The sequence below is a fragment of the Muscardinus avellanarius genome, assembly GCF_963383645.1.
Source record: "Muscardinus avellanarius genome assembly, chromosome: 15".
NCBI lineage: Eukaryota > Metazoa > Chordata > Mammalia > Rodentia > Gliridae > Muscardinus > Muscardinus avellanarius.
In genome coordinates, this window is record NC_137801.1 from 78219319 (window position 1) to 78363497 (window position 144179).

The following is a 144179-nucleotide window of genomic DNA, read 5'->3' on the forward strand; positions in this document are numbered from 1 at the left end:
TTCCCTGAAAATGATGTAATTGAGTTTTTTTTGATGGCTGAGTAAAATTCCATTGTGTACATATCCCACAGTTTTGTAATCCATTCATCTGTTGATGGACATCTTGGCTGGTTCCATAGTTTGGCTATGGTGAATTGTGCAGCTATGAACATAGATACACATGCATTAGTTTGGTAGTTTGGTTTCTTTTCTTTTGGGTAGATACCCAACAGTGGTATTGCTGGATCAAATGGAAGATTTGTTCCCATTCTTCTGAGGATTCTCCATACTGTTTTCCAAAGTGGTTGCACTAATTTGCAATCCCACCAACAATGTCTTAGAGTTCCCACTTCTCCACATCCTCGCCAGCATCTGTTGTTGTCTGTGTTTTGAATGATGGCCATTCTAGTTGGAGTTAGGTGAAATCTCAGGGTAGTTTTGATTTGCATCTCTCTGATTGCCAGTGATGTTGAGCATTTTTTCATGCATTTATAAAAATATCTATTTAAAGCCAGGCATGGCAGTGCAAGTCTCTAATCCCAGTGCTTGGGAGACCGAGACGGGAGGGTTGCCGGTTCAAAGTCAGCCTCTGCAATGCAGTGAGTCTCTCAGCAGTTTAGCAAGACCCTGATTCCAAAATAAAATAGGGCTGAGGGTGTAGCCTGAAGGTAAAAGGCAGGGGCCTGGTTTCATCCCTACTAGCACCAAGAAAAAAAAATTAATCGTTAAACGCAGCTGAAAAGAAATTTGTAAGCAATGTGAGTATTTATTTCCAATAGGACTTCACTGACACACTTTTACCATCTTCTTTCTAAGGGAATAGAGCACGATCAAGAGGTAAGGGGAACCTGGTTCTGCTTATCAAACAGCTGTTTGGCAAGCCGGACCGCAGGTGTCTGCACATCCCCCCCAGGCCCATGGTCACTAACCATTTAGGAGTAGGGTGACACTCAGGTTTGGGCATTCAGGAAGGCAAGGATCCAGAGGTTACTTCTGTTTTAGTTTTGTTTTGTTTGCGATTCTAGGAAAGTGCTCTGCCACCGAGCTAGATCCCCAGCCCTCCAGGGGTGGTGTCTAATTTATCTGCAAACAATCGCTTCTAAGCCTTTTGGCTGAGATCAAGTGTAATTTATCTGCAATGACTTCATGTTCCAAACCATATCTTGGCCTCATTGTTCCAAATACGTGGTCCCTATCCTCAAGTTAATCCTTGTCATCTGCATCTTTTCTTCTTGGGGAGGATCATGTTTTCTCCTCTAAAGCGCCCTACTTTTCTACATTCCTTTCATTACCTTAGCAGAATCATAGTAGAACATGCTTTATCTCTTTCCATTTTCAAGACCTTATTTTGCATTCACTATTTTTTTTTGTGTGTGTGGTACTGGGGTTCCTGGAAACCCTTCTACCTCCGGGGTACACTCCCAGACCTCTTTTATACTTTTTAAAATTTATTTGGAAACAGAGTCTCTTCAGCCAGCCCGGCTGGCTTCAAACCTGCGTGATCCTCCTGTCTCCGCCTCCCAAGCGTGGGGATTACAAGCGTGCGCCACCACGCCCGGCAACATTCACTAAAATTTTAATTGATGGAAACTCAAACTATTTGCTTGACATTAATTAATGCCAAAAGGCAAATTAATTTTATAATCGCTGACTAATTATCATTTGGAACACATTACAGAAATAATTATATGTGGTGAGCACCTAAACAAATGAAGCTGCACTTCCTTTGGAATTTCATTAAAGGGTTAAAACTAAGCCAGGGGAGGAAACACACGTTTATAATCCCAGCATTTGGGAGGCTGAGACCGGAGGATCCGCGGTTTGCGGACAGCCTCAGCTACTTTGTGAGGCCCTCTGCAACTTAGTGGGACCCTGTTTCTAAATAAAGAATAAAAAATAGGGCTGGGGGTATAGCTCAGAGGTCAAATGCCCCTGGGTTTCATCCCCAGTACTTAAAAAAATAAATTAATTAAAAGAAAGAATGTGGGCCCGGCGTGGTGGTGCATGCTTGTAATCTCAACATTCGGGAAGCTGAGACCAGAGGACGTTCGCAGTTCACGGACAGCCTCAGCTATTTAGTGAAGCCCTCTACAGCTTAGTGAGACCCTGTTTCAAAATAAAGAATAAAAAATAGGACTGGGGGTGTAGCTTGGAGGTCAAAAGCCCCTGGGTTTCATTCCCAGACTCGCAAAAGAAGAAAGAAAAAGAAAGAAAGAAAAAAAGAAAGAAAGAAAGGAAGGAAGAAAGAAAGAAAAAAGGAAAGGAAGAAAGAAAAGAATGTGTTCCCAATGGATAGTATACATGGCCCTCATTTAAGGAATGTTTATTCAGTTTATAATTGGCATAGTACTCTGAGCTATTCAGTACTACAATGTAAAGCAGAGTTGTACTTTTTTATATTTAACGGTGCTTAACATTTTAAAATGCCATTCTAGTAATGAAAGTGGTGTAACACACTTGAATATGTGTGATGCCAGACTTCTAAAAATAAAATAAATATTAGATTTTTTTAGTTTAATTTTGTTTATGCTGTTGATGTGAATTTTTATATTTTTCTTAAAGCATCACATGAACGGAACTTGTAGGTTTTTGATGATCACAATATATGTGTGAATTCAACTGAACTGAACATAGTCTTAGGAATTTTTTCTGCGTGGATAATTTTAGCTGCTATTAACACAAGAGGCTTCCTGTGTAAGCCGGGTGTGGTGGCACACGCTTGTAATCCCCGGGCTTGGGAGGCGGAGACAGGAGGATCGCACCGGTTCGAAGCCAGCCTCAGCTACTTAGTGAGGCTCTCAGCAACTTAGTGAGACCCTGTTTCCAAATAAAATATTAAAAAAAAAAAAGGTCTGGGAGTATAGCCCGGAGGTAGAACGCCTCTGGGTTCCACCCCCAGTACCACACATACACACACAAACACACACACACACACACACACACACACACACACACACACACAGGCTTCCTGTGAGTATTCATGCATATTAATCAGACAGTTTTCATGAGACCTTTAATCTCATTTTAAAGATCACCAGAATATGTCTTTCTTAAATTACCTTTGTATAAAAGTTTGTATATTACAAAAAAAAAAAAAAAGCTTATTCAGGCTGGGCCTGGAGGAATATGCCTATAATCCCAGTACTTGGGAGGTTGTGTCAACAGGAGGATACCAATGTTGAGGCCAGCCTGGGTAACTTAGTGAGGCCCTGTTTCACTTAAAAAAATAAAATAAAAAAGTAATTCAGTCATAGAGTGCCCCTATATTCAATCCCCAGAGCCACAAAAAAGAAAACAAGTTTATTCATTACCTCCTTTCTGAGATGCTCTTTGCCATGCCCCTCTGGGATAAAGGGTGATTGGACATGGCCCTTGGTTGCTGGATGCTCACAGCATGGTGCAGAGACACAGTGGATGCATTACGTTAATAATGTATGAGGGAAAAAAGCACCAATCTGCTGAGGATGGGGGGAGGGGCAATTTCCCCCTAGGGATTTTAAGATTTATGGAGATTTCTCTTGAACTAGACTTTGAAAAATGGGAGTTCACCCATCAAAATGGACAGGTCTAAAAAGGCATTCACTCTAAATAGAATTCTTTTCATTTTACAGTTCAGGAAATTAAGGTACGGAGAGGTGATACCACCCAAAGCTAGGCTAGTGATAAGTAATACTCAGAATTTGAACCTTTATCTCTCTGACTTGGAAAAGAAGCCTCCCCCTCCCATTATAGCCAGGCTTGACACAAACTGCTTCACTTGATATGAGGATGTATGAGAAGTGATCATTTGCGTTCAGGCCAGGATCTTTTGATTTGAAGGGACAGAGACCACACATGAAAGGGTTTCATTTGTGTTGTTTCTGCACCAGTATTGGGAATGGCCTAGGAAGATTTGAGAAAGCTCTGATTATTAATAAATATATTTTAAAAATTGGATGAGGGGCAGATCTGTGAAAGGACTTGGTTTCTGCCAAGAAGCAGGCAACTATTCTAATGTAAATTAGCCTCATTAAAGGTAATTAGCAAGTCCATAGGAGAGGGGAACTAGGACTTCCTCATTCTAAAGACAGGTTTACATAATTGGATAATCCAGCTAGGATGGGAGGAGGAGGTCGACCTTCCTGAAAGGAGACACCTCGGCGGAAAAAGTAAGGGGAGCAACTTTACAGGGACTTTTACTGCGTCAGAATTATGTGAAACAAGATGGAGGATGTCATGTGTATAAAAAGTCTGTTCCATGTTGTGTACTTTGGTGATTTTGTTCGAAGCACCCCCTCATGTAACTGTTTTCTGTATTTCTATTTTTTTTTTTTTTTGTGGGTCTGGGGATGGAACCCAGAAGCATTTGACCTCCGAGCCACACCCCCTGTCCTATTTTTATTCTTTATTTTGAAACCAGATCTTACTAAATTGCAGAGAGGCTCACAAAGTAGCTGAGACTGTCCGCGAACCGCGATCCACCGGTCTCAGCCTCCCAAATGCTGGGATTACAAGTGTGCGTCACCACGCCCGGCTTGTATTTCTATTTTTTTTTAATAAACTTTAAATCTTCAGCAAGTGTCCGGGCTATTGCATATCTATCCTTAGCTCAGGACAAGAACCCGAGGTTTTTGTGTTTTGGGGGGGAATTATTCCCAGGGGTCTAACAAAAGTCCCTGGGGACAGTTCCCCTAGATGGTAACAGTCACAGCCCAAACCGTGACATCTCTTCTTTAACCGTAACAGTTTCTGCTTTTACGTTTCTCCTGTAAAACAAAGATAAAGGAGCTCTCAGGGTAGCAGAATGGGTGCATGTCTGTAATCCCAGTACTTGGGAGGCTGAGACAGAAGGATGGCAAGTTTGAGACCAGCCTCAGTAATTCAGTGAGACACTGTTTCAAAATAAAAAAGCCAGGTGTGGTGGCGCACGCTTGTAATCCCCATGCTTGGGAGGCAGATACAGGAGGATCGCACAGATTTGAAGCCAGCCGTGCTGGTTTAAGAGACACTGTTTCCAAACAAAAATAAAAAAAAATAGGTCTGGGAGTGTAGCGTGGAGGTAGAAGGGTTTCCAGGAACCCCAGTACCACCAAAAAAAAAAAAAAAAAGAATACTGTAAAGAGGGGGGCGCGGGCGTGTGTAAGCGAGCTGGTCTGGTCCTGGTGTTTGGACTCCTATCTCTGCTCTGATCCACACCATGGGGATCTGTTCCTGTGGACTACCTTTCCCAGGCTCCTCTGACATTGTCTAGGTAGGTTAGGACGATGGGTGAGAGATTGGCAGCATCCCCATGGCAGCATCTGTCTCTGGTGATTGGCTCTGGCTGGGTTGCTCTTCCCATAGTCCTGGCTCCAGCATACATAGGTAGGTGGTCCTGACTTTGGGATACCTGGCTTCACCTCCTTTCTTGCTCTTCTCTCCCCTAGAGGAGCAGAAGCATCGTGTAATCACTAGTCTCTAGGACGCCTCACCATCCACTGTTTGCTTGGGCAGCTCCTGGTTTCCTGATGATTCTCTGAAATACGACTCATGTTACATTGCTGTTGCATCACCCAGAATGCATTGTGAAATGCCTTATCAGTCACCCTCATCTCAGGGCCTTTTGTTGCCCACAAACTCCAGATGAGCACCCATGTTTGTGGATTAGTTGAAAACCCAAACTCGCCAGGCGTGGTGGCGCAAGCTTGTAATCCCCAAGCTTGGGAGGCGGAGACAGGAGGATCGCGCAGGTTCGAAGCCAACCGCGCTGGCTTAGGAGACCCTGTTTCCAAATAAAAATATTTTTTAAAAAATAGGTCTGGGAGTGTAGCCCGGAGATAGAAGGGTTTCCAGGAACCCCAGTGTCACCAAAAAAAAAAAAAAAAAAAAAAGAAAAGAAGAAAACCCCAGCTCACCCAAGAGTGCCATAGAAGTGATGTAGGATAGAAGGAATAAGTAGGTAGAAAGGAGACAGACAGGAAGGAAAAGTAAAAATATAACTTTGATATAAGAACCTGGAGCTGAAGTGCTTCAGCCTCTAGTCCACAAACCCGTTCTCTTTCCCAGGCCTGACTCTCCCATAAATTCTTGGGAAATCTGTAGATCCTAGAATTAACAACATCTCTGAGAAAACCTATAATTTAGGATATCCCAGCTTATCCGTCAATCAACTAATGAGGACCCCAGTCAACCCTAGATTATCCACCCTAAGGCTGACCAGACCACAGACCATCAGGAAGCGCCTCGGGACTACTGGACTGAGCTCATCCACCCTAAGGCTGCCAGACCACCTGCCCACCATAAACCGCCTTGGGACTACCGGACCGAACTCATCCTCATATACCTTCTCTAGCCCACCCCTCATGAAAGTCCCCTATAACAAGAGAACCCTGAACTCCCCAAAATGCCTTCCTCATCTTGAGGTGGCCTGCATTCTCTCTTGAATGTGTATTTCCTCCCCTATCCCCAATAAACCTCTGTCCATGTCTCTAACTGGTGCGCGCTCAAATTCTTTTCCGGCACGTTAGCCAAGGACCCTGCAGACCCCGAGTTCCTGAGCCGAGAGCTCACCCCAACAGGAGTACCCAGGCTCAAGACTGTTGTAGAATCTTTAGGATCATTAAACTTGCCCTAAGATAAGGTCACAGCAACAGGGCCGCATTCTAGATGATCGCTTCATTCTATCTAGTATAATGTGCTGGTGCAGGAGGGGCTGGGGCCTCCCAAGAGCTAACATGGTCACGGCTTTCCCAAGTTCCTCTTGGCCTAAATAGCCACCCTTTTCCCATAAACATATCAGGGGAAGATATTAAAAAAAAAAAGTTGTGCCCTAGAAGTCGGGTATTAAGAAAATAGAATATGAAAAAATTGGGGGCCAGGTGTGGTGCACACGCTTATAATCCCAGCGCTTGGGAGGCTGAGACAGGAGGATCGCACAGGTTTGAATCCAGCCTCAGCAACTTAGTGAGACCCTGTTTCCAAATAAAGTATGAAATAGGTCTGGGAGTATAGCCCAGAGTTAGAAAAGCCCCAGGTTCCACCCCCAGTACCACACACACACACACACACACAAAATAATAAATAAAATAAAATCTATTAAAAATTTTTTGGAACTTCCAAAACAGAAAAAACAAAGAAGTAATCAGCTCTTTTACAAGAGATATCCTTTACTTTATGAAGGCATAATGTTCATAACATTATAGTTCAGTGGTAAAGCTCATGACTAATACTCACAGGGGCCTTGGGGTTCACTTCCCAGCAAAGGGTAGAAATTCGTAATAGTTTTGTATTTTTAGAGGGTGTCCTAGGTATTGAACCCAGGAGCATTCTGCCTCTGAGCATTATACCCTCTGAACATTATATTCCTAGCCCTTTTTATTATTGATTTATTGTGGTACTGGTGGTGAAACCCAGGGGCATTCTGCCTTTGAACTACACTCCCCCCATTCCTATTTTTTATTCTTTATTTTCGAAACAGGGTCTCACTGAGTTGCAGAGGGCCTCACTTAGAAGCTGAGGCTGAAGCCGGGCATGTTGACGCAGGCATGTTGACGCACACTTGTAATCCCCACGCCTGGGAGGCTGAGACAGGAGGATCTCACAGGTTTGAAGCCAGCCTCAGCTATTTAGTGAGGCTCTCAGCAACTTAGTGAGACCCTGTTTCCAAATAAAATATTAAAAAAAAAAAGGTCTTAAAGTATAGCCCGGAGGTAGGAAGCCTCTGGGTTCCACCCCCAGTACCACACACACACACACACACACACACACACACACACACACACTGAACCCAGGAATTGTGTCCCTGTAGTTTAACAGCTGTAGGAATGCTAAGAACTTTAAAGGACCCTTCCACTTTGGGAGAAGCTTACCTGAGGGTGAGTCCTTCTCCAGGTTTTGAGTAAGACGTAATCTCCTGGTTGTACTATTGCCGCATGGTGCAAAGCTTGGTTCTAGCACTCAGCGTCTCCTGCAGAGAGGGTGGCTGGGATCCCAGAGTGACTCAGGAACACCTGACTGGAGACAGGGAGGGGTGTGGCCTGTGGAGCTCAGGGCTCACTCTCTTTCCCCTGCTGCACAAGTACGGATCAACTGTGGTCCCTCAGGAACCCGCAGCGGCAGCAGTATCTGCCCCAGGTTTTCCTGCAGCATAGGGTTGCTGCCCTCACCTCTTCCTGGCTTTCTGGCTCTCTCCTGGGTGTCTGTGCACGCCCTATGCTCCCAAAGTTTGCATAATCTTGGCCTTCCTGGACTCTGCACTCTCAGGCATGGCTCTGCGCAGGATCAGGTTCACTGGGCCTCAGCCCAGACCCCATCAACACGCCCAACTCTTAGGCAGTCTCAAAATATAACCCCAGCTTCCCTCTGAAGCTTCTTACTCCCACTGGTTCTACATCTCAATAAAGCCAACACGTCGTTCAAGCCAGAAACTGGGGATCACTGGTTTTGTTTAAAATATTCTATGAAGCTGGGCGTGGTGGCGCACACTTGTAATCCCCCCACTTGTAATTCCCCCGCTTGGGAGGCAAAGACAGGAGGATCACGCTGGTTCGAAGCCAGCCTTGCTGGCTTGAGAGACCTTGTTTCCAAATAAAAATATAAAATAGGTCTGGGAGTTTTTATAGCCTGGAGGTAGAAGGGTTTCCAGGAACCTCAGTACCACCAAAAATTAAAAAGATAATAATAAATAAAAAAAATACTCTATGAAGCCAGGTGTGGTGGTGCACACTTATAATACCAGCATTTGGGAGGCTCAGACAGGAGAATCATGGTTTGAGGACAGCCTCAGCTATATAGCGAGGCCCTTTGCAACTCAGTGAGACCCTGTTTCAAAAAATAAAGAATAAAAAAATAGGACCAGGGGTATCACTCAGAAGTAGAATGCCCCTGGGTTCCATCCTCAGTACTCAAAAAAAAAAAACAAAAAACAAAAAAAACCCACCAACAAAAAAACCCTCTATGAGCCAGGTTCATGCCTCTATGAGCCAGGTTCACAACTGTAATCCCCAGTACTTGGGAAGCTGAGACAGGAGGAATACAATTTTGAGGACATTCTCAGTAAATTTTGACATTCTCAGCAACTTGGTGAGACCCTGTTTCCAAACAAAAAGCAAAAAGGGCCGGGAAGTATAGCTTAGAAGTAGAATGCCCCTGGTTTCAATACCAAGTACCACACAACAACAACAACAACAACAACCACCTGTGATTCAAACTGAGCATTTGCGGAAGGATAATTGTTTTCAGGATCTCATTCAGACCTGACTTCCGTAGGCCAGGAAGAACTTAGAAGCCAGCTGAGAGCCAGGGATGTAAGTCAGTGGTAGAACACTTACCCCACAATGCACAAAGCCTTCTCCAGTCCTGCAAAACAACACAAACAACAACAACCACAACCACAACCACAACAACAACAGTAATGACAAAACAAAAAGCTGATATTTGCTTCACTGGGTCTAATGCTGCTCATATGAAGAGTCCTGCGTGCCCTTTTCCCCTGTGCAGGTGACGTCTCTATCTATCTATCAGGTCTCGCAAAGCCTCTTCTGGCCTCCCTGTTACAATTTCTTGGATGCTTCATTCACATTGAGCAATATGTGACTATTGACACTGGAACTTGATCATTTCTTTTTTTTGGGGGGTGGGTACTGGAGATGGAACCCAGGGGCTTTCTACCTCCAGGCTACACCCCTGACCTATTTTATATTTTATTTGGAAACTCCGTCTCTCTCTCTCTCTCTCTCTCTCTCTCTCTCTCTTTTTTTTTTTTTTTTTTTTTGTGGAACTGGGGGTGGAACCCCGAGGCTTTCTACCTCCAGGCTATACTCCCAGACCTATTTTATATTTTATTTGGAAACAAGATCTCACTAAATTGCTGAGAGCCTCACTAAGTAGCTGAGGCTGGCTTCGAACCTGTGCGATCCTCTTGTCTCAGCCTCCCAAGCACGGGGATTACCAGCGTGTGCCACCACGCCCGGCTAAACAGGGTCTCATTAAGTTGTTGAGAGCCTCACTAAGTAGCTGAGGCTGGCTTTGAACCAGCTCCTGTCTCAGCCTCCCAAGTACTGGGGTTACAAGTGTGTACCACCATGCCCCGCAGGACTTGGTCATTTCTGATTCAGTATTCACGTCATTCATTCATTCATTCAGTTAAAGGATGCAGAGTCCTTGAGGCTGAGGGTAAAGGCTGACTCAAACCCCAGCCTGCACTCTGTCTCCTCTTGGAGTGCTATAAGAATTAAAGTATAATTCTAAAACTGCTTTTAATAGCACCGGGACAGAATAAACTCAAGCATTCATTATTTCTAGTTAATCTAATGACAAATACTTGTTTGCGAGGAATAGGCTGTCTTATACATACATACATACATACATACATACATACATATATATACATATATATACATATATATATATATTTTTTTGTTTGTTTGTTTGTTTTGGTGGTACTGGGGTTTCTGGAAGCCCTTCTACCTCGGGCTACACTCCCAGACCTATTTTTTTATTTTTGGAAACACGGTCTCTTAAGCCAGTGCAGCTGGCTTCAAACCTGCGCGATCCTCCTGTCTGTACCTTCCAAGCGCGGGGATTACAAGCGTGCGCCACCACGCCCAGCTTACCTATATATTTTTAATGATTGCTTCAGGGTCATAATATTTCAGAGAAGCCAGGCATGGTGGCAAATGTTTGTAATCCCAGTACTTGGGAGACTGAGACAGGAGGATCACTCAAGTTCGAAGCCAGACTCAGCAGTTTAGTTAGGCTCTCAGTAACTTAGTGAGATCCTATATCTAAATAAAATGTAGGGCCGGGCATGGTGGCGCACGTTTGTAATCCCCGTGCTTGGGAGGCTGAGACAGGAGGATCGCACGGGTTCGAAGCCAGCCTCAGCTACTTAGGTTCTCAACAACTTAGTGAGACCCTGTTTCCAAGTAAAATATAAAAAAGGTCTGGGAGTATAGCCCGGAGGTAGAAAGCCTCTGGGTTCCACCCCCAGTACCACCCAAAAAATAAATAAATAAATAAATAAATAAATAAATAAATAAAATGCTAAATAAGTCTGGGAGTGTAGTCTGGAGGTAGGTCCCTGGGTTCCATCCCCAGTACCATAAAAAGAAAAAAAAATTTTTTCAGGAAGATACTGTGTTACCCAAACTTTTGCTTATCTATATGAGTAAACTAGAATTTATAAAACACCTGGCATTGCCTATTTTGTCCCTACACATATATGATGCAATACTTTTGTGGGAACTCAGCTTATTCTGCGAATTACAGAAGGACTGAGAATTACTGAAGAATTAATACTCAAGGTTAGTGCTCGGATTTGAATGTGTCACCAAACGCTCATGTGTTGGAACATTAATCTCCAAATTCACTTGCTGTTAAGTGTTGGGAGGGAGGTCCTCTGGGATGTAAGCAGGCTAGGTGAGGCCATGAGAGTGGGGCTCCCATTCTAGGATCAGTAGCTTCATAAGAGGCGGACGAGGGACCCAGGTTAGTGGGCTTGCTCTATCTCCTGGTATGACTTCTCTTGCCATGTTGGGTGCATTGAGATCCTTGTCAGATGCTGAACAGATGCTAGCACCATGGTTAGTCTTGGCTTTTCAACCACCAGAACTATGATTTCAATAAATCTTCTTCATAAATTAGTCTCTGCTGTTTTAGTTTTTTCTTTTCTTTTCTTTTTTCTTTTTCTTTCTTTCTCCTTCTCCTTTTCCTTGTCCTTCTCCTTCCCCTTGTCCTTCTCCTTCTTCTTCTTCTTGTACTGGGGATTGAACTCATGGACATTCTACCTCCAAGCTACACTCCCATCTCTATTTTTTATTTATTTTCAAACGGGGTCTGACTAAGTTTCAGAGGTACTCACTAAGTAGCTGAGGCTGGCCAGGAAGCTGTGATCCTCCTGTCTTAGCCTCCCAGGTACTGGGTTTACAAGAATGCATCACTATGTCCAGCTATGTTTTACTTTTTTTGTTTGTTTGTTATTTTTTTTTCTTTCTTCTTTCCTTTTTTTTATTTTTCAGAGCTGTGGCTTGAATCCAGAGCCTCATGCATGCTGAACAAGCACTCAACCACTGAGCTTCACCCCAGCCCACAGGTATTTTATTACAGCAACAGAAAATTGGCTATGACAGTTGGCCTTTTTGTAGTTGTTTGAAATAGCCCCAGAGGTACAGTCCTGTGGTACTTCACAAATGGTAATCCATCTCTTCTAGTACCTTTCATCTTTGTACACACTGGAGATTCATAGACATCTCTAGTATGTCTATGAATCTATTGCCGATGACAGCCTTATAAGATGTAGCCAAGTTATTTGGCTTCTATTATCCTATAGATCAAATTGTCTTGATCAATACAGATTGATCAAATTGTCTTGAGGATTTTTTAAAATTCTCAGTAATAGAAATACATCAGCTGTGCAGCCACCTCATGAGGACCTAGAACCTCATGAGGACCCAGGACCTAGAAATCATTTGCAAGTCCCACTCCCTGGATCACACTACTGTTTTCCTCCATTTTCATCTGCAAATCTGCTCATTTTCTCTGTCTTTGAGAATGTTTCTGTGATCAGTAACAGCTCTCCCCACACTTCCAGGAAAACATGTCCCCAACCTGAATTCTCAACTGAGATCCTCTCTGTTTGGGACTGGGCCAGATATTTAATCAAATGTGCTTGGGAGGATCATATGCAATACATGGGACTTCCAAGGACCACACTGGGGAGGAGGTAGGGTGTCTACAGTGGCTGGGCCGACACCTCCAGGGGGGCCCATGCATATGGGCAGCCCTTGGGTCTGAAAGATGAGCGAGCCCAGCATTCTATCCTGTGTTTGAGTCACAGGGCAAAAGCTGCTTCCTGTGTCCACGTACATTTTCAGGTTTCTTTTTATTTCCTACATTATTAATCTACTTTAAAAAATTAATTAATTATTTTGCGGTCCCTGGGGCTGGAACCCAGGGGCATCCTACCTCCAAGCTATACCCCCAGCCTTATTTTTTATTCTTTTTTTTTTTTTTTTTTTTTTTTGGTGGGTCTGGGGATGGAACCCAGGGGCATTCTACCTCTGAGCTACACCCCCTGCCCTATTTTTATTCTTTATTTTTGAAACAGGGTCTCACTAAGTTGCAGAGGACCTCACCAAGTAGCTGAGGCTGTCCGGGAACCACAATCCTCTGGTCTCAGCCTCCCCAATGCTGGGATTACAAGTGTGTGCCACCATGCCCGGCTTTACTTTTTTTTTTTTTTTTTTTTAAATACTGGACTTTAGCCAAGCATAGTGGCAATGCACATGCCTGTAATCCCAGTACTTGGGAAGCTGAGGCAGGATAACCTCAGGTTCAAGGCCAGTCTCAGTAACTTAGTAAGATTCTCAGCAACTTAGACCCTGCTTCAAAATAAAAAATAAAAAGGGCTGGGGGTGTAACTAGAAGGCACCCTGCCCCTGGGCTCAATCCCCCCCCCCAATACTAAACATTTGAAAAGAAGGGTTGTTAAAATTCAGAGCACTATTTTAATTGTAAACATTTCATTTTGCCCCAAACACAGTTTACTATCATTCTACTTTCCTAGCTTCAATAGACGCAAAACCTCCAATAATATTTTATATTCAGCCACATACAAATACTTGAAAACATGTATACAGCATGTGTGTGTGGGGGTAAATTATTCCTTTTGCCTCAGGCCCCAATATGGCTCAGATTGCAGCTTTATTTAAAACTTTAATGTTTTATTTGCCAAGTTTTTTTCCCATTTATTTGATTTTGTAAGAGATTGGATGACTAAACTCTTACAAAAATGGATGATTAATTTTTTTCCTTACAGGCTTTGTATCTGGCACCGGAAGTGAGGGCCTCACTCCAGAACCACTTCCAGGTGAAGTGTGTTAGGTCATGCCTCATGGGTGGACTTCAGTCGTCTGGGAGGTGAGAGATAGCCAATGAACAGAACATACTCTCGCGAGAGTGCAGGCACGGAGGGGAGACCTAAGGAAGACCAACTTGCCCAGGAAGCGGGGTCAGGGAACACACCCTTGCCAGTTCTGGGGTGGAGATGAATGAATGCCTTATTCTCTGCTGTGCAGATGTCAAGCCTCGGGTTTCCTCTGATTTGCTTCCCTTTGCTTCTCCTTAGTGAAGTTTTATTGTTGTTGCTGTTGTTTGGGGCTGAGATTGAACGGCCCTCCCACGTGCTGGGAAAGCCCTTGACCCCTGAGCTACATCCTGAGCCCCAGTCCCTGTGAGCATCAGAGCCTCTCCTGGCTGTGCTGAGAGGAAATAAGAATCCTGCCTGAGCAGGGCATGGCGGCCTGATGAGGAAACTGAGACATGGTTAAGTGATAGGTTGGGAATTCCAATCCAAGACAGGCTAACCCTCAAATCCAGGCTCAGGACCACAGAGGCTATCTCCCCTCTTGGCAATCCATCCCTCAGACCAGGTGGTAATCTGCAAGCAGAGCCAGGCTGCTCTAGCCAAGTGACCCATCCCTGCCTGGAACATCTCCTTTCACGTATAAACGTGAGAAGACCCAGATCTATTTTATTCATTCATTATTTTGTGGTACTAGAGATTGAACCCAGAGGAATTCTACTTCCGTGTCATACCTGATAAGTCGAGGTTCCACCCAAGGTCCCTCCCCAATGTGACCTCTGCGCGGGCAGGGGGGGGGGACCTCGACTTATCAATACCGTCAGCGCTATTTTATTTTTTATTTTGAAGAGTAATCTTATTATTAGGTCTTGCTAAGTTGCTGAGGCTGGCCATGAACCTATGCTCCTCCTGTCTCAACTTCCCAAGTACTAGAATTACATATGCCGCCATGCCCTGCTCAGATCTATTTTATTTTATTTTATTTTTATTTTTTTAATTTTTTTTGGTGGTACTGGGATGGAACCCAGAGGCTTTCTACCTCCGGGCTATACTCCCACCCCTATTTATTTGAAAACAGGGTCTCACTAAGTTGCTGAGAGCCTCACTAAGTAGCTGAGGCTGGCTTCGAACCTGTGCGATCCTCCTGTCTAAGCCTCCCAAGCTCGGGGATTACAAGCGTGCGCCACCACGCCCGGCCTTCAGATCTATTTTAATAAAGCATGGTTTTGCTTAGTGATGGCAGCATCAATTCACTTTTCACAGAGAACAAAATCTCAAGCAGAAAGGGTACCAGCCATCAGGGATTAGCCTGAAGGGTCTGGATGCCCTTTCTACTTACTGCTCTAGCACAGAGATCTGGATTTATTACTTAAATTTGCATTGCGCTTCCTTCCCCTACTTCTGCTTCCAGTCTGAAAACTCACTCACCTTAGAATAGTAGCTCTCCACTCTGTTGGAGATCAAGGCTCCAAGAAGCAATCAAGGAATTAAATTGTCTGGGGCCCCGGAGAAGGCACCTTAGAAGTCAAATGCTGGGGGGAGAATTTTGCCAAGAGTAACCTTGCTCCTGGCATTCACGTTGACATTCAGGATCCCAGGCTGGTGAATCCTGGCTTTGTCCTTGGGGCGACACAGGCGAGAAGCGAACAAAAGCGGCTCAGAGCTGGATCTTTGCAGTGCTATTCCGGGGGTGGGAACCCGCAGGAACAAACCAACCCAGGAAAAGTCCCTAAAAGTAGCTGGTTTCACCAGAGTGGCTTTTTGTTGACTTCCTTAAGTGATGGGCCTTGGGGTTTGGCTGCAGATCAGGTCCTGTGATCTAGAAATCAAATATTCACAAGCAGCCCTGGGGGAGGCAGGGCCAGGAAACAAGGTCCAAGTTTAGTTGACAGCTTTCAGGATCAGGGCTGTGAGGCCCACGGGCTTACATTCCAGTCTCAGCCCCACCATGACTGCCCCTGGGATACAGACCACAGGAGCCAGGTCATGGTTTGAAAGTCATTATTGCAAAAGCCTGTTTTCCCTTTTTGCCTTGGAGACAGCTTCCAGATGATTGTATAACATTCATCTTTAGATTCTGGGAAATTCCAGCTCTCACAGGACTTTCTTTACGTTGTACTTTCTCCCTTAGTGACCTGACAGGAAGCCATGGTTGTCAATACCATCTATTGGCTGAGAATGACATTCATATCCCCAACTCCAACACCTCCCCTGGGCTCCTGGGCTGGAGGTATGTATAACCAAGGACTGCCTTGGCATCTATCTTTATCTCAAATAGTACAGCCAACACTGAACTTCTGTGTTCTGCCTACACCTCCCAAAATTCTGCATGCTGTTTCCTTTCTGTCAATAGGTTTGTGGTCATTCTCTACAAATCCCAACATCTAAAAATTATAATTGGTTTCTTCCTTTCCTTTTTTTTTTTTTTTTTTTTTGTGGACTGGGTATGGAACCCAGGGGCATTCTACCTCCAAGCTCTACCCCCAGCCCTATTTTTTATAAACCTTGTGTATCTGAAATTGGGAATTTCTAAGAAATAGAACCACTGTGCCATTATCCAAAAGAATTAGTAATAATTCCTTTATATTATATATATTGACTTAAAATCTAGTTTTACAATTGCTGTTATAATCAATCCAGACAATTCTATATATTACACTTACTTACTATGTTTCTTAAGTCTCTTTTATACACATCCCACCCCTCTCTTTTTTATTCCATCGGCTACCTGTTCATTTGTATGGTGGAGTTTTTAATATTTTGAGTTGATGACATCCTCATGGTGTCACTGAAATTATTTCATTATCCCTTGTTATTTCCTATCAGCTGATAGCTGGTTCAACAGGCTTGATTGCAGTTAGGTTCCATTTTTACAGCAAGAACACTACAGATGTGGTGCTAAAAACTTCCTTTCACACCCCATCCGGAAGTGTGTCTGAAGCTGCAGTTGGCTTGACAGCTCAAATGTCTTTCTCTTTCCTCTTCCTCCTCCTCCTCCTCCTTCTACTCTTTTGTAGTACCAGGGGCATTCTACCTCCGAGGTACGCCCCAGCCCTATTTTTTATTCTTTATTTTGAAACAGGATCTCACTGAGTTGCAAAGGGCCTTGCTAAGTAGCTGAGGCTGTCCACAAACTGCGATCCTCTGGTCTCAGCCTCCCGAATGCTGGGATTACAAGCGAGTGACACCACGCCCGGCTTAAACATTCAATATTTGATGATATTAAGAAATCAATGGCAATTTTTAGGTGTAATAGTGATAATTTGTTAATATTTTAAAGAGTGCTTATCTCTTAGAGGCAAACAAATCTTTATAGATGAAATAGTTTGATGTCTTGGATTTACTTTAAAAACTACATGAGATAAAGGCAGTGGGTAGGAAAAAAGATGATTTGAGCAAAACATGGATTAAGTAGGAGCCGGTTTGAGTATAACAGTGAAGTCCATGCACACTTTTTCCATCCTTTTGGCAATTTCCAAAATGAAAAGTTAGTGACAACAAGCCAACCATGGTTATAGCTGATCATTTCCTAGAAAACAATGCTTTAGTGCTTGAGGCCCACAATCCTTTGACAACAGTTCCTCTTTCCAACCTTATCTTCCTTATCTTCTCAGAACATGGTTTTATTGCAACCAAACTGGACTCTTCTTTGTCTCCAGTACGAGGTGCAGGACCAGACTTTGAATACATGCATTGCACGCACTGTCCTGTGCTGGCCCCAGGTCCTCTATTGTCACTCCACATATAGGATTCCTTACATCTGATTTAGCTTCAACCTCCTCTCCTCTGTTTCCCATCTTGCAAAATCTGCCTTTCTGAGATCAACACTAACTCTTGAGTGTGTGTGTATCCCCTTCAGTATTGATGGTGTTAGTTTCTGCTGTATGTGCATGCGATTTTCCTACCTTGAGGTTTTAAGTTCCTGAGACCTAGAACTTTGGACTGTACCTTTTGGGGACACATAATGCTACTATTCGTAGGAAGTGGTCAATCACTGTGGTTTAATCAAGTGAAAGTAACCACTTAAATTTTATCAATAGATAGCCAGGCATGGTGGCACACACTTGTAATCCTAGCATTCGGGAGGATGAGACCCGGAGGGTCACAGTTCGTGGACAGCTTCAGCTACTTAGTGAGGCCCTCTGCAACCCAGTTTCAAAATAAAGAATAAAAAATAGGGCAGGGGGTGTGGCTCGGAGGTTGAATGCCCCTGGGTTCCAGCCCCAGACCAGCCCCCCCCAAAAAAAAATTTTATCAATAGAGCTTTGAAGCCAGGCGTGGTGACGCACGCTTGTAATCCCAGCATTCGGGAGGCTGAGACCTGGAGGATCGCGGTTCGCGGACAGCCTCAGCTACTTAGTGAGGTCCTCTGCAACTCAGTGAGACCCGGTTTCAAAATACAGGATAAAAAATAGGGCAGGGGGTGTACCTCGGAGATCGAATGCCCCTGGGTTCTATCCCCAGACCAGCCCCCCCCCCAAAAAAAAATAGAGCTTTGAAAGCTTAGGAGGAAAAGGGTGATATCTGACAGAAAAGTTAGGAAAAAGAAAGCTGGGAACGAGGTGATCTTCCTAGCAGAGCAATGAGCAGGTGATGACCTTCTGGATACTTCGGGCTTAGCATAGGAAGGTTTTGTCCTATGAACTAACTGAAAATATTAGCAGATATCCCCCCTGGCTTCCTGATCAAGTATCATTCTGTGCACATGGAAGGGACTTTTATTTCCTGCCTACAGTATAATAACACTTCTGCCTGCCTCAAAGTTCAGCTGCCAAAATACACCATCTGGTGAGATACCCTGCAACACTCATTAACTGGCCATTACTCAGTTTTCTTATTAATCCTAACTTCTTATTAAAATGTGTTTCAGGGGCTAGAGGTATAATTCAGTGGGGAAGTGCTTGCCTAGCATAAGTTCAATCCTCGACACTGCAAAAATAATAAATACAACATTTCAAATGGGCAAGGAAAAATAAAGAGAAAAGATTGAGAATCAGAGCTTACCTCGGCCACTAACATGATAGGCTAGGATATTGTCTCTTTGCTCCCATATATTTAGGTTTTTATAAATTTGGTAACTTATAGCTGGGTGTGGTGGCACACGCTTGTAATCCCCCCCTACCCCGCTTCGGAGCCTGAGACAGGAGGATCGCACAGGTTCGAAGCCAGCCTCAGCTGCTTAGTGAGGCTCTCAGCAATTTAGTGAGACCCTGTTTCTAAATAAAGTATAAAAAAGGTCTGAGAGTATAGCCTGGAGGTAGAAGAGCCCTTGGGTTCCACCCCCAGTAACACAAAATAAAAACAAAAACAAAATAAATTTGGTAACTTATATAACACAATTTACCATTTTAACTATTTTTCATTGCACAGTTCTGTAGCAGTAAGGTCATTCATAGCCGGTTGTGGTCGTGTGCACCTATAATCCCAGTACTTGGGAGGCTGAGACAGGAGGATATTGGGTTCAAAACCAACCTTGGCAACTTAGCAAGGTTCTCAGCACCTTTGTGAGGCCCTGTTTCCAAGTAAAAAATAAAATAGGGCCAGGGGTGTAGCTTGAAGGTAGAATGCCTTTGGGTTCCATTCCCAACACCATGCCACACACACACACACACTCACACACACACACACACACACACACATGCGCGCGCGCATGCATGCACACACACACACACATGTACATTCACATTGCTGTGCACCAACAGCCACCATCCATCTCCAGAACATTTTTATCTTTCCAAACTGAAACTATAGTACACTCACTTAAAAATAAATCCCTATTCTCTTCTCCCAAACCCTCGTAACCACCATTCTACTCTCTGCCTATGAATTTGACTACTCTATGTACCTCCCCTAAGTGGAATCATATGGTATTTTTTCTTCTGTGACTGGCCTATTTAGCTCAGCATAATGTCTTTAAAATTCATTGATGCTGGGCGTGGTGGCACACAATTTGTAATCCCAGCATTTGGGAGGCTGAGACAGGAGGACCATGGTTTGTGGACAGCCTCAGCTACTTAGTGAGACTCTCTTTCAAAATAAAGAATAAAATAAAAGAGGGCTGGGGTATAGCTCAGAGATAGAATGCCCTTGGATTTTATCCCCAGTACTGAAAAAAAAATTCATTCATGTTGTAATGCGATAGGATTACCTTCTTTTTCAGGCTGAATACTATTCATTGTATGTATTGTTAACCTTTTTTATCCACTGGTTGACATTTAGGTTGTGTCTATCTTTGGGCTATTGTAAATAATGCTGCTATGAAAATTAAAGTGCACACATCTGTCAAAGACCCTACTTTTGATTTTTTTCAGCCCAGTCCATGTTTGGCAGCCATTATTTGCAGTTTTACTTCTTAGACATGAATATCACCCTATTTTCCCTACTTTTTAAATGTAATTCTAGAGATTTACCCTCAATTACTGTCCTTCAATAAACCCCACATAAAAGTAACAGCTTCTAAATGTCAGGGGACAGTCAGTTAGCCGGGCGTGGTGGCGCACGCTTGTAATCCCCATGCTTGGGAGGCTGAGACAGGAGGATCTCACAGGTTCGAAGCTAGCCTCAGCTACTTAGTGAGGCTCTCAGCAACTTAGTGAGACTCTGTTTCCAAATAAAATATAAAATAGGTCTCGGAGTGTAGCCCGGAGGTAGAAAGCCTCTGGGTTCCACCCCCAGTACCACCAAAAAAAAAAAAAAAAAAAAATTAAAAATAAAAAAATAAATGTGACCGGCGGCAGCAGCAGAGAATTCACCGAATCCAGTATAGCTACATCTGCGTACTCAAAAACAGTGAGTCAAATTGCGGACCACAGAGGAGAAATCCCAGTACTGTACTCCCTGGGACTTGACCCAGTGGGGGAGTGGCGGTGGCAGAGATATCACACCATAGGAGAACGTGCAACCTGGCACTCCCCACAGTCTAAAGCAGCCTCTATCAACTCTCTGGGTCGGAGACTCTGTGATACAACCCAGTAAAGGAGTAGTGGGGTCTGAGATACTACTGACTCGAGATCCAGAACACCTTAAGTGAAGTCATAGTGACCCAAGGGAAGAACCCAGAGAAGGCACAAACTTCCGAAATCATGGGAAAGAAGAATAATACTGGAGCAATGAATGTCCACAACCCCACAACATCAGAATCCAATAAAACAGAAAATCAGAGATTTCTAGAAGATCAAATCAGGAAAATAACTGTAGAAATAATAGAGGTGCTTCGAAAAGAACTCAGAGAGAGCCAAAAAGAGATAAAGGATGCAATTAATGAAGTAAAGGCCTCAATTCAAAGCACAAACAACCGATTGGACCACATGGAGAACAGAATCTCGCTCTTAGAAGATGATCATTCCAAAAATGAATGCATAGTTTCTAATCTAGGAAAAAATATCCGACAGCAGGAATCTGATATTGAAGAAATATGGGCCCATTTTAAGAGAGCTAACCTAAGAATAATTGGAATAGAGGAGGGAAAAGAAAGTGAAACCAAAGAGATCAACAATCTCTTCAAGGAAGTAATAGCAGAAAATTTTCCAAACATAGAGCAAGAGGTCGATACACAGGTCCAGGAAACTTACAGAACTCCCTTTAGACAGGATCGGAGAAGAGGATCCCCACGCCACATCATTGTCAAAATGACCAATGTGGAAGCCAAGCAGAGACTCTTAAAGGCAACAAAAACAAAGGGCCAAGTGACATTCAGAGGCAAACCAATTAGAATCACTCCACACTTCCCAAACCAAGTCATGAGAGCCAGAAGGGCTTGGAGTAACATATTCCAAACTCTGAAAGAAAACAACTTCCAGCCAAAAATTTCCTACCCAGCAAAACTTTCTATCAAATTAAATGGAAAAATAAGAAGCTTCCATGACAAACAGAAACTGAAGGAATTTATGTCTTCAAAACTAGCGCTAGAGAAAATACTCAAAGAGATTAACTACAAAGAAGAAATAGGTAACACACACCAGAACCAGAGAAACAAGATTTTCCATCCAACAGTCAACTAAGATTGGTTATCTGTGGAGATTGATTACTTACGTTAGTCTTTTACCTATCTCTAAATGGTATTGTTTGCCTTTATTGTTGTTAATTTTTAGGATTTCTATTTGGAATATTAATATACCTTCAGATATAGCATTTGGAAATATTTTTATCCCATTCTATTAGTAACTGTTAACTCTGTTTACATTGTCTTTGGATATACAATATTTTTTTATTTTTTAGGGAGTTTGTATACTCTTCTGTTGCCTGTGCCATTGAAATCATATCCAAGAAATCACTGCCAATTTCAGTGTTGTGAGGTTTTATGACCCAGATTTTCTCCTAAAAGTTTATAGTCTTAAGATTTATATTTAGGTCTTTTATCTATTTTGAGTTAATATTTGTATATGGGATTAGGTAAGGGTCCAACTTTATTCTTTTCCATGTAATTATTATGTTTCAACATTATTTAGTTAAAATATTATTATTTCTACCACCAAATGTTCGTGGAAACCTTGTCAAAAATAACTTGACAATATAGGGAAGAATTTAGCTCTAGGCTTTTATTTAACTCCAATGGTTTATATATCTGCCTTTAGAATAGTACTACACTGTTTCAATTATTGTAGCTTTATATGGTTTGAAATCAGAAAATATATATCTTCTAGCTTTGTTCTTTTTCAAGATCGTTTTGGGTATCTAGAGTCCATATTCCATATTAGGATAGAGTTTTTTTCTGAAAAATAAATATATAATATATGATAGTTTCACCTAAAAAAAATAGAAAAAAAAATATTCTCTGGTAAGAAAGAAAGCAAAAATAAATATTGAAATGTTATCTTTAAGTCATCAAAAGCTTGGTATCAGACAAATGAAACTGTTATGTGAGATTATCATTTTTAATTTTGGATAAATTGCTATAATAGTAGATGTCAACCACTAAGCCAGGCATGGGAGGGAGGGATGGGGAAGGAATGGGGTGGGGATCGGGTGGGGGCTGACTGGGTGATGTGTGCATGTATGTCTACAAAAGTTTGTATCCCACTATGATGTATGAATACAGTGCACCAATAAAAATAAATAAATAAATAAATAAATAAATAAATAAATAAATAAATGTCAGGGGACAGTCAGTTGAGTTGGTTGAAGGGCAGAGGATGGACGGCCTCAGTCCTCCAATTCAGTCCTTGGGGCAGCACCGGGGCCTGATGTAGAATAGCCAGTGATCAGACTGCAGTCAGGCCCGGGGATTTGGAATGACTGTTGAGTAAACAGCAGCCAGACAGGCTGCAAACAGAGCCCAAGAGGCTGAGCTTCCCATTTAGAAAGGGCTGAGTGCGGCAGTGATTCCCAGGAGACCTCAGGAGCAGCACCGTGGAGTCCAGCACAGTCCCTGTCCTGAAGCAGCCCCCGGGGCCCGCAGTAGACTTGCTCTACCCTGGCTCTCATTCACCAGTGTTTGGAGATTACTGCAGTTCATGCTTAGCAGAGCTCTTGGGAGTAAAGATCAAAGATCAAATGCTAATAACACCAATCTAATACTAATAAAATACTTATCTCATGATTCTGGCTTTGAAAACAAAAGGAGACATGTCATCCCTAAGCATTTGCTTAGTGGATTCTTTGCGGGAAGGAATAGAAGGCAGAAGGAAAGAAATTTTCAGTGTGTTTGAGAAGGAAATGTGGATTGGTGATAGAAGCAATCACCCAAGAGTTGCTCAATGAGGTAAAATTTTACTTTTGCAACAGGGTGTGCAACTGACAAAAAGTGTCTAGTAAGCAGGCACACCGGGCTGGAAGTCCATTTGGGTTTTATCCCTGATGCAACCCTGCCCTCTGCCCCGATTGGTGAGGGCTTGGGTTCACAACTCTGCGTGATTGGCTGGGGTAAAGCACAATTCTGCACAACTGGCTAGTTTCAAGGCAGTGGAGTTTTGGCTTTTGGAGTTTGACAAAGAAAGATACTTAAGGTTCCAGAAAACTAAAGTCATACACACTAAACTGGCTCCTGTCTGACCAACCTGTGTGATAGAAAAGATTTTCACACTTCTCACAGAAGATACCGGATGTTCTTTTGCTTTTAATCCAGTATTGTAGCCGGGTGTGGTGGCACATGCTCGTAATCCCTGCGCTTGAGAGGCTGAGACAGGAGGATGGTACAGGTTCGAAGCCAGCCTCAGCTACTTAGTGAGGCTCTCAGCAACTTAGTGAGACCCTGTTTCCAAATAAAATATAAAATAGGTCTGGGAGTATATAGAAAGCCTCTGGGTTCCACCCCCAGTACCACCCAAATAATAATAATAATAATAATAATAATAATAATAATAATAATGATAATTAATCCAGTATTGTTGGAAAATATAAATGACCTGGCACTAGCCTTTTAAAAGGCAGGTCAGAGCCTCCAGAGTACAACTGATATACCACACTTGATTTCTAGAACCCAATAATCATTAAAACCCACAGAAGATTCTGAAGGCATTCTCTTTACTGCAATGTCCAGGAAGATGGGGAAACATCTGCTTTATTTATTTATTTATTTATTTATTTATTTATTTATTTATTTTGGTGGTACTGGGGTTCCTGGAAACCCTTCTACCTCCGGGCTACACTCCCAGACCTATTTTTATATTTTTATTTGGAAACAGGGTCTCCTAAGCCAGCGTGCGCGGCTGGCTTCGAACCTGCGCGATCCTCCTGTCTCTGCCTCCCAAGCGCGGGGATTACAAGCGTGCGCCACCACGCCTGGCCCTGTTTTTTTTTTTTTAGCATAGGTCTGACTGCTATCAATTTCTCAATTCAGGAGGCAGATAATAAAAGAGCACTTAAAATATGTGAATGAATATTTACAAATGAGGGAATGCTATAGCTCACGCTACCTCGACACATGAAATGATCCAATCATACGACAAAAGGTCCTGAGCTCTAGGCAACTAGCTGCTTCTTCCAAAGAAATTGGACAAAAAATCCCAGGTGATACCCCTTCCCCTTCCTTCCTTCCTTCCTTCCTTCCTTCCTTCCTTCCTTCCTTCCTTCTTTCCTTCCTCCCTCTCTCCCTCCCTCCCTCCTGCCCTCCCTCCTTCTCCTCCTCTTCCTTTCTTTCCTTCCTTTCTTTCTTTCTTTCTTTCTTTCTTTCTTTCTTTCTTTCTTTCTTTCTTTCTTTCTTTCTTTCGTGCTACACACCAGCCCTATTTTTTATTTTGAAACAGAGTCTCACTGACTTGAAAAGGGCCTCACTAAGTAGTAGCTGAGGCTGTCTGCGAACTGTGAGCCTCCAGTCTCAGCCTCCCAAGTGCTGGGATTACAAGTGTGCACCACCATGCCTGTGTCTCTTTCTCTTTCTTACAAAGGATTGAACTCAAGGACATTCTACCTCCGAGCTACACCCTGACCTATTTTCTTTTTTTTTCTTTTTGCAGGTCTGGGGATGGAACCCAGGGGCATTTGACCTCCGAGCTATACCCCCTGCCCTATTTTTTTAATTCTTTATTTTGAAACCCGGTCTCACTGAGTTGCAGAGGGCCTCACTAAGTAGCTGAGGCTGTCCACGAACTGCGATCCTCAGGTCTCAGCCTCCTGAATGCTGGGAATACAAGCGTGCGCCACCACGCCCGGCTTATTTTCAAACAGGTTCTCACTAAGTTGCGGAAGTCCTGGCTCAGTTGCTGAGCTGGCCTCGAACCCGCAATCCTGATCCTCTTGCCTCAGCCTCCCAGGTCCCGCGATCACAGATGCGCACCACCGCAACTGACTTGGGCCTCTTTTTTTTTTTTTTTTTTTTTTTGGTGGTGGTACTGGGGTTCCTGGAAGCCCTTCTTCCTCCGGGCTACACTCCCAGACCTATTTTTGACATTTTTATTTGGAAACATGGTCTCCTAAGCCAGCGCACGCAGCTGGCTTGGAACCTGCGCGATCCTCCTGTCTCCGCCTCCCAAGCACGGGGATTACAAGTGTGCGCCACCACGCCCGGCGTTGGGCCTCTTTTTAAGACACCCCAGTCATGAGGACAGAGCCTCCCAAATCTTTATATCCTAAGGACTCCACCTGCCAATACTGTCGTGCTGTGTGTTAGGATTTCAACATATGAATTCTGGAGGTGAACAAACATTTAATCTGTAGCCCTTAAAAGCCATGATACAATCTGTGTTCATGTACAATCGGTATTTAGCAGTAGGAAAAGCTAGGGAGCAGAATTTTTTCATGTCTATAATTTTGCAAACCACATGACATATAATTTGGAACTCAATAATACTTAGTGAGTAAATTTTTTTTTTCTTTTGTGGTACTGTGGCTTGAACCCAGGGGCTTTCTACCTTCCAGCCATACCCTCTGCCCTATTTTATCTTTTACTTTGAAACAGGGACTCACTAAGTTGCCGAGGCTGGCCTTGTGCCTGTGATCCTCCTGTCTCAGCCTCCCAAATACTGGGATTACAGGTGTGCGCCACCACGTGCAGCAGAATTGCTTTGGAAGAACAGATGAGTCTCACTGCATGTTCGAAATCTTTTCTGGTGTCTGCACTGGGTTTCCTCCCCAGCTGACGGAAGACGGAACTAGACAATCGGTTTGTACTTGGTGGTTTCCGAAGACAGGGCATCTGGCTCCACTGGTGAACTGGACAGAATGTTCTTCCAATGAAGATCTCCTTCTTACTCCAGTGGTTGGCAAATGATGATCAAATACATAAATGATTAAAATATAATATGCCAAGTATTCTCACATTTTTTTTTATGGTGGTGAGGATTGAATCCAGGGCCATTCTACCTTTGAGCTATACCCCCAGCCCTATTTTTTATTCTTTATTTTGAAACAGGGTCTAAGTTGCAGAGGCCCTCATGAAGTAGCTGAGGCTGGCCACGAACCTGGATCCTCTGGTCTTAGCCTCCCAAGTACTAGGGTTACAAGCGTGCGCCACCATACCCGGCTCGTGTTCTCCCATTTCTAGTTAACACTGGAGTTAATTCACTAATAATTAGAAGGGATTCTTTTTACAATGTGCAGAAAATGTTAAAGTATAACCAGTTTCAAGTTTCTCCTTAAATTTGTGCTAACAGTCAAGCTCTTACCGTCGCCTATTAGTGAGTTCTGGTAGGTGACGAAATAGGCAAACATATCAGCAAAGGAATACTTAATTGTCAGGAGATGGTCAGGAGGTGGCAGAGTGGTGTGTGTCTGTAATCTCAGTACTTTGGAGGCTCAGACAAGGAGGATTGCAGGTTTGAGGCCAGCTTTGGCAACTAAGCAAGACTCTGTTATAAAATAAAATAAAATAAAAATAGTGAGTGTGTAGCTCAGTAGTCGAGTGCCACTGGATTCAATCCTCAGTACCACATACATGCAAAAAAAAAAAAAAAAAGATGATCAGTGATTACCAATTCTTTTAGTTTCTTCCTAGATACCCATTTGTGGTTCTGACTTTTTTTTTTTTTTTTTTTTTTTTTGGTGGTACTGGGATTCCTGGAAGCCCTTCTACTTCCGGGCTACACTCCCAGACCTATTTTTACATTTTTATTTGGAAACAGGGTCTCCTAAGCCAGCGCGCATGGCTAGCTTCAAACCTGTGCGATCCTCCTGTCTCTGCCTCCCAAGCTCAGGGATTACAAGCGTGTGCCACCACGCCCGGCTGTGTTTCTGACTTTAGTACGTGCAAATAATTTTTTTTCTTTGTTGCAGTACTGAGGATTGAACCCAGGGCCTTGAACATGCTCCACACGCTCTCTTGCACTGAGTCATACCCTGTGCACCGGGCCCTTATTAATATGCTGGTCAGAAATCCCCTTCTGTTAGTTTTCAACATTTTTAGCATTAGGAACCATTGCTATTGTTGTGTTATACATTCAATATCTATGTATAATATTTTTCCTTGCAGTCCTGGGAATTGAACCCAGGGCTCTGTTCACATCAGGCGAGCATTCTAACACTGCGTTCAATTCCTAGCCCTACCAATATTCTTTTGACTTACCCACATAGCTACATTAAGATAATGTATCACCACTTAAATTTCAGACCTTCCATCTGGGATTACTTTAGTCCTTTCTGAATATAGTTCCTTAATGAGCAACTGTGGTGAAAGCAAACTCTCAGTGTTCTTTGTCAGAATATATCTATTTTCCCCCTTCATCTTGAAAGAACTATGGGCTTCATCTTCAAAGATATCTGGTGGTAATTTTTGTGAGCGTGTTGAATCTAACATTCCCCTGCCTTCTGGCTCTAAGTGCTGCTTTTAAAAAACTACCATTAGGAGGCTGAGACAGGAGGATAGTAGGTTTGAGGACAACCTCAGCAAGTAGTAAACTATCATGAACCTAATGAGACGCTGTTTCAAAATAAAACTAAAAAGTTCAGCTGGGTATATAGCTCAGAGATAGAATGAGACTGGGTCTAATCCCTAGTACCTGCCCCCCCCCCATACACATCAAAAAGAAAATCAGCCGGGCGTGGTGGTGCACGCTTGTAATCCCCACACTTGGGAGGCTGAGACAGGTTCGAAGCCAGCCTCAGCTACTTAGTGAGGCTCTCAGCAACTTAGTGAGACCCTGTTTCCAAATAAAATATATTAAAAAACCCCAAACAAAAGGTTACTTTAATCTCCTCAGTCTAATAATTCTTTTTTATATAACTTTTTTTTTTGGTACTGAAGATTGAACTCAGGAGCATTTCACCTCTGAGTTATAACCACAGCCTTTATTTTTTTTATTTCAAAACAGAGTCTCACTAAATTGCTGAATCTGTGAACCTGCAATTCTCCTGTCTCAGTCTTTCAAATACTGGGATTACAGGCAAGTGCTACCTCAACCCAGTTACAATCTGTCTTTTATCTATGACTCATTTTAATGTCTTCTTTTTGTAGCTGGCATTCTGTGGCTCTCTGATGATGTGTACAGGTGTGGGTTTGTATTTGTTTATTCTGTTTACAGTTTGTTGGGCTTCCTGGTCGGTGGTTGATGTTTTTCATCAGTTGGGGAAAAGTCTCAGCTCTTTTTTCTTTGAATATTGCCTCTTTCCCTTCTCCCTGTTCTCATCTACTAGAACTCCACATGCATGTATGTTTGATCTCATCTTATCCTTTCTGTGTCTTAACCTCTTTTTTATATTTACTATTAGGTTTTGTTTTGCTTGCAGTTCTGAGATTGAGCACAGGGCCTTATATATGCAAGGCAAACATTCTAATACTGACTGTGCCCTCTTTTTTATATTAAAATAAAAATGCTTGGACTCTGTGAGCTCTGTTCTAGATAATTTCTTCAAGTATATTTTCTAGTTGCTATTTTTCTTCCTCTGAGATATCTAATCTAGTGTTTAGCCTGTTCATTTCTTTTAAATTTCCACGATCACATATTTTATTCATAAAAGTTTTGTTCACTTAATTTTCAAATAAACTTAGTCATCTCATATTCTCTTGTTCCCTGCTCACATTTTTGTACTGAGCTCTCAGAAAGGAACACAAGGAAATCCACGCCCTTGAAAATGTTCACAGTGTAATAGGGAAAAGAGGCAGGTAGATAAACTAAGTCTCATGAGAGAAAACACAACAGAGAACAGAGCTTATAAACGAAGCAACTCATCAAAGGCTTCCTGGAGAGGACTGGTGTCAAACCCTTAAGTGGAATCACCAGTTCCTCCCTGTTCCTCTTAGGCAAGAGGCTGTGATACCCAATCTTTCACACACTACATTTTTAAGGGGATTAAATGGAATTAACTCTGTGTTACAGAAGAAAACAATATTGATTGACTTTTAGAGACAACCCATTTGAAATAATCTTGGAGCCAAGTGGTCTCCTATTTTGAATTCTAAGCTCATGTCCAATGCTAGATAGCATCCATTTGCCCCCAGACTCATTCTTTGTGTGTATGAGTGTGTGGTACCGGGATTGAACCCAGAGGATTCTTTTTTTTTTTTTTTGGTGGTACTGGTGTTCCTGGAAACCCTTCTACCTTTTTTTTTTTTTTTTTAAATTTGGAAACAGGGTCTCTTAAGCCAGCATGGCTGGCTTCGAACCTGTACGATCCTCCTGTCTCTGCCTCCCAAGCACGGGGATTACAAGCATGTGCCACCATGCCTGGCCCAGAGGATTGTACTCCTACACCCTTGGCCCTCTTTTATTTTTCAAACCTTTTATCAGCAATGGGAACTTAGGACACTGGTCGGTATACAATCTAACTTTGGATATTATTTGCAATTAGGGTTCCCCAAATTAAGGACTTGACAAGTAATGATGAGTATTGTCATTAAAATTATGAATTATTATCTATTCACTTTCCAAATAAATTTAAGATTATGAAGACTTTGCAAATGTTCCATTATGCCAGGCGTGGTGGCGCACGCTTGTAATCCCAGTTCTTAGGAGGCTGAGACAGGAGGACCACACAGGTTCAAAGCCAGCCTCAGCTACATAGGCTCTCAGCAAATTAGTGATACTCTGTTTCCAAATAAAGTATAAAATAGGTCTGGGAGTGTAGCCTGGAGGTAGAAAAGCCCCTGGGTTCCACCCCCAGTACCACACAAAAAAACCCCAAACCAACCAAACAAACAACAACAAAAAACCCCTAAATGTTCCATGAGGGCAAGATGTCCGATTTGTACAACAGTCTACCTGGAAGCAATGGTCCTGGGCTGAGGATCTGCAGACTTAGGTCCAAGTCCTAGCTCTGCCCCAGTGTGACTCAACCCTTATCTCTGCTGCTTCATATAGAGCACCAAGATTGGACGAGAGGAGGACCTCTGTTGAGAAAAAGCAGTGACTACTTATGTCTCTACACTTCAATCCCACATCAAGGGAACAGAATGGAAACACTAGAATTGAGAGGTACTAGAACGGAGAGGGGGTGTTGTGAGGATTAAACAGCCTACTTCTTAGAAGGTGCTTAAAACCTTGCTGGGCATACAGAGCAGGCTTCCTGAAGTACAAGCTGCTTTTACTCACCCCAAGAAAACCCTCAGCTGTCTGCTGCCTCTTCAATGCAAACACTGAGGTCATGTTTACCAAAATCAAAAATGTCCACACAAATACCAAGAACGCTTAATTTGTCAGGTGTGATGGCTCATGCCTGTAATCCTGGTACTTGGGAGGCCTAGATAAGAGAATTGTAGGGTTACAACAAGCCTCAGCAATTTAGCAAGGCTTTCAGCAACTTAGCTAGATTGTATCTCCAAATAAAAAATAGAAAGAGGGCTTGGGCTATGTAGCTCAAAGACAGAATGCCCCTGGGTTCAATCCTTAGCACCAAGAGAGAAAAAGGATATTCAATTTTATTTCTAGACTGCTAAATTCAAAGCATTTTAGAGACTCAGCCCCTCCTCTCCCCCAAGGTGCTGGAGATGGAACCCAGGGCTTTGGGCTAGTACTGAGTTATAACCCCAGCCCTATGAAAGTTTTCTAAGTATTCTAATAGGGGCTTCCAGGTTCTTTGATCAGAACAGCAAAAAGTTGGGTTAAAAATACCAACTAGGGAGCCAGGTGTGGTGTTTTATGTTTGTAATCCCAGCATTCGGGAGGCTGAGACAGGAGGATCGCGGTTTGTGGCCACCCTCAGCTACTTAGTGAGGCCCTTTGTAACTCAGTGAGACCCTGTTTCAAAATAAAGAATAAAAAATAGGGCTGGTGGTGTAGCTCAGAGGTAGATGCCCCTGAGTTCAATCCTCAGTACTGGCAAAAAAACAAAAACAAAAACAAAAACCCCCCAAAACAAAAACAATGAAAAACCCCCAAATGATAACTAAAACCCAACTTATCTGAACCCACTTCACCCAGTTGTAGAGCTGGTTAACCTAAGTCAGGCTACCTTTGGCTAAAGCTTTGGTCAGAATGAGAAAGAACCCACAAGGAAAGTGCTTTAAAATGATGTTTTAACTTTTCAGAGATTGAGAGTTCTATCATGAGGTAATTCGTGACATACTTAAAATGACTATTATAAATTTCTCTACACTAACCTAAACTTCATTTCTCCTCTGGGTTGCATAGAGTTAAGTAGTCATTTGTATACCTGACAATACTTAGAATACTTAAGGCCAGTTAAAATGGGAGTTATGGATTTTTTTTTTTTTTGTGGTATTGGGGTTCCTGGAAGCCCTTCTACCTCCGGGCTACACTCCCAGACCTATTTTTTTTATGTTTTGGAAACAGGGTCTCTTAAGCCAGCATGGCAGCTGGCTTCGAACCTACGAGACCCTCCTGTCTCCGCCTCCCAAGCACGGGGATTACAAGCGTGCGCCACCACGCCCGGCGATGGAGTTATGGATTTGAGTCATCTTACAAGGTAAAGCTTTCTTACCAACAAGTTTATTCTTGAAAACCTTTTAAATTGCACACAAAGTAAAATCCCAATAGAGCCGATTTTACCCCTAGGATTGAAATAAAGCTTTGTTTTTTGGCTGAGCTGCAGATGAGGTAGTTAGCTGGCATTTAAGAGCTGTGTTGCATGAAAAATACACTCAGCATGAATGCATATTGTTGAATTATCTACATTATGCAATGCTATGAAATACTGTACGTTTTCCACTGAAGACCCACTTAAAGAGTACCTTCAGCATGGCATTGTTTGACAGTAGGGCACTTGCCATATATTCCTAGCCAATACACCAATGTGGAAATATAGGCAATTTATTATTTATTTATTTATTTATTTATTTATTTATTTATTTTTGCAGGTCTGGGGATGGATGGAACCCAGGGGCATTTGACCTCTGAGCTATCCCCCCTACCCTGTTTTTTATTCTTTCTTTTCTTTTTTTTTTTTTTTTTTGGTGGTACTGGGTTTCCTGGAAGCCCTTCTATACCTCCGGGCTACACTCCCACGGGCTACACTCCCAGACCTAGTTTTTAACTTTATGTGGAAACAGGGTCTCTTAAACCAGCGAGGCTGGCTCCGAACCAGCGCGATCCTCCTGTCTCTGCCTCCCAAGCGCGGGGATTACAAGCGTGCGCCACCACGGTGTCCTGGATCCTCTGGTCTTAGCCTCCCAAGTACTAGGGTTACAAGCGTGCGCCACCACGCCCGGCTTATTCTTTATTTTCAAACTGGGTCTCACTGAGTTGCAGAAGGCCTCACCAAGTAGCTGAGGCTGTCCACGAACCGCGATCCTCCAGGTCTCAGCCTCCCGAATGCTGGGATTACAAGCATGAGCCACCATGCCCGGCTGGCAATTTATTTTTAATTTTATTATTTATTTTTTGTGGTGCTGGGGATGGAACCCAGGGGCTTTCTACCTCCAGGCTATACTCCCAGACCTATTTTCTATTTTATTTGGAAACAGGGTCTCACTGAGTTGCTGAGAGCCTAAGTAGCTGAGGCTGGCTTCAATCCTGTGCTATCCTCCTGTCTCAGCCTCCCAAGCACTGGGGATTACAAGTGTGCGCCACTATGCCTGGCTCTAGGCAATTTATTAACAGAATGGGAAAGCCTCCTCCTGAGATGAAAATGACTTGTAAGGATCAAGGAGAAGCAGCTAAGCTGTAATCCAGGCACTCGGGAGGCTGAGACCTGGAGGATAGGTTTGCAGACAGCCTCAGCTACTTAGTGAGGCCCTTTGCAACTCAGTGAGACCCGGTTTCAAAATAAAGAATAAAAAATAGGGCAGGCGGTGTAGCTCAGAGGTCGAATGCGCCTGGGTTCCACCCCCGGACCCGCCCCCCCCCCAAAAAAAAAGCAGCAACTATGGTGATGAGAGTGCTGTTCTTTAGGGGAGGGTGGAGCAGATGGTGATGCCAATAACCCTCTTGCTGTATCTTGGACAAGTTCACAGTCATCTTCCAACCCTGTAATAAGTATTTTATTAAGATCTGACTCATAATCAGAGACACTAGTTTGCAGTAAATTCCCAGAGTATTTAATTTTGGCATTAACCCTACAAGGAATTCCAAATAGTGCTATTTATTTGGCAAAGCAAGAATTTTTTTTTCCTGTTACAAATTTCAAAGATATCTTCAACTGCTTTAACTACTCAATGAATTCTTTTAAGACAATAGTTTTTTTTATTGTTTGTTTTGTGGTAGTAGGGATTGAACCGAGGATGGTGGGGGATGTCTACCGCCGAGCAATCTTCGGCTCTTTTTCTTTTGAGACAAGGTCTGGCTAAATTGCCCAGGCTGGCCTCAAACTTGAGATTCTCCTGCATCAGCCTCTAGATTCCCGCATATATTTTGTTGTGTGCCACTGTACCCAGCTTAAGACAGGTACTTTTAAGGCAAGATGTCACTCAAGAAACACAAACTATTTTCTAGTTCTTCAGTTAACAGTAAACATTTTTTACGTTGCCATAAAACAAAACTCCAGTAGCAATCATAGCAAGACCTCCCTAAGAAAGGCTAAGGGCAAACAATTATGCCAACGATTCAGTTATACCAAAGACTCCTAAATTCCTTTTTTTTTTTTTTTTTGGTGGCACTGAAGATTAAACCCAGGGGCATCCCATCTCTGAGCCACACCCCCAACCCTGTTTTATCTTTTTTTTTTTTTTTTTTTTGGTGGTACTGGGGTTCCTGAAAGCCCTTCTACCTCCGGGCTACACTCCCAGACTTATTTTTTACATTTTCATTTTGGAAACAGGGTCTCCTAAGCCAGCACGCGCGGCTGGCTTCGAACCTGCGCAATCCTCCTGTCTCTGCCTCCCAAGCGGGGATTACAAGCGTGCGCCACCATGCCCGGCTATCTTTATTTTTTTTTGTGGTATTGTATACCTGACAATACTTAGAGTACTTCCTGGAAGCCCTTCTACCTCCGGGTTACACTCCCAGACCTATTTTATACTTTTATTTGGAAACAGGGTCTCCTAAGCAAGCACGCGCGGCTGGCTTCTAACCTGTGCAATCCTCCTGTCTCCGCCTCCCAACCACGGAGATTACAAGAGTGTGCCACCACGCCCGGACTTTATTTTAAAACTGAGTTTTACTGTGTTGCTGGCAGCTAACCTGTGATTCTCTAATCTCAGCCTCGCAAGTTACTGGGATTACGAGCATGTGCCACCACGCCCCAGTTTGCGACATTCTTTTGCCATCTAATATTGATGACATTTTGTAAAACTATAATCCAAGGCAGCCATGAAAAGGAAATGAATTAATATCCAATTTGAAGAAAATGGAAAAAGACATTCCCCCACCTGCCCCTACATTGGGCGTGAATAGGGTTGATGGCAGATGGTGTGTGCCTGACAGTTGAATTTTTCAAAGGTAGTGGGGTAGTGGTGGAGGTCCTATCCTCTTCCAGTAGATTCCATCACTGCTGCCATCTAAGAAGTTTTGCCAAAACTCTAGCAATTTGGAGTGCAAGAAGGATTAACACTGAAAAGGCCGATTCTTAGGACTGTACTACCATTTACCGTGTGACCCTAAACAGCTATCAACCTTCATTTTCTATTTGTAAATCAGGGATATGTAATGCATAACATTAAGGGGTATGCAAAGTCAACACTTCAAACAGCATTCTGTGAACTGTAAAACACTGTACACATAAGATGGCTAAAGTACTACAAAATTTAGGCAGTTCAAAGACAAATTTTTAGTGTGAACCTTTTATTTTGACAAAAACAGACTTACAGATTTTACACTGTCAGCCTCCCAAACTCTCACTTACTTAAAAATAGCAACAGACAAGGTATCTTAGACTCCAATATTTCAGGCAGGAATAAACTAGTACCGTATTTTTAAGTTATATAGGCTAGCTGCATTTACTTACCACAAAATAGTGACATTCACTAGTTTCAAGTGTACTTATAAGAAACACGTGGACATATTTATTTTTAAACCAGTCTCATGTCATAAACATCTAAGTGTTTGATATATATATTTCCACTAATAGTAGGCCCAACTCTTATGTCTATCAAATTACACAAATCATTTGCTTTTTTAATAATCGTGACTAGGAAATTAAAAAATAAGAGGAATGTAGACTTTGGTAGCTGAAAATGCTACTTACTGCATATAAGCACATGACAACAAGGAATGCTACTAGCAATTTTATTGAGGAATGGCTTTTGAAAATCAAAAATATATCACCAGATGAGTGTGAGTACAAGTTAAATGATGCATTGCCAATCTCCAAAGCCCTAGCAAATCATAAACTCTGTGCAATTAGTTACCAAGATACACTGCAAGAGTTAATACTGGCTGTTCAACAGAAACTTTAGATGGCTCTAAAGTGTCTACCATAAGTGCCTTAGCTTTATCTATGAAATTGAAGATTTCTCAATGGGAAGTTATAGCTTATTCTCGATCAGACACAGGTAACATGGAGACTGAGACCAAATGACTGCTTTTCACCCTCAAGGAACCTATTTTAGGTTACACAAAGTTAGACTTTTTTAATCCATATGTGTGGACGAGAGTGCTTCTCAAATGTACATGCCCACTTCCCAAATCCTAAAACAAAAGTAAAGGTACACAAATGGATAACAGCTTATGTATTTTATGCAAACATTTTCATCTATCTTTAGCAGATCCAACTGCTATCTAAACAGATGTAAGTTTGTGTCAAATTTCTAAGACTTGGAAAATTAAGCACTTAAGAACTCCAGATGCTGCTCTGTGCAATCCGCTCGACAGGCTGTTCTCTCATTTCTCTGTCTTGTAGGCTATAGCAACTTGGGTTTCTATCATCAGGAGACCAAAAATACTAAGGGCAAAGACTTGGTAAAATTAATCCCTCAAAAGTTCCTAATTTTGTTACAAGAAGACTTAATATGCTTGTGAGTTTAAAATTTAAAGTAATTATAAAGCCATTCACTATAATACAAGTGAATGAAATGTAGTTATGAACCACACTTAAATCTTGTATTTTAATGAATGGCATTTTTCACTTATATACAAAGGAATTCAATAGCTAGCAGCATTTAAACATAGAAATAGTTCCATCTCTCCTCTTTTCCTTTTATAAAGTGCCATTTTTAACTGGGCAAAATCACAACCCAGCTTTTCTGTAACTACATCATAGTTCTTTGAAGAGATTCAAAGAAAGGTAGGAAAATTTAAAGATTTAGCATTTTAAAACATTTGCAAAATGTTGCTACAAAGCATAGAGACTATGAATGTATTAGTAAAATAAAGTCTCTTACACGAGAATCGTTAAGTTGACTTAATTACTTCACAGAAGCATAGGCTAATATTTACGCCATTTTTATTTTTTCTAACTGTCTACACCAGAAATGGTTTCTGTTAAGTAATTCTGCCTAAGCACATTAGGAATATGCCAAACAGAACCAACAGTTTATGTGATTCCCCGCAGACTCTAGCAAATTTAGACTTTCAGAATAGGAAAACATATTTTTAAACGTACCATAAGCTGCTGAGTGTTCTTCTCTTTAAAGAATTTGTAGAGTTATTAATAATATACCATAACACTGAGCGTAGTGGTGTTAAGATAGGTGGAAAGCAGAGTACAGATTAACTCAAAAGTGAATGAATGTTATTTAATTCTTTAGTTCAGTGATTAAAGCTAAAATTGCCTTTTTAGAAACGACTGAACTGCTACCTAAAATACAAACAGGACACCAAAAGGATTCCCATTTTTACTCACATTATTTTCTAATTAGTACTTTTACATCTCAACTCTGACCTGACCTTCAGTAGTACCTTAAAAATCAAATACAATGAAAACGGGGCAACATGTAGTTTTCTTCACATTTAGAAATATTACCAGTTTCATTACAGTCTGCAATTATTGTTGCTCATGGAGGAGTAACCACTTAGAAAACCAGATACATAAAATTGTGACACTCCTCCCTTTGCCTGGTAGCTGGTGATGGTGAAGCAAAGAACTCGGGGTCATCATTTTTGACTCCCAATTCGGATACCTCTCTAGTCCTCAGAAGCAGGAGCCTCAGGTCAGAGGGGTGGAGTAGAGAAGAGACATAACTCACTGTATTATCAGTCACTTAAAAAGAAATCCATTCCTCCAGAGTGGTAGCCTGAAGGGAATTCCTCCCCATCCATCCCAACCCCTCACTAAGAATGCACGATTTAGCATCAGTCTTTTCTGGGCTTCCTTCCTTTACCAACATACGTATCTAGCAAACCTTATTCATCTTAAAAGTTCTTTTACCCAAACACATTGGATTTTGGTCTTAATTTGAAGGAAGATGAGTGACCTTTAAGAGACCGTTCCTCGTCTTCCTCCCCTTCCTCCAACGGCAGCTCTGGGTCTCTGAAAGAGGGTGTGGTGTGGATGATCTGGGTTCGGAAGCGGATTTTGTGGAGTCTGGGTTTTATCCGACCACTAGAGCTGCTCGAGGCTTTGCGACCCGGATCCTTTGCTTTGCTTCCAGCCCACCCCTCAGCCGGGTGGTGGTGGTGATGGTCTCCCACATCCTCCAGGACGTGAGAGAGCTTGTAGGTAATGAGGTGCGAAGGGAGCACCTTTGAGAGCCTCCAGCGACCGCCCCCGCTGCCAGTGGCGCTTTCCCCATCTTCCTCATCCAGGGCTCCCACCAGGTTCTTGATCTCCTCGGCGATGCTCTGGCTCAGGTACTGAGAGGCCTTTTTCCCGCTGTAGTCCCTGATGTCCACATCTGCGTCGTAGGCCCCTACCAGTAACTTCACCACCTCCACGTGCCCGTGCATAGCTGCCAAGTGCAGGGCGGTGTAGCCCCCGCTGGTCCTGGCGTTAATGTTCACCGGCAGCTGGTGTTTGTTGGCGAAGTTGACCAGCATGGCCAGGAGCTCCTGCTTGCCGTGCTTGGCGGCCCAGTGCAGGCAGGTGAAGCCCGTGATGAAGTCCCGCTTGGCCAGCAGGCCCGGCTCACAGGCGAGCAACCCTTCTAGGCTGTCCCACTTGCCGTCGGAGGCCGAGAGCATCCAAGCGTGCTCTAGCGGGTCCAGGGTCACCGAGCCCCCACCGCTACTCTCTTCCTCGGCGGACGACGAAGCCACCGACGCGCTATCCGAGTCGCCCCCGCCTCTGCCGCGACCTCCCCCGGAGGAGCTCCCGGGGCTGTGGCTCCCAGGACACACGCCCCTCTTCAGCTGCGGGGAGCTGCCCATCACAAGGTCCCGGAAGTTCTGGCGGGCGGGCCTCGGCGTGGCGGGCCCCCCGAGAAGGCCGCCTCCGTCGGGCTCCTCGCCGCCGTGAGGGGGCTCCAGGTCCTCGCGGGGCCCGGTGGCCGGCGCCGGGGCCGGGACGCCGCGCCTCGAGTTCTTCCTCCGCGCCCCGCCGCCCTGAGGGGGCCCTTGAGCGCCGGCCGGGGGCTCCCCACGGCTCGGCTCACAGCCCTGCCCGGGCAGCGCTCCGGGGTCCTCCGCCGGCAGGCCGCTCTCCCCGGGCCCGGCCGGGGGTTCCGGGGCCTCGGGGGCGGCGGTCACCTCGATGCGGGGCGGGTCCTGGGGGGGCGCGGCCTCGGGCGGCGCGGACCCCGCGCAGAACCTCTTCTTGAGGTGCACGTACTTGGCGCCGTCGGCGGGATCCGTGCGCACGGTGGCCACCGCGTTCACCAGCTCCTTGAAGCGGGCGCGGGAGCGGGCGCGCTGCTCCGGCTCGCCGCCCAGGGCGCCCCTGAAGTGCTCCACCAGCTCCGCATGCCGGGCCCGGCCCCCGCGCTCCGCGAGGAAGCGCAGCACCACCTCGGGGCCCAGCTCCGCGTCCGGGACCGGCTCGGCCGGGCCCTCCATCCGCGGCCGCGACGCTCCTCCGCCGGCTGGCGGCTCAGCCCGGCCCCATAGTGGCGCGCTTAGAGACCGTGGAATCCGGCTGGCTCCGCGGGAACCGCGCAAAGGCGTCTACAGCCCCAGGACGCCGCCACCGCCTCTCTGGGGCCGCGCCCGGGCGGACACGCCCCTGCGACCCCGCCCACCACAGGCCACGCCCACCAACACGCCCACTTCCGGCCCCGGCGCGGGCCGCAATCTCGGCTCCCGCCCGCCACCGGCCACGCCCACTTCCGGTCTCCGCGGGGGGCCGCAATCGCTGTCCCCGCGGGTCGCCGCGGCTCCCAGGGTCCGGACCCTTCCCCTGGCCTCGGCGTCGTCATGTCCCAAGTGCCCCGCAGCCGCCCTCTCCCCGCGCTGACGCGTCGCCGTCCTCCCGAGCGCGGGCCACGCCTGGCGGCCCCCGGCCGGCCCCCGGCCGCCGAGCTCGGCCCCGCCCCGCGCCCGCCCCGCCGTTGCGCCTCCGGCCGCGCGCCTTCCCGTCGGGTCCCCGCCGGCCCGGCCCGACCCGCGCCCGCCAGTTGCGCCCCGCCGGGCCCGCCGCCCCGCCGCCGCCCGGACGCGCTCGGGCCGGGCTGAGCTCGCCGCCTTCCCGCCGGGGCCATGGCCGCTGCGGACGAGGAGCGGCGCCGGGTGAGTCCGCCTCCCTGCGCCCCAGCGGGCGGGCTCCGGCTCCCGCCGCCCGCGCCCCTCGGCAGGCGGGGGCCGGGGATCAGGGGTCGGGGACCGGGGATCAGGGATCGGGGGCCGGGGATCAGGGATCGGGGGGCCGGGGATCAGGGACCGGGGGCCGGGGATCAGGGACCGGGGGCCGGGGATCAGGGATCGGGGGCCGGGGATCAGGGGTCGGGGGCCGGGGATCAGGGATCGGGGGCCGGGGATCAGGGATCGGGGGCCGGGGATCAGGGACCGGGGGCCGGGGATCAGGGACCGGGGGCCGGGGATCAGGGACCGGGGGCCGGGGATCAGGGGTCGGGGACCGGGGATCAGGGATCGGGGGCCGGGGATCAGGGATCGGGGGCCGGGGATCAGGGACCGGGGGCCGGGGATCAGGGATCGGGGGGCCGGGGCCGGGGATCAGGGACCGGGGGCCGGGGATCAGGGCCCGGGGGCCCGGGGCCGTCCTCCTCTGCCCCGTCCAGCGAGCGCCGCGCGGCCGGCCCCCCTCGCCGTGCGCAGCGCCTCTCGAGAGGCGGGAAGTTGGGGGAAGTTCTTTTTCCAGGCTTCCCGGCTTTGCCCAGACCGGGAAAGTTAAGTCCAGAACGGTATTTGTGGGTGCTTCGCTTTCCTAACGGTCCTGGAGCTCGCAGCGCCGATTAACCCGGCTCTCGTGCAGCCGTGCGCGCTGCCGTGACGCTCCCGGGACCGAGTCCAGCTTCCCTGGCTTTGCAGAAAGCTCTCCGGTTTTTACTGTATGTCGGTCCAAGTTGCCCTCCATTAGGATTTGAACCTTTTCCTTTTCCCGCCTTGGCCTCCTTGTGTATTAAAGGCACATGTGACTGGTTGGTCCAGTGTTTTGAACTTTTCAAATCACTTTTGCATATTTATTTCCTTTTATAGTAAAGTGGTGTTTCTCCCAAGTGGGCACAGCTATTTTCATAATACCAAGGTGTGATTTATCCTTGTAATTCCCATTCTGTCTTGTGCTACAGTGAAGTTTCCACAAGCCACACGGTGAAGTTTCTACAGGCTTCATCTTTCTGGGGGCCAATGGGATAAGTCTTTGTGTATTCTTGCCTCTAAAAACATCTTTCCGGCTGGGCGTGGTGGCGCACGCTTGTAATCCCAGGGTTTGGGAGGCTGAGACAGGAGAATCGCACAGGTTCGAAGCCAGCCTCAGCTACTTAGTGAGACTCAGCAACTTGGTGTGACCGTTTCCAAATAAAATATAAAATAGGGCTGGGAGTATAGCCTGGAGGTAGAAAGCCCCTGGGAAACAAACATACACACACACACACACACACACACACACACACACACACCTTTTCGTTTTAATTCCTAGTACTATACCTGTTAATGGTTATAATGTATAAATAAACGCTGTTCTGAAGCCTGAGAGACAAAAAGTTTGAGAACTACCGATTTTAGCAATCTGGCTAATGAGAAGTTTGGACTGTAGGTACATTTCAGGGTGCAGGCTGAAAGGTGAGGTGATCTGTACAGTGACACAGGTGGTTTGTTTTTTAGAGCTACGACAAGGATTTTTTTTCCCTGATTGAGCCCAGGTCTCTTACTACTTATCACTTATTTAGAGAAGTCTCAATTTCTCTGGACAGCTTTGTTACAGTTTTCATGTGCACCTGTGGGTGAGAAAGGTGTGTTTATAAACTGATTTCACTGAGTAAAAAAAAGCACCTCACTTAATCTTGGATTTCTTGTTAATTGCTGGCACTTACTTTGAGGTGACCTTTATTTGTTGTCTAGCGTTTTTCTGATATAATTATAATTTGGCATGCAGTTGTAAGAATGAATATAGTGAGGTCCTTTGTACCCTTTAGCCAGTTTTCTTCAAAACCTATCAAAGCATAGTATAACATTGACTTTGATCCAGTGAACGTGGAGAGGACCTTTCTCACCACGAGGTCTCTTAGGAGACCCTGTTACAACCATATTCACTTCGTCCTCTATCCCATCTCCTTCTTAACCTCTGATCGTCAGTAATTTGTTTTCATTTCCATAATTTTGTTGCCTCATAACTGTTAAGTAAGCACCGCCTTTTGGGATGGCGAGTTCTCTAGACATTCATCCAGGTTGTTGATGAACACTGTATAGTATTCTAAGGTGTGAATGTGCTACATTTCGAAGATCCGGGCTGTCATGAATAAAGCTGCTGTAAACATTCCTATAATCCAAAATGTAAACCTAAGTCTTCAGTTCTTCAAGACTCAGGAATATAGTTGCTGGGTCATCTGGCAATTACACGCTGAGTTTTATAAGAAACCACCGAATTGACGTGGAGTGGCTGTACCGTTCCCCATTCCTACAGCAGTGTGTGAGAGGTCTAGTTTCTCCACATCCTTGTCAGCAGGTGATGTTGTCCCTATTTTTAGCCATTCTGATAGGTGTGTGAGAGATCTCATTGTGGTTTTTAAAGGCTAATGTTGTTGGGACAGCTTTTCAGGTTCATAGCTGCCATCTCTTTGGTATAATGTGTCTTTATTTATTTTGTATATTTTGTCCTCTTTCCCCTCAACTGGGGATTGAACCCAGGAGTATTCTACCTTAGAGCTACACCCCAAGCCTTATTTATTTATTTATTTATTTTATTTATTTTGGTAGTACTGGGGTTCCTGGAAACCCTTCTACCTCCGGGTTACACTCCCAGACTTATTTTTATATTTTTTTATTTGGCAACAGGGTCTCTTAAGCCAGCATAACTGGCTTCGAACCTGCGCGATCCTCCTGTCTCCACCTCCCAAGTGCGGGGATTACAAGTGTGCGCCACCACGCCCGGCCCCTTGTTCATTTTTTAATAAAATAAGTAGTTCTTGATAAAATGCTAAGGCTGGTCTTGAACCTGTGATCTTTGTTTCAGTATTCCAAGTACTGAGCTTACAGGCATGTGCTACCATTCCTGGCTATTTTGCACATTTCTAAGAATCTTTTTTCTTTGAAGTTAGAGCTTTTTTAAAATGTATTTCAGATACTATTTCTTTTACAGGTATGAGGTGACAAATGCTTTCAGTCTGTAGTTTTGTCTTTTCATTTTCTCTCTCGGTAGGGTCGTTTGCAAGGAAAAAGCTTCAGTATTTATGAAGTTGATTCAGTCAGTTTCTCCTCTTATGTCTTGTGCTTTCTTTGGATGCCAAGTTTAAGAACTCTTTGCCTACCTGTAGATTCTGAAGATTTTCTCTTATTCTTTCCCCTTAAAGTTTTATAGTTTACAGTTTACATTTAATTCCATCACCGATTCTGAGTTTATTTTTCTTTAAGCTGGCATACTTTAGATAGGGGCCACTTGTGGGTTTATGGATATTGGGTTGCTCCAGCACCATTTGAAACAGCTTTCATTTCTCTACTAAGTTTTTGTTACACCTTTGTCAGAAGTCAGTGAGCATTCTTAAGTGGGTCTATTTCTGAGGTATGTATTAGCTAGCCTAGGGTATTGAGTCTGTAGCTGTATAAGTCTTCAAACAGGGCAAACTGATTCCTTCTGCTTTATTTTTCTCATTTTCAAAACAATTTAGTTATTTTAGTTCTTAGCCTTTCTTTATAAATTTTAGAATCATCCTACTATAGTCAGCTTTAAGTTTCTGTGACCAAAATACCTGACAAGAACAGTTTAGAGCAGTAAAGGTTGATTTGGGCTTACAGTCTTAGACGATCGGCTCATGGGCAGAGCAAGGCAGAAATGTCATGGTGTGGCAAAGGATAGCTGTCCATCTCTTGGCAGAGAGAGAGAGACAGACAGACAGACAGACACACACACACACACACACACACACACACACACACCATGGACAGATACAGTGTCCAGGTCTATACCCCCAATTCCAGTGACCTACTTCCTCCAGCCACATCTCACCTGTTTACAGTTACCACCTGGTAAATCTGTTGAAATTATAATCCATCCATGGATTTATCTACTGATGAGATTAGAGTCCTGATTCAACTCTGAACACTTTTTTTTTTTGGTGGCCCTGAGAATTGAATGGAGGGAGGGGCATTCTATCTCTGAGCTATACCTCTATCCCTTACCATATTTTTTTAAAAACAGTGTTTTTCACTAGATTGCTGAGAGTCTCACTAAATTGTTGAGGCTGTCTTGGAATCTGTGCGTCTCTTGTCTCAGCCTCCTAAGTACGGGGATTTTAGGTATGTGCCAACACACCTGGCTACCTCTGAACACTTTTGCATGGGCAGTACATGAGCTTTTCTGGGGGACGTTCCATACCCAAGCCATAACACTGATGTATTCATTTAAGGGTGTGAATTTTTCTCTTAGTGCAGCTTTGGCTGTGTGCCTCAGATTTTTTTTTTTTTTTTTTGGTGGTACTGGGGTTCCTGGAAGCCCTTCTACACTCTGTGCTACACTCCCAGACCTATTTTTACATTTGGAAAAATGTAAAAATTTACCTATTTTTACATTTGGAAAAATGTAAAAATTTACCTATTTTTACATTTGGAAGAATGTAAAAATTTACCTATTTTTATTTGGAAACAGGGTCTCCTAAGCCAGCGCGTACGGCTGGTTTCTAACCTGCGTGATCCTCCTTCTCTGACTCCCAAGCGCGGGGATTATAAGCGTGCGCCACCACGCCCGGCTTGTGCCTCAGATTTTAATGTTTTATTTTTACTTACATTCTACTTTTATTTTTCATTTTATTTTTTTGGTGGTGGTACTGGGGTTCCTGGAAACCCTTCTACTTTCGGGCTACACTCCCAGACCTATTTTATATTTTTATTTGGAAACAGGGTCTCCTAAGCCAGCATGGCTGGCTTCGAACCTGTGTGATCTTCCTGTCTCCGCTTCCCAAGTGCGGGGATTACAAGCGTGTGCCACCATACCCAGCTTACTTTTATTTTTTAAAGAGTTCTTGTGTTAAATCTCATTTGATACTCCTACCAGACTTCCAGAGGTAGGTTTAGTGTCTTGCCCAAAGAGTCAGCTGCTAACAATACCTACTCTGCTGTACTGTCTCCACCATTGTCCCCAGCATGCTCCTTACATAGTCATTGCATCAGGTTTACAATGCAGTTTTGACTATGTAATTATTTATTGCTGACTGCAACAGTGGGTCTTAAAATAATGTTGATAGTCCTCCGACTACCTTTTCCTGTCTCCTGAGAAACACACCCACGGTTCTCCGCTTCTTCAGATAATCTCTACCTTGTAAATGCCTTTAAAAAGATTCCTCCATTTTTGTCATTTCCTGTTTTAGCTGTAATGCTTTGGAACTCTTTTTCCTTTTCATGTTATCCTTTAGTGATGCTAACTTTTGTATCTTAGAGGCTTCCCTTGTTTTACTTTGTCTTAAAAGTTGTGATTATTAATACTTTCCTTTCATGTCCTGGAGTTAATTACAAGCTTCGAGCCTCTGTACCTTCCATCTGTCCATTTGAAGAGCCTATAATCATTGCCGTATGATGGGAGACCTAGTTCTTACCTTCTCCGGAGCTTTCCCAAAGTACCTCAACCCCAGGCAGGAAGCCAATCGTACTGTCCCTTTGGCACATAGTCACATGTGACCTTGCAGTGTTTCCTAATTTATGTTTTGTATTGTTGTGTAACTTTTTGCATCAGGTTATTTTAATGAACCTTGCATTTCCCCCCTCGATTACAATGATCTGTTTTGAGGAAGAACAACCTGTGCTATCCTTTGACTCTTTCATAACCATGGTCATGGTCATATGTAACCGTGTGCATACATGTTAATTATTTTTTTATATGGACTCTGTTCACATTGGATGGTTTCATTTTTGCTGACTGTTAAATAAGTATATCAACAATGCTCACAGGCAGCCAGGAGCTGTCGGCTCATTGGCATTTATGTCTTAATGAAACTCTCCTTCCCCAGGTCATACACTGATAATGCCATCCCTTTCATGTATTCCCAGGCTGATTTTCATCCTAATAGTCTCAAACTGTATTGATTGGCTCTCTGATTGAAATGTATGTATGTATGTATGTATGTATGTATACCTTAAGTACAAACATCATGATTTAGTAGCCTGGAATATGGCGCTTACACTGTTAATGCTATTTTCAGTAAATATGCTCTTTTGCATAAGTATTCTTCCTGCCTCTGAATTTTGTCTTTGAACAAAGTTAGACTTATTTGAAATTACTTTCCTTGTATTTCTTGAAAAGTCCAGAGCTCTTTTATTGACAGTTTAACCAGAGCAGTTTAGATATAGTAGAACTTCAAGTTCAATACATCATATGATAATCCCAGCATATATTTTTATGGTCAGTTTTTGTTTGGTAATCTTAAAATTGTCTACAATTATATCTTGTCAACTTATTTTTCCTTGTTGTTTGTATTTATTTAATTAGAAATTTATTTTGGTACTGAGGATCAAATCCAAAGGCATTCTGCTTCTGAGCTATACCCACAGTCCTATTTTATTTTTATTTTTAGACAGGGTTTCACTAGGTAATGAGATTCTCACTACTTGCTGAGGCTGTCCTTGAACCTGCAATCCTACTGTCTCAGTCTCCTAAGTACTGGGATTACAAATGTGTGTGCCACTATGCCCAGCTCTTATTTTTATTTTGAAAAGGTCTCACTAAGTTGCTGAGAGCCTCACTAAATTGCTGAGGCTGGTCTCCTTCCTCAGCCTCCCAAGTTCTGAGATTAAGGATGTGCGCCACCATACCCTACTTGTTTGTATTTAAATAATGCCACAGGAGGCATATAGATGCCCCTTTTGGCTGCCTACAAACCTCAGTGTCACAGAAAATTAAGATATGTGATTAGAGTTTTTTTTTTGTTGTTTTTTTTTTTTTTTTGGTGGTACTGGGGGTGGAACCTGGGGCTTTTCTATCTCTGGGCTATACTCCCAGACCTATTTTATATTTTATTTGGAAGCAGAGTCTCACTAAGTTGCTGAGAGCCTCACTAAGTAGCTGAGGCTGGCTTCGAACCTGTGCAATCCTCCTGTCTCAGCCTCTCAAGCGTGGGGGATTACAAGTGTGTGCCACCACGCCTGGCTCTGTGATTAGAGTTTTACCTCCTTAGAGAAGTCCTGAACTCCGGGTGTTCTGAACCAGTGCTAGTTGTCTAAGTATCCTGGTTCCTGTAGAGCATCTGTTAGGACTTCTATTTTGAGAACCATGGACACTGTATTGTCTCAGTAACCATAAATTAGCTGTACTTGGAATTTCCAGATTTCCTTTTTCAGATAACATTTTAAACTATGTAATAAATAAATGATTAGGGAGACATTTTTAAAGTGAAGTGATATTGAGACTGGAAAGAGAAAAAAAAAGTTAATGAAAGCGAGCATGTTTGGAATGAGGCCTCGGAGACCTGGACCCAGGGAAAGCGAGCCCAGGCTTTGGCACTTCATCCCTACTTCTTTTGCCAGCAGGGAAGACGTTTGGGAACTCTGGCAAGGGGAAGTGGGTGCTGTGCTTTCTGTAACATGAGCTTGGGAGCGGGATAAAGGTACATTTTCTCAGCCATATTTCATTTACGGCTACCTAAATCTTTATTCACTTAAAGAATTCTAATTGCGATGATAGCTATTCCTGAGACACCTGAGAGATGTAAAACACATGACAGCTTAGTAGAGATGGTCTAGTAATCACCTAGTTAATTAAGGATGCATCCCAGAAATCGTTATTAACAGAAGTAGAAGTTGTATGGAAGGCGTGTTATTGTCTGGGATATGAATATCTGGGTAATATAATAAACTATTAATTAAAATAATGTTATAAGTTGTAAAATAAAATATAGATGGTGAGGCATTAGAAGAGGTTCGGGTTGGGAGAAAGAAAAGGTCTAGAGCCGGATGTAGTAGTGTATACCTGTAACCTCAGTACTTAGGAGTCTGAGACAGGAGGATCACAGCTTGGAAGACAGTCTCAACAAATAGCAAGATTCGCATTAACCTATTGAGAACTCATTTCAAATGCAAATAAAATAGGGCTGGAGGGGGTATGTCTTGGAGGTAAAATGCTCCTGGGCTCAATCCCTATTACGCCCCCCCCCCCCAACACACAAAAGAAGGTCTAGCTTCTGATGGAGTGTGGCTGTGGAGGGGCCAAGAGTACACTGACTTGTCCCTGTAGATCTGTGTTAGGGTATAATGGGCTTCCCAGGCCCTCCAAGATAGTTTAGGCAGCATAGGGTCACATGACCAGGGGCTTATCAAAGGATAGGTGGGAGAGCCGTGCGGCATTTTCTCTGATTTTCTTTACCTCCCCTTCTTAAGATCCAGATTAAGTTTACCCTAGCCTCTGTGTGGGACATATCAATGGGGGCATGGAAGAGTTCTTGTTCTAGTTGGAGAGAGTGATGTATGGAAGAAGTCGTAAGTTGGGAAGTAATACGTATAGAGCTGGGATACCCTAAATGTTTTGTTAAGTGGTTTGTGCTCTTTTTTGTGTTTTTAATGGACAAATACAAGTTGTGCACAGTGATATTTTTGTGTATGTGTGTATATACTGTTTAGAAGGGGCATTACTTTGAGCTATGAGGCTAGAATTACTTGAATAATTTTTGAAAATTCAAATGAAAAGATGTCTTTGTTAAAGGATTGTTGTCAGCCCTATTATGTATAGATGAGAAATTTTCCTCATGAACAAATTACAGGAGTCATCAGGGCTTCAAAAACACATTGATTTCCCCGCCACCATCAGAGTCATCCCCAGCATTTTCCCATCTACACTGCCTGACTTCTCTTGTAAAAGTATCAATACCTCAGGGCCGATGAGTCACTGGTTCTTTTCCTAACAAAAGTGAGACCTTAGGAATCAAGAAAATCAGAGGTTTCATTAGGAGTGACTACAAGAAGATAGTTTTGATTTTGAGCAATGCTGGGGGTGGGGAGGACTGTAGGAAGGAGGGTAAGAGATGAAGACATGTAAGTTTTGCCTTTTTCAAGGTTTATAGCAGTATTTCTCATCTTTTTTATTAATGTCCTCAGGAAAAAAACTTAAACTTAATTTGTTATTAAAAGATTAACTACTTTCAGATTAATTGGCTCAAATAATTAATTTGACTTGAAGTTCTCTTTGTTGGGAACAGTTAACTACTAAGAGAATAATATTTGGATCAATTGAACAATTTTTCTCTCATATATATTCAGTTGAAGAATTTGTCCCTGGATATTTGTATTAAAGGATACTAAAGCCAAAAGTCAAAACATCATATTAACAGGTAATTATTGTGAAACATACAACAAAACAGATTGGAAATAGTTCCTGTTATGGTGAAATATGTTCGGTGTGTGATGGGAGAAATAATTCCCCCAACAAACCACACAAACAGAAAAACAAAAACCGCGGGTTCTTGTCCTGAGCTAAGTATAAATATACATAGCTTGGACAGTTGCTGAAGATTTAAAGAAGTTTATTAAAAAGATAGAAATACAGAAGATAGTTACAGCCCCAAGCCATCCAGAAGATGGCACAGGGGGGCAATCGAGTGAATTTACCGAAAGACCCCGCATGCTGAGTGTTCTTATCCTGACCAAGTCTGCGGCAGGTCCTGTCTCCATCCCAGCCGGATCTGCCCCGGCGCGCGCGGAGGGGGGGGGGCGGCTCTGTCTGGACACAGGCCCCACACCTTTTTTTACACTTCCAAGATGTGTTAAATTGCTTCTCCAAGCCAGGTGTGGTGGTGCATGCTTGTAATTCCCGCTCTTGGGAGGCGGAGACAAGAGGATCACGCAGGTTCGAAGCCAGCCACACTGGCTTTAAGAGACCCTGTTTCCAAAATAAAAAAAAGTATTAAGTAGGTCTGAGAGTGTAGCCCAGAGGGAGAAGAGCTTCCAGGAACCCCAGTACCACCAAAAAGGGGAAAAAAAAATTGCTTCTCCAGGATCTGGGATTTCCTACCATCCTTGAGGCAGTTTGTCCCTCTTTAGAAAGGTAAAGAAGCCTTTTTCCTGGCTCCTGGCTTTTTTCTTACTTCTCTTTAGAAATGTAAAAAGACCCTTCTTCCTGACAATCCTGGCTTTCTTTAGTACAAACGATAGATTTTCAAAATTGGCACTCTTTCCCAATACTGGTACATTAATACATTTTGAAACCTCTTCCCAATACTAGTACAGTTCCAAATTCCATGTACCATTTAGGCCACAGATTAGTCTAACATATCACAGTGAACTATCCAAGTCTTACGCTTTGCATCCCGTTTGTCTCAGTAGGACTTGATGACTTGGGGATGCTCTTTAAGAGGTGGCATGAAACAGAAGTTGGGATGATTATGGTTAACTTGCGTGTCAGAAACCAAGGAAAGGCTGAGTGTTACGTGTAGCCTGTGAGTTGGAGTGAATGGTAGAACCGGGCTGAACTAACTCGTTGCAAAATAGGCAGCAGTTGGAACTGTTGACAGTAATAAACTGCAGTGTATCTTGAAATAAATGTCTATTGGGAGAGGTCAAATGAAAATATTTTTTAAAAATAAAACTGTCAAAAAATTAATTTGAATTTGACCTGTAGGGGTTGATTAATAGTTAAGGAATTTAACCCACAGAGACAGATTATTCAGTTGATACTTAAAAATTTTTAGATAGGGTTGAGTTTTGGGGGGGTTGATTTTTAAATTTTTGTCCCCTAGTTTCTTTTTGAACCAATTTTTTAGGAAACCAATTTCTGCCCCATGAAAGGGGTGAAATAATTTTGTCCCCATTTAAAATTCATGAGCTAGAGTTAGTCTGTCTAGAAGTAGGGCAGCAAATATGCTTTCTTTTTAGTGTGTTACTAGCTTTGAAAAAAGTCTAAACAGACCAAATGTTCTGTACATTATAGGTTAAATAAAGCATGTGTGAACCAACTTAGGACCTTAACAGTTTATAATATGGTTTCTATAGGGACTATTCTAAGTCTAAGCAACTTACTAAATTAAAATTTTGAAAAATACAACTTATTTGTGTACTATTGGTTCATGCTAGGTTTAAATGTATAGAGGGTTTTTACTATAGCTCGACCACTGAGGTAAATTTAAAGGAAAGGTAGCCATGGATTAGCAGAGTGGAGGTGGCTATGCATTTTAGGCAGGAGGCAAATTCATTGTCTCAGACTGTCAATACACTTAACCTTAAAATAACATGAGAAGCTTTTTAGTTGTTTTCACCAATCTTTCAAAAATAGCTTTATAATTTTTAACACATTTTAAAATATCAAAGGGAATTTTTTGTCATTGTTTTCAGTTTTGAACATAATTTTACTTTTTTAGGCTCTAATCTCTAGAAATTTGCAAGTGTTAAACTATTCAAGATACATTTTTCTTTGGGCTTGTTCTTCATGGCTTTAACTATTTCTGTTGCAGTAATTTAATATATCAGATGCTGAAGTACTTTACTTTAGTTACCACATTTTACCCTCCCATTCAATGAGTTGAGTACAGTTATCTCCATTTTAAAATTTTTATTTTTTGGGTGCGAGGCAAAATTTGATTAAACAAAATACCTCTTGTTTGGTTCATGTTGTCATTGTATCCCCTTGCCCCAGGCCTCACACATGGCTCTGCAGTTAGTGCGCCAGCCTTTTGCATCTGTTGCCACCAATTAATTTCTAACAGCCTTTTAAAGTCATACATTTATATTGATGTTCTAACTCTTCTCCATTATGACATAGGTCAGTGAAATCCTTTCTAGGGGCTCTCTGTTTTAGTGGAAGATAGCTCATTTCTCATATAGTAAGAGATTCTGTTGTATAAAAGTAATTATAATTTATAGTTTCAACATCATTATCAGGGCCAAAAGAACCACATTATAATTTGAACAATTGGGGAAAAATCTGTTTTGTATTTGCATATTTTCTTTTTTATTGTTTTCACTCTCTTTGGCTGTTGCTTCTCAGTCTCTTGGAGTGGTTGCTTCTCAATTTTCCAACCTTTAAGTGGAGACCACGGCTCCTTTCTTCTCTGTTGTGTATACCCTGACTCCCTGGGTGATTTCATTTCGCCAAACAGAATGCTGCCTTGACCCATATATCAGTGACTTCAAACCTTCTACTTCCAGTCCAGATAACTCTTCACTCTTGACTATCCAGCTGCCAGCTCCCTACACATCAGTGTCTAAGAATCACCTCCACTGTAGCAGGCTCCACAGTGAACTTCTGGTCTTCCTCAGTTGTCTTCCCATCTGGTACTCACAGCTCCAGTGAATGGAAGCTCTGCTTTCCTCCTTTCTCAGGTCGTATACTTTGGAGCTCTTCTCCATCCTTGTCTCATATCCCACGTTGAACCTTCAGCAACTCAGCCTTTGAAGTAGGTCCAGATTTCGGCTGTATCTTACTTCTTTCACTGACATGCTGACATGTGATCTCTTTCTCTCATTTAATGCGGTGCCTCTTTACTGATCTTGAATTTGCTAGCCATTTTTCATCACTGTCAACTTAAGAGCTATAGTGGACCTTTTGAGATAGAGTTTATCAGTCTTATGCTAAAAACCTTCCAAAACCAATTCCTTAAAAGAAGCTGTGTTTGTCATCTTCTCATTGCTGTGACTAAAATACCTGACAAAACCTCTAGGAGAAAGGTTTGTTTTGGCTCCTGGTTTCAGAGGTTTAGTCCATGGTTGACTGGCTCCGAGGCAGAAACATCATGGTAGCATGAATGAGTATAAAACCTATTGTTTTTTTTCTAAGCAGGTTTTACCTACCAACCCAACTACTTATTAAACACATTTCACGTAAAATGTAACCACATGTTATTAGATGAAAACCGGAAAGCCACTTTCTGGCTTACACTTAATTTCTAAAAGTTTGTCATTCAGCTTCTATGGTTGACAAGTGACCACAGTCCAGCCTCAGGAAGCCAGATATTTGGCACATGAAGACACATGTGCAGGTGTGAGCAGATGGTCCTTGTGTCAGGAAGTGACCCCGAGCATGGAATGTTCTACTGTCTAATCCAGTTTATTTAATGCAGGGCTCTCTGCATTAAACAGGCTCCCTAACTGGGTCTTTTCTGTAACATTAAATGGACTCTTAAGTGGACCCTTCCAGTTGACTCAGCCTGTCATTCACATCTTGTCCATGAGCTGTCCCTCCTAACCTTATTCAGAACTTTGCAGCCTGAGACCAGTGGAATTTTTTTCCCCACTAAAGTCTTTATTGTTTACTTTCTTAAACATAAAAACCTTGCTTCTAGTGCTTAGAGATTTTTCTCTTCCTTAAACACCTCATCTGCTACTCTACCCCTTTCCTGACTCACTGCAATATCATTGTTGGCTTCGAAAGCTGCCCCTGCCTTCACTGATTTCCTTTCTCCAAGTGTCAGTCATCAGCAGTGTTCATTTCTGTGGCTCTTGCTTCTTTCCTGCCCTGTGTAGTAGAGATCTGTGACCACTGTTTATGCACCACCCAGTGACCGGAGGTGCAGAGGCTTTTCAGAGTGGAGGGTGGAGGGTGAAGTTTATGCATAGTTAAAAACAAAAAATAAGCCGGGCGTGGTGGCACACGCTTGTAATCCCCGGGTTTGGGAGGCTGAGACAGCAGGATTGCACAGGTTCAAAGTCAGCCTTAGCTACTTAGTGAGGCTCTCAGCAACTTAGTGAGAGCCTGTTTCCAAATAAAGTATAAAATAGGTCTGGGAGTATAACCCGGAGGTAGAAAAGCCCCTGGGTTCCACCCCCAGTACCACACAAAAATAAATAAATAAAAATAAAAACAAAAAATAAAACAGTCCAAATTCCGACTGTGCTTTTTATTATTACGTTTTTTTTTTCAGTGTGTGAAAACACAACCATTACCCTAGTGTTCATCACAGAGCTTTTGTTAATGTGCTTTTATATAGAGGCAGCCTCTGCTGATTCATTTCACATTAGAGGAATGTGTTCAGTTAGCTACTAAGGATTTGAAAACACACATTCCTGTAATATTAAGTCAGTAGGTCAGCTAAACTAATCTCATCAGAATTTACTAGAGAAAGATTGTCGCTTATATTCTATGAAGTCCAGTAGTGATGTGTATTGGAGTGTGTGTAAAATGGGGCGACGTGCCACAAAGCCAGCAGTAAGGTTCTCCTTCAGTCCCTCGCGTGGACAAAGCTGTTTGTTACAGCACAGTTCATTGTAATTACAGATGAGGGAACTGTCAACAAAGAGGGCATGTGTGCTGTACTGTAGTGCTCAGAATGGGACGCTGTACCATGGGGGAATGAGGTAGATTCACAGAGTCTTCAAGGGAGACTAAGTGAAAAGACCACAGTGCAGAGTGATCGGCTGGGACCGTCGTGCACAAAGGAGCCTTGTACAAGTGTGCGCGCTTAGGTTTGCAGTCTCCTTGGAAGATAGAAAAGATGCAGGTGGCTCCCAGGAAGAGACCTGGGGTGAGAGGGGAAGGGAATTCATTTTGCACCAGTTTCTCACTGGCATTGTTTCCCTGTTTTATTTACTATATACACATTAATATTACTTTCAAAATGATTTTGCAGTGCTGAGCATCGAAACCAGGGCCTTGTACATGTGCTCTACACTGAGCTATCTCCCTGGCTCCTTAGTATTTATTACTTTTTAAAAGTTGCTGCATTTCTTCAGTATCTCGTGCATCAGTGGACTAAGTAAGATGCTTCTCTGGTGCCTTTTCCCCATTCTCTATGGCTGCAAACAGCGACGATAATACTTGGTTTGCAGACTGGGGCAGTTGAGGGAACATACCAGCTTTGCAGTGTATACCTGACAGTGCTATTCCTCTGGTGTGCTACAGTGGGAATAACAAATTTTATAAATTTATTTATAAAGTTATTTACAGTGGAAATAACTAACTTAAATAAAAAATAAATAATTTTGAGTGCTACCTTGGCCCACAGAGTATTTTGTTAAGTAAAATAACTTACTTTTCTTTTTTAATCCTATAAAGTTTTAAAATAAAAGTATTCTTTGCTCTCTTCCTTGTAAAAGGGAGTTTGCTGATTTCTTAAAATTTTTGTGTCTGGGGCTAAATGCTCTACTGCATAAGTGGAATATTTTGTACTATTTACTTATGCAGCAAGAAAGCGAACATGTTCAATCTGAGCCTGTAGTAGGGACTTGCAAGTCAAAACTTGGTAATGGCAACAATATTAGAACAGTGTCTAATGTAAATACATGATTTCTCTATGAGGTAACGTATGTGTTTTAAATGTCTTTTTTCTTTTCCAGCTCTTCCAGTCTCACATGGCATTCAAAGCAGCCTCAGTGCCCTTGCAGGCATGCAAAGACGAACAGCAAGTGAGTCTGTCTTTCAAATAGATCCCATATTATCTCTGAGTACTTCTCTGATTTCAGAATAACTACTTGGAGAACCTGTAGACCTTTGTCGTCACGTTTTCTGCTCGTACTCACCTTGAATGTGAATTAACTTTTCTGTTGGGTCAAGTGAAACCCCAGTGATGGTTGTGTCATTGTTGACTGTCCACCATGGGCCGACCCTATGGTTTTTTGATAGTATGCAAGTATTTTTTCCTGTTAATTTTTTGTTTTTTGATTTCTTAGTTGTTTGGGGCATCAAACAAATTAAAGTTACAGGTGCGGCAACAGTTTCTGTAGAAAAAGTAGTCCTGTTTGATCCCCAGTTCGGCGATGGGGGGGTAGTGAAAGCCTGGCACCGCTTCTGCTGGGCACGTTGCTGAGCGTGGCAGAGGCAGAGACCGTGGAGGGCAGGATATAGAGCCGCTGGAGGCCTTTCTGTTGAGAGATTAGACCTGATGCTACCAAGGTCCTGCTCAGTGTGCCTCGATTGCACAGCAGGGTGGCCTTAGTTCACATTAAAAGTTATATTTAAAGAGGAGAGTAAATTATTTTGATGAAAGAGGTGTGTTGTTAATTTTAATTAAAACAGAAAATTCCAAGCACAAACATGGTAATAGGATTAAATAATTTCTGTGCTCTAATCACTAGACTTCTTGTTTTTCCGTCTTTTTCCATTAATGCCAAAGTCCCTACTGTTTTGATAAGTTTTAATTGGACCACCAAATCTGCCAGCCTTTCGTCCCCTATCATTGGTAATAACAGTCTGTTCCATCTTTATTACCTCACCAATTTTATGAATTATTCTTTGTCTGCATTCTCGTTCATTGCTTTATTGAGACCACTGTCCGTCATTAGTAGTCTCGGTGACTAATCCGTGCAGTGGCCTTTGCTTAGTCTAACTTGCTCTATTTTCTCCCCCTCATTAAATCCTGGGGACCACATCCTCATTGGGAGGATGTGCTTGGGAGGCTGAGACAGGAGGATTGCAGGTTGGAGGCCAGCCTTAGCAACTTAGCAAGACCTGTTTCAAATAAAAGGGCTGGGGGGAGTTCAGAGGCAGAATATTCCTGGGTTCAATCCCTAGTACCCCTCCCCCCCAAAAAAAATAGTGTAGTATTATACTAGAAGGGGTGATCCTAATTATACTAGAAGGGGTGATCCTAGAGGCCATTTAGTTCAACTGGTAGGTAATGAGCATTTGCTCGTCGGGTAAATACTCTAGCAAATGTTCTGATCTTGAACACGTTCATGGAAAGCATAGTGATTTTTCACTCTCTTTAAAAAAAATCCTAACAGTAACATGCTTACATGGCTGAGTGATTCACACCACACAAAAAATCTAGTAATTATTTTCCCATTGCTTCGTAGCAGCGTATCTTGAGTGTAGCTGTGTATTAGCTTCAAGCTCGGGGCTCCCACTCGGGTGTCGAGCTGGCTTCTCGTGTGGAGGGGCCCTTCCAAGCTCCTTCAGGTACCTGGCAGAATTCGGATCTTTGAGACCATTTTCTGCTCCTTGCCGCATGGCCCTCCAGTCTCGAGGTTTCAGATCGTTTGGGCCAGGGAATGCCCAGGCCCTGCGAGGGGCTTAAAGCATCATTAGGCAGGGCCCCGCGTGCTGGTCTTCTCTCTAGAGTTACCTGAATTGACACTAATCACACGTGCAGGATCTCTTCTCAGCTGCATCTAGATTAGTTTCTAATTAAATAACCAAGAACAATTGTATGTGCGCCAGGACATCGGTTTTTCCTTGGGGCTCTATCATAATTTTGCCCACTATATACAGTGAGAAGTAGTTCACTGTCACACAGCCAGCGGTCTCCGCGCTGCTGGAATGCAGGAATGGCACTCCTGTGACACCTCCCCTCCACACTCGCATATGTGTGAGCTTCTGAGATCCACCCATGTCATGGCGTGCATCAGTCGCTTAGGATTCCGTTGTGCAGATATACACGGTTTGTTTCTTCACTACTGACCAGACATTTGAGTTGTTTCTAGTTTTTGACAATTAGAACTAAACTGCTGGGAACCTTTGTGTATAATTCCTTGTGTGGGTGTAACGTTTAACTCACCCGGGGGCCTCCAAGTAGGGTTTTTTCACTGTATAGCAGCATATGTTTAGTTTCCTAATGACCTGCCTGACAGTTTTCCAAAGTTGGGGTACCATTTTGCATGTGCGCCAGCACATTTATCAGCGCCCTGCTTGTTCTTCATTGTCTTTTTTTTTCCCCCTTTGGTACTAGAGATTGAACCTAGAGGATTTCTACCCCTGAGCCATCTCTCCTTCCCCAGATCTTTTCTATAAGAGTCTTGCTGAATTGCCAAGGCTGGCCGCGAACCTGAGATCCTCCCGTATCCGCCTCCCAAGTATTGAGGTTAAGGTGTGCACCACCATGCCTGGCTAACCCTTTAATTTTAGCCATTTTATTGGGTGTTGACTGGTATCTTACAGTTTTAATTCTTATTTCTCTGGTAATTTTCCATATACCCCATTTTTCTTTCATCTTCTTCTTGCTTGCCCTCTTTTGGATTAGTGAGTATTTTTATTATCTCGTTTATCTCTCCTGTTTACTAGCTATACTTCTTTCTTATTCATTTATTTATTATTTAATTCTTTATTTTTGTGATACTAGAGACTGAACCAAAAGACATTCTATCACTGAGCTACACCCGTGCCCAGCTCTGTTTTATTTATCTAATTTAATTTCATTTTGGTGGTACTGGGGGTAGAACCCAAGGGCTTTTCTACCTCCAGGCTATACTGCCAAACCTATTTTATATATTTTATTTAGAAACAGTTGTCTCACTAAGTAGCTGAGGCTGGCTTTGAACCTGTGCGATCCTCCTGTCTCTGCCTCCCAAGCCCAGGGATTACAAGCGTGCGCCACCACGCCTGGCTGTTTATTTTATTCTTAAAATAGGATCTCGCGCCAGGCGTGGTGGTGCACGCTTGTAACCTGCACGCTTGTAATCCTCGCGCTTGGGAGGCAGAGACAGGAGGATCGCGCAGGTTTGTAGTCAGCCTCTCTGGCTTAAGAGACCCTGTTTCCAAATAAATGAAAAAATACATAAAATAGGCCTGGGAGTGTAGCCCGGAGGTAGAAGGGCTTCCAGGAACCCCAGTACCACCCCAAAAAAAAAAAAAAAATAGGATCTCGCTAAGTACTACATGCTGGACTCAAACTTTTTTTTCTTTCCTCGGGTTTCTCAGTACTGGGATTACAGGCCTGTGTGGTACCTAGCTGATCTAGGCTTTAACTTATCACACTTTGCTTTCAAATAATATACTACTTTACGTATAATATAGAAACTTTAAAACAGTGTAAATCGATTCCTCCTCTCATCTTTTGTGCTCCTATCTTTTACTTCCATGTTTATTTAATGGTATCTTGTTTTCGTTAATGCTATATCTTCAAGAAATTAAGACAAAACTCTTTTTTTTCCCCAAGTACCTGGGGTTGTACTCAGAAACATTCTACCTCCAAGGTATATTCACCAAACCTTTTTAAAATTGGTCTCGCCAGCTTGCTGAGAACCTCCTGTCTCAGCCTCCCAAGTACTGGGGTTCCAGGTGTGCACAACTGTGCCCAGCTAAAACAAAACCCTTCCACTTGCATGCTCACAGTCCTGGACATCTAGGCTCTATCAGTTGTCATTTTCTTTTTCTTGAAAAGTTTTTTTCAACATTTCCCACAGATCAGCTGACAATTTTATTTGTCTGAAGGCTGTTTTCATTGGCTCTAGGATTTTAAAGGTTGCTCTTTACCCCCTTTGGGCATTTTATGAATGTCCTTGTTTTTGTCTTCTGGCTTGCATTGCTTCACTAGTCATTTTATATTTGTTTACTTGTGTGTGTCTGTGTGTCTTCCTCATACCTGGTTGCTCCTAAAGTTTTTCTTTTATTTCTTTTTTGTGGTACTCAGGATAAAATCCAGGGGCATTCTACCTTTCTACCTCTGAGTCCCCACCCCTTGTTTTTTTCAGTACTGGGGATGGAATCCAGGGGCATTCTACCTTTGAGCTACACCCACAGCCCTGTTTTTTATTTTATATTTTGAAACAGCGTCTCACTGGGTTGCAGAGGGCTTCACTAAGTAGCTGAGGCTGGCTGCGAACTGCAGTCCTCCTGTCTCGGCCTCCCAAATACTGGGATTATAAGCGTGTGCCACCATGCCCGACCTTTCACTTAATTTTTTGAAATAGGATCTAAGTTGCCGAGACTTGCTGTGAACCTGTGGTCCTCTTATCTCAGCTTCCTGAGAACTGGGATTACATTACAAACATGTGCTACTACACCCAGCTGCATTTTTTTTTTTTTTTCCATGTCTGGGGCTGGAACCCAGTAGCATTCGACCTCCGAGCTACAAACCCTGCCCTATTTTTTTATTCTTTATTTTGAAACCGGGTCTCACTGAGTTGCAGAGGGCCTCACTAAGTAGCTGTGGCTGTCCTCGAACTGCGATCCTCCGGTCTCAACCTCCCAAATGCTGGGATTACAAGCATGTGTCACCACGCCTGGCTCACCCAGCTATATTTTTTAGTTCATGTTTAGAAAATTGAAAAAATTTCTGTTCCTATTATTTAGATATTTCTTTCCTTCCTCTTCTACCCCTCTCCTTTCACCCTGTTTCCTCCCTTGATCCAATTTTTTCCATCTCTTCTAAGTATTTTAAGTATGTAAATTCTTGGATACCAGACCATTTTTACTGTCCTATAGATTTTTGAGGCTCTATCAGAGTTTTATCTTTTCTCTAAGAGATTTTTAGCTTGGTTAAATCAAATATTTAGCTTGGATAATGATTTGAACAAATTTTTCTCTCATTGCTTAACTAATACTATTGAGTAATTTTTAAAATTTTCAGGTTTTGTATTTTTTTCATTCTAGAAATCCTGCTGCTTGCTTTTTGTTGTTATTGTGAGCTTCATCTCTAATTCCCTACCATTTCACCTTTATGTTTTTTTCCCCTGTAGATTCTTTAGCACATTTATCAGTTATTTAAATTTCTTAGCGAGCAGCTTAACATCTGGTTTCTTATGGATCACATTCAGTTCACTGCGTTTTTTTTTTCTTGAGTCTGGATTGCATTTTTCTGCTTTTTGCAGTAATTTTTAATTGTATAGTAGATATTCATAATGCAGTAAAAATAGTGATATCTACTGTATTCCATCTTCTTTTTCCAAAGAATGTTGAGCTTTGTTCTGACAGGCAGATACATCGCTGTCTGATCACACTGATCAAGTTGAGCTTTGGCTATAGGTTTTGTTAGGGCAGGTCTGTTCAGTTGTATCCTCAGTACTATGGAGCGTTTTTGATTCCTGGGATGTGATCTTTTGTGTGTGTGTGTGTGGTACTGGGGATGGAACCCAGGGGCATTCTACTTCCAAGCTACACCCCCAGCCCTATTTTTTATTCTTTATTTTGAAACAGGGTTTCATTGAGTTGCAAAAGTCCTTACTAAGTAGTAGCTGAGACTGCCCATGAACCACAATCCTCCTGTCTCAGCTTCCCAAATGCTGAGATTACAAAGCTGTGCCACCACCCTGGCCTGGGATGTGGTCCTTAATCCTAAAATATGGTCCACTTAGGATTTCAGGAGAACGCCTAGGTATTTCTTGAGCCCCTTTAACTTATCAACTAATAATTGGAATTCTGTCCATCCTCCCAGTATGACACCCTTGAAAAATGCTCAGATCCTCCCAGTGCTCCTGCTTGGACTTTTATGCACCCTCTGTGGGTGTGCAGTTTGGTGGTCAGCCATGGACTTGAGGGCAGTGTGTTTGCAGATTTGGGGCTCCTTCCCTTCTGAAATTCTTTTCCTCAGTTTCCAGCTGATCTGCCTGCCCCAGTCTCCAAACGATTTCTTAACCCAGTAAGGCTGTCACCTTGCTTCCTGAGCTCCATCTTTGTGCAGTGTGAGCAGGGGTGCTCTAAGGAGAATCAGGGTGAATGTGCATCTCACATAAGAGGTTCTGCTCCTTCAAGAGTTTAATTCCTCCCAGGCTCTGTGTGCCTTTGGTTGCAGTACAGGGACTTGAAAGAGTTGTTTAGCATTGTCAGCCGCAGGGAGGTCAGTTTGACATAAATCACCCTGCCATTATGGGAGCTGGAACTATATAATTTCTTTTCTTTTTTCACGGTAATGGGGATTGAACCCAGGAGTATTCGACCTCTGAGCTACAACTCCAGCCCTATTTTTTAAATTTTTTAAATTTGAAACAGGGTCTCACTAAGTTGCAGAGGGCCTCACTAAGTAGCCGAGGCTGGCTGTGTACCTGCGATCCACTTGTCTCAGCCTCCCAAGTACTGGGATTACAAGCGTGCACCACCATGCCTGGCTGGAACTATATAATTTGGGTGCTTTTTCTCACTTGACATTTTATTTTATTTTGTTTTGTTTTGTTTTATTTTATTTTATTTTATTTTATTTTATTTTATTTTATTTTGTGGGTCTGGGGAGGGAACCCAGAGGCATTTGACCTCCGAGCTATACCTCCTGCCCTCTTTTTATTCTTTATTTTGAAATAGGGTCTCACTAAGTTGCGGAGGGCCTAAGTAGCTGAGGCTGTTAGCGAACCCCGATCCTCCATTCTCAGCCTCCCAAATGATGGGATTACAAGCGTGCGCCACCACGCCAGCTTCACTTGACATTTTAATGTAGGATTTTCCAAGTTATTAAAAATGAGACTTCCGGGAAGATGTCGACAGAGAAAAGCGGGGCTTAAGAGCCCCGCTAACAACAAATCTCCATTACCACAAAATCAGCGCCTTTCATAGCCAGAAAACACCATCACCAGTGAAACAAAAAATCACCAGGCTCCAGAGAGAAAGCGGACTGAGAACAGAGCCACAGAGGAGATACACCGGCCTCGCACCCGAGGACGCGGCAGACGCGGCAGCAGCGCCATACTGCCAGCGGCACTGGCGAATTCACGGGACGGCTACAGCAAGCCGAGGTGAGCCACTGAGGAACAGCCAGGCGGGATTTCTCCGCGCAGAGAGCATCTAAAGCTCCCAGTGGCCGAGCTCAGCACACGCTGCAGGGATTCAGAGTGGAAATCAAAACCAAGAAGAAAAACACCAGCCCCACAGCCGAGGGCGTAGCAGCGGCGCCATATTGCCACCGGTGGCAGCAGCAGCGAATTCAGCGAGGCCAGTACAGCTACATCTGCGTACTCAAGAACAGTGAGTCAAATTGCGGGCCACAGAGGAGAAATCCCAGTACTGTACTCCCTGGGACTTGACCCAGTGGGGGAGGGGCGGTGGCAGAGATATCACACCATAGGAGAACGTGCAACCTGGCACCCCCACAGTCTAAAGCAGCCTCTATCGACTCTCTGGGTCGGAGACTCTGTGATACAACCCAGTAAAGGAGTAGTGGGGTCTGAGATACTACTGACTCGAGATCCAGAACACCTTAAGGGAAGTCATAGTGACCCAAGGGAAGAACCCAGAGAAGGCACAAACATCCGAAATCATGGGAAAGAGGAATAATACTGGAGCAATGAATGCCCACAACCCCACAACATCAGAACCCGATAAAACAGAAAATCAGAGATTTCTAGAAGATCAAATCAGGAAAATAACTGTAGAAATAATAGAGGCGCTTCGAAAAGAACTCAGAGAGAGCCAAAAAGAGATAAAGGATGCAATTAATGAAGTAAAGGCCTCAATTCAAAGCACAAACAACCGATTAGACCACATGGAGAACAGAATCTCGCTCTTAGAAGCTGATCATTCCAAAAATGAACGCATAGTTTCTAATCTAGGAAAAAATATCCGACAGCAGGAATCTGATATTGAAGAAATATGGGCCCATTTTAAGAGAGCTAACCTAAGAATAATTGGAATAGAGGAGGGAAAAGAAAGTGAAACCAAAGGGATCAACAGTCTCTTCAAGGAAGTAATAGCAGAAAATTTTCCAAACATAGAGCAAGAGGTTGATACAAAGGTCCAGGAAACTTATAGAACTCCCTTTAGACAGGATCGGAGAAGAGGATCCCCACGCCACATCATTGTCAAAATGACCAATGTGGAAGCCAAGCAGAGACTCTTAAAGGCAACAAAAGCAAAGGGCCAAGTGACATTCAGAGGCAAACCAATTAGAATCACTCCAGACTTCCCAAACCAAGTTATGAGAGCCAGAAGGGCTTGGAGTAACATATTCCCAATTCTGAAAGAAAACAACTTCCAGCCAAAAATTTCCTACCCAGCAAAACTTTCTATCAAATTAGATGGAGAAATAAGAAGCTTCCATGACAAACAGAAACTGAAGGAATTTATGTCTTCAAAACCAGCACTAGAGAAAATACTCAAAGAGATTAACTACAAAGAAGAAATAGGTAACACACTCCAGAACTAGAGAAACAAGATTTTCCATCCAACAGACAACTAAGATTGGTTATCTGTGGAGATTCATTATTTATGTTAGTCTTTTACCTATCTCTAAATGGTATTGTTTGCCTTTATTGTTGTTAATTTTTAGGATTTCTATTTGGAATATTAATATACCTTCAGATATAGCATTTGGAAATATTTTATCCCATTCTATTAGTAACTGTTAACTCTGTTTACATTGTCTTTGGATATACAATATTTTTTTTTTATTTTTTAGGGAGTTTGTATACTCCTCTGTTGCCTGTGCCATTGAAATCATAACCAAGAAATCACTGCCAATTTCAATGTTGTGAGGTTTAATGACCCAGATTTTCTCCTAAAAGTTTATAGTCTTAAGATTTATATTTAGGTCTATTATCTATTTTGAGTCAATATTTGTATATGGGATTAGATAAGGGTCCAATTTTATTCTTTTCCATGTAATTATTATTTTTCAACAATATTTAGTTAAAAGATTATTATTTCCACCACCAAATGTTCGTGGAAACCTTGTCAAAAATAATTGACAGTATAGGGAAGAATTTAGCTCTAGGCTTTTATTTAACTCCAATGGTTTATATATCTGCCTTTAGAATAGTACTACACTGTTTCAATTATTGTAGCTTTATATGGTTTGAAATCAGAAAATATATATCTTCTAGCTTTGTTCTTTTTCAAGATCGTTTGGGTACCTAGAGTCCATATTCCATATTAGGATAGATTTTTTTCTGAAAAATAAATATATAAATATATGATAGTTTCACCTAAAAAATAGAAAAAACTATTCTCTGGTAAGAAAGAAAGCAAAAAGAAATATTGAAATGTTATCTTTAAGTCATCAAAAGCTTGGTATCAGACAAATGAAACTTATGTGAGATTATCATATTTAATTTTAGATAAATTGCCATAATACTAGATGTCAACTACTAAGCCAAGCATGGGAGGGAGGGATAGGGAGAGAATGGGGTGGGAATTGGGTGGGGGCTGACTGGGAAAAGTGTGCATGTATGTCTACAAAAGTATGTATCCTAGTATGATGTATGAATACAGTGCACAAATAAAAAAAAATAAATAAAAAAAAATAAAATAAAAATGATAAGTATGGCTGGGCGTGGTGGCACACGCTTGTAATCCCCGCGCTTGGGAGGCTGAGACAGGAGGATCACACGGGTTCGAAGCTAGCCTCAGCTACTTAGTGAGGCTTTCAGCAACTTAGTGAGACCCTGTTTCCAAATAAAATATAAAAAAGGTCTGGGAGTATAGCCCGGAGGTAGAAAGCCTCTGGGTTTCACCCCCAGTACCACCCCCCCCAAAAAAAAGATAAGTATGTTTAATTACTTTAAATTCTCCCTTTCTTTTTTGGTGATATTGGGGTTCCTGGAAGCCCTTCTACTTCTAGGCCACACTCCCAGACCTATTTTATACTTTTTTATATTTGGAAACAGGGTCTCTTAAGCCAGCGCGGCTGGCTTCGAACCTGTGTGATCCTCCTGTCTCCGCCTCCCAAGTGCAGGGATTACAAGTGTGCGCCATCACGCCCGGCTAAATTCTCCATTTTTAACTTGGCTGTTTTCCATAATTTACTTGGATATTTTCCTTTTTTTTAGAAATCAGAGTTTGTTTGTTTGTTTTTTTTTTTTGGTGGTACATCCTGGGATGGAACCCCGGGGCATTCTACCTCTGAGCAACACCCCCAGCTCTAGTTTTTTTCTTTTATTTTGAAACAGGGTCTCATTGAGTTATAAAGGGCCTCACTAAGTATTAGCTGAGGTTGTCTGCGAACCATGATCCTCCTGTTTCAGCCTCCCAAATGCTGGGATTACAAGCGTGCACCACCACACCCGGCTAGAAAGATGTTTTAAATATTGAAAAATTGTGCTTGCCTCTTGTATTAAGAGAATAATAAATTGTGTTTTGAGGGTCTAGACACTGCTTCTTTTCTTACATTTACTTAACCAGTTATATCTTAGGTAAGAAATCATGATTGTAAGATCTTTATAGTCCCTTTGATAAATTATATTTATCCTTTCAAGTGTGCTTGTATCATGTTTCAGTCAAAGTTATTTTGATATTTACTGTTCTTTTTGTTTTCCTTCAGAAAAGAGAAAATATTCGTTCCCTGACTATGTGTGGCCATGTTGGTTTTGAGAGTTTGCCTGATCAGCTAGTCAACAGATCCATTCAGCAAGGCTTCTGTTTTAACATTCTGTGTGTGGGTGAGTGCCACGACCCTCCGCCGGGTTCTGCGCACCCCTGCGGTGCACTTCACTCTTTGTATCAGCAATATGAGGCTCCTTTAGCAGTTGAGGTCCTGATCTTGACACTTTTCTGTTTAGATTCCATTCCTTTTGTTTTCTTAGCTTTAGACCTTGCGTTTGTTCTGTGAACATCTCCGTGCTCTCCTCAGCGTTCTGAGTAACTTCGTGTACCTGCTCATTGCTCGGAGTGACTTGGGCCTAGTCTCAGCATGTACGACTTTCATGGACACCCTGACCTTTGCCATGGTCGGGGATCCTCGAAACCACTCTAGGAGTCGCAGTTATGTTTCTTCTCAGCCTTCCTGTACAGCCCTGAAAGAAGTACCTTTGTTTCTTTCAGGGGAGACTGGAATTGGAAAATCAACACTGATTAACACGTTGTTTAATACTAACTTTGAAGAACACGAATCCTCACATTTTTGTCCCAATGTTAGACTTAAAGCTCAGACATATGAGCTTCAAGAAAGCAATGTTCGGTTGAAATTGACAGTTGTGAATACAGTCGGATTTGGCGACCAAATAAACAAAGAAGAGAGGTATGTGTTTTCTTCTTGTAATAAAACAAGCTTTCTAATTTTTTGATCAAAACATATGCTTTCCTGCTCCTTAAGATGTGATTTGATTTTTCTCCGTGTTAATGCGTACTTTTTGTCTTAGGTGTAACTTTTTTCTTTAACAGGCCATGTCTTTTTTATAACAAATGAACATCTTTCTATCCACTTGTCTGATTTCTTTAGAATAATTTGAATCACATTATTCAAATGTGTATTGCAGCAAAAATAGCTTTATTTACTGATAGTTTGTATTCAGTGATTGCTATTAATTTTCAGACAGGATTAATCTTGTTGAGAAAAAACTCCATAAAACATAACAGTGGCAAATATATACAACGGTCAAATACATTGTGCAGGATTTTTTTTCCCAATGTTCTCACCAAAATAACCAGTTACATTATTAAGCATTGTAGAAAAGTTTTGATCGTGAAGTTTTAGCTTACATTATATCTCAGCTCATTATTTCTTATTTATATTTTTCGTGTAGTATTATGAAGATTAGTATAGAGTCTATCAAATTTAAACGGTGAAAGAAAGGAGGGATAGATTGAGATAAAGCAATAACTTTTCCTTTTCCTTTTTGAAATGCATACATTTGCATTATAAGTAATTTTTAGGGGAAATATGTGAAATAAATTAGACGATAGCCTTTTCTACCTTGTATATGAAAACATGATTTATGTAGACTTGAAAAGAATCGATTAGGGAAGGGGCAGAGGCCTGTGAAACCTTGCTTTAGATGTTACTCAGTATGTATGAGGTGTATATCAACTTACTTGATCTGCTGAATAAAGTTTATTGTATTATGGGATAAGTCACATTGTAGATGTAACATTCTATGTAAATCATCCTCAGGGTGAGGCTTTTTTTTTGGTGGTACTGGGGCTCCTGGAAGCCCTTCTACCTCCAGGCTACACTCCCAGACCTATTTTATATTTTTGAAACAGGGTCTCTTAGGCCAGTGCGGCTGGCTTCGAACCTGCGCGATCCTCCTGTCTCCGCCTCCCAAGCGCGGGGATTACAAGCGTGTGCCACCACCACGCCCGGCTCAGGGTGAGTTTTAACTTGCTTTTCTCCATTAATTTATTAGATTGTTTGCCATCAATTACCAAATACAGATACGTGTTAGTGACAGTGCCACTAGTACAGGTCAGTCGGCCCGCGTGAACCATCCACTCAGGCCTCATCTTCTCTCTCCAGAGGAGCCATTACTGCACACTAGGTGTTTTCAAGAACTTCTTTTTTTTAGTTCTTTTATATTTCTTTTAAACTAAAATGTGTAGACACATAATTTACATACCACCACCACATCGCTAATGTAGCGAGTGTCCATGGCCGTGGTGTTTTGCTTCCGTGTCAGAGCATCGGTGCTTGGCCGCAGACGACGCTGTCCAGAGCCGCAGAGCTTTGTCTGCACAGCTCCCTCCTCCTCGCCCGCGTTCTGGTCTGAGGATTCCTGTCATCTTGGCCTCTCAGTTCCCGTCTTAATCTCCTTAACTCGTGAAGCTTCAGACATTGTGCAGACCGTCTCTCCTCGTGCTCTGCCCAGGAAACTTGCTAGAAGCGGAGGAAATCTTGGGGCTTCCCTTATTTGTTTGCTTTCTCGGTAATCGCACTTTCATACGACCTGCTGTCCGGTGTCCCAAATCCTTTTTCCATATCTTGTTTCCTGGTTTCTAGGTTTAAGTTGGGAAGGGAAGTCCAGTCCCAGTTTTCTTACCATGGCTGGAAACAGCCTTAATTATTTTTCCTTTATTTTATTTTATTTTATTTTATTTGCTGGACTTCAGTGGGGAGAATTTGCATATTTTGTTCAATAGTCAGTGTGACTGAAACCATTCTTAACCTGTCCTCATCCCTGAGGTAAAACCTTATTTTTTTATATGCATTATGTTTGCTTTTTTTTTTTTTTTTTTTTTTGCTTTGAGTTTTGTTTTGGACAAAATAAGGAATTTTCTTCATTTTACTAGTAAAAACTTTAAAAATATATGACTAGTACATACTTTTATGATTTTTTTCTTTTGCATTCCATGGAAAAATAGTGATTTCTTTTTTCTTTCTCTTCCTTTCTCCTCCCTCTACCTTCTTCCCTCCTTTCCTTCTTCCTTCCTCTCCTCTTTCTTTCCTTCCTTCTTGAGTCCAGGGCCTTGTATATACTAATAACCACATGACCTCTCACTGAGCTCTGTCCTCAGTGAGTTTCTCTCTTTTTCCCCCTTTAATTCTTGGGAAGATGAGTAATAGCAGCTGGTTTCCTATTGTAAGTTGACCGTACAATCCTGGGTACCATTGTGGGATCATAACGTAGTCCCCTTGCTGAGGCCGGCCTTGAACCTGTGATCCTCCTGTCTCAGCCTCCCAAGTACTGGGGTTATAGGTGTGCACCAGCACTCCTGGTATATCCTGCTCTTGATATGTGTAAATTCCTGAGATTGAATAGTAGCTATCAGTCCTTTTGTTAAAATCGCAAACATTTAACTCTTAAAATAGTGCCTATGTCCCCTTTTCTACCTCTTTTCCTTCTGAAACTTCAGTGAAATGTTTGTCTCTTTTTGTGTTCATGTTTTTTTTTTCTCTTAACGTCTTCATATTTTGCATCCCTGTATTATTTATTAGTTGCTGAAAATACAGGCCTCAAACTTGAGATTTGTGTTAAGTACCTTAGTAAGGCAGCATGGATGTGTCGTAGTAAGTGTTTAAGTAACTTTTTTCAGCTACCAGCCAATAGTTGACTACATCGATGCTCAGTTTGAGGCCTATCTCCAGGAAGAGCTGAAGATCCAGCGCTCGCTCTTCAGCTACCACGATTCCCGCATCCACGCCTGCCTCTACTTCATGGCTCCCACAGGCCACTCACTGAAGACACTCGACCTCTTAACCATGAAGAACCTGGACAGCAAGGTAGGCGGGAGGCATCAGCTTGCAGACTCCGTAGGATAGATAGGTGTATGATTACAGCCTTTATTCTTTGTGTCTTCAAAACAACTGATAAATTTTGTCATAGCTTTTTTTCTTTTTTTCTTTTTTGTGGTGCTGGGGATGGAACCCCAGGGGCATTCTTCTTCTGAGCTACACTCTAGTCCTATTTTGTATTCTTTATTTTGAAACAGGGTCTCACTAAGTTGCAGAAGGCCTCACTAAATAGCTGAGGCTGGCCTGGAACCTACGATCTTCCTGTCTCTTCCTCCCAAGTACTGGGATTACAAGTGTGTGCGCTGATATGCTGTATTTAGCTTCTTTTCTAGAGAATTCAGTTTAGAAGATAGGATGCAAAGACAGATATTAAAATAAAATTTCAGTTCCTATTTTGGTTCTTAGTATTGAACCCACAAATATTTTACCTCTGAGATACACCCCCATCCCTGTTTTATTTTTTTTTACTTGGAAAGGAGTATTGTATTTTTACTTGCTAAGTTGCTAAGGGCTTGCTTTGTTGTTGAGACTGGTGGCTGTGAACCTGCAACCCTCCTTTCTCAGCCTTCCAAGTACTGGGATTACAAGTATGTGCCATCACTCTGGGCTTCATCATATATTATAGTGAAGTATATTCTAATTTGGGCCATACTAAAAAAAACTTATTTTAGAATTTTTCAGCCAAGGAGCCATATATAAATTTGGGGAACTGTAAACAAAACCTATAAACAACTTACTTCAGACTTTTATATTTATTTAAAAAATGGTTAAAGACTGCTTATTATCTTCTACTAAAAGGAAACTTGAGCTTTCCTGTAACCTCTAATGATATGAGCAGTGCAGCTTTCCCAATCCTTGTAAAATGCTGATTTTACAAGGTAGGATTTTAAATGCGAGGCCATTCTGGGGGCTTTCTCTGTCAAAATTGGTATGGAAAGCGAGGCCTGCTGGTGAAGCCTGGGCTCAGAGATTGGTTTATTTTGGGCATGGTCCCTGGGCTCTAGCAAAAACTGGATGAAGCTGATATGCTAGTCTGTTCATCTGATCAGACACGATGAGATAGTCTAATCATTTACCAGTTATCTTGACAGTCAAGTCTGATTATATGGAAATCCAGTTTGCTGAAGGAGCATAAAGACAAGAGTGTGCAGCTTGGAATTAGCTGGAGAGAAGCAGCCTGATGTAGTGTGTTCAGAGGTCGTGGCATCTGGTGCCAGTGTGTGCTGCTTTAAATACTGGGTCTGTCACTTATTAGCTATTTGACTTAGGGCAAGTGCCTTTGGCCCTCTGAGAGTTAGTTTCCTTACCCCTGATGCACAACTAGGGAGAAGACCTACATTAAGGTACAGGTGTGGAAATTAGCTAAATTAGTTCATATAAATAGAGGCCTTAGCAGATAGATATTTTTCCATAAGAAAGCTGTTATCATTACCTTGTGAGGATTAAATGAGGCAATGTATATAAGACCCTGTGACATGCATGTGCTAGGCAGGTAACTATGTTGGTTCACCCTTCTTAGTAGTCAGAAATATCTGCCATAGTAGGTTTTTTTTTTAGTAGAGGGTATAAATATATACTATACTATATGTAATCTTAAGCTTTGATGATTAAGGATATCTTTGAATCTTAAGGATATCTTTATATCCTTAATTAAGATATCCCTAATTTTTTATAAACTACCTAGTAAAAACAAGCACCTGCTTTGGTTATTTTGTGCAAGAAGGTTGCTTCCGTGTTAGCTGAGGCCTGCCACCTAAATACACTAGAATAAAATAGGCAGGAAAAACTGGATGGAGAAGTGCATGCATATAAGGCCTTTTGCATGCTTTTTTTTTTTTTTTTTTTTTTAAAGGGCCAGTAGTTGCCACCACTGCTGTAATGGAAAGCAACCACAGATAATAACCTAAATAAATGGGCGTGGGGGTTTTCTGGTCAATCTTTTCCCTTTTTTTTTTTTTTTTTTTTGGTCATTCTGGGAATCGAGACCAGGGACACTCTACCATTGAGCTACACCCCCAGCCCTTTGAATTTTTTATTTTGAGGCAAGGTCTTGCTAAGTTGCTTAGGCTGGCCTCAAACTTGCTATCATCCTGCCTCAACCTCCTGAGTAGCTGGGATTACATTACAGGCATGTGCTTCAGTAAGTCTAAAGCAACCACAAGCTGCCAACCCCTGGTCTTTGGTAAGGAAAGAAGACTGAATGGTTTTGTATGACAAAAATGACTGTAGGATTAAAAAAAAAACAAATCTTCAGTTATAATATTTGCTTTTCTTTCTTCCTAATAGGTGAACATTATACCAGTGATTGCCAAAGCAGATACAATTTCTAAAACTGAATTACAGAAGTTTAAGATCAAGCTCATGTGTGAATTGGTTAGCAATGGTGTCCAGATATACCAGTTCCCCACCGATGATGACTCTATCGCCAAGATCAATGCTGCCATGAACGTAAGCTTGATTGAAACATCATGTCTGATTGCAAGGTGGACATAAAACTAACTAACGACTAACCGCTGCTGCAGCACCCTTCCTCAGCTCAAGTTTTGCTTTCTGATGTATTGGTCAGCCATAGTCTGAAAATATTAACTGGAAAGTTCCAGAAATAAATAATTGATAAATTCTGATTTATTGTATGCCACTCAGTAGCATGATGAAATCTCATCACATAGATATTATATCAACTCCATTATCACAAGAGGATGAGTAAAGGACAATGAAGTATTTTTGAGAGAAAGGCCTCATTCATATAACTTTTATTACATGTGTTGTTACAGTTGTTTCATTTTTCTTTCTAGTTATTGTTAATCCCTTTCTGTGCCTGGTGTATAAATTAATCTAATATAGGTATGAATGTGTAGGAAAAACTGTAGTGCATATAGGATTTGGTACACTGTGGTTTTAAGCATGCACTGGGAACTGACCTTAGAATGTTTAAAAAAAAAAAAAAAACTTCAAGCCGGGCCTCACGCTTGGGAGGCGGAGACAGGAGGATCGTGCTGGTTTGAAGCCAGTCGCGTTGGCTTAAGAGACCCTCTTTCCAATTAAAAATATAAAGTGGGTCTGGGAGTGTAGCCCAGAGGTAGAAGGGTTTCCAGGAACCCCAGTAACAACAACAACAACAAAAAAATTCAAATATGGTATAATTTTAAAAAGTGCAGGAGAATAAAAAAATTTTTTTAATTCAAAACCGATAATGAGAAGATATTTTAAGGCATATTTTCCTTCTTGCTTTCACTTAAATAAAATGATATATTTTTTGATACTGGGATACATCTTTTATGGAACCATATTTAATTGCCTTAGAAAAATTGCCTTTCTATTTTGTTTTAAATAAAAGTACAGGCCGGGCGTGGTGGCGCACGCTTGTAATCCCCGCGCTTGGGAGGCTGAGACAGGAGGATCGCGTAGTTTCGAAGCCAGCCGCACGCTGGCTTAAGAGACCCTGTTTCCAAAAATAAAATAGGTCTGGGAGTGTAGCCCAGAGGTAGAAGGGCTTCCAGGAACCCCAGTACCACCAAAAGAAAACCCCAAATAAATAAATAAATAAATAAATAAATAAATAAATAAATAAATGTGCGACAACTCTGTAGCTTCCCTTGGGGTGTGTTAGGACCTTCCATGTGTCAGGAGCACTCTTAAAGCTGGTATTTATGCTGTCTTCTTTAGGGTGTCACATGAATGTGAGGCCATCCCTCTGGTTTTACCTTAGTATAATTGAGGTGACTAAGTTATTGTACTTTGTTCAGGCTATCACATTTCTCAAATATCTGGCTGTATTTTGAAGGGTCATGGTTTGGGACTTCAACATACCTAACCACATGTCCTGCGGGCATTACTAGCTGCCTGAGACAGTTACCTTAGCTATGGGATTAGATTCATCCCGCCTGTCTGCAGGGTTGTTGCATGGATTACATGATACATCCTTTGGTGTAGGGTTCGTATGACATTTAGTGCCTAACATGGACAGTCAGTAACTGTCTATTCCTGTTCTTTTCCTTCTCTGATTTTTTTATATACTATTTATATTAAAAAAACCTAAAGTAAGTGTATAAAAAGCTGACTAATGTAAGTGAAGTAATCCTGATTCTGAATATTAAATTGTCTTTATATTTAATTTTATTTCTTGTGCTCTTCTAGGGTGATTTTTTCAGAAAGGCACAATTCAGTTAAATAATGTTAGTCAGCAGGTATCGAGTGTAGTACTGAGTACTTTTTGATGGTGGTTTCTTTCCCTGTATTAATCCTCAACTTCAGATACGCTCGTTACTCCCATCTGCTGAGTCGAGCCCCTGGTTTTGTTCCGTTTCCTTCTCTGTGCGCTTCGCTCCCACTGTCCGTGATGGTCTGAATCCCCTCCCTGGTCCAGCTTGGCGTGTGTCTCCGTGCTCCCAGTCATCTCTCTCGCCTCTCAGTGTCTGTTGTATTTACAGTATCAGCATCAGTTTGGAAATTTACATATTACTTCATTTTAGTACTATATATCTGTATATACTCTAAATTCAGATATATAGTTTCATTGTATATAATATATATTATGTGTAATTTCAACATTTGTTTTTGTCTTTTGGGGCAAAGATAGTATGACACCTATCCTAGTAACATAATGCCTTGCATGTGAGAGGTGTTTAGTAAATCACTTTCTTTATAGGGCCCAAAATTGACTTTTTTTTTTTTTTTCCCAGCACTGGGGATGGAACCCAGGGGTATTCTACCTCTGAGCTATACCTCCAGCCCTATTTTTTTTCTTTCTTTTTTGGTGGTACTAGGGTTCTTGGAAACCCTTCTACCTCCAGGCTACACTCCCAGACCTATTTTTATACTTTTTATTTTTAAACAGGGTCTCTTAAAGCCAGTGTGGCTGGCTTAGAACCTGCACGATCCTCCTGTCTCCACTTCCCAAGCATGGGAATTACAAGCGTGCGCCACCATGCCCGGCTTCCAGCCCTATTTTTATTTATTTATTTAGTTAGTTAGTTAGTTATTTTGGGTGGTACTGGGTGTGGAACCCAGAGGCTTTCTACCTCTGGGCTATACTCCCAGACCTTTTTTATATTTTATTTGGAAACAGTGTCTCACTAAGTTGCTGAGAGCCTCACTAAGTAGCTGAGGCTGGCTTCGAACCTGTGCGATCCTCCTGTCTCCGCCTCCCAAGTGCGGGGATTACAAGCGTGCGCCACCACGCCCGGCTTCCCAGGCCTATTTTTAATTCTTTATTTTGGAACAGGGTCTTACTACTAAGTTGTGGAGGGTCTCACTAAGTAGCATATATTCAGAGCCAAGTTTTAAATCTGAAGAGTTGCAGGTCCTTGGATTTTAATAGAATTGTTGTTTAACAATTTCCTCTCTTCCTAAATTATTTTTAGCTAGTCAGTTATCACATTGATATGAGAATGAGACTAATATTACGGTTTCTTTTCAGGAATATTTGCCATTTGCTGTTGTAGGAAGTATGGATGAGGTAAAAGTTGGAAATAAAATGGTCAAAGCTCGACAGTACCCTTGGGGTGTTGTGCAAGGTAAGCAAGATAAACAGTGACTTGAAAATATGTCTATTGCCTTGTTATCTCTAAACTAGCACTGCTTATCTTGTTGGAGATGATGCTTATTTTGGTTTGTGATGAGTTGTGAGAGAAGCCGGCCGTGTGCTGTTTTGGCCAACGTCTATGGAGGCTGCGCAGAGCTTCCCCATTTTCATTGAGCCACACCCATGTGAACACCCTGTGATGTTCAGAAAGTAAGAAGCACCCACTGGGCACTTCCATCAAAATATGGATTTTTTTTTCAGTGTTAGGAATGAAGCCCAGGGCCTCACGCATGCTTGCTAGACCAGTGCGTTATCACTGAGCTGTATCCCCAGTTCCTGAACAGAATTTACATAAAGTAATGTTATATTTTATTATTTTTGTGGTACTAGGGTTTGAATTCTGGGCCATTCTACTGAGCTACACCCCCAGCCCTATTTTTAATTCTTTAGTTTGAAATAGGGTCTCACTAAGTTGCTGAACCTGAGATCCTCCTGTCTCAGCCTCCTAGGTCCTGGGATTTCAAGTGTGCACTACAATGCCCGGCTAATGTTTAAGCAATATGCATAAACCAATTATTACTTAATTCTAGGACATAATAAACTAATTTGTAAATTTAGACACTTTTTTCTGGTCTAAGCACTACCAAATTATTTCCCTAATGAATCAGCTGGCTGGCCTAAACAAATCCACCTGGCATTTAGATTATCTGCCTGGCATCATTAATGAGGTAGTGTTTATTTGTGATGCTAATAATGGGGGATAGATTATCTATCACTGCTGGTTTCCTAATGGTTTTTCTTCAATAAAGTTTTTAATTAATGCGAAATATTGAGAAAATTTAACTTTTAGCGTATCAAAAATATTACAGTAAGATCTAGTAGTGATGGTGTGTACCTGTAATCCCAAGTACACGTGAGGCTAAGGCAAGAGGATTGCATGTTCAAAGCTACCTGGGAGCCGGGCGTGGTGACTACGCTTGATTATAATCCTAGTACTTGGGAGTCTGAGACCAGGAGGATTATAAATTCATGGCCAGGCTCAGCTAGTTAGTGAGGCCCTCCGTAACTTAATGAGACCCTGTTTCAAAATGAAGAATAAGAACTAGGGCTGGGGGTGTAGTTCAGAGGTAGAATGCCCCTGGGTTCAATCTCCAGTTTCTCTCTGTCTCTCTCTGTCTCTCTCTGTCTCTCTCTCTCTCTCTGTCTCTCTCTCTCTCACACACACACACACACACACACACACACACACACACACAACACACACACACACAAGCTAGTAGCCTGGGCAATATAGTGGGACCTATCTCAAAAATTAAATAAATAATAAATGCAATTATATTTAAGACTCTTTAGTCACAGTCACATATATTTATTTATAGTTTTCTGTTCATCCTAAAGGTAGAAGGATCATGTAAATGTATTTTTTAATTTTGATTTCATAAATGTAGTATTAACGAAAAAGTTTTATAATTAGAACATGCACAGATGGTATTCTTTAGTTTGCAGAATTTTCTGCTTTGAAGTGAAATAATGTCACATCCTCTTTTTTTTCTTTCTTTTTTTTTTTTTTTTTTTTTTTTTTTGTTGGTACTGGGGATGGAACCCAGGGGCCTTCTACCTCTAGGCTATACTCCCAGACCTATTTTTTTATATTTTATTTGGAAACAGGGTCTCTTAAGCCAGCTGAGGCTGGCTTTGAACCTGCGCAATCCTCCTGTCTCAGCCTCCCAAGCGCGGGGATTACAAGCGTGCGCCACCACGCCCGGCTTACATCTTAATTTTAAAGCACTATGTCAAATGTCCAGAGTATGGCTTTTGTAAACTATTAACAGAATAGTGAACTAACTTGAGCAAATGGTAATATAGTAAAATGTATTTCTTGGCTTTTTCCTATTTATGTGTTGGCTACTAAATTAACAGCAGATCTCCTGGTATGTTAAATAACACTGCTTATAATACAGTGGGTGTAATGTGAGAGTTTCCCCCTGGATTATTTATATAAATGTAGCTTTTAACCATGGTGACCATTTTGCTGTTTATTTCACGTGTGTTTTATTTGTTCACTCACCAAACTGTAATTGTGTGCCAAGAATTAAACAGCAGTGTCACTGCTTTCTTACTCTTTTCTGGATAGTGGAAAACGAGAACCACTGTGACTTCGTAAAGCTGCGGGAAATGCTCATTTGCACCAACATGGAGGACCTCTTGGAGCAGACGCACGTGCGGCACTACGAGCTTTACAGGCGCTGCAAACTGGAGGAGATGGGCTTCACTGACGTGGGCCCAGAGAACAAGCCCGTCAGGTGAGGGAGGCTGTCTCGAGGAGCCACCCGTAAAGAACGTAAGAGAAGAGTGCACCTCTTTGTACATCCAGAATGACGGGAATGAGCTTTCAAAAATATCCCCAAATCACAAAGTAGAATCATTTGACAATGAATAATGATTGTGCTTTTCAAAACCCCTGATGCCTTCTTGCTTCTGAGGGGTCTTTCAGTGCTTGTCTGACTCAGGAGTACACGGAGGGGAGGAACATTCACAAACAGCCCTTAGTTTTAGTACTTGCTGACATGAATAATGGAAGGAAAAAACACATTGTTTTGTTTGTTTTAATATTTATCAGAACAGATGAAAGTTTATTTATTTTCACACAAAAAGGCAGACCACAAATCATATTTAATAACCTGAGGCTTCTGCAGTTTTTTGTTTAGGTTTTTTTTTTGGGGGGGTTTTGGTACTGGGGATTGAACATGGGCATTCTTACCTCCAAGCTATTTCCCCCCCCCCCACTCACCTTTTTATTTTATTTTTTTCCAACAAGGTCTTGCCAGGTTGCTGAGCCTAACCTTGAACCTGTGATTCCAAGGCTCATCCTCCCAAGTACTAAGGTTATAGGCATGTGCTGCCATGCCTGGCCTAGTTTTAATCCTGAAGAAAGTTTTGGAATGACTAAAACTTAGGAAAGCATCTTACAGAGGAAGAATGAAAGTACATGTGGGGAATCTGAGATTTGATTGTTTCTTACAATATAACATGGCTATGAGAATTGTAGCTTGCTCAATAATTAGAGCATCACTGCTGCTCTAAGTGTCCTCGGTTCTTTTGCATGATGCTACATCCCTGACCCTTTTTTTTTCTGATTAAGACATTAAAACATGTATGCATGAAATCATAACCCTTTGCCGAGCGTGGTGGCGCACGTTTGTAATCCCCGCGCTTGGGAGGCTGAGACAGGAGGATCGCACAGGTTTGATGCCAGCCTCAGCTACTTAGTGAGGCTCTCAGCAACTTAGTGAGACCCTGTTTCCAAATAAAGTATAAAAAAGGTCTGGGAGTATAGCCCGGAGGTAGAGAGCCTCTGGGTTCTACCCCTAGTACCACCAAAGAAAGAAAAAAAAAGAAATCATAACCCTTTATGTACTAAATCAAGTCTGATTTGATGTAGCATCCTGGGACAGTTTTTATGTGGAAGAAATCATGAGTTCTGTAAGGCAAGCACTATTTTAAGTTCTGTTTTGAAAGACTGAGGTCTCCTTTTTCCATTCCACTATTTGTATTTCAATCATTTTCTTGGCTTTGAGCACAAGCCCCAGTGTAAACACAACAGGAAAGAACAGGAGAGTCCAACCCGTGTTGTAGCTGCATTTGACCTTGTGGGCTAGTTAATCTTAGATAAAGTTAAACTTTAAATTTCCTTAGTGTTTTATCTTCTGGTAACTTAATAAAATAAGAATTGTACAAACTGGAGCCTTCCTCACCAAATTCGGGCATATTGTATTTTGGTTGTGGGCCAGTAATTCTGGCAGACTAATGATTTCTCTTTGTATTGCATTGCATCTTCACTGAAGATGAATCATATCGAGCCGGCCTCCCTGGTGTATCCCAGAGGAGGCTTCGCTCCTCGTTTCTTCCAAGTCTCAGGGTCAGTGCCGAGGTCTCGGTGTGCACTGAGGAGGCAGATGTCCTGAGCCAGAGCGAGCGGGCAGCTGTGGAGCACGCTCCAAGAAGAGGGATCGGGTTGCCTGGTGGATTCATCAGTCACCTGTAGACGGTTAAGAGATGCAGGGTCAGAGTTTCCAGGGACGGAGCCTAGGAATCTGCATTTAAAATGCTCGCTCAGTCATTCAGCCAATAACTGTTGCTTGTCTACCATCTGCTCAGCATGCTAGCCACTGGGTATGTATGCACGGTGTGTCAGGTGGACACACACCCTGCTCCTGCAGAGCTCTGGGGTGGGGGTGGGAGGAGGATACTCTGCCCCTGCTGAACGAGAGGTGGAGAGGAGGTGGGACGGTCAGGATGGAAGAGGGAGACCAGGTTAGGAGGCCAGTCCCAAGAAGCGAGACCGTGGAAACGTTTGAGGGCTCAGAGGAGCTTTTAGTAGATATACTTTGAAGGGTCCAATGATGGATTGACTCTGATCTCATATGCAAAGGAAGGAGGAATCAAAGATGACTTCAGTCAGTGTTTTTAAATTTATTTTTGTATAATTTTATTTTCATTTTTCTTGCGGTGCGGGGGCTCAAAACCAGGGCCTCCCACGTGCTGGGCAAGCACTGTGCTACTGAGCTACATTCCCATTCTTCAGTCTCCGTTCTGACCCCAGAAACTGGCTGAATGTTGGGCAAGGTTATCGACATGCGTGAGGTGGAAGGGCGAGAGCTCGGTGGCATTGGCTAAGTTTTCAAATGTTACATTTAAGCTGCTTGTTAAATATTCAAGTAAGCTGGGCTTGGTGGCGCACAGTTATAATCCCCACGCTTGGGAGGCTGAGACAGGAGGATCACGCAGGTTCAAAGCCAGCCTCAGCTACTTAGTGAGGCTCTCAGCAACTTAGTGAGACCTTGTTTTCAAATAAAATATACAATAGGTCTGGGAATATAGCCTAGAGGTAGAAGAAAAAAGGCCCCTGGGTTCCATCCCCAGTACCACCAAAAAAAAAAAAAAAAAAAAAAAAAAAAAGAAATTCAAGTAAAGAAGCTGTGTAGGTTATTAACTTAGGTGAAACTGGAGTAGGGGCTAGAGGTTAGAGGTAGTGATTTGGGAGTCAACAGTAAATAACACTGGGTAAAATCTTAAGTAGTTTTGAAGTATTTGCTTTTTTTTTTTTTTTGGTGGTGGTGGTGGTGGTGCTGGGCACACAAGCAGTCGACCACTAAGCTATGCCCCACCTCCAAAGTGTCTACTCTCTGCACAGCTCTGGGAGAAGTGCTGGAGATTTCCTACCATTCTTGTAAGATGGCTGAAATTAAACCTCACATGACACGGTAAACTGCAGTTGTAATGTATGCAGTAAAGGAAAGGTAGACCGTATAAGGCAAGGGAAGGAGTCCTGATTTAAGCTAGAAAATTAGGGAAGACTTCCTTGAGGCAAAGACTGTTCTGAGCTAGCTTGAATAAGTTGGAGGAAACAGCAAGACATCTGCAGAAACCCTGAAGCAGAGAGAGGATGGCATGTTTAAGATCTGGAAAGAGATCAGTAGTCTGGAGTCCAGACTCGTGGGGCTCAGGGAGACAGAGCAGGAGCAGGGAGTCACAGCACGGAGGCCCTGACCAGGACTTTGGTCTTTATCCAAAAGAAGAGAGGGTGCAGTCATTTCAGGAGTGATAGATTTGCGTTTTAAAAACCTCTCTTGACTATACTGTGAAGAACACAGGCAGAGGTGTGCATAGATGCTGAGGGATACTCGTCAGGGGAGTATTTCTCAAAGTCATAGCGATGACAATAAAGAGAACTGGACCTGTTTGCAAGATGGAGAAGGTCAAATGGAAGAGCTTATTGACTGGATCTGTGAATATCAGAAGACGCTTGCAGGGAGACTTCTGTTCTCCTGGGTTTGTGGTTTCGTTAGCCAGGTGGATGTTTTCTTCATTCATTGAGACAGGTGTCACTGAAGAGGGACCAGCTTTTTCTGTGGCACTGTGGTAGGCATGATGGGACCATAAGCTTGATTGGGGACATGCTAACTTGAGTTTCCTCTGTGACATCTGAGTGATATTGTTAAGTTGGCACCTGTGGGTGTTTAGTGTTCAGCAGAGAAGGGCTGGGCCAAAGGAATGTCTGCTCAAGAGTCATAGGCATTTAGGGGTTAACTGAAAACTCGAGCAGGAATAAGACTGCCTGAGAGGAGAAGCACACATTGAAAGAAAGGTCCCTCGAGAACAGCCTTGAATCACTGTAGAATCTGTCAACTGGAGGGCGAGTAGGAGAGACTGAGTGGAGGAGGAGGAAAACCAGTGCTGGCATGATTTAGAAGCCAAGCAGAGACTGTCAAGAAAGAAGGAGCAGACAGCTGCGTTGGAGTTGAGGATCAGGTTTGTGCTGCACAAGTACCGAAAACAAAGACCCAAATTGTTGCACAAAACAGAAACAGCACTGGTTGGAAGGCTTCGTAGGTCAGGATTTACAGACCCCAAAGAAAGGCTTAGAAGGGTAGGCAGCAGTTTGATTCCTGCTTCAGAGCAGAGCGAATGAGCTGAAACCCTTTTGAGCCCTGTCCGTTCCTAGCTCACAGCTCATCCGCCAGGAAGTAGTGTCCAGTAGGCCCAACAAGGTCATAACTCTCACTTAGAAGTCGTCTAAGAACACGAACCTGAGTGTGTCCCATGGTGGAGAAGTCATCAGGGCAATGGTATCAAGCAGAGACAGGCGGGCAGTTGAGAACCATAGGTTGCCCATCACTTGCACGTACTGGCCATTTCTTCAGTTTCAGAACTTTGCTCACTGGTCACATAAAGCCTGGAGAGTTAGAAAAGCAGGGTCTTCATTTGGGGCCCGGCCCTAGACAGGATGGAGCAGTGGCCATCACACGTGGCTTGCACACGACAAGCAGCCAGGGAGGGACCTGAGTCCCCATGTGAAGGTGGCCTCTGCCCTTCGCAGGCCTGCTCCCCCAGAGATGAGACATTTTGAATTTCTGCATTTCTTGGGTCAGGTTGAGGCAAAATGTCTCTACTGGCACTTTCTTGTTTGTGAATAATGATCCAGTAAGGCATTTTGACCTCGTGTATAGGGCACTTATTTTTTATAGCTTTAAGAAGTGACATTCTATTTTCTGGGGAATTGTTCCTGTTTAATTTGGTTGGTACTGTAATTTGGTTGGCATGTACAGTCGGTATTACATCACTCCAGTCTAGCAATTTTTAACAAGTGACACGGACCTGCCAGGGTATCTTTGGTTCTCTGCACTTCCCGGCCGACTCGACTGCGGCACCTTCGGTTTCCATTTCCGTCTTCCTAAATGGTTCTGCTGACTCACAGTCTGCTGAGCTACTCACAGGTGATCACACACCTATCTCAAGGACCAGGTACATGGCATTATACTCAGACAGTTTTAATACGTTGATTTTAATATTTTTATATTAGTTACTTAAACTCTATGAAACATCCTTTTATAAAACGTTTTAAATCCCCAAGTATAATAATTTCAGATTATCATGACTAGTCTCATTTTTACTGCTAATCACCTTTGACATTTCAGTACAAAATCACTGTCACTGAAGTGTTGTAGGAACTATAGTCTTGAAAGAAAGATTTACGTAGTGTTTTAGAGTTGCCTAAGTGCCTGATGTTATTATAGTAAAATTCGTGTCCTTGGAGCTCTGCAGAGCTAAATAGTTGGGCTACGGATGTGGCTCAGTGGCAGAGCCACTGAGCCCTGGGTTTGATCCCCAGCGTGGCCAAAAAATAAAAAATAAATGGAGAGAGAGAGAATAGCTACTAGTTTTTCTGTGTTTAAGAGTAGACTGCAGTAGATTTAGAAAGAGTTCAGCTGGCTTATCTGAACTGTACATAGCACGAGGTCCCAGGGCTCGGGGGCTTTCCTCCACATGAGCGTCTGAGGCTGTTTGTATTTGTCTTTGGTCTTCAACTTTGTGTTAAATCAGTGAGATCTGCAACAGTAGTACGGCTGACAGCCGCTTAGATCCTAAACAGGGCGCAGTATAGCAAGGAGCCTTCTCGTTTTTATTTAATAAATCTGATAGGAGGCACTGGCCACACTCCTTCACAATACCAACTCTACAGACCATCCCCTCCGGATCCTATAAGAGTTCCTTTGCTGCCTTCTGAATGATGGTACAGGGTTCTTTCATTAAATTGCTCTCATAAGTGTGTGTTGTGCCACATCGGGAGGTGTGATGACGTGATGGGAAATGCGCAGGGGCTTCGTGCCTTCTCGGCGGCCGTCTCACCGGAGGCGGCCTGATCCAGTCGGGAATGTGGGCTCCCTGCTTCACGTCCCAGCTTGTTACCTTCCAGCTGTCTTCCTTTAGGCAGATGACTTTACCCCTCTGAGCTTCCATTTCAGAGCTCGTTCTTCAGGACTGCTTGTGGGAATTAAATCGCGAACACAAGGAGTCCCAGGGTGTGGTGCTGGTGGCAGATATTCAGTAAATGTGTGTCTCTTCTCTTTTACCATGTAGATTTATTTTTCTCCTAAGCAATGCAAGTGCATATGTAAAGTAATGAAGAATTTTAAAAAATTCACACATGTGAATTCAAAATATAATTTCAGTCAAGTTTGTTATTAAAGATTACCTGTCGAGTGTTGTAAGGTTTCTGAAATTTGTGAAGGTAGTTGATAGATTTAAGGGCTTCTTATAAATGAAATCCAAACAGAGAAACAAACAGTATAAAGTGAAATGGCCCCTTGGGACTTGAGGCAGTAATGGGTTACCTAGGGCTTTGTGCACATTGATAAGCTTGGCTATTTTTTTTTTTTTTTCTCCCCTGGGTGTTTGGGATTGAACCCAAGGCCCCATCTGTGCTAGGCAAACACTCTACCACTGGGCCTTAACTTTGCTCTCAGAGAATGTTCTGCCAGACGTGACACGTGCCTGCAATCCCAGTACTTGGGAAGCTGGGACGGTAGGATTGTAGGTTTGAGATCAGCCTCAGCTACTTAGTGACACTCTTAGCAACTTACTGAGACCCTATTTTAAAACAACAAGCCGGGCGTGGTGGCGCACGCTTGTAATCCCAGCATTTGGGAGGCTGAGACAGGAAGATCGTGGTTTGTAGACAGCCCCAGCTACTTAGTGAGGCCCTTTGCAACTCAGGGAGACCCTGTTTCAAAATAAAAAATTAAAAATAGGGCTGGGGTGTAGCTTGGAGGTAGAACGCCCCCGGGTTCTGTCCCCAGTACCGCAAAAAACAAAACAAAACAAACAAACAAAACAAGGCTGGGGATGTAGCTCAGAGGTAGAAAGCTTCTGAGTTCAATCTGCAGTTCCACAAAAAGAGAGAGAGATAGACCAGACAGACAGTGTTCTAACAGGTGTTTAGAACCTGTTCTTCCTCTGAATACCTGGTATGAATACCCCACACTTACCTGTCGGCCATGATAGCTATTATACAACATTTCTTACTTTTAACTTTGTTTTGTTTTGTTTAGAAACAGGATTTCACTAGGTTTGCTTAGATCCTTTTTTTTTTTTTTTTTTTAAGGTACTGGGGATGGAACCCAGGGTCTTTCTACCTTCAAGCTACACCCCCAGCCCTAGTTTTTATTCTTTGTTGTTGTTGTTGTTGTTGTTGTTTGGTGGTACTGGGGGTGGAACCCAGGGGCTTTCTACCTCCGGGCTATACTCCCAGACCTATGTTTTATATTTTATTTGGAAACAGGTTCTCACTAAGTTGCTGAGAGCCTCACTAAGTAGCTGAGGCTGGCTTCGAACATGTGCGATCCTCCTATCTCAGCCTCCCAAGCGTGGGGATTACAAGCGTGCACCACCACACCTAGCTTACTTTTAACATTTTTTACTAAAGAATTTTTACAGAATTATTTAACTAAAAGCTAGTACTGGAGATTGAACTCTGAGGCATTCTGCCTTCCAGCTATACTCCTAGCCCTTTTAAACTATAAAAGTTCCTTTTTAGCCTGAAAATTTTATTTTTATTCTATTTTTTAAATTTATGTTTTTATTTTTATGTGGAACATATTGAAAATGGCATACATTCAGACTATGCTTGGTGCCCTCCCCTCCCACTTCCCTTCCCCCCTCCCAACAATTAGTGTCCAGGTTAACCATGCTATGTTTGTATTTTTACACAAATTCGGATGTAGCTCCTTCATTAATCAACCTCAGCCGCCGCCTTCTCCTATCCTTCCATTCTAGCTTTGCTGAGGTTTCTCCTCCATTGTCTGGAGTCCCTCTGGTATCCCTAATACTCCCTAGTTTGGGCATATTAGGGATATTAGTCCTCTAATTCTGTGCTCGGCCAATCTCAACATAATGTTCTCCAGATCTTTCCATCTTCTTGTGAATGACACAATTTTGTTCTTCTTTATAGCTGAGTAGAATTCCATTGTGTGTATTTCCCATAATTTTGCAATCCATTCATCTGTTGATGGAGACCTAGGTTGGTTCCATATTTTGGCTATTACGAATTGTGCTGCTATGAACATGGGTATGCATATGTTACTGTAGTTCTCTGATTTCAACCCCTTTGGAAAGATATCCAGGAGTGGTATAGCCAGATCATACTGTAGATCCATTCCCAGTTTTCTAAGGAATCTCCATAATGATCTCCATAGCGGCTGCACTAGTTTGCCCTCCCACCAACAGTGTAAAAGAGTTCCTCTTTTCCCACATCCTCACCAGCATTTGTTGTTATTTGACTTCTTTATGCTTGCCTCTCTGACTGGGGTTAGATGGAATCTCAATGTAGTTTTAATTTGCATCTTCCTCATGGCTAATGTTGAATATCTTTTCATGTATCTATTGGCCATTTGTATCTCTTCTTTTGTTAAGTGTCTATTCAGTTCAGTTGCCCATTTCTCGATTGGGTTATTTGTTTTGCTAGATCTCCCTTGCTCATGGATAGGCAGAATAAATATCAAAATGGCCATTCTGCCAAAAGTGATCTATAGATTCAATGCAATTCCTATTAAAATATCAACGACATTCTTCATAGGCCTAGGAAGATCAGTCATAACTTTTATGTGGAGAAAGAAAAGACCCAGAATATCCAAAGCAATTCTCAGCAATAAAAACCAGGCAGGAGACATCACGATCCTGGACTTCAAATTATACCATAGAGAGAGCTGGGCGTGGTGGCGCACGCTTGTAATCCCCGCGCTTGGGAGGCGGAGACAGGAGGATCGTGCAGGTTCGAAGCCAGCCGCACTGGCTTAAGAGACCCTGGTTCCAAATAAAAAGTATAAAATAGGTCTGGGAGTGTAGCCCGGAGGTAGAAGGGCTTCCAGGAACCCCAGTACCACCACAAAAAACAACAAAAAAAATTATACTATAGAGCAATAGTAGTAAAAGCAGCATGGTATTGGCACAACAGGCAGACTGATCAGTGGAATAGAATAGAAGATACAGAAACTAACCCACACACCTAGAGTCAATTGATCTTTGACAAAATGGCCAACTTGTACACTGGAGAAAAGATAGCCTTTTCAACAAATAGTCCTGAGAGAACTGACTATCCATTTGTAGAAAGATGGAACTGAATCCTTACTTCTCACCATGCACAGGAATCAACTCGAGATGGATCAAAGACTTAGAAATTAGACCAGAGACTGAAGTTATTAGAGGAAGGCATAGGCTCAACACTCCAACATATAGATAGGCACAGCCAGTAACTTTCTCAGTAAGACCTCCAAAGCACAGGAAATTAAAGCAAGAATAAACAAGCAGGATGGCATCAAACTAAAAAGTTTCTTCTCATCAAAAGAAATCATCAAGAACCTAAAGAGAAAGCCTACAGAATGGGAGAAGATCTTTATCAGCTACCACTCTGATAGAGGTCTAATATCCAAAATATACAAAGAGCTGGGTGTGGTGGCACACATGTAATCCCAGCATTTGGGAGGCTGAGACCGGAGAATCGCAGTTCACGGACAGCCTCAACTACTTAGGCCCTTTGCAACCCAGTGAGACCCAGTTTCAAAATAAAGAATAAAAAATAGGGCAGGGGGTATAGCTCAGAGGTCGAATGCCCCTGGGTTTCATCCCCAGACCCTCAAAAAAAAGGGGGGGGATTTTGGAAAGATAAACATAATAAAAATTAAAAATATATATATACAAAGAGCTCAAAAGACTCTAAATTTTTTAAATTTTAAAACAGGGTCTCACTAAGTTGCTGAGGTTGGCCCTGAACCTTTGGTCCCCTTGTCTCCGCAGTTAAATTTTACTAATTTAAGATTAGTAAAATTCTTTGAGTCATCATATTTTGGAATCAGTATTTAAAGTATTTTTATATGCAGTAGAAATGTCTTACACAGCAGGAAGGTGAATTTGCACTCCCTTTAAACCTTCAGAGGTTTCTCAGTGACTGAAAGCGAAGGGGTCAGCTTTTCTGACACATGAGAAGTTCCTTGTGGCTCTGGAATGTTTCAAGTAAGAGAGGGCAGCTGTCCACGGGATTCCAGGACAGGCTCAGCTCTGCTTACTTTAGATCTGTTTCCACTTTCTAGAAACTTCTGTCCCTGAACAAACATTTATGAAGAAACTGAAATGTCTAGAAAGCTGTTGTGGATTGTCAGGCGGCAGAGATGGACAAGGATCCTGCCCCTGGCCCCAGGATTTGTGGTCTATTACAGGGGAGGCAGGAAGGATGTGAATGTCATGACGTGCTTAGGAGGAACGCTCAGTCCTCCTGGGGAGAGTGGGAGCCTGAGGCGGAGGTTAATGTGCATTAGGCCTTGAAAGATAGAGGCCGAGAGCGTGGGAGTCGGCCTGGCACCAGACCCGGGAGACGCAGCACACACAGGTTGAAATGTGAGGTCTGGCTTAAGAACAGTGAGCAGGCTGGTGCGCTGCGACCTCCAAGGGGTTGGATTTCCTTGGTGAGAAGTCAATCTGGAGAAGACCTGCAGTTTCTTGCAGGCTGTTTAAAGGAGGTGGGACCTAATTCTATAGGTAGAATAACTAATTTAGGAAGGAGATAAGAGGTCTGTGGTTTGGTGGGAAATCTAGAGTGATAAGAAAAAAAAAAGAAAGAAGAAGCCCCAGATATTTCAGAGATAATTGAAATAGGAAAGGCTGAAAATGGCAAAGATCAAGTTGAGCTGTAATAGGATAGCTGTAAAAATGGAAAGAAGATGGATTTTAGTGATGTCACCTTCCCGGGCTGGACTGACAGGCTTTGGTCAGGTTCGGTGAGAAGCGCAGAGGTGAGGCCCAGGCGGCGCAGTTCCGCAGGTCCCTGGGCCCGTTACGCCCCTTAACTCAGGGCACGTCTGGCACGGACGAGGGTCCTGATGGGCCTTGCCTCGGGTCTGGCGCGCCCCGGCAGTGGTTGCTAGGGAGGTGGCTCGGTTCAGATTGCAGTGCGTCAACAGATAGCGGCACATGGGGCGGGGGGCTGTGAGGTTCTTCAAGTTTGTTCGATCATCTTTTTAATACAAAATAACTTTTCAGTCTTCAAGAGACCTATGAAGCGAAGAGACAGGAATTCCATGGCGAGCGCCAGAAGAAGGAAGAAGAAATGAAGCAGATGTTTGTGCAGCGTGTGAAGGAGAAAGAAGCCATTCTGAAGGAAGCCGAGAGAGAGGCAGGTCCAGGCCACGCGGGATTTGCGCTTACTGTTTAAGTCTCCTATTAATTTGGAGGGTTTATCTTTATTTAATTTGGAGGGTATTTATTTATTTATTTGCGGGTCTGGGAGTGGAACCCAGGGGCATTCTGCCTTTGAGCTACACCCCCTGCCCTATTTTTTTTTTTTTTAAACCGGGTCTCACTGAGTTGCAAGGGTCCTCACTAAGTAGCTGAGGCTGTCCGCGAACCGCGATCCTCCTGTCTCAGCCTCTCAAATGCTGGGATTACAAGCGTTCGCCACCATGCCTGTCTAGGAGGGTTTATCTTAAGAATGCAGTTGAGATACTTTTGAAGGCTACATGTCCTTTAAAAAGTAGATATTTTAACACCATAATCTTTTGAATACAGACTTTTTTTTTTTTTTTTTTTTTTGCAGTACTGGGAGTGGAACCCATGGGTATTGTACCTTCGAGCTACACCCCTGGCCCTATTTTTAGTCTTTATTTTTTGAAACAGGGTCTCACTGAGTTACGAAGGGCTTTGCTAACCTCCTTCCTCCTTCCCTTCTTCCCTCCCTCCTCCCTCTCTCCTGCCTCCCTCCCTCCCTCCTGCCTCCCTCCTAAGTAGCTGAGGCTGTCCACGAGCTGTGACCTTCTGGTCTCTGCCTCCCGAATGCTGGGATTACAAGTGTGTGCCATCACATCCAGTTGAATGTAGACTTAAAAAAAAAAAGTCCTAACCCCAAATCCAAGTAGAATCTTGGCCTTGTATCGGGGCATGGTAGTGATGCCTGTAATCTCAGGAGGATCACAGGTTCGTAGTCAGCCCCAGCAATTTAGTGAGGCCTTCAGCAACTTTGTGAGACCCTGTTTCAAAATGGAAACTGGGGATGTAGCTCAGATAGAATGCCCCTGGGTTCAATCCCTAGTACACCAAAAAAAAAGTATGCAACTTCTCTTAAGAAATCAGAGATACAGTTTCTGTTCACATAATACAAATTTGCCTCTGTAGACTCACTTCCTGAGCTTAACTCTCATTCTCTGATCTTTAGTGAAATAATTCCCCACTATCAGATACCGTCTTTTCCAGGCACCAGGTCCCACTATACTATAGCCAAGCCAGGAAAACTGCCTGGGTCCTAGATTCAGTTCCTCACTCACTCAAGAAATAAGCAGGTGATAGAAAAGAGAACAATGGATTTGATGCGGTTTGATCAGACTCAGGAGAAGCAGCTCAATTATTTCTCTACAAGTCCTCTGGAAGTTCCTGCGGAGCCATTGCAATTACAGAAGCAGAGCCAGGAGGTAGGCAGCTGTAGGCGCATCGAAGCCGTGTTAGCCAGAGAACATGTCAGTTTGGGCTTCCTTGGTGCCTTCAGGGCAGAGGGGCAGTTTTTCAGTTATCAGCCTCAGCAGGAAGAAGTTAAAGATGCTGAAAAGCAGCCGGGCGTGGTGGCACACGCTTGTAATCCCTGCACTTGGGAGGCTGAGATAGGAGGATCACGAAGGTTCGAAGCTGGCCTCAGCTACTTAGGCTCTCAGCAACTTAGTGAGACCCTTTTTCCAAATAAATTAAAAAAAAAATAGGTCTGGGAGTATAGCCCAGAGGTAGAACGCCTCTGGGTTCCATCCCCAGTACCACCTAAATAAATAAATAAATAAAGATGCTGAAAAGCAGTTGTCAAGAAGTTGCTTTTAATTTGAAAGGGGCCCTGTTTCACGATTTTTGTGTGTGTGTAGATATGCTCAGTTGCTACCCAGAACTGAAAATCCTAATCTCAGGTTTAGTGTAGCCAGACTAGATGACAAAAGCAGGTATCTTTTTTGGTCTGGATGTTAGATGTTGTGCGTGTGTTGTTGGCAGGCACGGTGCCCAGTTAATGCACACGGAGCCCACTCCGGGCCCTAGACTGTTGTGTTGTATTTAAGGTAAACCGCACTTAAACCAGGTTTGCTCACGCTCTTCACTTACCCTGATCCTTTGAGCTTGAACTTGGATGCAGCTCTGTGACACAGGCTGTGAGTTTCACTTTGTCCTTGTCTCCCCAAAAGAAAAATTTGTAGGGGATACAGATACGGTGCTCATGGTGAGTTTTATTGGGTAGGTTCACCAGGAGAGTCACAGAGCTGGCGGGTCCAGGAGTGAAAAGAGAAAAGAAAGCTTGGTGAGGTTTTATACTGTCCAGAAACCCCACCTCTCATCGTAGTAATTTGGGCCGGTTATAGCTTAGTGCAGAGGGTTAAATTCACTGGGTTGGAATTCCCCCCCTGGTGTCTAAAGCTGCAGTGCAGTGGGCTGAAGTCTGGCCACAGCTGGGAGGATCAGTCTCTATCTCTTCTCAGGAAGGCTCTCCCTCCCCCATTTCTTTCCCTTCAAGTCTCATCTCTGGCAATTGCAAGGTTTCTGAAACTGCCGTTTGCTTTCCAGCAGGATTTGCCAGCGTCATTTTCAACAACTTTGTTTTTGTTGCATGCTATCTTTATTTGCAAAATAAGTGTTCTTTTTTTCTTCTTGATAATTTCCTTCTGTACTTTTGTGTTCTTTACATAAATTTGGGAAAGTTTTTAAAAGGTTTTGTTGGAAAAACTGTTGAGCAAGAAAATAGTAACCATGGGAAAAGGTCACCAGTTTTCTCCATGAAGCTATGGGTTGGTTTTTTGTTGTTGTTGTTGTTGTTTTTTTTGCATTTGGCCTAAGCATTTTTTCCTTTTTGATGTGGAAACTATTTGATCAAGGTCACTAAGGCGGTTTTATATGTAAACTTAAACACTTGCGGCGCAGACTTGGGAGAAGGTAGGAAGATGGTCTAGGTGACCGTGGAACGGGGCATTCCTGCGTGGGTGCTGCCACACCGTGTCGATAGTGGGAATTGCGCTCTTTCACAGCTGCAGGCCAAATTTGAGCACCTGAAAAGAATTCACCAAGAAGAGAAAATGAAGCTTGAAGAAAAGAGAAGAATTTTGGAAGAAGAAATGCTTAATTTCTCTAAAAAGAAAGCTACTTCGGAGGTGTTCCAGAACCAGTCCTTTTTGGCATCGGGCACTAACTTAAAGAAGGACAAGGACCGCAAGAAGTAAGAGTCCCCACCTCCTGTGTGTGGCCCCCTCCCCTCTCCTCCTCCCACCCCCAGCTTTGGCGCTAGGGTTCACATGCGGCCTCCTGCCTGTGGCCCGCGCTTAGCTCTAGGCTCCACCCCACCCCGGCCCCATCCACCCGCTGGCTCCTCTGTTTACTTCTGCGCAGTCTGCTCCTGAAACTCAGCTGCAGCTTATAGACCTTGCCAGCACAGACCCTTGCCAGCACAGACCTTGTCCCTCTTGTTCACTTCTCTTTCCCCCACAGCTAGAGCGGTATCTGGCACATACTAGTGCTCAGTCAGTATTTACCAAGATGAACGATGGCATCAGTAACATACAGATATACTCCACAGAGTCAAAGGATAAGTTGGGGGGGGGGGCTGCTCCCACTAGCCCACCCCGCCACGCTCTGGGGCAGAGCTGATGATTGCTAACCTGCCCTGAGTTATTTTGAATTTTATGTCGAAATGGAGACTGTGTACTTTTAGGGGGGGGCTCTTGGACATAAAAGATCATTTTATTAAAAAAAAAAAACTCTTAATTCTTAGGCTCACTTCTCTTTTTTTTTTTTAAACCAATTCTATTGATCATTGATTTTGTGAGAATTTTTATCTTAATAAGGGAACCGGGCTGTCGATTCGAACTCCTGTGCTTTGATGTCAGAACTTGTGAGACCAATGATGGACGTAAAGATGGAGAGGAAGGTAGAGAGGGCCATAGTACGAGGGGCGGCCACCAGTAGCGATTGGATAATATCTCCAGCTCGTAGGTTTGGAGTTTGTGTTCAGGTCACCAGAGTTTTAGAGAATAAGTTTTTTTTCTCCCTTTTTGATAATCTTCTGTACTTTTTGTCCCTCGTTTTATTTCTCCCACTTAAACCGTCTCTATCAGTTTACCAATTTGACTGTAGTGAAATTGACGATCCAGTTTCTCAACAATTGACTTGTTGAGAACATAGCTTTGTGGAGCTTTGCCTCCGTTTACTCCAGACACCCCCGCGGGGGCCCGTCCTTCTCTGGTGATTGGCACAGAGCATGACTTTCTGCTTTAATCTTCTCAATACCTGTAATTCTTTCAATTATTTCTTGAAAGAAAGAATATGATAATATGCCATGCTTGATTTAAGCATTAGATTTCAAGAGATAAACTATAAATGTAATTTATTAATGCTTTTCAACATACTTTGAATTTTAAATTATATAGTTTGTTTTTTTATTTTTCACACCTTCAGCTTAATCCAGTTAAATTAAATGTTAATTTTCCCATATATCAAAAACAATTTATATTTACCTTATAAAAATTATCATCCTGCTCCCCTTGAAAGCCATGCTGTTATTTGAAAACTCAGAGCCAAGCTTGTAGATTTTTGAGAGCTTACATTTATCCCCATGAAATGGACTGTTGTATAGTTTTTTTCTCTTCCTTTTTATTTTGAAATCTCTATAACTAAATCCCCATAACTAAATATGCATCTATGATGTGTTAGATGTATATTTACTGTCTATAAAAGCCTTATAAAATGAATGATTCTGGTAACTTTTGCTTCCTGTATTGTTTTGTATTCTGTCAGTCAAAAATGTTTTCTCTTTCCAGCTCCAACCTTATGTAACACAGAGATTCCAGAGCAGAGAAGGTCATCACAAGGAAAAGTAAAAAGTTAACGCACGCTTTGATTTTCTTGCTGTTTTTATTTACTTCGTTGCTTAATTCTTTTATCTGGCAAATGGCCACAGGTATTAATGCTTATGGAAAAATACTCGCAAGTATCAGGTCAGTTCCTAAGAGTGGATACTGTTACCTCTTCAGTGTTGTTAGAAATCTCAGTGGCTGTTTGCAGTGGACCTAGATGTTCTACTGCCAAGCTGCTGTCCCTGTGTCCGTTATACCAAAGAGCAGAGTCAATGCCTTTGAAACCAGAACTTCATGTTGGAGCTGATCGCATTTGTGTACTACGACGAACCTTTTTTTGTATATACTAAACAAAAAAATGGGGGGGGGGGTTTCTGGGATGTCCTATACGGCTAAAGCTAACCTCTTAATAACTATAGAAATTTAATTTTTTAATAACAATTATCCAGTTGTAATATCCTGGCCCTTTGGGTCAAATTATATAACACGGTCACTTTTTATACTTCAGCATGCTTTATTGTTCTTAATGTATTGCTGTATATCCAGGTCTATAAGCCCTTTTATCTAGTGATAAAGTTCCTTTGAACTTGAGCATATCGTAGTATTTTCATGAGAATAGCTTCTGTACTTGTTTAACACTGTGTTTAATCGCAGGAGTGATGGCGCACATCTGTAATCCCAGTCCTAGAGAGGCTGAGACAGGAGGATTGCAGGTTAAAGGCAGCCTCAGCAACTTAGCGAGGTCCTCCACAGCTTAGTGAAACCCTCTTTCAAAATAAAAACCAATTTAGGACTTGAGGTAGAGCTCAGAAGAACACCTCTGAGTTCAACCCCCAGCACCACAAAAAAACAAAAAAAAAGCTGTGTTTCAGAGGAAAAAACAATATGGTTGAATCATTGTTATTAAAATATTTCTTAAGAATATAACTATGAACATCCGAATAGTAAATACATTTAAAAACATAATTCTTATTTCAAGGGACATTTGCATTCAGTGCCTTAGTATTCTCAGAACACTTTATTGTTTTCTAACGTTTTCTTAATGGTCATAGGTATATAAATTTTCATTTTTTGTACTTGAATATTCTAAATAAAATTTATACTGTTGACAAAATATATCTCTGCTTGTTTACTAAAATGTGTTTATATTGCTTTAGCTCTTTTATTTTTTTATTGGTGCACTGTATTCATACATCATAGTGGGATACAAACTTTTATAGACATACATGCACACATCGCCCAGTCAGCCCCCACCCGATCCCCACCCCATTCTCTCCCCATCCCTCCTTCCCATGCCTGGCTTAGTGGTTGACATCTAGTATTATAGCAATTTATCCAAAATTAAAAATGATAATCTCAGATAACAGTTTCATTTGTCTGATACCAAGCTTTTGATGACTTAAAGATAACATTTCAATATTTCTTTTTGCTTTCTTTCTTACCAGAGAATATTTTTTTTTCTATTTTTTTAGGTGAAACTATCATGTATTTATATATTTATTTTTCAGAAAAAAAATCTATCCTAATATGGAATATGGACTCTAGATACCCAAAACGATCTTGAAAAAGAACAAAGCTAGAAGATACATATTTTCTGATTTCAAACCATATAAAGCTACAATAATTGAAACAGTGTAGTACTGTTCTAAAGGCAGATATATAAACCATTGGAGTTAAATAAAAGCCTAGAGCTAAATTCTTCCCTATATTGTCAAGTTATTTTTGACAAGGTTTCCACGAACATTTGGTGGTGGAAATAATAATCTTTTAGCTAAATATTGTTGAAAAATAATTACATGGAAAAGAATAAAATTGGACCCTTACCTAATCCCATATACAAATATTAACTCAAAATAGATAAAAGACCTAAATATAAATATTAAGACTACAAACTTTTAGAAGAAAATCTGGGTCATAAAACCTCACAACATTGAAATTGGCAGTGATTTCTTGGATATGATTCCAATGGCACAGACAACAGAAGAGTATACAAACTCCCTAAAAAATAAAAAAATATTGTATATCCAAAGACAATGTAAACAGAGTTAAAAGTTACTAATAGAATGGGATAAAATATTTCCAAATGCTATATCTGAAGGTATATTAATATTCCAACTAGAAATCCTAAAAATTAATAACAATAAAGGCAAACAATACAATTTAGAGATAGGTAAAAGACTAACATAAATAATGAATCTCCACAGATAACCAATCTTAGTTGTCTGTTGGATAGAAAATCTTGTTTCTCTGGTTCTGGTGTGTGTTACCTATTTCTTCTTTGTAGTTAATCTCTTTGAGTATTTTCTCTAGCGCTGGTTTTGAAGTTGTCTTCAAATTCCTTCAGTTTCTGTTTGTCATGGAAGCTTCTTATTTTTCCATCTAATTTGATAGAAAGTTTTGCTGGGTAGGAAATTTTTGGCTGGAAGTTGTTTTCTTTCAGAGTTTGGAATATGTTACTCCAAGCCCTTCTGGCTCTCATGACTTGGTTTGGGAAGTCTGGAGTGATTCTAATTGGTTTGCCTCTGAATGTCACTTGGCCCTTTGTTTTTGTTGCCTTTAAGATTCTCTGCTTGGCTTCCACATTGGTCATTTTGACAATTATGTGGCGTGGGGATCCTCTTCTCCCATCCTGTCTAAAGGGAGTTCTATAAGTTTCCTGGATCTGTGTATCAACCTCTTGCTCTATGTTTGGAAAATTTTCTGCTATTACTTCCTTGAAGAGATTGTTGATCCCTTTGGTTTCATTTTCTTTTCCCTCCTCTATTCCAATTATTCTTAGGTTAGCTCTCTTAAAATGGGCCCATATTTCTTCTAAGAGTGAGATTCTGTTCTCCATGTGGTCTAATCGGTTGTGCTTTGAATTGAGGCCATTACTTCATTAATTGCATCCTTTATCTCTTTTTGGCTCTCTCTGAGTTCTTTTCGAAGCACCTCTATTATTTCTACAGTTATTTTCCTGATTTGATCTTCTAGAAATCTCTGATTTTCTGTTTTATCAGGTTCTGATGTTGTGGGATTGTGGGCATTCATTGCTCCAGTGTTATTCCTCTTTCCCATGATTTCGGAAGTTTGTGCCTTCTCTGGGTTCTTCCCTTGGGTCACTATGACTTCACTTAAGGTGCTCTGGATCTCGAATCTGTTGTATCTCAGACCCCACTACTCTTTTACTGGGTTGTATCACAGAGTCTCCGACCCAGGGAGTTGATAGAGGCTGATTTAGACTGTGGGGGGGTGCCAGGTTGCACGTTCTCCTATGGTGTGATATCTCTGCCACCGCCACTCCCCCACTGGGTCAAGTCCCAGCGAGTACAGTACTGGGATCCTCTGTGGCCCGCAATTTGACTCACTGTTCTTGAGTTTGCAGATGTAGCTGTACTGGACTCGGTGAATTCGCTGCTGCTGCCACCGGTGGCAATATGGCGCCGCTGCTATGCCCTCGGCCGTGAGGCTGGCTTATTTCTTCTTGGTTTTGAATTCCACTCTGAGTCCCTGAAGCGTGTGCTGAGCTCAGCCACTGGGAGCTTTAGATGCTCCTACGTCGAGAAATCTCGCCTGGCTGTTCCGCAGCGGCTCACCTCGGCTTGCTGTAGCCGTCCGGTGAAGTCGCCGCTGCCGCTGGCAGTAAAGCGCTGCTGCCGCGTCCTCGGGCGTGAGGCCGGTGTATCTCCTCTGGCTCTGAGCTCTGTTCTCCGTCTACTTTCTCTCTGGAGCCTGGTGATTTTTTTGTTTCTCTGGTGATGGTGTTTTCTGGCTATGAAAGGCGCTGATTTTGTGGTAATGGAGATTGGTTGTTAGCGGGGCTCTTAAGCCCTGCTTTTCTCGGTCGCCATCTTCCCAGAAGTCCCCAGCTCTTTTATTTTTAATTGACACAGAATTTCTGTATTTGTATGGGATACTGGTGTGACATTTCACTACTTGTTTAGCCATCTTCCCAGAAGTCCCCAGCTCTTTTATTTTTAATTGACACAGAATTTCTGTATTTGTATGGGATACTGGTGTGACATTTCACTACTTGTTTACAGTGTGTGATTAAATCTGTATAGTTGGCATATCCGTATAATTTTTATTTTATTTTTGGTTAGGAACATTCAGAATCCTATTTTAAAATATGTGCTAATTAAGCCGGGCGTGGTGGCACACATTTGTAAACTTAGTGAGATCCTGTTTCAAAATAAAGAATAAAAAATAGGGCTGGGGGTATAGCCGTGGGTAGAATGCCTCTGGTTCCATCCCTCGTACTGCAAAAAAAAAAAAAAAAAAAAGTGCTTATTTGTTGCTAACCACAGTTACCTTTCTGTGCTATAGAACATTAGAAGTGACTCCTCCCATCAACTGTACCCCTCAGTACCCTTTAACCATCCTCTCCCCATCCCTCCCTTCCCCCGTACCCCTTTCACCCTCTGGTAACCACCATTCTATTCTATTCTTTCTATTCTATTCTATTTTTGTGTGTGTGTGGTACTGGAGGTGGAACCCAGGGGCTTTTCTACTTCCAGGCTATACTCCCAGTCCTGTTTTATACTTTATTTGGAAACAGGGTCTCACTGAGTTGCTGAGAGCCTCACTAAGTAGCTGAGGCTGGCCCCGAACCCATGCGATCCTCCTGTCTCAGCCTCCCAAGTGCTGAGATTACAAGCGTGCGCCACCATGCCCAGCTCCCATCATTTCTCTTCTTTATGTCTATGAGACCATCCATTTTAGCTTCCAGACATGAGTGAGAACATGCAATATTGGTCTTTCTGTACCTTTACATAATGTATAAAGTTGCATCCATGCTGCTGCAGGTAAAAGGATTTCTTTTGTTTTTATGGGTGAATAATATTCCATTGTATGTATGCATACATGCCACATTTTTGTTTTCATCTGAACACTTTAAATTCAATTGTTGCATGCCGGGCGTGGTGGCGCATGCTTGTAATCCCCGCGCTTGGGAGGCGGAGACAGGAGGATCGCGCAGGTTCGAAGCCGGCCGCGCTGGCGTAAGAGACCCTGTTTCAAAAATATAAAATAGGTCTGGGAGCGTAGCCCGGAGGTAGAAGGGCTTCCAGGAACCCCAGTACCACCAAAAAAAAAAAAAAAAAAAAAAAAAAAAAAATTCAATTGTTGCATTTGAAATTGATGTCTTCCAGCCTTTTAAATTTTTAGAGAAGCCGGGCGTGGTGGCGCACACTTGTAATCCCCGCCCTTGGGAGGCGGAGATCGGATCATGCTGGTTTGGAGCCAGCCTCGCTGGCTTAAGAGACCCTGTTTCTAAATTTAAAAATATATAAAATAGGTCTGGGAGTGTAGCCTGGAGGTAGAAGGGCTTCCAGGAACCCCAGTACCACCAAAAAAAAAAAAAAAAATTTTTTTTAGAGAATTAAGTAGTAAGTGTCACAGAGTGAGCTCTGAAGTTTCCTCTGAGGATTAAGGACGCCAGGCTGCGGGAGGTAGGGAGTGCCGGAGTGTGGGCGAGCCGGCGCTGCAGTGCCCAGCCTGAGCTGAGCAGAGCTCCTTAGGGTGCTCCTTAGCGGTGGTATTTTCTGGAATACCAACACTCACAGCACCACTGAGCACTCCTTAGCAGTGTAGCCTCGTCAGTCCAAGCTGTGTGTGAGACAGCTCTCCTCCACTAACCCATTTACTTTTACACGCACATCAGTTGTTGGCACGGTCAACACGTTCAGATTTCTAGTTGAAAAGAATTTAATGGAGGTCTGCCAAATGGATGCTGGGACATAGACTTCCTAACTTATCAACTGTTGAGGAAAAAAACGATGGAGGTGGCGGTGGCTGAGCCAGGAGCAGGGTCCAGCTTCTCTGTCTCTACTTAAGACTGAGCCGACCAGGCCTTGCTAGGTTGCCGGGTGTGGTCGTGTTCCCAAAGCTGGGCTCTTGGGCCTCTTGCCTCCACGCGGGCTATTTGCAGAATGGGTACCAGCAGGCGAGAGTGAGCGGAGGGGACGGCACCTGGACACAGAGCTAGTGATGCCCCTCGGGCGGGACATGGTGAGTTGGAGCCCCAGGTGAACCCGATCATGCTTCTGCTTGTGTGGTTCCTTCTCACACCCGTGTCCACCCTGCTGGGTCCCTGTCACAGAGCCAGCCTTCCTCCTCCAGTTTCTTGGTGTTGGCATACACCCGTGTGTTGGTATAAATCGGTATATTGATTTTTCAGATGCTTATTTTTTTTTAACTGGGTAAGCAGGGAAAGGCCACCCTTCCCCTCCTTTTTATTCATTCAGCAACAAAAATTAATACAACAGAGTCACTGGTGCTAGGCTTTTCCTAATGAAAGCACACAGTTCGCCTTAACCAAAGTAATTTCCTTTTCCAGTTGGGCTATCAATGATTCCTGCCAGCAGATGCTTCTAAGCAATCCCCTTGAGTTGGAGGTGGCAGTATGTCTTTCTCAGGTTTTTAGGCTAGCTTTCTCTTTGATGAGCAGCGCTGGTTTTGTGCAGATTTTGGAACATATGTGAAGCTTACACAGTGTCAGAGCCGGTAACACCAACCTAAGACAGGTGAGGAGTTAGCGACTCATTTCGAAACTATTCCAGAAAATACCAAAGAGATTTTAAAGAGTGTTATAAGTCATAACAGAGTACTCCCAGAGATGGCTGCCTTAATCTTAAAATCTCTTGGTCTCTTGTTGAAATCAGTCATTTAGATAAAAATAAGATTTATGATTCCTTGATTCTTAAGTGCCACATAGGACCTTAAATAATTACATATTAATTATAAAAGGAATCTCTGTCTCTAGATAAATTATTCATCCTGATGGTTTTCACTGATGTATTAAGATGGATGGGTAATTTTCCAGCCACCCTTTGGCTCCATTGCTGCCTTCCCACATCCAGGTAAGGGCAGCGTCATTCATGAATACACTCCCAGAGTGCCCGCTGTCTGTGTGGGTTTTCCCGAGTGGCAGGGATGCGTGAGCTCAAACCCTTGCATTCTCTCACTTTAAGGCCTGTTTGTTATTGAACATAATGCCAGTTCACATGTATGTGTGAGGTACTCCCTGGGTGTGTTGCACTGTTATTTCACTGATCTTCACAATCCTCCACAAGGGAATCTGTTTTCTCCCTTCTTTTAAAGACGATGAGACAAGTTTGGGGGGGATTAAGAGCTGTTCTCCCCCACTTCCCTGCCTTTCTGAATGCACCTTCTCTGCCTCCTGGGCTGGACCAGCTCATCCTCAGAGGAAGGAGGGGTGCACAGGGCTTCTCTCTCTCAGCCACTGCCAGCAGCCCGGCTCTACCCCACGCTCCAGATTGTCATTTCTGTGTCGGTCAGTTTTCATCACTGACCAGGATGCCTGTCAGGGACAGCCTACAAGAAGAAAGGTTTATTTTGGCTCCTGGTTTCAGAGGCCTGGTCCATGGTCGGCCTGTTCCATCATGTGGGCCAGAGGGTAGTGGGACATCATGGAGGGACGCAATGACAGAGGAAGAGGGCTTGGAAAAAGAAGGGGCTGGGGAATCCTTCCAGGAGACCCCCAGTGACCAACTTTATTCAGCTAAGCCCTAGCTTCCAGCTCTGCTGTCAGTGGATTAATCCATTTGATGGCTCAGTCCACTGATGAAATGAGGGCCCTCGAGCCGGGCGTGGTGGCGCACGCTTGTAATCCCCGCGCTTGGGAGGCTGAGACAGGAGGATCGCGCAGGTTCGAAGCCAGCCTCAGCTACTTAGGCTCTCCGCAACTTAGTGAGACCCTGTTTCTAAATAAAATATAAAATAGGGCTGGGAGTATAGCCCGGACGTAGAAAGCCCCAGTACCACCCAAAAAAAAAAAAAAAAAGGAGGACCCTCATGAAGTACTCACTGCCTGAATGCACGTGGGGGTTGGCGCATGGGGGGGGGCATTCCAGATCCAAATTGCAACACTGAGCACCTGGAAACCTCCACCTTGTGTGGTGTACACACACGTACACACACACACACACACACACACACACACACACACACACACACAGAGTTCTGCAGCCTCGTTCTAATGGAACACCATCTTTCTCCCTGCTCCTGCCACCTGGCTCCCCATCCCCTGGGCTGCCCCTCCTCCTCAGCTCTGTGCCAAGAGGGACATGGGGCCCTGCCTCACCTGCCTCTGAGCACTTTGGCCAGAAATCATCACTCTTGGGCCGCACGGCCCTGGCACCAAGTTGGTGCACCAGGGAGGACTGCCTGGCTGAGGACCAGTAGCCAGCAGCCTGTGGGAGTAATACTTGCTTAAGGAGCTGGGGAATAAAAAGGCCTAACGCTGGAGGTAGCACCTTGTCTCCAGCCAGTAAAACAGGAGCTTCACAGACACAACTTGGTACGTGGGACTGGCTATAGTGATGTTGGGGGGTAAGAGGGAGCTCTGCGGCACCAGAAGCTGCAGGGAGCAGCGGCCACCCCAGGGTGGGGGGAACGGGCAGCCCTGCTGACACACAGGCCACTGGAAGGGGGCTCTCCCCACTCCTAACAGCGCCCCCTGGCTCTCCCTACTGGCAAAGCTAACACGTGGCCTGTGGAGACCCAGCTCAGCATCGCTGCAGGGCTAAGTAGTGGCCGTGAGCTCTTGGCCCCAGGACCAGTGGGATTCTTCCTAGAAGAGGATGGATTCCACAAGAGAGCGGTGGTCAGGAGCTGCAGTGGTCAGGGCTGAGGGCACGGCACGCTGAGTTGGAGGGTGGTCAGCTGGCACCCACCCCTGCCCATTGGTTGTTTTCTGTCACCACAGAGTGAAACCCGAGAGTGTATCACAGAAGAGAGTGACAATGTTTCACCTGAGTCCTATGCCTCCACAAACCTGCAAAAGTTAAGAACCCCCACCTCCATCCTTTGGGTTCCAGGAAATATCTCTTATTGCCCAAATCGCCTTCCCCACGTGACTTGTGTGTCCACTGGGACAAGGCCAGCACCCAGCCTGCCTAGGGCCCAAGGTCCCATTCTTTGTCTCAGGACCGATTAGCTGAAGTGCTTGTCCCCACTGATAACAGATGAGATCCTTCCTAACTGAACTTCCCTGGAGGGTCCTTTTTCTTCCCAGGCCCTGAGTGCACAGCCCAAGGCCCCAGAGCCCGGGTTGTGGGAAACTGATCTCTTCCTGCCACTCTTCTTGGTTTCCCCACAGGGTCTCCGCTGGCCTGGCGCACTCCACATCAGACAGCCTTGAGCTGCCAACAGGCCTTACCGCCCAACATTCTCCCTCCCCACAGACCCTTCCCTCCTGCAAGAATCTTTTCAAAGAAAGTCTTTCTGTATTAGGTCCAGATTTTTTTTTTTTTTAATTTGACAAAGCCTTCCTGAAAAGAAAAAAAAAAAAAAAAAGAAGGGGGAATAAATAACCAGGTGGGGGAGAGAGGCAGGGCATCCCAGGAAATCATAGGAAGGGGGTTAGAGCTCGAGTCCAGGGCTCCCGGGAGAGGGGAGGATCGGAAGGGTTGGTCGGCAGACCTGCTTCTGACACTGTATCTTTGGGCAAGAGGAAAGTGGAGGCCAGCAGCCTGCCCCCTCCGTTCACTCCAAGGGGTCTGTCTGCACAGGCTGGGAGCCAGGCCTTACCACCCCCTCTCAACCTCACTTTGTCTACCCTTCCTCCACCCTGGATGTCTGGCTGCCCCAGGAGATGGTGTTCAGGGCGAAGGCTGCAGAGCCCCTAGGAACGAGCTGGGCTTGAGTCCCCTCCCCCTGTGGAAGGGGTGTGGCCGCCAGTGCAGGGGTCTAAATGTGTGCTCTTGGGTGCTGGGGAGAAAGGGCCCATGACCTTAACTAGACTTCCTCAGAGCCCCAGCTCAATTTCTCTATTTCATCTCTACCTCAAAGATTTTTACTTATTGTATTTTTCTGTTCATTAACTTCAAAATATTTTCTAAACCCCAGATTTTTTGAACCATTGGTATTTTACAAGTATTGTTTAATTTATAGATGAGCTTAGCAATTTTTCAGATATCTTACTGTTAGTGATTTCAGTTATCATCAGAAAGCACATTTTATATGATGTCAGCCTCTGAAATGCTCTGAGGTTTGTTTTATGGTTAAAAAAAAAAGAGTGATCTATCCCAGCGAATGCTCTGTGAACTTGAGAAAATGATTTTTGCTGTTGAGTGAAGTGATCCATAAATGTCAATTAGATCAAATTGATTGATAGTGTTCTTTAAGTCTTCCGTATTTTTAAAGATTTTTTTGTCTACTTGTTCTATCAATTACTGACAGGGTAATGTGAAATTTTCAATTACAAGAGTGGATTTGTCCTTTTAATGTTTATAGGACCTGTAGGTCTCATTTTAGTTCTATGAGTTTCTGCCTCGCAGACTTTGAAACTTAGTAATTAGGCCCTTACACATTTAAGACTGATAAGTTCTCTTGATGAATTAACCTCTTTTTCAGTATGAAGTAATCTACTTTATCCCTGATGGAGCTCCTTGTTCCAAATCTCTTTTGATTTTCATTAATAGAGTCATGTATTATATGGTATATTTTTTATATCCTTTGAAGGTTAAACCCCGAGTCATGCTACCTCAAAGCTACACCCCAACTCTCTTTTATGTTTTATTTTGAAACGGGGTCTTGTGAACTTGCTGAGGGACCTTGCTAAGTTGCTGAGGCTGGCCTTGAACCTGTGATCCTCTAGTCTCAGCCTCCCAAGTACTGGGATTATAGGCTACCATGCCCTGCTTTTATTCTTTTACAATTAATCTGTTATTTTGTTTTATATTTATAGACCAGATGTAATTGAATCTTGCTTTTGAAATCCAATCTGATCATTTATGCAATATTAGTATTTAGTGTTTAGACCATTATTAAATCTATAATCTTGATATTGTTTTCTGTTTGTTTAATCTATTGATTTTTTTCCCTCTTTGTTTCCCCTCAAACTCCCTTGAATTAATTTAGGATTTTTGATGTTTCTATTTTTTTTTTGTTTTAAAATTTTGTGATAGCTTTAAAGTTTATAATGTGTATCTTAAGCAGTAAGTAAATTACGAGAAGTTATCATGATAAAAATACATATCGTATCTGTTTCCATTTTGTACACTTTTTGTGTGGTGTGTGTGTGTGTGTGTGTGTGTGTGTGTGTGTGTGTGGTGCTGGGGATGAAATCCAGGGACCTTCTACTCCAGACTACACTCCCAGACCTTTTTTATATTTTATTTGGAGACAGGTTCTCACTAAGTTGCTGAGAGCCTCACTAAGTAGCTGAGGCTGGCTTTGAACCTGTGTAATCCTCCTGTCTCAGCCTCCCAATCTCGGGGATTGCAAGCGTGCGCCACCATGCCTGGCCCACATTTTATTTTAGTGTATTTTCATTTTACTAATTGTTTTTGTGCTATCATGTTTATACATTTTGGTTTTGCAATATATTTTGGTTTTGCTTTAAATAGCTGTCTGTCTGTCTGTCTGTCTGTCTGTCTGTCTGTCTGTCTCTCTCTCTCTCTCTCTCTCTCTCTCTCTTTATGGTACTGGGGATGCAACCCAGAGGCATTCTACCTTCAAGCTACACCCTCAGCCCTATTTTTTATTCTTTATTTTGAAACAAGGTCTCACTAGGTTCAGAAGGTCTCACTAAGCAGCTGTGGCTGGCGGTGAACCTGCGATCCTCCCGTCTCAGCCTCCCAAGTACCGGGATTACACTCAAGCACCACCGTGCCTGGCTAACGTGATTCTTTCACATGAGAAAAGCAGTCGTTTGTGTTTCTGGCCCTTTGCTGTGCACTTTACCACACTCGAGGTAATCCTTTCCTTCTGTCTGCAGAGAACTCCTTTTCTATGTCTCACAGTCTAGGTATGCCAGCAATTCTCTCTGCTTTTGTTCATTTCAAAGTCTTTATTTTGTCTTTGTTTCTGAGAGGTGTTTCCGCCGGCGCGCGGTTCCAGGCTGACGTTTCTTTTTCATTCAGTGAAGTTCTCCTCAGTCTTGAGACTGTTGTTTCTGACAAGCCTCTCTCTATCTGTTCTCAGCCTCGACTCTGTTTCTCTATGGCGTGTGTCTTTTTTCCCTTTAGATTTCCATTAGCTCTGCTGCCCAGCGGTTTGATTCTGATACGGCTCTGTGTGTGCTCCATGTTACTCTACTTGGGGTGCCCTGGACTCCTTGCATTTGCGCACTTATAATTTCATCAGATTTAGAAAAAGTTTGGTCCCGGTTGGTTCTTCAGATTCTACTTCCGTCCATCACCCCCTTTCTTTCTGACTTCCATTACGTGCGTATCAGGCCAGTTGATACTGCCGCTGCGCACCGATCCGCCCTTAATGGCATCAGTCTTTTTCTTCTCTATGTGTTTCACTTTGGGTCGTTTCTACTGTTCTATCTTTGAGTTTACTAATATATTTTTTTTCATGAATCATCTAATCTGCTTAAGACTATACAGTACAGTTTTCACTTCAGAATTTTTTTTTATCTCTGTAATTTCAATTTGTGGTGTGTGTGTGTGTGTGTGTGTGTGTGTGTGTGTGTGTGTAACTGGGGATGGAACCCAGGGGCATTCTACCTCCGAGCTACACCTCCTACACCTCCAGCCCTATTTCTTACTCTTTATCTTCAAACAGGGTCTCACTGAGTTGCAAAGGGCCTCACTAAGTAGCCGAGACTGGCCGTGAACCACGATCCTCCTGTCTCAGCCTCCCAGGTACTGGGATTACAAGCGTGCGCCATCACGCCTGGCTCAAATTTGTGTGTTTTAAAAATCTCCCATTTACTTTCCATCATGTTTATGTCTTCCTCTAATCATTTAAAACACAGAATACACTTAGAGCAATGTTAATGTTTTTGTCTATTCTATAAACTATTTCTGCACCTCCTTCTGTTGACTGATTTTTCTTATGAGTGTGAACCATATCTTTCTACTTCTCTGCGTTATATGCAATTCCTTATTGAATGTTAGACACTGTGAAATTTATATTGTTAAAAAAGGAGTGCTGGAAGCCGGGTGTGGTGGTGCACATTTGTAATCCCGGTATTTGGGAGGCTGAGACAGGAGGATCACAGGTTCGTGGCCAGCCTCAGCTACTTAGGCTGTATGCAACTCAGTAAGACCTTGTTTCAAAATAAAGACTAAAAAACAGGGCTGGGGGTGTAGCTCAGAGGTAGAATGCCCCTAGGTTCAATCCCCAGTACCACAAAAAAAAAAAAAAAAAAAGAAAAAAGAAAGAGTGCTGGGGTTTGTTGTATTCTTTTAAATAATTTCAGTTTTATTCTGGCCGATGGTAAATGCCTGGGAATCAGTTTGATCTTTTTGAGCCTTGGGTTTGAGTTACCCAGCTTCATTTTGGGGCTAATCTGGTCCCACTACTGATGCCACATCCTTCTGCAGGGGCTGCTGGCCTCTTTCATTAGGAGGTGGTTCTTGCTGGCTGGTGAGAGCCAAAGCCGTTCCTGGTCCCGTGTGAGTTTGGGAACAGTCCCGTCCTGTTCCCCCACCTCCCCCCGAGCTCCCTGCTCCTTCGTGCCTGCTGGTTTCCAGCCTTAGGTAATTTCCTTGCATATGGCTGCAGACAGTGGCTTTGGGATGGGCCACTGCTGCCTGTCCTGTGGGTTTGGAAAGGAGTCGGTGCAGTGGCTGTACAAGGATGTCTCTTGACAGTTGGTGCCATGCCTGATTGTGGGAGGAGGTCATGAATGCGTAAACTTGAGAGCTTTGGCCTAAAATCAAATCCTAAGGCATGCTGGGAAGAGAGACTGGACTGAACATTAAACACAGGGGTTGAGCTTGATGGCCGAATAAGGTTTCATTTCACCTTGGAATACAAATTCTAGATTTTATTTATTTATTTATTTATTTATTTATTTATTTTGGTGGTACTGGGGTTCCTGGAAGCCCTTCTACCTCCGGGCTACACTCCCAGATCTATTTTTACATTTTTATTTGGAAAAAGGGTCTCCTAAGCCAGCGTGCGCGGCTGGCTTCGAACCTGCGCGATCCTCCTGTCTCTGCCTCCCAAGCGCGGGGATTACAAGCGTGCGCCACTATGCCGGGCCAAATTCTAGATTTTAAAGTCTAAACATCCATATGGAATCTTCCAGAAGCTTATTTGACACCCCCCCCCCCACACACACGTGATAGCTTATCAGTTGTTGCAGAAATGTTAGATGACAGAAGAATTGCATTTGCCTGGGAGGATAAGAACCAAGTGCACTCAGGTCCCGGGTCCCCTGTCACAGTGGATTTTGGCCAATGGGTCCCTGGGCCCCACTTGTGGTTCAAGAAGAATCATTTCTCTTTTATCTGCTTATAAATCTCACCTGGCTTCCAGGTAAGATTTTTGTTTAAACAAACGGTTTGAGGGCTTTGGAAATAAAGTGTTGAATGGCTCTTTTTTTTTTTTTTTTTAGTTTGTACTAAAAGATAATTCCAGAGTTTGGGAAGTGACCTGTCTGTAATTGAAAAGAAACCTTCTTCCCTGGCAAAGGATGGTTCTGCCCCTTTCATTCTGGAGGTGCCATTCTGACAGAGATGGTTCCAGCCTCTGAACCCCAAGGACTGTGCTAGGTTACCCTAGCCCTTTCCTGGGCTCCCTGGCTGAGCACCTTTCTATGGCTTCCCACACGCCACCTCGCCTGGACTGGGGTGGGTCCAAGTGCAGGTACAGTGGGACCCTCAGTGCTCACCTGTACGGTCTATTTGCTGTGTCGTCTTTCTGGAAGATCACCTGTCACTGCAAACTATCTTTGATCGAGTGCAATGATGCGCTGGTTTTCATATACATGTGTAAGATGTTACGACTTTGGGGGTTGAGCCATAGCTCAGCATTTGTGCGTTTATTTATCCCTTCCCTTGACATGGCTGCGACCCTGACGCTGCCATGGTTATAGCTACCTGAGCTTCAGGTAATTGGTAGATGAGATATTTTTGCCCTGACCTCTTTATCTCTAAATTACAGACCTGTTTTACTTGACAAGTCGAGCCCTATGGTATTCTGCTAGAGACCTCCCTTCAGATTGACAGTGATTTGACATGGCCCCATAGAAGATTGCGAAGCCTTTGGTTAAAATCTAGGTCTCTTTATGAGTTAATTGAAACGCTATAAATCAGTCATGCTCCTGAAAAACAGCTGAAAAGTCATGCACGGGCTGATTTACATTTATTAGGGCCATGGTGTGTGTCTGAGGCACATTACAGGGCTGGGTTCAGGGTGAAGTATTGGATTTGCCATGATTTTAATAACTCAGCACCGATGCGGGTCTGCCCTGCCTTTCCCTTATAAGCGCTTGGCGACAAGTGGCTGTCATCAGGGAGGAGAGAAGTGGCCAGGGGTGAGACTGAGAGCTGGCATCTGCAGTGGCACAGAACACGTCCTGCTGCCTGGCAAGGGCCAGGGCAGACATCAAACACAGTCTGGGGAGTGACATGTTTCCACATCAGAAACCGAATGCTAGGATTTTTGCCTTTGAACATCAAAAAAGAGAGAAAAGCCCCAACAGCCTTGATATCTAAGACACAAGCTCTCAAGCCATAGATAAGGCATGCTTGTGCTAAATTCTCTAAGATCCAGGGTGCAGGGCCTCCAGCCCAGCTCTGCCTTCTCTTCAACGCTCCTTCCTACATTAAAAAAAAATTTTTTTTAATGTGGTACTGGGGATGGAACCTAGGAGGTTTCTACCTCTGGGCTACACACCCAGACCTATTTTTATATTTTATTTGGAAACAGAGTCTCAGTAGGTTGCTAAGAGCCTCACTAAATAGCTGAGGCTGGCTTCGAAGCTGCGCGATCCTCCTGTCTCAGCCTCCCAAGCGCTGGGATTACAAGCGTGCGCCACCACGCCCGCCTCCTCCTACATTCTTATTAGTACCTTGTTCACCATTCCAGTTATTTCTTAAGTAAAACTAAGTAAATACAGACACATACACACACATATTCCCATCGCAGTACCTATTTTAAAATGGCAGCACAATCAAAGTCAATCACTAAGCCGAACCTGAGAAGGATTGAGGGGGGAGGAAGTGGGGGATGGGAATTGGGGAAGGAGGAAATGAGTGATGTGTGCAGGCATGCCTCTACCATCCTGTACCCCATTAAGATGCTTGACTACCAGGCACAAATATAAAAATAAAATAAAATGGCAGCACAGTATTATATTCGACACCTTGCTTTTTCCATTTGGCAGTCGATGTAGAGACCTCTGCAAATCCACGCTCTCTGCCTTCTCCCTTTGCAGCTGTGGGCGCCGCGGTATGTGTGGCACCCGTGCCCTGCCCAGGCCTGCTCTCTGAGTTTCCTCTGGCCTTGCCAACAGCAAGATTCCAGCCAGTCCACTGGGCAAGGAATGACGTCTCTGTGCCATGTGAATTTGCCTTTCTCGGATGATGACTGAGGCCCAGGTCTTTCCATAGAGAGCGAGGACCATTTCTATTTCTTCTCTGGGAACTCTCTTTTCATTGGACACATCGTAGGGCAAACACTGTTTATTTTATTTTAAGAAAACAGTCGCTCTGGTTGCCAAAGGCCAAAGTACTGGGGACACAGCACATGAGCTTTATTCCGTAAACAAGAGACTTGTAAAGAATGTGTGATTATTTAAGAGAAGTTTCCATGGCCCAGAAGGCAAGAAGACTCAGCCATTTGGACTGGAGTTGGGGATAGAATATGGGGCTACAAGTCCTGGAGGAGTGACCCCATGGCCCATCATCCTCCTCGGGTTGAGCCCTGGGGGATGACAGGTGAGGCTCTTAGGTAACTAGGCACATATGAGCAAGGGGACACAGGGGAATTCCTCTTGGTGGGGGCAGATCACTTTGGATGAAGCGGAAACATGCTTATCAATGGCTTCCTTTGTGGCCACACACAGTCTATTATTATTATTATTATTATTATTGTTATTATTATTATTTTATTATTGTTATTATTATATTTTTTTTGCAGTACTGGGGATGGAACCCAGGGGCATTCTACCCTGGAGCTACACCCCCAGCCCTATATTTTTATTATTTTGAAACAGGGTCTCACTGAGTTGTAAAGGGCCTTTATTTATTTATTTATTTATTTTTGGTGGTACTGGGGGTGGAACCCTGGAGCTTTTCTACCTCCGGGCTATACTCCCAGACCTATTTTATATTTTATTTGGAAACAGGGTCTCACTAAGTTGCCGAGAGCCTCACTAAGTGGCTGAGAGCCTCACTAAGTGGCTGAGGCTGGCCTTGAACCTGTGTGATCCTCCTGTCTCAGCCTCCCAAGCGCTGGGGTTACAAGTGGACACCATTACGCCCAGCTATTTTTTATTTTTATTTTGAAACAGGGTCTCACTAAGTTGCGGAGGGCCTCACTAACTAGTTGAGGCTGTCCGCGAACCGCTGTCCTCCAGGCCCAGCCTCCCGAATGCTGGGATTACAAGTGTGCGCCACCACGCCCGGCTCATGTCTGGCTCTTTATCTTACCCAATTCCTTCCCCCACCGAGAGGAGAAAGAAGCAGATGTCATCTTAAGCATACCATGTTCAAGTGCAGCCTTTGTGGCTACGTGGCGGGTTTTCCAAGGAGGAGGACGTGTGACATCCAGAGCTGTCACTAGGACCAGCGCGGTGCCTGAATGAGCCGGGTTCAGGCATGTAAGGCCGTGGCGTCAAGTGTTGCAGGTGCATATAAGCATTTGTAGGAGTGTGTGTGTGTGTGTGTGTGTGTGTGTGTGTAGAAAGTCCTCTGTCAATAGCTATGGTAAACAATTATTTCTCAAGAGCCACAATAAGCCATTTAATTATTCAAAATAAATCACGTATCAACCTAGTGGCAAGCACCCTACCAATTAGACAGCCTACTAAGTGCCGAAGAAACTAACCAATCAAGAAGGCCCAGCCCTGCCCTGGGGAGCTGCGGGTCTTCTGTGGGTAGCAGATGCTTGCGGGCTGGGCTGCATCCTATGGCTCTGGGAACCGGAAGGCCATCACGGAAGGCTTCCTGGAAATGAATCACTGAGGGTTCACTGGGAGTGACCAGCCTGAGGAATAGAACGAGGGGCTGAGCCGGGGGTTCCTGGCAGAGGTGGGGGAGAGGGTGCATTTGGGGGATGGAGTCAAGGAAGAATAAAGAGCAGAGCTCACCTGTCAGGTCCCTCTGCACCCGGGCCTGTGGCGGATGCACCCCAAGCCCCTCAAAGTTCCTCTGCGCCCAGTCCTGTGGTGGATGCACTCCGAACCCCGCACACTTTCTCTGGCCCCCATACCTCCAGCAAGTCAGCACGAAGATCTTCACTCCCAGAGCCTGGTGCTTGGCCTAAGGCCGCAGGGCAGCAGGAGGTGGCCCTGGGGCTTAAGTTCAAGCAAAGCAGATATGTGCCTCCGATTGAGGTCTGAAAATTGCAGGTGAAGGCTTCCTGAGCAGGGAAGGGCAGGAAATCTAACCTGTGCAAAGACGTCCAGAGCTTTCCCGCCCTGCTGTGCCTGTGGGTGGGTCAGAGGCTCCGATGGTGGCCCCTGATGGTGGCCAGCACTGGGGACTTATGGAGCTCCTGTTGCTGGGCATTCACCTCCAGGCAGCCCTGTGACAGGGACGTGGTCATGTCTCTGCATGTGGTGGTCGTTTAGAGGATTTTTTTAAACACTGAGGTGTCTGACTCAGCTGAGAGAATTAGCGATAGCAGCAAAAAGAAAATCACTTCCCCCACCTGCCTCTGGTGATGATGGTAGGCCAATCAGGATCCTAAACAGAAAAAGGAAACCAGACAGCACCCAGGACCTGCATCTAACACGAACAGTGGATGGGCAGGAAGAGCATTTACAATAGAGAAATGGAGTTTGTTTTTCTATTAGGAGCGATGGCCAGTGAGTCTCCCTGACACTGCTGGCATCTGGTGACAAATGGGCTCCAGCAGGTTGTGCTGAGCCACCCCGACTGATGACCCAGGAGTCATTTTTTTTTTTTTTTTTTTTTTTTTTTTTTTTTTTTGGTGGTGGTACTGGGGTTCCTGGAAACCCTTCTACCTCCGGGCTACACTCCCAGACCTATTTTTATACTTTTTTTTAAAATTTGGAAACAGGGTCTCTTAAACCAGCCGAGGCTGGCTTCACGATCCTCCTGTCTCTGCCACTTCCCAAGCTTGGGGATTACAAGTGTGCCACCCAGGAATCTTGGAGGGATGTTTCTGCGCCTCCTTCAATAACAAGCACAGATTTCCTTGCGGACCTGGATGCACCTTGGGGCTACTGTCCCAGAACCACCAAGGTTTCCACCAGCCTATATTCACTGCTCTCCCAAGAGCCAGCACAGCTTCAGTGTAGGGCCTCGGGGTGAGGATTCTTTGCATTCTCATGAGCTGCTTCCGACTCAGGTCCACACATCACTCTCTCCAGGATGTGACTGTCTTGGTGGGAAGGAATGAGGTCTGATAGTTTCACCTTGCTATCTCCCCCCCCCCCCCCAGTATTGGAACCCAGGGGCATTCTACCTCTGAGCTACACCCCCAGCTCTTTTTTTTATTCTTAATTTTTTTTTGAAACAGGATCCCACTGAGTTGTAAAGGGCCTCTAAGTAGCTGAAGTTGTCCACGAACCTGGGTCCTCCTGTCTCAGCCTCCCAAATGCTGGGATTTACAAGTGTGTGCCACCACGCTGGGCTCTCACTTTGCTATTCTAAGAGGGCATTTCTAGCCGGGCGTGGTGGCGCACGCTTGTAATCCCTGCGCTTGTGAGGCTGAGACAGGAGGATCGCACAGGGTTGAAGCCAGCCTCAGCTACTTAGTGAGGCTCTCAGCAACTTAGTGAGACCCTGTTTCCAAATAAAGTAGTAAAAATAGGTCTGGGAGTATAGCCCGGAGGTAGAACGCCTCTGGGTTCCACCCCCAGTACCACCAAATAAAAAAAAAAAAAAAAAAAAACAAGAGGGCATTTCTCAGGATTTGCCAGAGCTTCAGGGGGAGGGCAGCAAGTGCAGTGGGTGACCAAGGCCAGCACTAAGGTGGAGGGGACCCATTGGTGACAAAGGTCCAGCATCCCGCTGAGTCGCTGGAAGGCCTCAGGAGAACTGTCCAAGCCAGAGGTCCAGGTGCCATGCTGAGCCATCCCCTCCATGTGAAGATGCTCCGGGTCTGCACAGGAAGGCCAGGGGCACCCAGGGGACAAGACACTCCCAGTTCTAAGTCCCACAGAGACACAGTGGTCTCCCCTGGGTAGATGCTATGGAGATATATAATGTTACTTTTATTTATTCTATCTGATGGGTATAAATTTGTCCCTGATCTTTCTGCTACAACCCCTTAACTCTGCAGTGACTTGTGAAGTCGAGACCTGGGAATTCTTGTGTGAGCCACAGAGGGGCAGACCTGGTGGTGTGTGACCCAGCTCCCCCAGCAAGCTTCACTGTGCTCACCTCCAGCCCTGCCTCTGGCTCCTGGCCCCCCAGCTACCTGGGCACAGTCCTGCAAGTCAGGTGAGCCTCCAGGTCACCCACTCGTGCCTGACACCTCCAGGATGTGGACGTGGGCCACCTGCAGCACCAGATTTCCCCATCTCAGACAGTTCTATCTGCGGAGCAGAGCCTGCATTTCTGCTGTAATTGCAGAGGTTCCCACTGAGCTGTGTCTGGAAATAGCCGTGGCGCACAGGCCTGCCCGGGTCGCTGCCGACATCGCAGCTGCCGACCCATGCGGTGGGGCCAGGCGCACACCTCACCCTCCGGAATCCTCGGATGCCTTCCATGCGCACTGGTCTGGTCTTGCTGTGGCCTTCCTGGACCGGGTAGCCCCTGTGTCCTGACTTGAGCATAAGGCCAGGAGCCTGGCGATCAAGGAGCAGATGGCACCGTCCATTTCACAAATAAATATGATGCTCAGAGAGGTTAAAGGTCTCCAGCTGGCAGGTGGAAGATCTGGGGCTCAGTGGCCGTGAATTCCACCATGTTCCGGGGCCTTGGTCTGTGATGCAGGGACTGGCTCTTCCTGGGGACTCTGCGTTATTATAATAATCATTTAGACTGCCACACAAGAGAAAGCTCAGCATTTGTGTGGCAGTCTAAGATCAGCTGCTAGTGGACTTTATTATATGTTTAATGATGTCTCGTTTATAACAGTAAAGGGTTGAGGTTACCCGGTATTTAAAAAGGAAAACAGAAATCGGGCGTGGTGGCGCACGCTTGTAATCCCAGCATTTGGGAGGCCGAGTCAGGAGGATCGTGGTGCGTGGACAGCCTCAGCTACTTAGTGAGGACCTCTGCAACTCAGTGAGACCCTGTTTCAAAATAAAGAATTAAAAAAATAGGGCTGGGATGTTGCTTGGAGGTAGCATGCCCTTGGGTTCCATCCCCAGTACCACTAAATAAATAAATAAATAAGAAAGAAATAAATAAGTAAATAAATACATAGGAAACAAAAAAATAAAGGCCAAATAGAAACGAAGAAAAGAATCGGTAGAGAAGGACTTCTACTTTGTCCCCGGGATCTGGCTCTGGCGGTCCCCTCTGATGCTGCCCTGTGCCCGCAGGTCCGCCCGCCTCTGAGGGCTCTGGGCTCCTAGGATCCTCGGAATCGCTGAGACAGTGTATGTGCAAGTTGAACACTAGGTGGCAGCATAGGACACTCTGAATCTCTCTCTCCCTGTTGGTCTTGTGTGTGTGTTTTAAGACAAAGAGCTGTGATTTTAGGAAACTGACCAGCACTTGTCTGAGTTAATAGATTCAACCAAAGCAACACAAATGTCCCAGGGGTGCAGCGTGGTTCAAAGCGTGCCTGGGGTTTTCCTTGGGGAATTAGCCAGCCAAAGAACACAACAAAGGTCTCCTGACTTTATGTTTCTACCTTGTTTTTGAACGATTTTATTCAAATGTATGACTTAGCTTCTTCTGACTTTTGGTCCGTTTTTTTTTTTTTTTTGAAAATCAATCCAACCTCAGAGGGCAAAGATTATCCGGCATAAAGAGATTTCCAATCATGGGATAGAAAACCTCAGGAATTCCAGAATGAGTCAGTGTAGCTGGCAGCAGCATCCCTGAAAGACACAGAGAGTCACTTTCATGCGTGCCTGCCCCATCCCGCAGGGCTCTGTCCCCAAACGCAGCTCAGGAAGGCAAACTTCAAACCCATCCTGGTTTGGGATAACGCCAAGATATCTGACTTACTTGTTTAACACTTACACGTGGATGCCACCTCTAGGCGGTGTGCTGGGCTGGCTCGGGGCCCCTGGGATGCCAGCTGTCTTCAACAGGCTTACCCACAAAGTGGCAGGAGAGGTGCCAGCCGCCAGAGAGGGCGAGCCTAGAGGCACCCGCGCTTTTGCACCTGCGCAGCTTCACAGTGATGCTGTGGTCCTCGCAGGCACGCCCCGGGTGGGGCACTAGGGGACCTTGTAGGGTGTGAGCTGGGAGGCTTCACCCTGTTCCTGCGATGAGGGACCACATTCCTACACCACAGTGCTGCCGTGGCAACAAGTAAAAACAACTGCTTGTGGCTTGTGGTTACTGGTGGGCGTCGCAGGTGAGAGTCCCCTGTCAGCCAGCCATCGGCAATAAAACCCCCAGAGCAGAGCGGTGGCTGCCTGCCGCTCAACACTGCTGCCAACTGTGAACTTTCCTCCCGAGCACGAGACCAGCACTGAGGAAGATGCTGGAGTTTCTTTTTTCTTTTTTTCTTTTTGGTGGTACTGGGGTTCCTGGAAGCCTTTCTATCTCTGGGCTACACTCCCAGACCTATTTTATATTTTTTATTTGGAAACAGGGTCTCTTAAGCCAGCGAGGCTGGCTCCGAACCAGCGTGATCCTCCTGTCTCCACCTCCCAAGCGCAGGGATTACAAGCGTGCGCCACCATGCCCGGCAAAGATGCCGGAGTTTCTGAGCAGGTAGGTCTAGTTGGCTTATGACCATCACCTTAGTACAGGTTTCTAAATCAGAGAAATACTCTCTAGAAGATACAGGAAAGAAAGGGAAAGAATTAAGAAGGAAATGAAAACCACATGAACCACATGGGAACCCCCCCCCCCCCAGAGTTAATTGTTTTTCCCAGGTGTTTTCTATCTCCGGGCTACACTTTTTTTTTTTTTTTTTTTTTTTGTAGTATTGGGGATGGAACCTGGAGGCATTCTATCTCTGAGTGACACTCTCAGCCCTATTTATTTTTTTGAAACAGGGTCTCACTGAGTTCCAAAGGGCCTCACTAAGTAGCTGAGGCAGGCTTCGAACATGCGTGATACTTCTGTCTCAGCTTCCCAAATGCTGGGATTACAAGCGTGCGCCACCATGCCCGGCTGACCTATTTTATATTTTATTTGAAAAAAAGTCTCATTAAGTTGCTGAGAACCTCATTAAGTGGCTGAGGCTGGCTTCCAACCTGCTCAATCCTTCTGTCTCAGCCTTCTAAGTACTGGGATTACAAGCATGCACCACTGTGTCCAGTGCAGTTAAATATATATATATATATATATATATATATATATATATAATCTCGGGTCTGGGGATGGAACCCAGGGGCATTAGACCTCTGAGCTACACCCCTGACCTATTTTTTATTCTTTTTATTTTGAAACAGGGTCCCACTAAGTTGCGGAAGGCCTAAGTAGCTGAGGCTGTCCACGAACCACGATCCTCCTGTCTCAGCCTCCAAAATGCTGGGATTACAAGCGTGCACCACTGTGCCCAGCGCAGAGTTAATATTTTTGAAGTGTGCCTTACAGGAATTTTTTTTTATTTGCATAAACCAGAGGTGAGTGATGGCTTTACCCTGCACACTAAGTTAGGGTCTTATCTCCAACCCCACAGGGTCTGCGGCTGCCAGGCTCTGCCACCCATACCCATCATAATCTGGAAAGACACAGTCTCAAAATTTGAACTCCTGAAAGATCAATTTCTGAGAGATGAAAGTTCCAAATGTTGAGATCCTGAAAGATGAAATTCCCCTATAGCACAATTCCCATTTTAAAAAAAGAGGCTCTCCAAGATGGGTGAAAAGCGAAATTCTGTGGAAGGATTAGTGCAGTTGCAGTTGTGGGTGGGATACTTGTGTTAAGCGGATTGAAAACCTAGAGACCTGGTAAGAAGCATGATTTTTGGTGTGTCCGCGAGAGTGTCCCCAGAGGAGATCAGCGTGGGCGTCTGTGCGGACGAGGTGAGGAAGATTCCAGAACTTCAAAAAGAGCAGTACCACACAGAGAATGAAAGTGAGCAGAGTCGCGCCCTGAAAGGAAAAAGCGGTTACATATTCACCACATTGCAAAACATAAACATATAATTAGTGAGCCGGGTGTGATGGGAGGCTGAGGCAGGAGGATCGTAAGTTCAGGGCCACTCCCAGCAACTTAGACCCCCTCAGTGAGGTACTGTGTCAAAATAAAAAATAAAATAGGGCTGGGATATAGTGCCAGATAATCAAATGTATGTGTGTATATTCATTAATTTTATATGTATGTATATGTGTGTCTATCTAGATACTTATATACATGTTTGTATATATTTATATACATACATGTGTGTAAATATTGATATATATGCATATACATTTCATTTATATATGTGTATATATGTAATTTCACTATCATAAATGTGTGTTTGTGCATATGCGTATTTAATGATAGTGAAAGCTGACTAGCCCGTAGGGACCACCTCTGTGAAATTGTCCTTTTAATACACTTGCTCATATGTTGAATTTTCTTTCTTTTTTATTTTGTTTCTGTTTTTGCGGTGCTGGGTATGAAACCCAGGGGCATTCTACCTCCGAGCTACACCCCCAGCCCAATCTTTTATACTTTATTTTGAAACAGGGTCTCACTGAGTTGCAAAGGGCCTCACTAAGTAGCTGAGGCTGTCCTTGAACCACAATCCTCCTGTCTCAGCCTCCCAAATGCTGGGATTACAAGCGTGTGCTACCACGCCTGCCTGGCTAAGTCTGTCTTTCTTTCTTTCTTTCTTTCTTTCTTTCTTTCTTTCTTTCTTTCTTTCTTTCTTTCTTTCTTTCTTCTTTTTTTAAAAAAACTATTTTAGCTGGGTGTGGTGGTAAATACTTGTAATCCCAGTACTTGGGAGGCTGAGACCGGAGGATTGCAGGTTCAAAGCAATTCAGTGAGATCCTGTTTTTTAAAAAAATAAAATAGGACTAGGAGTGGGTGCAGCTTGGGGGTAGAATGTCCCTGGCTTCAATTCCCAGCCCCACACACCCACACCCACACCCTCACCCTCACACCTACACGCAACCCTTTTAAGTTGTCAGCATGAGTTTTAAGGATCCGTTTTTCTGCATGTCTTATTTTCACACTATCTCCAGTACCGGAGATACAGCTCGATTAAAGGCTTTTAGAGTGTTCTACTGTGTTTTATGCATTCTTTACAAGTTTGACTCCACTAAAGTGCGCTATTACAAGCTTGACTTTGAGTGTACGTATTTGTGGGAACATTGGTGCTTCCTCAGTACATGAAAAGATGTCCTCGTTGCACATCTGCATTTGTGAGATGAGCTATCTTGAGACCTTGTCTCTTTGGGTGGCTGGATATGCAATGGTGACTCGTCAAGACCTCTTCTCAATTTCACCCAAAGAATTTGTTCTCCATCACAGCGTTTTGGAAGCCCACAGTTGTAAAGCCGAGAGCACACAGTTAACAACCATGCTGATATGTGCTTATATATTTCACTTTTGATCTATTTCTTTTGCTGAGAATGGAACCCAGTTACGTTCTACCTCTGAGCTACATCCCCAGCCCTATTTTATTTTTTTATTTTGAAACAGGGCCTCACTAAGTTGCTGAGGCTGGCCACAAACCTGTGATCCTCCTGTCTCAGCCTCCCAGGTCCTGGGATAACTAGCATGCGCTACTACGCCTGGCTGATCTGTTTCTTTAGGAATATGGTTTATCTGCTCATAGCTGTTATACCCATGTGACTGTCATTAGTATACCAGAGTGTTTATGCTTGCAAAAAATTTGTTATTATTGCCTATTTATTATAAAGTAGACTGTGAAGTAGTCTGTCATGTTTTTACATATTCTTAATTAAATTCCTTTTTAAAATGTGGATACATGTCTTTTAATAAATTCTTTATTAACTTTTCCAGTATTATATTTTTGAGATTTCAATTTGGGGGGATTTCTTGGGGGAGGTGGATTTTGATCATTTGCCATTTCCGCACTCAGGATTCTGGTATTCAGGTTTGTGTCTTTTGGGATTATGGCCCAAACCCCGTCCCCATACACACATCACAGAGGAGTTAAGCAATTTCCTGTGGCTTGCACATTTAGATTTCCTGACTGTTTGTTCGTTACCATGGTTAATGCTTCAGCAAATACCCTTTGATAGAATTTTTTCTTCTCATTTCTGATTATTTCCTTGAAGAGATTTCCCAGAGGGCCAAAGAGCAGGGCCATCTTAAGACTCTTGGTACATCTTGCTAAAGCTGCTCCTGCAAAGGTGCTCAGCCACGGTCCACTGCTGACCTCGTCCCTGGCTTCCTGACTGGGGTCTGTCATGGAGGCCTTGATTAACCAGACTTAGGGCGAGTCTCTGGGAAGACAGGCCACTGGAGGGTGTGAGGTGTGCTCCCTTGATGTTCTCAGAGACCACATGGGCAGCAGGGACCCATCCACTTTTAGACATGAAGAGCTCGGCTCGGTGCTCCAGGTGGGAGGGTGCTCTGGGCCACAGAGCAGAGGGCGGGGGCCCAGACTTGGAGAAAGACCTGGTCCAAGCACTTCAGAGCCCAGAGGGTGTGCTACAAGCCATCATGTCCCCAGCGCTCTGTAAAGCCTTGATAATCATCAGGGCTGGAGAGGATGGAGCCGTAGTTGTGCAAATGTCCCTGGAGTCCTGTGGGTGGAAGCAAAGATTCTGGAGGTGCAGAGCCATCCCAATGGGAGACACAGCAACAGCTTCCTGACAGGGACATGCAGGTTCACCTTCTAGTACTTGCTTTTTACTTTAAATTGTGACACCCACAATTACTTATTTTTTATTTTTTGAGGTTTTGGGGATGGAACCCAGAGACATTCGACCTCCGAGTGAGACCCCTAGTCCTATTTTTTTATTTGTTATTTTGAAACAGGGTCCCACTGAGTTGCAGAGGGCCTCACTAAGTAGCTGAGGCTGTCCGAGAACCATGATCCTCCTGTCTCAGCTTCGATGTCTGTGATTCATACATGAAACTTGAATTTACTCTGTTCTGTTTAAAGACACACTGTCTGTGCACAATTATCATCATCACAAGGCTGACTATTATGTGCTGGTGGCCCCGGAGAGCTCCTGTTTACTGCCATGGACTCAGAGAGCCATGAGCCTAAATGCTGACTCTGGGGTCTGGTCCCCGGCCAGTTAGACAGAATCCTTAGGATGGGGCTGGGCACTGGAATTTTTTTTCTCTCTCTCTCTTTTTTGGTGGTACTGGGGGTGAAACCCAGAGGCTTTCTACCTCCGGGCTATACTCCCAGACCTATTTTTTATTTTATTTGGAAACAGGGTCTCACTAAGTAGCTGAGAGCCTCACTAAGTAGCTGAGGCTGGCTTCGAACCCGCGCGATCCTCCTGTCTCAGCCTCCCAAGCGCGGGGATTACAAGCGTGCGCCACCACGCCTGGCAATTTTTTTCTCTTTTTCTGTGAAGTGCTAACTTGCAACTGGATGGAGAACCATGCTCCATGTCTCGGTCATCCTCACTGCTACAATCCAAAATGACTGACCACAAAACTTAAGAGGAAGGAAGGTTTATTTGTTCATAGTTTCTTTGAAGATTCTGGGTTCAGTTCATGTGAGGACAGAGTCTAGAGGTCTAGAAGCAAAGAGGGGGAGAGAGGAGGCTCTGCTCTCACATCATGGAGGCCGGAAGCAGGAGAGCCAGCAGGGGAGGGAGAGTGGTTTATTTAGTCCCCAAGGCCATGCCCTCGGGGACCCCTGCAGAGCCACCAAGCCCAGCTTCCAACATTGTTACCCTGTTTCTGTGAGGGCTAAGGGGACATTCTAAATCCAGACCATTACACTACCTGTCACGGGGGGAGCAAAGATGCCCCCCTCCAAGCTCGCTTTCTAACTTTTGACTGATCTCAGCTGTTAGGAGACTCGATTTACATAGGCTCATCAGCAGTTTCTTTTTTTAAATTAAATTTTGAAGAATATTTCCAGCGAAATTTTAAGCATCGCAAAGTAGAACGCTGACTTCATGGGGTGGTGGCTGTCCCATCTAAGCAGTTCCCGACCCAACAGCTGCAACCAGACCCGTGTGTCCATTGGGGGGGGGGGGCTGGAGAGTCACCACATAGGGGTGGCAGCTGCACATGCCCCTTCCCCTGATCCCTGCTGAAAAGTAACCTCCAAAGGCTTGGTCTCGATGAACACCTAGTGTAACAAGCCCCATCGACCGAGCAAGTACCCAAGAGGTGCTTACGCAATGAACTAAGTATGAATCTATCATTACAATGTCCATTCTATGTCCCCACGGACACAGCTGCTGCCCCAGTCTGTTCGTGAGACTCACCCTGTCTCCTTCCTTCCTTCCTTCCTTCCTTCCTTCCTTCCTTCCTTCCTCCTTCCTCCCTCCCTTTCTTTCTTTCTTTCTTTCTTTCTTTCTTTCTTCCTTTCTTTCTTTCTTTCTTTCTTTCTTTCTTCTGGTACTGGGGATGGAACCCAGGGACTTTCTACCTCCAGTCTACACTCCAAGACCTATTTTTAATTTTATTTGGAAACAGGGTCTCAGTAAGTTGCCGAGAGCCTCACTAATTAGCTGCATGATCCTCCTGTATCAGCCTCCCAAGTACTGGGCTTACATGCGCGCACCACCACGTCTGGCAACCTGCCTCCTTTCTGTTGGGAGGGAATGCTTTCGGGTGACGCTGCCAGTACTTTCTTTTGATTATGCAAAACATCAGATCTTAAGTAGAAGGAATGGAAATAATAAAACACAGTAGAGCAGAGTAGACTTCATTAGAAGAGGTGAATGGCTGAACACTAAGCTGGCGCTGTAGGCAGTCATCACAGGCATCACCACAAGGGTCCCTCCTATTACCTTTTTCAGCCAGTCACCTCCCGACATCCCTCCTCTACTGCCTCCCCAACCTACCCCTGACCCCTGGCTCATCTGTTCTTCATTTTAAACTTTTATAGTTTTTAGAATGTTCTATAAATGGAGTAGCAACAAAAGCAGGAGTAACACCCTCACACAGCTTTGGCAAAAATGTGGGTTTTTTTTAAACATGTCTTCTCTTTTTAAAAAAGGGCGTAGCCGGGCATGGTGGCGCACGCTTGTCATCCCAGCATTTGGGAGGCTGAGACCGGAGGATTGTGGTTTGTGGACAGCATCAGCTACTTAGTGAGGCCTTCCGCAATTTGGTGAGACCCTGTTTCAAAAATAAAGAATAAAAAACAGGGCAGGGCATGTAGTTGGAGGTAGAATGCCCCTGGGTTCTATCCCCAGTACCACACACACACACAAAAAAAAGAAGTAAAAAAGGGTATATATATAGCATTTTCTTTCTTTCTTTCTTTCTTTCTTTCTTTCTTTCTTTCTTTCTTCCTTTCTTTCTCTCTTTCTTTCTTTCTTTCTCTTCTTCCTTCCTTTCTTTCTTTCTCTTTCTTTCTTCTTTCTTCTTTCTTCTTTCTTTTTTCTGCGGGTCTGAGGAATGGAACCCAAGGGCATTCGATCTCTGAGCTACACCCCCTGTCCTATTTTTTATTCTTTATTTTTTTTATTATTTTTTTTGGTGGTACTGGGGTTCCTGGAAGCCCTTCTACCTCTGGGATACACTCCCAGACCTATTTTTTATATATTTTTTAAATTTGGAAATAGGGTCTCTTAAGCCAGTGCAGCTGGCCTTTAAACCTGCGCAATCCTCCTGTCTCCACCTTCCAAGCGCAGGGATTACAGGCGTGCGCCACCATACCCTGTGTTTATTCTTTATTTTGAAACAAGGTCTCACTAAGTTGCTGAGGGCCTCACTAAGTAGCTGAGGCTGTCAGCGAACCATGATCCTCTGGACTCAGCCTCCTGACTACTGGGATTACAAGCGTGCGCCACCACGCCTGGCTTTATATAGCATTTTCATGTCCCCAGTGACCCTGAAAACTGGTGGGATTTTCCTAACAACTGCAGGGGACCTGTCAGTGAGGAGTGGAGCCAAGCCCAAGCTGCTGCACGCAGAGCAGCCCCGCAGCCTGGGCTGTTATTTTATCAATGGGAGAGCAACACATGAGTCATTGATCTCAGAAATGCAAGCCGGGGTGAATCATGCAGTAATAAGTATGACTCGAGACCCCTAACACCTAAGAGAATCACAGGGGTGGTGAGGCCTCTCTCATTGCTTGGGCTGTCTGGGGTCAGGCCCTGGGGTGACTGGATGGATCTACATGCCAGTGGCCGCCACGGACATTGCAAATGTCCAGCTTTTTCTCTCTCTCTCTCTTTCTTTCTTCCTTCCTTCTTTACTTTCTTCTTTCTTTCTTTCTTTCTTTCTTCCTTCCTTCCTTTCTTCCTTTCTTCTTTTTCTCTCTTTCTTTCTCCTTCCTTCCTTCCTTCTTTCCTTTCTTCTTTCTTTCTTCCTTTCTTCTTTCTTCTTTTTCTCTCTCTTTCTTTCTCTCTCCTTCCTTCCTTCCTTCCTTTTTTTTATGGAATTGGGGTTTGAACCCAGGGACATTCTACCTCCGAGCTACACCCTCAGCCCTATTTATTTTTATCCTTTATTTTGAACCAGGGTCTCACTAAGTTGCAGAGGGCCTCACTAAGTAAATGAGGCCGGCTGCAAACCTCCGATCCTCCTGTCTCAACCTCCCAAGCACTGGGATTACAAGCATGTGCCACCACAGCCTGGCTTCAAATGTCCACTTTCTCACTTGTCTCTTGAGGATAGGATGGGCTCTCTGCAAACTCTATGGCCATAGCCTGGAAGCCTGATTGTCCTCTTCTAAGGACAGGCCTGAGCATGTGTTCGGTCTCTGCTGTGAGCTCACATTCTTTGGGTGGAAGAAGACGTAACCCGCACCAGGCATTCTATAAAGATTATACCGCTACATTCTCAAGCTGAGGAGTGGGTACCGTAGCCACATTTTCTAAGTAAGGATGTACTGGCTGAGATCACACAGTCAATGGTGTTTCAATACTGGAATTTGGGTCCTTCTAACCCAGCAAACCCATGCACAAGAGCCATGAAAGTAAGCCAGGCCTCACTGGGCCGGGGCCAGATGCAGAAGGGCGCGGGGAGGTCAGAGTAGGGTCAGAGAGGGGCTCTAGGCTCAGAGAGAAGCTCCCGTATGCCTCTGTCTGGGGAAGATTCCCTTGGTCCTAACTACTCCATCCAGCCAAAGGTCCTAGAGCTGAGCGCTCAGTATTAAATGAGTAATTAGAGCCAGGCGTGGTGACACACTTCTGTAATCCTAGTACTTGGGAGGCTGAGACAGGAAGATTGCGGGTTTGAGAACAGCCTCAGCAAGTAGTGAGACTTTTGTCAACCTATCGATATACTGTTTCCAAATAAAATCAGGCTGTGGGTGTAGCTTGAAGGTAGAATGCCTCTGAGTTCAATTCCCCTCACAGTGGGTACAGGCATCTCTGCAGCTACAGCCAAGTCTAGTGGATGGACCAGTGGCCTGTCCTGACTCCACCATGGGGACGCAGGGCCTAGATCAGGGGCCCAGGACGGATGAAGAAGGCACGGACATTGCAAAAGGCTCTGCTGTGGCCGCTAGTGGGGGCTGGCCACGGAGCCAACCTTCTCTGCAGGACTTGTGTGTGTTTTGTGAGCTCCCTTCTCTTATCAGTCACCACCGATAGCCTGTTCTCAGCTGACATTTGGGTCGACTGCAGCTTCTGGTCTGGAGCACATGCCAAGCCCGTTGTTTCTGGGTGCTGAGTGCCACTGAATTGCCATGAAGGATGTTTCTAGAAGCTTTGAGAATACACTTTCTGCCTTGGCCACCACACCAAGCCTGATGTCCTGTCCAAGTACAGTCTGGATCCAGACCCTCCAAGTGAGGTGAACCCCGTGCCCAACAGACAGAGAAATTCAATCCAGGGAGGCGATTTCCAGGTTAAAGGTCATCACGGGGCTCACATTCAGACCAGGCAGTGGGTTGCTGAGTGCCTGGCAGTGGGTGCAGAAAGCCAGCAGAGGTGGTGGGCTCTGCACCCTGGGAGTCGTGGGCCAAGGGAAGCCAAGGGTTTGGGGAGAAGGGTGTGTGTGATGGGGAGGAGGAGAAGAGAGGAGAGAGAAGGAGAGAGGGGAAGTGCCATGTGATTCAGTGGATCACATGGAGGTATGGGGGGGCATCCCAGACATCCAAGGGAGTCAAGGGTGTGTTGTAGGTAGGGAAAGCCCGTCATGCCCACCTGCACCGTCCCCACAGCTCCCCACCTGGTCTGGAAACAGGCCAGCCCTTAGACACAGCTGAGATGCCCAGAACTTACCCATCCCAGGGCCTCCAGTGTTTGCTTTTTACCCGAGGAGGCCCCATCTATTTTATAAGTCATAATTCAGGAGAATTGGGGGCTGGAAGGGCTGCAGCGGTGGGCGCCCGCACCCTCCAAGATGCACGCATGGTCCTAGCTGCCCTGGTCTGTGCTTTGTAATGTGTTTTTTCCCCCCTGAGTCCAAAGCAAAAACTCCATATTTACCAGCTTAAAGCTGCAACCAAGTTATGAATCATAATAAAATTCTAGGAACAGCTAGCCCAGCACATGGGAATTCCCAAGGAGTTACATAAGCTCAGGATCTGGCTGGGGTTTAAGTTTCAAACAAATCTCAGTGCTGGGAGAGCGTTCAATGGGGGAGACAGAAACTGGGCTTGCTGCCTCTCTGAAGGCCAAGGGGACGCATCTGTTTTAAGATTTCCTTCAGGTGCGCAGGAGAGCTCTGCTATGGGGCCTCAGACTCACTGGGGACAAGAAGGGGCTGCCTGGACTTCTGGCTGGGATTCTTGCTCTTCTAGAACTTTCTTATCTGCCAGGACAGAGGCATTTGGGATCTGCAGGGGTAGCTGTGGCTGCTCGGAGGACTAGGTGCCCTGTATTGGATGATGAGGTCTGGGGGTGAGGGGGTGGTGTCCACAGGATGTGGCTGTGGTGAGAGCTTGGTCTATTGGTGACACCCACCCTCCTGTGGCCTTGGCCACATCCTTTTCTTTATTTTTAAAATTTATTTATTTATTTATTTTGCAGTACTGGAGATGGAACCCAGGGGTATTCTACCTCTGAGCTATGCCCCAGCCCTATTTTTTATTGTTTATTTTGAAGCAGGGTCTCACTGAGTTGCAAAGGACCTCACTAAGTAGTAGCTGAGGCTGTCCACAAACCGTGATCCTCCTGTCTCAGCCTCCCAAAAGCTGGGATTACAAGCATGCACCACCATGCCCGCCCAGCACATCCTTTAACTATGGGTTAGCCCCGGGACAGGGAGGGATGCTGGCTATGGCCCATGGGGTGCCGTCTCTCCGTTCCCTACCTCATGCCCTCCTCCTGTTAAAGCCTCATCCAAACAGGTATGCTAGAGGGATGGATGGCAGACAGGTTCTCCAAAGCTGGTTGCAAGAGTACCTCCCTCCAAGCCCACCAAATACCTGACTAGAGGTAGACCCGAAGACGAGAAGACTTTGGGGTGTTTTTACCCAAAGAGTATGTCGCCATCTAAGTGGGAACACATGGCGTACGGGGCCATCCTGGGTGGGGTACTGTCATTGGAAGCCACAAGGAAACAGCTGAGAGGCTCACCTTCCCGCTTGAGGATGGCTTCAGGGAGCACTGCTCTGGCACACGGGGAGTCAGGAAGGAGCACGGTGCTTCTGGGCCTCTCGGCCAGGCCGTCCAGCGCTGAGACGGCCGCAGGGTTAGGACAGGGGCTTTTGAAGTCTGACTGCTGAGGTTGAAATCTCAGCTGTACCATATCCTGGCCATTCCCGGAAGGAGCTGGTTAGCTGCTCCCTGTCTCTGCTTCCACATCTGTGAAAGGGGCGCGGACATTATTCCTGCCTCATAAAGGCTTAGGTAGGACAGAGTCGGAGTCAGCCCCGTGTTTAGTAAAGATGCGAGGCTCTCACCTGTGTGCTGCGGGGGGTGGGGGGGGCCTGGCTCCTGCCTCTCCTGGATCCCCAGGTCCAGCTCAGCAGGAGATCCTGATGGACTGCGATACCCCCCCCCCCAGCCGTTGGAGGCTCCTAGGACTCCGGTACCCTGCATGTCTCCCTCCCTCCACTGTTCTCATTGTCTTGAAAAGAAATAACTGAAAAAATGAGAAGGGCTCCTTCAGGGTGGACTCCCTCCAGGACACACGATGGCTTCCTTCTCGGCCTCCACTTTGGCCTGGCTTATCCCGAGGACCCTCGGGGCTGTTTCTCCTCACATCCTTGCAGCCTTTGGTAAAGATACCAAGGCCTCTTCCGGGCATCCTGCAGTATCTTCCTTGGGTGGGCTATCCCTTCATACAATCCATTCCCTATGCTGCCAACAGAGGGCGCTATAAACCCTGAGATGCTTTCCAACTCTGTCCTTAGAGCCTTTTAAAGGGTCCCTCCGGTTTGGCCTGGATGGCTTCTTGGGACCCAGTCCTGCTCATCTTCCAATCCTACTGTCAGCCCTTCCTTCTCCCTCTGTCCCTTTCCCTCAGTTTCGTGGGCGTGACAAGCACTCAGATATTTGCATCTACTGTGCGCTCCTCCTGTGTGTTCTTTGCTGGCAGGGGTCTTTCTGAGATGAATCCATCTTGTGTGAGGCCGACTGTGCATTGTCTTTGCGGAACTGCTGAAGGCCGGCTGGTGGCTCTCGGTGCTCTCGCTCACCCTGATGCACCCAGTGTGGCTCTTTGTGATGAAGTTTAGGCGAAGGGCTGGGCCACGGAGACTGCCTTCTCTGGAAAAGAAGACCCCGCGTTCCCCCAGGCCACCTGTCAGGGTCAGTCTGACGCAGGGATGCTGGCTCCTGCCCACAAGTCCACAGGGACCGAGGATGGGCAGGAAGCACAGTCCACTGATGGATACTGAGAAATGTCTCTGCCGCTCAGGGTTGGATGGTCTACCTGCTTTGCCTAACACATTCCTCGGTGTGGTTGTTATTAACAAGGGCTAATCAGTCCTGATTGTTCAGCAGGCATGCATTCAGAGCGCAGAGGGTGGGTCATGTGATTTGAACATAAAATGGCACCGGGCCCTGGGGGGTTGCTGCGTCCTCTCAGCTGGGTGGACTGGCCTCAGTGGCTGCCAGTCAGGCACCCTTTCCAGATGGATTGTGATGGGCACTGTCTAACAGAGGGCACTACTCATTCTCTGGACCGCTGCTTCCTGCTTGATGTGGTAGAGTCACATAATGCTGAATGAGGGATAGGTGTCATAGAGTGTGCTTACGCAGACCAGGGAGAAAAAGTCAGTCACTTGACATTTTTTTTTTTTTTTTTTTTTGCAGGTCTGGGGATGGAACCCAGGGGAATTCTAAATCCGAGCTACACCCCCTGCCCTATTTTTTAAAAATTCTTTATTTTAAAAAAGGGTCTCACTAAGTTGCAGAGGGCCTCACTAAATAGCTGAGGCTGTCCGCGAACCATGATCCTCCAGTCTCAGCCTCCCAAATGCTGGGATTACAAGCATGTGCCACCACGCCGGACTGACATGGTTTCTTTAAATAATGAAGACTGTAAAAATGAGATGTATGAACTGCTGCCAGCTTCACATGGTGGACTACTGTACAGCAAAAATAATGTTTGAAGAAGAAAAAAGTATAGGATAGTAAAAACATCAAGCGGGCACAGCGTGTATTATCAGTGTCAGGTTTGACGCCCTGTGTACATAGTTGTCTGTGTTCCTTTTTGTGTACCTGGCAGAAGAACAAGTTCCTTTATATCAGAATCACCACAAACAGGTGAGAAATGTGTTTTGCTGATTTTATGAGGCAACAGCATCATCAGGTGACAGAAAATCCTCGGCTCCATTATAACCTATCACCTATGACTGTCATCGATGGTCACGCCCCCTGGCGACTGACTGGCGCACCGTCCTGGGGCAGGTGCCTGTATTTCTTTAGAACCCCACTTTTGGAGGTGGGGGGTCGACTTGGGGCTGGATGAGTGGACTGGAGTTCGAGTCATGGCAGTTCCCTCAGCCGTGTGACCTGGGCCAGTTTCTTTAACCTCTTTCTGTCTTGATCGCTCTTCTAATGCCAGAAGGCAGAGTGTCTTCCCCACAGGCATACCGTCCTCCTCGGTACCATCCTGCTCACACTGCTATTTCATGCTGTGCAAGTTCCCTTCACTCTTACAGAAAGGTAAAATGGCTCTTTGGTAAGCACCCTTCTAGTTCAAGTGTCTGTAAGTGGGTGTGCATCTTGACTTGATCAATGAAAGCCTGTTTTCTTTCTTTCTCTTTCTTTCTTTCTTTCTTTCTTTCTTTCTTTCTTTCTTTCTTTCTTTCTTTCTTTCTTTCTTTCTTTCTTTCTTCTTTTTTGCAGTACTGGGTTTGGAACCCGGGCATTCTACCTCTAAGTGACACCCTCAGCCCTGTTTTTATTCTTTTTTTTTTTTTTTTTTTTGGTGGTACTGGGGGTGCAACCCAGGAGCTTTCTACCTCCAGGCTATACTCCCAGACCTATTTTATACTTTATTTGGAAATAGGGTCTCACTAAGTTGCTGAGAGCCTCACTAAGTAGCTGAGGCTAGCTTCAAACCCGTGCGATCCTCCTGTCTCAGCCTCCCAAGCGTGGGGATTACAAGCATGCGCCACCACGCCCGGCCTGTTTTTATTCTTTATTTTGAAACAGCGTCTCACTGAGTTGCAAAGGGCCTAAGTAGCTGAGGCTATCTGCAAACCGCGGGCGGTCCTCCTGACTCAGCCTCCCAATTTCTGGGGTTATAAGCATGCACCACTACACCCAGCTGGCTGAAAACCTGTTTTGGAAAACACTGTCCCTGGTTTTCTTCAGGCTAGTGGGCCAGCCCTGCTTGATGTCAGCCTTGCTGACTTGGGACAGACCCACCTGTCCACAGGCCCCTACTGTGGGTGGGATTTCAGGCAGCCATTCCGCGCTCCAGAGACAGCTCCCCGTGGCTTGGGGACCTGGAGGACCAGCCGCGTGCTCATCCCAGAGTCCACATCAGGCTCTTCTGGTTGATTTGGACTTCAATAACTATAAGAAAGGAGGCTTAGTCCTCCAAAGAATGCTCATGTGCCTATCCAGGAAAGTGGGCCCCTAGAATGGAACCAGAGACCCCTTCTCCTGGCCAGCCTGGCTTGACTCTTACTGCCCAGAGAGTGAACCTCCAACCTGGGTTGGATATGGTTCATGGTCAGCGCCACTGCTGGCCACGGCTGCCTGGCTTCCTCGATGGCCCAGCACTTGATACACACAGACTGGGTCTCCCTGTGTGGGAGCGCGAGGTGGCAAGTATGGGCGCCCGGGGGCTGGCCATGGGCACACAAGTGTGCCCGTCCAGTTCTGCTCCCCAGGGCCAGCCTTCCTGCCCCGCCCTGCTGTCCCCACCATCCAGACACGAGGCTTCTCCATGTTCATTTTTATTGAAAGACTCGAAAAACACAGGCATCATAGCTTGTCACTACTGTTGATTCTTCCCAAATTACACGCTGACGTTTGTGTAGAACAGAAACACCGGGTGTGTGTGTGTGTGTGTGTGTGTGTGTGTGTGTGTGTGTAAACTGTGCAAAGTACAAAGGGTTTCCCAGTTGGTTGCCAAGTCGGTTTTGGGGTGCCCCGCCTGGCACTCACACCTGCTGCCTTCCTTCCTCGCCCCTCGGGCCATGGGGCCAGGTGCCCTGTGTGCTTGACGCCCACTGGCCTCACTCGTAATGGCTGAGGACTCTACTGTGCTTCTCAAAGAAAAGGACCTCGGCCAACTGCCACCGCACAACTAAGGCGTGGGGTGTGGCCTAGGATGGGACAGGAGAGGCAGGGGCTCCTGCGTCGTCTGTGGACTGTGTCCTCATGAAGACAGAAGGCCCGACATGTCTGAAACACTCGGACACCCGCGAGGGTTGGCGTGTGCTTTTCCCACTTCCAGGCAGCCTGGTGTGCACTCCAGGAGCCCCACCGAGGGCAGATGCTGGTGGAAGTCTTCCAAAGGCTCCTCCATACTTGCCTCTGCTCCCTACTGCAAGGTAGGGGCGCTCTGCCGGCTGGGTGGGCTGACACCCTGCTCGCCATCACTAAATAGGGGGACACAGTCCCACACAAGCAGCAGGTGGGCAGAGGCTAGGGGAGGAAAGTAGGCCTGAGTCAGTACTGTTGGTCAGTAGCTGCCCTCTTTAAAGAAAAGACAAGACAGAAGGACTGCTTTTATTATCTGGAGACTTGAGTTAGTTCTGGTTCTGCTGGAGAACACATGTCTCATGAGGGTGTTAATCCATACGTCTCGCGTAGGATTTTTGGGTGTGGTAGGCAATTAATTTGGCAACTTTGGCAACAATGGTGACTGGATCCCACCTGGTTGCCACTAACCTATACACAGGCTCCCTGTGTTTAGATTTTTCTCTTTGATTGAGAACAAATGCCTCACGTCCATGAAGTCTATTATCATCTGCAGGGAGGTAAAGAAGCCTTCTCTAGGTGGGATTTCCCCAGCGTGGCAGCTACCTGGCAGCTGCAGATAGCCGAGCCCCTTCCCCAGATAAGAACTCTGAAAATAAGTGGTCTCCCTTTCAAAGGCTTCGTGCCAGGCAAGACAATGTGTTTCTGGAATGGGTTGCATCCTTGAAAACTGGTGATGCCCTCTGCCACCAAAGGCTATTTAGCCTAACGCAAGTCGGAGTGGTTTTCAGAGCGAGAAGGGTTGCGGATTACGGCTTTGAGATAATACAAATAAATGTGTTCCTGAGGGGCGGATCTCATGAACAAAACTGTCTGGCGATGGGGCTCTTCGGGTCTGTTTTCTCGTTGTAGTAATGAGTATGCATCTGTCAGCGCAGAAGGTCTCAGGGTCAAGGCTGTCCTTCTCCCCTCCTTTCCCAGCGCCCCGGACTCTGCAAGTCTGCAGCGATGTTCTCACTGTTCTCACTATACCTCTGGTCTCTAGCAGAGGCAGTGCCGCCACGGCCTGGTGTGGGAGCTGTTATTTATTTTTTAAAAGGGGTGATGATGTTGTGGGGGTGGGGAACCTTCGCAAGGTGGTAATCTGAACCGTGGCAAAAACTGCCTATTTTGATAGTAAGAAATTATGTTGGAAGAATGCTAATTAGCCATTCTCTCCGAAGGGATAAAAAGAAGCTCCTACCTTCCTAGGCTGGGGTCAACCTGTGTGTTCTTTTTCCTGCCACACAAAAGGGAAATTAGAGTAGCTCTTGAATAATAATCATCACTGTCTAGACAGAGCCTGGGGTTTGGGGAAGGGTTTAAAGAAATTGGCTGTTTCCAACTCCCTCCGACCACCTCGGCGGACCTGTTGTCAGTCCACGGAGCACTGGCCACTGCTCTGATGTCGAGGACGGGGGCTTCTCAGCGTGCTCCAAAATTCATATGGTAAATATAAAATCCCTGTTCTTTGATGTCGCCTCAGACATTTTTTTTTCTTTCAAGCTCACCCAAGTCATTACTGGTTTTACAAAAAGGCAGCACCAGATGTATGAAAAAATAGGCAATGTCTGACCTATTAGAAATATAGAAAGTCTAACGGCTGTGCGTGAAAAAGATGTAAGAAAGAAGCGACGCAGAGGGACAGCGGCGGTGGAATAAACGGTGTGGCTGGGAATCCTGGCTGGAGACAAAGCCGCAGGGGTTCTGTTCCGCTGTCCAGCAGGAGCGATGTGGCAAGCCTTCTGGGGAGCCCTAGGGGCTCAGGAGAGCGCCCCTGGACCAGGAATGCCCTCGCTGAGGGGCCAGGGTGGCAGGTGACTGAGGTATATAGAGGGGTGCTGACCAGGGGAGCCAGGAAAGGCACCCCAATGCTTGTGGCCCCAGCCAACCCCCCCCCCCAGCCCGAACCCTCCTGCAGCTCCCAACCTTGCGTAGGCAGCGAAGGCTGAGGGCACAGCAGAGGTCTGCCCGTGGGCATCTTCTCTCTTAGTCTACGCAGAGCCTGCAGGCCCCGGTGTGCTCTCAGTTGGGGTTGTTACACCCCTAGGTCCCGCCCTGCTCCCTGCCAGGTGCCTCGGGAAGGGCCTCGGACTCTGGACAGTGGAGCGGGGAGCAGCAGTCCTCAGAAGCTCTCCACGAAGCTGCCTGGGAAGAGGCCGGTGCGGCCGTTCCGCTGCAGGGTCCCCTTGTACCAGCCGTCCTCACGCTTCTTGTGCACGAAGACAATGTCGCCTTCCTTCAGCTCGATCTCCGCCTCGCTCTGGGGTGGGTAGGAGACCACCACGCGGTACCTGGGGTGACAGGTGGCACAGAGGGTGAGCTCAGGGGGTGGAGACACCTTCTTGGGGCCCCTGAAGTCTGACCTGTGGGTCAGACCAAACCCATGGCTCTCCTTTTCCTCTCCCTCCCGTCAGCCTAGACTCTTGCCATGTGAGGTTACTACATATCTTACCTTATACAATCTCTATTTGTCTTTATTTTTAGTTGTTTTTCCAAACTCTTTTTCATTTAAGACTCTCTCTCTGTTACTTAAGGATAGAATTCAGGGGCATTCTACCTCTGAAGTACACCCCCGGCCATATTTAATTCCTTTATTTTGAAACAGGGTCTCATTAAGTTGCTGAGGCTGGCCACCAACCTGAGATCCCCCTGTCTCAGCCTCCCAAGTACTGGGATTACAAGCATGCGCCACCATGCCCAGCCATTTAAAATATTTATAGCCGGGCGAGGTGGCGCATGCTTGTAATCCCAGCATTTGGGAGGCTGAGACAGGAGGATCACAGTTTGTGGACAGCCTCAGCTACTTAGTGAGGCCCTCTGCAACTTAGTGAGACCCTGTTTTAAAATAAAAATAATAAAAAATAGGGTAGGGGGTGTAGGTAGAATGACCCTGGGTTCCATCCCCAGACCCGCAAAAAAAAATATATATATATATTTATAAATAAAATTTCAGCCGGGAGTGATGGCCCAAGCCTGTAATCTGAATACTTAGGAGGCTGAGACAGGAGGAGTGCAGGTTTGAGGTCAGCCTCGGCAACTTAGATAGATCTGTTTCAAAATACTAAAACAAACAAACAAACAAACAAACAAACCTGGGTGTGTAGCTCAGAGGTATAGTGCCCCTGGCTTCAAGCCCTAGTAGCGCAAATAAAACAAAACAAAACATACAAACAAAAATCAAAGAAAAAGGAAGAAAAGAAGGGAGGGAGGGGAAAAAGAAAATTCCCCTTAGCATCCTTTCTATTAGACACAGATCTAACATGTAGCTGGAGTGTGTGTGTGTGTGTGTGTGTGTGTGTGTATGTGTGTGTGTGTGTGTTACTCGCGATTGAACCCAGAGCATTCTACCTCAGAGCAACACTTTCAGCCCTATTTTATTTTATTTTATTTTGAAACAGGGTCTCACTGGGTTGCTACAGGTCTCTCTTAGTTGCTGAGGCTGGCTTCAAACCTGCTATCCTCCCATCTCAGCCTCCCAAGTACTGGGATCACAGGTATGCAACACCGAGCCTTGAGCTATTCTATTTTTGACTAAAATCTGTCCAAGGAGGATAAACAGGGCTAAGGAGCAGGTGTGATCCCCTGAGGACGAGCTTCATCTAAAATACCACCAAGGCCAAATCAGCGCCTGCCTGCCTTTGTATTACAGTCCTCATCCACTCTTCTGGGATGCTCCGGCTCCAGCAGCTGGGCCTCTCTACTGGCTGTGGGAGCTCCTCGGGGTCCCGTGTGCCTGGCATCTGGCCAGGCCCCTGTACCCTTGGAGCAAGATTTGAAAGAAGACTGTGTCCAAAGAAGACCAGGTTGCTGGGGCTTCTCATCCAGAATCCACATCCTAAAAGCAATAGATTTTGTAGTAGCCCAGGAGTGGCTATTCTCTCTCCCAGATAACCTCTACCTGGAAGTTATAGTAGACACACGTCTTGCTGAGGTAGCACCGAGCCAGGCTGCTGGTCCAGGCCTGGCAGGGGAAGATGCTCAGTATCTCTGCCCCCCTAACAGGCACCCATCTCCAAGGATACTGTGATACTGTGCTGCCTGACGGACATACACTCAGGATGCTCTGTATGACCTCCCTGTAAGTTCTCCCGGCCCTGGTGGTCACCCACAGGGCTTCCTGCCCCTCCTCTGCACCGCACAAGAGAAAGAAGACCCTGGCAGACCCCGCCCTCCTCCTGCTAACAATGCTTCTCCATTTCCCATCTCTCTCAGAGTAGAAGCCCAAGTCGAGAAAGGGCTTCTGGGTGCCACCAACCTTGGCACCTGTGTGCAGCTCAGCGCTCCTCCTAGCTCCACTCTTCTGGTCCTGGGTACACAGGTGGGCACACCCAAGGCTTCAGGCTCCTGTGTCTGCTCTTCCTCTGCCTGCAATGCTCTTCCCTGTCTCCGCCAAGCCTGCCCTGCCCTGTCCCAAGTGCCTACTGCCTTCCACGGGCCTCTCTATTTACCTGTTTACTTTAATTATTTTCATCTGTCTCACATACCACAGCGAGCCCCATGGCCCAGTCTCTGCTGCATATGGCCCTTGAACAAGACCCAGTCCTGGCGGCTGCTGCCCAGTGAATTCTCTGCGGTGGAGTCTCTGCACTATTGAGGATTCGCAGGAGGGGACTAGGGGTTGGAGGCTGAGCATCATCAACTCCCAATAAACGGCTTCTGCTCTCTGGGTGGCTCCTCCCTCCACTTGTCTCCTGTTCAGCCTCTGAAGGCCGGCCTTCATCTCATTTCTTAGCAACAGCAGGTGAGCGCAGCTCAGGGTGAGCATTCAGCTGCAGCCTGTGAGAGCCAGCTACCCCCTCTGGCAGAGCCTGGACCCAGCTTGCCCTGCACGCCAGGGGGCCTCCCAATCCTGGATGGAGTTATGAAGATTAGGCACCACAGCGGCCTCCCAGGCCTCCTTCTGGGCTGGGGCCTCCTATCTCTCCCCTTCTGGAAAGGAGAACAGAATGGCTCCTGACAGCTGGCACCTGTGATGGATGGGGGCTCAGAGGCCCAGAGCCTGACTTTACAGTCTTATTCCCCAGGCTTCTCAGCCTGGTCCAGGGGCCACACGAAGAGGCCAGGTCTGTCGCTCCTTCCTGCGCTGGCGGTGCTGAGTCCTGGTGCAGTGGCTGGGTGGGTGGGTGGCAGGGTATATGATTCCTTTGCTTTCTACCTTCCTTGGCTGTGAAGGCCTGTTTCCTGGAGCCTGCCTACCCCTCCCTGCTCCAACACCTGCAGCCACACCAGGCTCTTAAAAGAGACCAGCCTCATCTGGTGTCCTTGCAGCTGGCTGTCCTGAAGGGTCTCCGAGGGGCTCAGTGTCTGCAGCCTCTGGTGCCAATGTATTCTGGTCTTAGAGAAACAAGGACTATACACAGCAACGGAGACCCTAAGTCAGCATCTCTCAAAGTGTGGCCCATGGACACCAGGAGCCTCCAGTACAGATTCCCAAGCCCCTTCTGCCCCTGCTTGTTAAGAATCTGGGAAAACAGGGTCAAAACACATGGATTTTTTTTTTAACAAGTTCTGGGAGCAAATGTTTGCAGGCTGAGCCTGAGAATCGAGGTTCTGAGACCGGCCACTGGGGAAGGATGATTTCATCTTTCTCAACCCGGCCTATTCAGGGTTGGTCTGTAAAGTCATGGCTTCCGGGCAGCCGGGGCCGGCACTGAGCTCCAGGAAGGGTCACAGAATGAGGAGACATAGGCCTAGCCCTGGAGCGCTCCCAGCCCGCAGCCCATAGCCCCAACTTGCTTCAGGCAGGGGAGGGCAGGAGGCAGGGAGGAAGAGGCTTCTGCGGCTGACTTGGTGGAGGTGTGACTCCTCTTCCTGAGGAGGCAGAACTAGCCAGGGTCCAGGTCCCAAAGATGAAGACCGGCCAACTCAATGAACCCTTGGAAGGCTGCAGGTGCAGCCGGTCTGGACCAGTTCCCACCGCTGTCCATAGGAAAGCCAGACACTGGCTCTCATGGGAGTGGAGGAGGACAGGAAGCAGGGTGCCTCCCAGCCTCCCCCTAGCCCAGCGTCTCTGCAACGGCTGACCACTGGCCCCGCCTCCAGGGAGGACAGATGGCCGCTGGGACGTGGCCAGCGGTCTGTGAATTCAACTGCATGCACACAAACCACATCATTCCCACACCTCCCTCTTGGAGGATGCCTGTGTCCCTGAAGTCCAGCTCTATACGACTGGTGGCTCCCTGCCATCCTCCAGAACACCTGATCCTTCTGAACACCTGGCCCTTCTCTGTCTTCCCCAAGGAAAGAAAGGCCAAGGGTGAGATGATTTTTTCAGACTCTGAATTCGAGTTTTGGCTTTTGCCTCAACTACCAGATGTGAAACAAACAAGCAGCTTTAAAAATGTAATTTGTTAGAAAGAAGTAATTTGGTGCTTCTGAGCAATTCAATGATTTAATGAGCCCAGATGGATGTGAGCCGAATTTCTATGAGACAAGCATTTAACGTTTCTGTCCGGATCATTCCAAGACTCTGAGCTGTTCTCCTGCTGCACGAGAGTAATTGATGCGCCTCATTATAGACACAAAGGGCTGTCAGCAGTTGAGGGTGACAGCCACTTCTGTGTCATGGTGGTGGCTTTAGAAGTCAGCGAGAGACTCTACCCTCCTGAGTGTAAATAAGGTTTTGTCAACCACAGCTGATAATCAAACACAAGGCGCAGAAAATCCAAATGGTCAAAATCAGAACGAATTCTTATTCCTATTATGATTAGTTTTTTGTGGGGGTTTGGAGTGTCCTGGCCTCCTCTGGAGTCGTCTGCTCCCCTCCCTGACAACGGGATCATAAGGTAGCCTCTGCACTGCAGTCTTTTGAGAGCATTCACTTCAACAGGGTTGAGGACAAATGGGCCCCTGAGCGGGTGGCCCGTGGTGATTACAGATCAGTGTCTTGTTAGCATCTTAGAAATGACAGAAGTGCATTTATACCCTGGACTCTAAAGTCTAACCTCAACACACATACGGATGCTCCTCAGCTCAGGATGGGGATGCTCCAGGAAAGTCGTCATAAATCAAAAATATCCCTACTGGGAAGATGGGGGCAGTAGATTGTTTTAACCTGATACCATATGACATGCATATTCTATTACCTACATCCCCATAATGAGTTCCCCAAAGGACTTCCAGGAATTTGGTTCCACGGACGCATTATCCACAGAGAGAGCAGATGCTCAGATGGCCTGAAGGTTAAGTCCCCTTGGGAGGCACCAGACACCAGCCCTCTGGTTTACTTTTTGGGTTTTGGGCATGGCTCGGACAGGCCCTCTCTGTGAGACAGATCCGCTGAGACCTACTGACACCCAGCTGCTGAGCCTGCTGGCTGGCCGGACCCCTGAGGTCTGCCGCTCTGAGCGGCCTCTCTTGCGGCTCCTTCTACGGCAACTTCAACCTGAACTCAGAAAGGACTGAGGACTGCAACTCCCACTATCTACCCAGAGCTCAGGAGAAAAGTAATCAAGACCTGGGCGGGTCTATTTATAGGAGCTTCTCTAAAGATGCAGGCGGGTATGGCTGGGTCTGGAGCTCGGTTTCTTCCTTCTCAGCCTAGCAGGGTGGACACCTTGGCTCTGCCCCATGCTGCCCTTTGTAACCACATGTGGGCCTTGCACCCCGAGGCCCTCCATGAACACCTGGCAGGTGAGCAGGATGCCAGGGCCCCGGTGGCAGGGAATCTTGTAGCCACTTTCCAGCATTTTTCTCCTCCAAAGCAGGGTGCAAGGTCAGTTTTATTTAGTCTGCAGGGCCAGGGTCCAAGTGCTTTCTGGACTGGAGTTATCTCAGCCTGAGGAGCTGACATGTCCAGGGTCACCTGCTGAGTTCCAACTCACGCAGGTTCCTGGATGACAGGTCTGTGGCTGCCCAGGGGTAGGGGAGGTGGCATTCTGGGGGCTCTCCAGGCATTTGTTGTCAGGCTGTTATTTTGCAAATGTTTCTCTTTAAGGAGCTCTGCAGAGCTCTTGGAGCTAAGAAGGGTGCCGAGAGTCTCTGGGTACAATCACCCCCTGATTAGATGGAATAATCTGAGAATGGCAATGATTCTCTGAATTTGCTAGTTCATCAGAGAGTCTACGTGTTTTTCTTTTCTTTTTTTTTTTTTTTTGTGGTACTAGGGATGGAACCCAGGGGCATTGTACCTCTGAGCTACACCCCCAGCCCTATTTTTTAGTTTGTTTGTTTATTTATTTATTTATTTATTTATTTTATTTATTTATTTATTTTTTTGGTGGTACTGGGGTTCTTGGAAGCCCGTCTATCTCCTGGCTACACTCCCAGACCTATTTTATTTTTGGAAACAGGGTCTCCTAAGCCAGCACGGCTGGCTTCGAACCTGCGCGATCCTCCTGTCTCTGCCTCCCAAGCGCGGGGATTACAAGCGTGCCCCACCACACCCGGCCTATTTATTTATTTATTTGGTGGTACTGGGGTTCCTGGAAGCCCTTCTACCTCCGGGCTACACTCCCAGACCTATTTTATATTTTTGAAACAGGGTCTCTTAACGCCAGCGTGGCTGGCTTCGAACCAGCGCGATCCTCCTGTCTCCGCCTCCCAAGCGCGGGGATTACAAGCGTGCGCCACCACGCCCGGCTAGTCTCTTTATTTTTGAAACAGGATATCACTGAATTGCGAAGGGCCTCGCCAAGTAGCTGAGGCTGTCCGCGAACTGTGATGCGATCTTCCAGTCTCCGCCTCCTGCATGCTGGGATTACAAGCGTGCGCCCCCACGCCCAGCCTGACTCCATGCTTTTGCAGAGTAGGGTGTTTTAAGATTACCCCTTGAGGAGTCTGGAATTCATGTCTTTGAAGATAGAGTTAGGGGTCTGGGGAGCAGGAACACTAGGTCAGACAGGAGAAAGATGAAAGATCTAGAATCTATCATTCTCATGAGCCAGCAGACCAACTCCATTACCTGGATGTGGGGCTGGGATCCACATTCAACAATCACAGGTCCCATGACGGGGTGGGGGGTTCTGACCCCGAGGAGTTGCTCCAAGTTGGGGAGGAATGTGAGTTAGTTTGTGTATATCTGTGTGTGTGTGTTTGAGAACTTGTGAGTGTGTGTGCTGTATGAGTGTATGCGTGTGTGTGTGTGTTTGTATAATGCACATGGGTATCGTGATGGTTAGTCTGGGTTGTCACCTGACTGGATCATGAAACACCTAAGATTACATGACTTTGGGTGTGTTCATGTGATGACTGGTTTATGTCATGCCAGATTGCAGGGAAGTCCTGCCCTGCATGTAGGTGGCAGGGATCTGATATGCAGAGGACCTGGATAAAAGGAGAAAGCCACATGAAGGTATGTGTTTCTTCCTGAAGAAAGCGTGTCTGCTCTCCTCTGAGATACTGGCCTTCAGCTCTTCAAACTGGACCTTCACCATCATTCCTCTGGAGAGTTTCCTGGCCTTTCCCTCTTGGACTGGGACTGAGTTAGCGGTTGCTCTGATTCTGAGACTCCAGCTCGTGGAAGGCTGGACCAGCTGCTGGCTCCTCAGCCTTTCCACGTGCAGTAGGAAACTTGGGACTACACTGCTTTGGACTGTAAGCTGATTTGATAAATCCCCTTTATCCCATATGTGTTCTGAGTTCTGTTAATCAAGTGAAGCCTGACCAATACAGGTATATAGTGTGTGGTGTGCATGTATGTTCATATGGTGTGGGATCTGTGTCTTTGGTGTGCATGTATATTTGTATGTTATTTGTTTTGTATGCATGTGTGTATGGCATGTCTATAGGTGTCTGTAGAGGTGGTGTGTGTGTGTGTGTGTGTGTGTGTGTGTGTGATGTGCACAGTATGAATGCGTGTGAGGCACTGTGGTATATTCGAATGCTGAGTATAAACAGTCACCGGAGGATCCAGGGATTCTCCACAGGGAGGCATACTCCTGCGGTGGTACACAGTTGCACCTGGATAGACATTGTAGGGCTGTGGGGCTTTGGAATCCGGTGGGGCTGTGATGTATTCCACACTCTTCCAAGCTGAAGATGCCGGGTCCCTTCTATTGGGACCACTGACTCTGCACCTCCCAGGGTGAGGCTGTTCAGAGCCTGGGTTCTGTGGTCAGAAAGGTCTCAGGTGAATCCTTGGCCCAGCTGCCAACCAACTGTGGGATCCTGAGCAAGTGACTTAGCCTTTCACAAAACCTCCCTGTCCTCATCTATAAAAAGGGATATGAATTCAGGGGGTTCTCAAGGAGGATAACTGGGATTTCACAGTAAGGTGCTCAGAAAGTGCTACCGGGTGTGTTTCATGCAGGGCCTGGCCACCGGGTGTTGATGGTGGCATTGTACCGACTGGGGAAGGTTCTGAGTATCATGCCTGTGTGGAACACTCAGCAGATGCTTGCCAGCACTATCAGTGGATTGTAAATAGGGTCCTACATTTTAACCAGTTATCAGAAGTCAGTAACTCTGGGTCCCACACTGTCCTTCCAGGGGCCCGTGGAGATGGGGCTTCTGTCCATGATCCACAGGCACTCTAAATGTGGACGTGGCTCAAAAGCGCAATCTAGATTTTTATAGGATTGAAAAGGAAATATATAAAAAATTAGCATACCCGTGTAGTTCAGTGATAAGTGATATGAGTGTGTGAGCCACAAAAAAAGAAAAAGAAAAGAAAACCAAAGAAGATTTCATAACATAAGAAGGAGCCGGGTGTGGTGGAGCACGCTTGTAATCCCAGCATTTGGGAGGCTGAGAAAGGAGGATCACAGTTCGAAGACAGCCTTAGCCACTTAGCAAGACTGTTTCAAAATAAAAGAATAAAAAAATAGGGCTGGGGGTATAGTTCAGAGGTAGAATGCCCCTGGGTTCCATACCCAGTACTGAAAAAAAAGAAAGTTGAAGGCAACTTAAATTTCAGCGTTCCTACATAGAACTTTCCAGAGCACCAGGCTACTATTCGCGTACATTGGGCCTGTGGTGGCCTCGCTGCCACACAGGCGAAGCTGATGAATTGCCACGGACATTGTAAGGCCTGCAATGTCTACAATTATTATTTTCCAGGACTTGATGGAAAACATGTGCCACCTCATCTAGACGGAACCTCGCCCAGCCCCTTGCTGGGAGTGGGGTCTCTGGGGTCAGCAGGAGCTCGGGACATTGGCTGCCTTCTCAGGCTGCAGGCTCCAGCCAGCGGGCAGGGCAGGATGCTGGCCAAAGGGCCAGGATTGTTTTCTTAGAAGGTTGTTAATGTTTTTATTACTTAAGCAACATTCCAATGCATAGAAACTGGGCAAGGAAAGTATCTTCCTGCTATCCTAAGTGGACACCATGGATTCTTTCAAGGTGCCTGTCAGCCTTTAGCTGAGAGTGCTTTTAGAACAGAAACTGGAACGGGCAGCTCCTCCCCACCTGAGCGAGTCTCTGTTCTGCAGCAGCCTGGCCCCAGCAAGCCACATCCCGTGGTGGGTTCCAGATCTGTAAAACCTGAGCCTGAACTATAAGAAATTTCAGCTTTGAGTCACAAATGGATGAATATCATCAATTTTGTATGGTTCAACCTAATGGCCTACATACCCTTGAAGTCAATTTGGGGTAAAAATTTATTTATTTATTTATTTATTTATTTATTTATTTATTTATTTATTTTGCAGTATTAGGGATTGAACCCAGGGACATTCTACCTCTGATCTACATCCCGGCTCTATTTTTTCCTCTTATTTTGAGACAGGGTCTCACTAAGTTGCAGAGGGCCTCACTAAGTAGCTGAGGCTGGCCAGGAACCTGCAATCTTTCTGCCTCAGTCTCCCAAGTACTAGGATTATAAGCATGGGCCACCATGCCTGGCTTAGGGCAATATTTTATAATCCTAAGGAGTGGGCTGAGGCCCAAGAAGAGCTGCTATCTGGGTGGGGCTCAATCCAGAGTATCTCAGAATTGGGGAGAACATAGTCCCCTCACTACCTGATCTCTCAATATTTGTGCTTAGAACCACCTTGGTTCTGACACAATTCCTGATGAATCCTTACAATCCCAAACCCAGGAATTGGATGGATTAGAGCTCAAATTCGTGAAGAACATCTGGGAATCTCAATCCTCAGGGAAGCCCCATCATCCCTGGTCCCTTCAAAGGGCTTCAGAAATCAGGGAGCACCTCACAGCAAGCCCATGTTCCCCCTTACCTCTCTCGGGGCAACGGCTTGGGCTCGGGGCGGATGGCAGCCATGGAAAGAGGTGACTGACGGGCTGGGGATGAGAAGTTCAGATCCAAGGAGCCTGCCTTCCTGTGCAGAGGCTCCAGCCCCATCGCCCCCTGCATCTCACTCTCTATGGGGCAGGAGCCCGCCCTGCCGTGGATGGACAGCGAAGACACTTCGGGGCCCATGGCGCCCTGTAGCGAGGCGTCCAGTGCCATCTGGGGGTCGTGGGTGGGAGAGACAGATGGCGGGGAGCGTGACTTCTTCTTGGTGGAGGCCCCGGCTAGAAGTTTCAGTAGTCCGCTCTTCTTCTCTTTCTAAAGAGACACACAAGTTTGAAACCAAGTGGGTTAATGCATCCAGGGAAGTCTGATCCTATTTAGAATCTAATCTCATACGGCTCATTAGAGGAAGAAAACAAAGCTAAAACTGAAGGCTTGTTTCCCTATCTTTCTCAAAATCTGGCAAAAAATTTCCCACCCAGATCCTGAGGCCTTGAGGAAAGTCCGGCTGGCCCCCTTCCTATGGGAAGATGCTGCGGGCGCTGGCCGTTCCCGATGGCATGAGCCCCTTCCACATCGCAGGGCCCTGGCTCAGGCTGGCAACTTCAGAGGAACCAGCGAGCAGCGTGATCTGCTTTCTTCTGCAAGTCAGATGGCATTGCTCCTGGTGGGGTGTCACTGCCAGCCTCAGAGGACTCCTGAGTCATGTCCTGCTAATGTCTAACAACTTTTAAAGAAACCGGCAGTGTTGTGCAGAACTCTCTGGGCATTGGTTACTCGGCGCTGGGTTTCCTAACACGAGCCCTCTCATCCACTGAGGATGATCGAGGGCTTGTGTTTTGGGGAAATTGTTTCCTTTGGAAGCCTGGCTGGGCAGCATTTTCTATAAACTCCCCTCTGCACAAAATGACTGAAACAATACAGAGGTCAGAGCGGCAGTGTGCATCCCATTTCCCCCAGTCTGCAGGCCAGGCAGGAGTGCCTGTCCCCATGTGCAGGGCAGCCCCAGCAGGCTGCTATCCCTCTGACCAGAAGCAGGAGGATGGAGAGACCCTAACCCTTTGCCCTGAACTCCCTCCTTGGGCAACTTCCTGGTTAAAGCCCTTCCCCAGCAGGTGGCTTCTCTCCCATAAGAGAAAGAGCGGCT

General features: G+C 44.8%; 3 protein-coding genes across 3 annotated transcripts in view; 1 reads left to right on the forward strand and 2 right to left on the reverse strand.

The window, feature by feature from the left end:
* Window positions 1–37800: 37800 nt before the first annotated feature.
* Window positions 37801–39366, reverse strand: SOWAHC (sosondowah ankyrin repeat domain family member C; the record flags this gene model as incomplete). Its single annotated transcript, XM_080711579.1, has 1 exon — window positions 37801–39366. One exon carries the CDS (start codon window positions 39364–39366, stop codon window positions 37801–37803), a length of 1566 nt encoding a protein of 521 aa, XP_080567705.1.
* A 15822-nt stretch (window positions 39367–55188) lies between these two features.
* On the forward strand, window positions 55189–91436 carry SEPTIN10 (septin 10; the record flags this gene model as incomplete). The annotated part of the gene is made up of 9 exons (XM_080711580.1): window positions 55189–55230; window positions 65721–65838; window positions 66221–66416; window positions 69149–69335; window positions 71634–71795; window positions 74767–74863; window positions 77006–77174; window positions 88243–88375; window positions 91245–91436. The coding sequence occupies exons 2-9, from the start codon at window positions 65748–65750 to the stop codon at window positions 91434–91436; spliced, it is 1227 nt and encodes a 408-aa protein (XP_080567706.1). The 5' UTR covers window positions 55189–55230; window positions 65721–65747.
* A 41585-nt stretch (window positions 91437–133021) lies between these two features.
* The window catches only part of SH3RF3 (SH3 domain containing ring finger 3), a gene marked incomplete at both ends in the record, with an annotated part of 328187 nt that continues 317029 nt past the window's right edge, over window positions 133022–144179 (reverse strand). Inside the window, 2 exons of the mRNA XM_080711312.1 lie at window positions 133022–133190; window positions 143016–143347. Of these exons, the coding sequence (XP_080567438.1) occupies window positions 133022–133190; window positions 143016–143347 (501 nt within the window). The remainder of the gene's footprint in view (window positions 133191–143015; window positions 143348–144179) is intronic.